The 144,179-nt window shown below is 33.8% G+C and overlaps 1 protein-coding gene across 3 annotated transcripts; it reads left to right on the top strand.

Moving 5' to 3' along the window:
• The first annotated feature begins 27,037 nt into the window (after positions 1-27,037).
• PCDH17 (protocadherin 17) lies at positions 27,038-127,892 on the top strand. Of its 3 annotated transcripts, none has more exons than XM_063618799.1 (5): positions 27,038-32,026; positions 64,084-64,142; positions 64,280-64,449; positions 107,943-108,026; positions 123,155-124,168. In XM_063618799.1, exons 1-5 carry the CDS (start codon positions 29,462-29,464, stop codon positions 123,835-123,837), a joined length of 3,561 nt encoding a protein of 1,186 aa, XP_063474869.1. In that variant the 5' UTR covers positions 27,038-29,461; the 3' UTR covers positions 123,838-124,168. The 3 variants fall into 3 exon arrangements, with proteins under 3 accessions (XP_063474869.1, XP_055100496.1, XP_055100497.1); XM_055244521.2 differs by having other exon boundaries at positions 64,277-64,449; XM_055244522.2 differs by lacking the exon at positions 107,943-108,026 and having other exon boundaries at positions 64,277-64,449; positions 123,155-127,892.
• The last annotated feature ends 16,287 nt before the right edge of the window (positions 127,893-144,179 follow it).

The following is a 144,179-nucleotide window of genomic DNA, read 5'->3' as shown; positions in this document are numbered from 1 at the left end:
ACTGTGGTCATATTACAGAGAATATCTCACAGATTAATCTTTTAATTTTTATGTAATTTATTTTAACTCTTCTAGACCACATAGAATTTATAGCATTTCTTGAATCTTGTATCCCTTTTCATTCTAAATCCACTGCTCATTATTTTCATAAATGTAGACATTTGTTTTCCTCAACACAAATTCTAATATTGCAGTTATTGTTAAGTGCCACTCAATTTTTTTAAAGATATTCCTAAATTAATGTCGTCTTCTTATTGAAGAGTTATTTTAAGAGTCTTTTCTCTGCAGGTGGTACATTGATTTCTCCCCATTTGGCAGGACAAGTTTGAACATAGTTGCTTTTGTATTCATTTTCCTCAGGAATGCCAAATCTTGATACACTTTGTGACCTTTCTTATAAAGCCTTGAAAAACAAAAACATAAAACATTATATGTGTTTGTTGCTAAACATATTAGTATATTTTATAAAGTTTTGCACATCCAAAAAGATTTTATTTTGCCTCCATATGCAATTGCTGCTGATGCAAAACTGAATCAGTCATTCTTATTTTGTTGTATTGTGGGTAACTTGGCTTTGCTTTTGGATACATTTAGAATTTTCACCCTCCTTTGTGTTCCAAGATTTGACCTAGTTATATTAGAGAGTAAGTCTTCAAATTTCTTCTGATTTCATTGATTGGATCCTTTCAATATGAAGACACATTTTTTTAATCACGAATTTTTTTCTTTTATTTTTGCTGCAATTAACAACAAGCTCATCAGTCTCTTCACCTGATTTTTCTTTCGTGTTTTTAAACTCTTCATAGTTTTTATTGTAAACATTTGAGTACTCCTTTCACTTTACCTTCAAAATCATAGAAGCTTAATTGACAGGTGTGTGTGTTATAGTCACAGAGCCACCAGCATTCAAAATGTAGCTGCCTACCAACAAGCTATATTGTCGTAGGCAAGTTACTCAAATTCACTCGGAGTCAGTTTCTTCATTTATAAATGAGATGATAGGAGAATCAAATTTATGGATTTATTGTGAGAATTGGGTTAGTTAAGAATAATATCAAGTGTATAGAACAGTTCTTAACCCTTTATAACCATGAAGAAAAACATTATTTATTTTATCAAGGAGATAGCTTTTAGCCCTGCTAATATCTTATTTGGTTTATTCATTGATTTTTTTCTATTCCAAAAATTGGGTAATTTTACTTGCTCTCTTTGCTGTTTATTTTCATATAGCTTAGTCTATTTTTCAATGTATATTTTTGACTACCCAGCTTCTGCATGGAATTTCATTAGCATGTGTTATTAGTATTGTTGTTATTTTTAATGTTCTTTTCCTGAATTGTTTGGTATCAGTGTGGTCCTTTATTCATGTCTTTGTTATTCCACATAGGTATGGTAATCATTGGTTTTTGGTTCATTTTTACATACAAAGACCACGTGTTTAACATAAAGAGTTGATACAGACTTCCTTTTCAGTTCTGTGAGTCTGTTCCACAGGAGGTCTCTTCCTTAGTAAGAAAGGCTATGACAGGCCCCATGTAAGAGGTTGCTTCACTGCAGAATGCCTAAACATAGCACAGTTTCCAAAGGAAGGAGGACTTACTCTGACTACAGTCCTTCAGTAAATTTCATTACTAAGCAAAAGTCATGGTCTTCCATTTTTTTGAATGTTCCCCGCAGAAGCTATGATTTCTTTTTGGGGAGGCCTTGACATCTACATTTGCAGCTACCTGTGTACTATATCTGCCATGAATAAAGGGTAGGTCTTAGTTTTAAATCCAGCTGCAACCCTAGTAGGGCAGTGGGATAAAAGGAGGAAAGCTCAGGCTGGCTGAGATGTTTTAATTAAAGTTCTGTAATAAATTACCTGACAATCTCTTCTTCTCATCTTTTGTTCTTTGGATTTATTGACCCTAAGCTTAGAGCTTGTCTGAAGTCACATGGGAAGGAATCTTTTTCTCTGGTGTTCACAGGCGCTGGTTGCTTTTCTGTTTCCTCTCCCTAAGTTCAAACCCAATTTATTTTTATATATTCAAAAATCTTTCTGAACAATTTCTGCATACTTTTGTTTGTCTGTCTTTTAGAATGTTATGGTTACATCTTTCTAGTTTCTTTTAATAAAGGAGCTTCTCATTATCTAAGATGATCAGTTCCAGGAAAAACAAAAGGTCACTCAAAGTAAATCATCTTAAAGCAAAGACTAAAATTTTATATAAGGAAAGGGCACAATAAAGTTTGTTTGGAAAATTAGCTTAAAATAAAAAATTAAATATTTTCAAGATCCTTGGTAAGTTTTTTCATCAGTGGTTAGCTGTTTTAATACTGACATGTATTATATTAGTTTTGCATAATTTGCAATTCCAGTAGCTGCAGTTCTCTAATATCACTTCCATTGCTTTCAAGAAATCCTGCATGTATCTTCAGAATTTCAAGTTTGATTTTTGTAAATGTACATTATATTTAATATTAGATTGTGGGTTGTTCACAATATAGGATTGTGAAGGAGAAAATAGCTGACAAAATTGTGATGTGATAGCTAATATTAAATGATATGTATTCCATCAGTTCAGTAGAATGAAAAAATTTTTAAAAACTGTGTTGTACTTTTTTATGTTTTAAATTATTTTGTGAACATTTTTTCTTTTGTAAATCACAAACTCTATTTTCTAGACCTCATAAAAATCAATGATCTCAAATAGTTAGCAGTTAAATGGCTAATAATGGTCAAATCTTCTGGAATGTTTTTTCTTACCATCCTTTTTATAAAGCTGTTTCAAATTAATTCATAATCACTTTTCAATGGGTAACAATTTAGAGATAAACTCTTAATGGTTCTCATTTTTAGAACATTATTTTATCATGAAATATCATAACATTCTATGATAAATATAACATTCAAAATATACCATATTTAGAATATCATAACATTCTAAATAATTTCTATATATTAATTACATATACATATATTCTTTATTGCACACTTAATTTATACCACCAACTAGTAGTAAGAGGCAACCAAAGATGTAATTTTTTGGAAAGAATCACCAACATTTCCTCACCATAACTCTTTTTAACAGAGTAAGGCTTGAGTGATTGTTGGTTTCTTTGTAAAAGCCTGCTATCCGTGATAAGACTTTCTAATTCCAGCCTATCAACAATAAACAGAAGGTCTAATACTTTACCAGTCTGTTCATTTTTATGTGATGATTTCTTGGACATTGTCAGGAGGCCTGTGGCATAACTGCACAATATCTCTTTTTGTTAAAATATTTTTTAGCCTTTTGCCCTTATTGAAGCACATGTCCTTATCTACAGATATTCTCTACATATATATTTGCAAGAGTCCAGTAAGGATCTTGGTTAAGTTACTTCGCTTTTATAGCCTACATTTACAAAATTGGAATTGTTCTATATATAATTCAGGCTTTTCCTTAGTATTAGTCTGTAGCCATGTGGTAACAAAAATTTTTCTTGCATATTGTGAAACACAGCAAAATTTATATCATATATATAATATTTGTGCAAATCAGTAACCAACCTCTGTTAGTTTTAAAAGAAACCCTCCATTTTAATAAAATATATGCAAAGGATTCAAACTAAATGCTTTGTTCACATAACAATTTGAGTGATTATTACCAAATATATTACTTCTAAGTAATTCTAATCTATGTAAACATATATGAATATGGAGTATAAATGTTAACTCACTTTATTATCTAGAAAATTCCAATTTGATTATGTTGAGACTTTCAGTAAAGAGGAAAAAACTGAAGTAATAGTCTTTATTCATTAACTAGGATGAAAGAATGATTGATTGATTGTTTAATATTTCAACTGTTCTTCCATGTGCATTGAATTAACGCCTCTGTTGATAGGGTAGCTGTCATGCATAATGCTTAGACAGCTTAAATAACGAATTATTTCATTAGAGGAACTGCAGTGTCATCATTGTTATCTGTTATTCATACAAATTATGCTAATTATTACCATGTCATATTTTAAGAAGCTTAGATGAAGTCCCTCATAATTAAGCAATAGTTTTAGGACAATAAAGTAATATACTAAGACATTCCATTTGCAAAATAAGGGTTATATTAGCCATGATTTTAGAAGATGACTTTTACTCTGTGACTCTACCATTTATTTTTCATGTATTTTGGATCTATTCATATTTATTTAATGTCATTCATTTATAATGACTTATAAATAATAAGAATGGTATACTTTTATCTTTTTTAATTTATAGGGTTAAATGTTTTGTGTAATTATTAAACATTTTCTCACTAGTCCATTTTAACCCAGCTGTAATAAGTGATATTCATACCTGGCATTTGGACTGCTGAAGTCAGTCAAGAGGCCATAATTACATAGCTCTTCTCTTGTATTTATTGTGTGCTAAGATAATTGGAAAGCTATATTTCTGAATTTCAGATGTTCAACTAGTATCCTGACAAAGAGAACATAATACTGTTAAGGTTACTCAAAAAAAAAAATGGCAGACCAATTTAATTCAGTTTTTATTGAGGGGAAGCTATTTCTGTTAGATATAATGGTGTATGCAGAGTTTTAAAAAACCATCTTTTTCCTCTAGGTCTTCAAAGTGTGGTAATGGATCAAGGTGAAACAATAATTAAATAAAAATGATAATGAAAAACAAAATAAAATATGTGCCATAAGAAATTATAAATAAATTGTTATGCAGTCCAAGAAAAGGGAAATCACATCTGATTATAAGCAATTAAGACAGGACTTTCACTTAGGTGGGACTTACAGGGATGTTAAAAGATGACGTTAAGAAATTTTAAAGCAAAAGGATTAATATAATTTTAATATGTGGAGATGAGGTGCTGAAGGCATTCTAATAAAAAGAAAATACTTGAAAACATAAGGCATATTTAAGAAATGCCAATTAGTTCAGGATCAGAAATGCATGTAAGTGCTGTGTGTTAATAAATACTGCTTTCTTTCACTACCTGATTCTTTTTCACCCTTCACTCTAGAAAAGCAAAATCCTATTCTCCTGTCACCATAAGAGAAGTAAAAGCTGAGAAAGATGGACCAGGTATATTATATATACCAGGTATATATAAAAAAAATATATATATATATATATATATATATTTAAAAGAAAAACTTTAGACAAGTTAAATTTAACAGAGTCTATTTTTGCAAAAAAAACTATTCATGAATCAGGCAGCACTCTGATCCAGGAGAGGTTTAGAGAGTTCCATCCAGGAACATGGACAGGCAGGATTTATGGCTAGAAAAAGAAATTGACACACAGAAACAGCTTGATTGGTTATAGCTTAGCATTTGCCTTATATGAACATGATCTGATAGGTTGCCCACCTGTGATTGGCTAAAGCTTGGCTGCTATGATTGGCTAAGACATAGATGTTTGTTACAAAAATATACTTTTAGGTTACAGTACTTTTTTTTTTTTTTAAATACCAAGGTTGCAGTTTTCTATGTGGAAATTCAAAATACAGAGGCAGTTTTAGGTCAAATGTAATGTAATTTAACAATTTGTAGCTTGGTTTTGTTTCACTAAAATGCACTATATTTGTTTTCTGAGACAGAGTCTCACTCTGTCACTCAACTGAAGTGCAGTGGTGCAATCTTGGCTCACTGCAATCTTGGCTCATTGCAATCTCCTCCTCTTGGGTTCAAGCAATTCTCATGAGTCAGCCTCCCAAGCAGCCAGGAGTATAGGCCTGTGCCAGTAAGGCAGACTGATTTTTGTATTTTTAGTAAAGACAGGGTTTCACCATATTGGCCAGGCTGGTCTTGAACTCCTGACCTCAAGTGATCTGTTAGCCTCAGCCTCCTAAAGTGCTGGGATTACAGGCATGAGCCACCACACTGGGCCTAAAATGTACTTTAGAAATTTTCAAATCATACACCAGAAGGGTCATGGAGTAAAGATTTGAAGGTGATGTTTTCCACTTTATTCCTGAGTGAAAACTTCCTTAGGTAAGAAGAAACTGAAAAAAGTTATGAGGACCAACTCCAGCTACCATGGTTCCACATATACCTTTTTTTAGGTAACTATTCTGGGACAACCATCTGCAGTTGTACTTTCCATTAGATGAGTCAACATGTTCTGAGCAATATGTTTCAATGTCTGTCATTGCAAAGAGAGTCAAGAAGTCATTATTCTTAAATTATAGTTTATTGTGCACATTTTCAGATAATTAATGTTCAGAACACTATATTTTAACTAATTATTTCTGAAAATAGCACATTTTTAATGTATAGCCTAATCCTGTACCTTCTTGGAGTCAGAAAACACAAAAGAATCATATTGCTGGCTTTACTGAGCAGTTTTAAAAACAGTCAGTTTGGAAAAAACAAAAGTGGGACTCAGAGCAAAAGAATATTTTATACAAAACATTTTTGTCCATTAGTATTCCAGTTCTTGATCTTACTGTTCTTAGATATCGTGACCTTTTTATGTCCTATTCACCACATGCATTGTATTTAATATAATATATTATGACTTAATTCAAATTCCTTAAACTACACAATTAGCTGCATATTTTAATGCTTTTTCTATGCCTTCCCTCCCCCCCTCCAAAAAAAATGATTCTCAGAAATTTACACATTAAAAACAAATGGAATGTCCTTGAGAAAGGTTCAGTAACTGGGCCTTAGTAAATATTATAAAAACAATAATTTCTTCATCTGTATGAGAAACCAGTTTCAAAAAGCTTGAAGAATATGAATTAAGTGTTCTCTGGGAGAAATGGAAAAGGTTAAAATTCATCATTTTAACTGATAGGCTTTATACGGGAAAATAAGTAATGCAAAGAATACCAAATGCAGTTTCAATTTTGTTGTTTTCTCAAATACATTTTTAAGGGAAAACATAGTTTAATTATTTCAGTTGTAAACATGCTTATGAAAATTATGGATTTTATGTTTAATTGTCCATAATAAGATATATCTCTGAGTTTTAAAACACTGAATAAAAAATTATCATCATTCTTCTTTTAAATGCAGTGCAACATGTAAATTGTAATTTTAACTATTTCATGTTTTACGTGGTTAGATTAGATCTGAGCCTGTCTTTCATGGGTACACAGAAATAGAATTAATTTCTATTGTAAACTTAAAACATCAATGTATTCACAAGACTATGAAATCAGGTTTTTTACAAAAACTATTATTTCTATCTTTTAGCTTTTCTTCATTTCCTGGGGAGCAAAATAAGATAAAGTGCAAGTCATCAGCTCCTCTACCCAAAAAGGAAAAATTAGTAGTGGTAGAGTTTGACACCAAGATGAATATTTTTTCTTAGGTTTAACCTTATTCTGATTAATGCTCTGCCAAAGATTGCAGCTATCAATGAGTGATATGGAATCAGTTCCTTTACTTACAAGAGAAATGAGAAAGGTTCTCTCCTCAAGCCTAAATATTATAGATTATCTACAGACAACAGGAATCAGAGGATTGTTATATTTCACAGGAATTTTGTTGAGTTTGCTATTCTTTCTCCTAGTTTCTTAATCTACAGGGCAAAAACCCTTGGAAAGAACCACTAACAGTGTTCCTACCACAGATGAAGAGCACAAAATTCCAGAACATAGTTATTAAAGGGGACAAGAGAATGTTATCTTAAGGGATATTAATGAAAAGCTTTGGTTTTATTTAAACAAAAGGGAATTTGTATGACTGATTCCAAAGGGAGCTTGTGGGACTTACAGGAGTAGGCTAGACAGCAGAATAGAGATTAGAACCCAAAAACAGAATTCCCTTCGCATGAGGGCTTGTATTTAACCAAATGGAGTTGTGGAATTCTTTTGTAAAGGGTAAAAGAAGGGCTGGAAGCTTGATTTTTCCAGAGGCATTTATGTTTATGTGAGTGAGAGAGAGCATGAAGGATAGACAATGACAGTAATACATCCTTGATACTGGCACCAGACGAAAAAGCCAAAGTGGAACCCAGTGGCTGAGGCTGGCCAGGAATTACTGAGGTGAGCTGGACAGGCTATGATTAAATACACAGATACTCAGGAAAGAATTCCTGGTCCATTCTTATGAAACTTCAATGTATAAACACATTTCTAATGTCATTGTCTCTTTCAACCCTATGTCTCTTGCCTTGTATTTTTCTACTCAGTTTTCCATATCTTAAGCAATATCTCAACATTTAAGAGAAATGTAATCTACTTATTAAAATACCAAATAGTGCATTTGAAGCTAATCTTCTTTCCAATCTTATTTTTTAATCTTAAAATTTTTTTCAAATATTACTTTAATTTTAAATTAAGTAGACCATGCTAACTACGTAATCTTGGAAAGTTTTTTAACCTCTAATTTTTTTCATCTGTAAAATGTGGACAATCAGACTTCAAAGTGTTGAGAGGATTAAATGGCATGATACGTGTAAATTGGTAAGTAGCGAAAAATAAATGACTATTATTAATGATTTATTGTAAATTTTCCTTTAGTCTTTTAATTTTGTACTTTTACATTTCTGCAGATTGCTAGATATAATGTCTGTTTACATGATAGCTTGGACATATCACAATGGCACAGTCCATTTACCTAGTTACTATCTTGGAAAATTTGGCACATAGCTTTCCTTTGTTGTGGTTCCAGCTTGTTTAATCCCAGGGCTAGAGATGAGAGGAGTGAGGTCAATAAAATCTCCTCAACACCCTCAAGCTATTTACCATAATGAGCAATTAATTTCCTCTCTGGGATGTTTTCATATGAAGTTCTCCATTGGACATGAAAATAGCATAAAATATAAACTTGGAATATTTGCTAATAAAAGTCTAAATGCACATCCTGTACATCTAGAAGCAACATAGATTATCCCCTTTTATAAATTTGTAATTAAAGTTTTTATTTAGCTAGAGATTGAAGCGGCCTCAGTTATTGATATAATTTAAATAGTTTTTACTGTTGTGAGAGATTTTTTTCCTTAAGATAGTTCAGTACAATTATATTGAACACATTTTAGCTAACTAGCTTTTACACATTGAGTAATAAAGGCAAAATTAGTCACAACATGTTCCATTCTTGGTATTGCATATCTTTTGTTCATATAAGTAGGCATTTTTCAAGTTCAGTTTTATTAACACCGTGTCTATTTTACTGAGGTGGTTAGTGCACATTGCTAATGAAGCCAAGGGCATGGGTGACATCAGTTTTCGGGCCAATTAGTTTTACTCTGCCAACAGACCATAACCCTAAACTAAGGCAAATTGTGCTAAAATTGAATGCCCTTTATTACGAGGCAGCCAGAAATGGAGCATATGTGATTCGTTTATCTGAACTGGAAATACAACTCAGTGTCCATGTCGGTACAGGTCAAATCACTGTGGACTTACATAAACACAGCCCATTATTATTATTTTTAATTACCTTTATCTCTCTAGATTCTTGCTTTTTTTCTCAGATGACTTTGAGACAAATTAGTTCATTGATATTTAAATCATTTTAATTTGAATATTTTTAATTTGAATACCCCGTGCATGTATACTCCAAATCAGAGAGATGAATAGTTTTTACTATGGGTATTCTATTGATACCTAGATTTAGAACTCTTACAAAGAGTTTAACTTTTGTTTTATTTTCCATGAACCCACAAATAAAAATATTATTTGAACTTTCAGGTCAGTTTCTGTTTTACCGTTAAGTTTGATTGATGACTTCTATTCATAGCAGTAGTATATGAGTTAGGTTTATGATTCCCAGAGGAGTGTTGAGCCTTTAGAACCGCACATACACCTCTTACCATTAGTTAGCCCCTAAAAGTGTGACTGAACATTTCAAAACAGCTTATAAATCATTACAATTAACAACTTTCAAACTGTCCATCCAAAGCGACTGGCTTGACATGCCATCTGTTATTTTTTCTTTAAAACCCTGTAGTCTGTTTATTTAAGGCAGTCATTTAACATTTAAAACTATGTTTCTTTTTAAGGTGTCTGATGGGCTAATGAAGACAAGCTTTTGTTTTAATTATCAACAATTTTTGTGATGCAATATAATTTTTGCAGCGCTCAGGGCCCTTTACAAATCAAAAGGAATCCAACTAAAACAGTAATTAATGTCAAATGACTAATCACAAAAGGCCCTATTTAATTAAGAAGTTCTAATCTTTGATTAAACCTCATCACACATTCTCCTGCAAACTGTTGTCTGTAAAAGGAATGTAATTGGGTACATAGTTTATTGTGTCTCTAAAATGACACCTGCACATTATATAAAATGACTGTGGTCTGCTTAAAGTTGAAAATTATTCTTAAGTCATGTTTTTATATGAGTTTTTTGTCTTTTTGCAACTATAATTGGAAGCCTTATTTTCATTAAATAGTTTACAAGCTAAAATATAGAAAAAAAATTTACTTATGAATTCAAAATCTGTTAATAAGTATATTTTGGACCAACTATTTTTCTTGAAGTTGAAATCCAAGAGTATCTTTATTTTTGTAAAATCAATAGAAATGTTAGAAAAATTCAAAACTTGGGTCTACTCGTGATTACATATTTGTGCTTATAATTACAAATTTTTCAAATCCACATTTTAAAAATTTGTATGTTATAATGCATATTGTTTTTAACGGCACAGTGAAATTATTGATTGATAATTCAGTTTTCTTCTATTTATTGCCTTCCATTTCACTTTTTAATTTTGTTAGATTTATTTATAAGATTCCTATGTTGGGACATAAATGATGTTTTATTATATTTAGGTCATTAAAAATAGTTATAATCCTAACTGGACTTAAAAACAGAAGTTTTTTGGCATATTACTGAATGGAATGTACAGTCATGTATTTTTTTCTTTTTTCATTATGATAGCAAGGAAATAAACAATATTCAGTTCAATAACATAATGCTCACTCAAGTTTTAATTGATCTTTTACACAGTAATGTTATCTTTCAAACCATGTTACTACTATTTATATCCATATCCAATCAACTTTATGCCAATCTTATGTACCATTCTGACATCACCTGTGCCATTTTAACCATTTCTATTGTGTCCAAAGAAAATAATAAAATAAGAATTTAAGAAAAGCTGGAGAGAAGAAGGTCAAAGGCATCCATTCAGTACCTACTGCTGCTCTATGTGTGGCATTAAATATATACCCCTTCATTTAACCTACCAATCAAATCGTTTATCATCTATACTTTATAGAAAACTTAGCACATTTATAACATGAAATCTCTATAACAGTTCAAGAAAATGTAAATATTACATTCATTGTAGTGATTAAACCACAAAAAGTGTAACTAAAACTTTTTAACAGCAAGTACTTTTGCTTATGACAGCTTAGTATCTCATAAATTATTTTTAATTCTATGATCCCGCTAATGACTAAAGAAATAAAAATGCTTTCTTGAGTCTTCCTTTTAAAATAGAATTAAGTACTTGATTAATTATCATAACACATCTTAAAGTGTAACATCAAGTCATTTGTATGTATGACTTATAAGAATAAAGCAGTTTGCTAAAATTTGTGGAACTGCCACTTCAGTAAAAAATGTAATTAACTTCATAAAGATAATTGAAACAATAAAGCAAGTTAAAAGACATGTCATAAAATGATTCCCAAATTAATCCTGTCAAGTATTCAACATATGATGACAAAATTGATAACCATCTACCTAAAATGAAAATACAAATATAAATTCTTATTGAATTTTGATGACTCTCTTCCTTGAACATTTAAAACTACTATAATCTTTTTATATGTAATAAATTATCTAATTCTGGAGACAATTTCTATGATAAGGTGTACAAAAGAACAATTCTACCAGCAGGAAAATTTTACTCAAGTGTATTGTGATAGGGAAGAGAGACTGAACTCAACTCCCCTAAAATAAAAGGCAGGAGAAGTTTAAATACTGGGATGAGGTAGTGCAAAAGTATATGATATACACATACACCTATTTATTTTTATATCTATGTTGGTAACCATGAGTAAATACCAGTACTTCTAATTCCACTGAAAAACTATGGAGTCACACGACTTCCACCCACTTCCAAATTTATATTCCGCTTCCTGGAATGCAAAACGCGTTTGCATCATCTTAATCCTCCTGTATGTAGCCAACTTCCCAACGCTGTTAGGCTGCTACACCCTCACATTGGGTCCTACACTGACTTGAACGTGCCTAATATCAGGCTGCCTACCTCATTTGAGTTTGTCTAATGGATTTTTGACAATGGAAGGAAGTAAAGAAGAGTAGAAGAGACAAGATGGAAAGAACACCTGTAAACCCTCTACTAGATTTAGCTTTTGTAAATATTTTGTCACACTTGCTTTCTCATTCTTTCTTTCTCTTCTCTACATGGCATGTATGTATAAACATACGCATTCATTAAGTGTATATGCATATACATATCATCTGTGTATACACATGCATTACTTTCTGAATCATCTGAAAATAAGGTTTACAAATCATAGCCATACACTCCCAAATATTTTAATGTGTATTTCCTCAAAATAAGGATATTGCCTTAAATAGCCCCCTGTAGGCTTACTGCCATCAAAATATAACATTGATACAGTCATCCCTTGGGACGGGTGGTGGAGAAATTTGTTCCAACAACCTCCAAGAATCTACACTGATACAAAATTTGAGTAATGCTCAAGTCCCTTATTTTAAATTACACAAAAAATAAAAAGAAATAAATTAGTTGGGCATGGTGGCATGTGTCTGTAGTCTCAACTACTCAGGAGGCTGAGACAGGAAGAATGCTTAAGCCCAGGACCCCAGGACCTCCAGGCTGCAGTGAGCTATGATCACACCACTGCACTCCAGCCTGTGCAGCAGAGTGAGACCCTGTCTTAATAAAGAAATACATAAATACATAAATAAATAAAATGACATAGTATGACCCACTGTATCTGCCAATTCTACATTCACAGATTCAACAAACTGTGGATCGAAATACAACATTTTCCGCCCGGTGCAGTGGCCTGTAATCTCAGCACTTTGGGAAGCCAAGATGGGTGGATCACTTGAGCCCAGGAGTTTGAGACCAGCCTGTACAACATGGTGAAACCGTGTCTCTACAAAATACAAAAATTAGCCTGCTGTGGTGGCAGATGCCTGTAGTCCCAGTTACTCAGGAGGCTGAGGTGGGAGAATCACTTAAGCCCTGGAGGTTGAGGCTGCAGTGAGCGGTGATTGCACCACTGCACGACAGCCTGGGCAACAGAGCAAAACTTTGTCTCAAATAGAGAAAAAAGGAAAAAAAGAAAATACGGTATTATCTATAAGTACAGTACGTACTTATTTTTGTCCAATCAACTAAGCGTACTCAAATTTTGTCATTTTATCCAATATTGTCATTTAGCGTATTTTTAAAATTTCAGTAAAGAATCCTGTTTAGGATTGTTAATTAATTTCTTTTTAGTTTCCTCTAATCTGAAATATTTCCACACCCTTTTTGTGTCTTGCATGACATTTACATTTTTGAAGAATGCAGTATCCCCAACTTTTTATTAGAACATACCAATTAGTTATGAAATGTGCATTTCTTTTGATATGGATGATTAAATTCTGGCAAAATAATTTCATGTGAAAAATAATCCTACAAATATAGAATAGAAAAAGATGTTATGTCAATTTCAACACTAAAAAAAGATCATCAGAATCAGTCTATATACCTATTAAGAGGGAGTTAGTTATATACTAATATCTACACGATGAAATTCTACATATCCATTCAAAAGTATAATGTTCTTCTATGGAAAAATATTCTTGGTATATCATTACTGGAAGAAAAAGAAATCCTAAAAAACGTGATTATTATGTCTCATTTAAATTTGCTAAGGTATTGCTGTTTTTATAAAATGACAACCAAATTTCAAAAATTTATGTCAACATTATTTCGTAGCAAAAACATACATTTAAAATATTACTCAAGTTATATTTAGGACTAATCTAAATAATTAAAACTCTCCTAAATTCTAAAAAAAATTTTAATTTTACTATTCCACAATTTTCTGACATTAGGTATTTGTAACAATTTTAGTGACATCTAAAAGTATTACAATCCTAAGTATTTTATTCAATATAGGACTTCTGATAGTAAAGCCTCTTTACAAATTTAGAAAAGGAGTATCCACTGCTTTTTTGAAATATGGAAGATTATCATTAACAAATAATTTTTGGTAATATGTCTAGTATATAATCAAACAAATTACAGGCTGAAACTGTATATATATATCAAATAACTATCAAAATAATGTGATTATCTTTTGAATCAACTTATAGACATTTAGCAGAAAGTCACATGTAGAAATGTCATCTGTATAATAAACTAGCATGTCAATTTCCCCCCGCAAAATCATGCAATAGCCAGCAGAATATTGATGCTAATTGGTATATGTTTTTCTTTCAGAAGTGAAAATTCTAACCTTTCACTTGACAGATGTTTGGGTAAAATGCCATGTAACATTTTGAAAGCTTATCTGTGCTCTTTACAGTTGTCTTTATGCCGCCACACATTCAGGAGCAAACAAATGAAAAAGTAAACAAGAGTAAAAATATGACTGCATTAGCTATTTACAGATAAACATATAAATCAAAAGGAAGTTAATCTCAAATATATAAAAATATAACTAATTAATCAAATAAAATATCAACCTAGAAAGCATATTTCAAAACATTTGGAATATTTGAGAACAAACAGCATATAGTATGGTCGAGAGATTCATAATTTTAAATAGATATGAAAACTATATCTCTTATGAACACAAATTTCTAATTCTCAAATGCTCATTATATTCCTTTCTGTCATAATTTAGCTACAAATGACTACTAATGCAATAATTATAGTGACAACTGTTTTTTAGAGTTAGTAAAAATTTTTTCAAATATAATCTGGTTCCCACAAATGTGGGTAGAAGGAATATCGGATATTTTATAAGCATTTTTGAGATTAGAAAATTTAGTCTCTGTGAAGTTAGCTAACTTGCCTACTAGACTAGATTAAAACCAAGGTATTCTGATAATATTTTCAATCTCATTAATGAAGAGTCGACCCCCTCCCGACGTCAACAGTTATTAGAAACATTTAGGTACAATTAAGACTGCCAGTAATTCCATGTGCTTTATTATGTGTTATTATTATGACTGCATTGCTAAATGAATTTATTAATGTTTCTATTGAAAATGTTTACCAAGTCCACACAAATCAATGAGCTTTGCTTGTTCCTGTGTCTTAGACATCTTTTTTTAATTGTTTATTTACTTTTTTTCCTTAACAGAGATGAGGTCTTGCTACGTGGCCTAGGCTGATCTAGATCTCTTGAGCTCAAGTGATCCTCCTGCTTCCGCCTCCCAAAGTGCTGAGATTACAGGCATGAGCCACTGCTCCTGGCCTTGTGTCATAGATACCTTAAGCCCATCACGATAAAAGATAAATACATTTGATTGAAAAGATACACAGAGTGGCCGGGCACGGTGGCTCACACCTGTAATCCCAGCACTTTGGGAGGCCGAGGCAAGCAGATCACGAGGTCAGGAGATTGAGACCATCTTGGCTGACACAGTGAAACCCCGTCTCTACTAAAACATACAAAAAATTAGCCGGGCGTGGTGGCGGGTGCCTGTAGTCCCAGCTACTTGGGAGGCTGAGACAGCAGAATGGCATGAACCCGGGAGGCAGAGCTTGCAGTGAGCTGAGATCGCGCCACTGCACTCCAGCCTGGGCGACAGAGCGAGACTCCATCTCAAAAAAAAAAAAAAAAGATACACAGAGAATTGTCAGTTATAATAAATTAATTCATACTTTCATAAATAATAGTTTATCAATGTAGCACTAATCTAATTGATCCAATAAAGAAACTCATCAGATGTTGGACCTTATATACACAATAGTATTAAAATATAACAATTTAGTATACCTAATCTATGGAGTTAAGTAACAGAAATAAAAGCAGGAAGTAGTAACAAGTATTTTTTTCCTTTGAAATGTTAAGTTACAGCATACCATGTCAATAGGTTCTTATTTCATTTACCTATAAATTAATTTCTCTTTTTCATTAACTGGTCTCTCAGCAATGCATTAAAATAAAAAAAGATTCTTAGTCATGCACCTACACCCAGGTTGCTGTTATTCTACATTGGGGATAAATTATTTACTACAACTGTTGCAATGGAAAGTAAGAGAAAGTAGTATAAGCAATCAGTTGGAACTCTCTGGTTTTGGAAAACAGATTTCTGTGAAAAAAAAGATTTGCCTGGTGAAAAGAACAAAAGCAAACATGGAAATTGATATCACTTATATGAGAGGTAGTGAAGTAATAAGAGACTAAATGTATTGGTGAGGGAAAATTGTACTACTTGTCTATTTATACATTTTCTTTAACATAATGTGTTCATAATACAAAATTTTTAAAATATAAGGTGTTAAGAAGTCACCCACCATTCTACCACACAGACATAAATACTTATAGTATGTCTTTATAAATGCTTGATGTTTATCTCACCACTTATTTTTCTACATACAAATGTGTATATACAAGTTTTAAGAACGTTTTAATAGTATATACTCTTCCTATTCTGTTTTAATATAAATTTTAACTGTTTCCATTTTATTAATTTTTATGTTAACATTTCAATCAAATGCTATCATATAAGTTGTAGAATTTATTTATCCAATTCTTTTGTGGTTAGTCAGAACACTACATTATGTGGAAAAAAATGTACTTTGCAGATTTAACTAAGATTGCCAACTGATTTAGGGAGATTGTCCTGAGTTGTCTGACTGGACCCAATCTAATAACATAAGCCCTTAAAAGCAGAGAATTTTCTTCTGCTGGAGGCCAAAGAAATAGCACAGAAGGGGAATTCAGACAGATTTAAAGCTTGAAAAGGAACAGGCTTTGCTGGTTTCAATATGGAAGGGCAATGGTGCCTTTGTGGGGTGGGGAGAGGGGAGGGATAGCATTAGGAGATATACCTAATGTTAAATGACGAGTTACTGGGTGCAGCACACCTACATGGCACATGTATACATATGTAACTAACCTGCACATTGTGCACATGTACCCTAAAACTTAAAGTATAATAATTTTTTTAAAAAAAGAAGAAAAAAAAGGATGCAAACTGCTAAGGAAGTCTCTTGTCTGAGAACCAGCAAGGAAATGTGGACCTCCACTCCTACAGTAACACTGAATTTATACAACCTTGGACCTTGGATGAAGCACCTTCCTTGTCTGCCTCCTTCACTATTATAATTCCATGCCCTAAAACCCTACAATTTACATCTCATTTGCTAAGTCAATAAATAAATAAATTATATTCCTTTTTTTGGAGATTGTTCTTTAATATCACTTGCTGAAGTTTTGTTTTTTTTCTTTTCCTTGAGGAATAATTCCACGTTTCTTATTGATTTGTGGGAGCTCAAAGTTCTATACAGGTATTAAATACATAGAGGATGAGAAATTCAGAAGGCAAATCTCTCTTATAGAAGAAGAAAAATACATGAAAGTGAGTTAATGAAAATTAAAAGAATTTGGGAGACCACCCGACGCAGTTCTGGGAAGCATAAATTGGGGTTACCCCTTAACAGTAATTTTTTCATCATCTTTGAATTTCACATGTCGGGGGAATATGTCTATGTTTGTTTTTACATTTTGCTGGTATTCAATGAGGTGGTCTAATTTATAAACCTAGGCCTTTTCAACCTTTTTTCTTCATATTTTTATGGTTACGGATTTTCCTCCGTTTTCCCATTTTATTTTGTTTTCTTCTTTTAAAATTTCTGTCATTTATTAATATATTCTGGTAATAGCCTATCCTTGTCATTATATTTATTTTTCTCTGATTTTATTTATCTCTTCATCCACCCCATTGCTCTGAGTTAGAGAAAAATATCTGAACTTTCTCTTGCGTTTCTCTAAGTTTTCTGCAATATTCTTTCTGCTATTGACTGCACTTACTGTAGTTTTTCACTTTACAGTCAGGATATTTTATTTTATTTATTTTGACATGGAATCTAACTCTTGTTGCCCAGGCTGGAGTGCAATGGCATGATCTCAGCTCACTGCAACCTCTGCCTCCCAGGTTCAAGTGATTCTCCTGCCTCAGCTTCCCAAGTAGCTGGGATTACAGGTGCCTGCCACCACGCCCACCTAATTTTTGTATTTTTAGTAGAGACGGGGTTTCGCCTTGTTGGCCAGGCTGGTCTCGAACTCCTGACCTCAGGTGATCCACCCACCTCGGCCTCCCAAAGTGCTGGGATTACAGGCATGAGCCACCGCGCCCGGCCTCAGTCATGATATTTTAAATATTGTCACTTTTTCTTCATGATTACCTATTCAAGTTTCATGGATTCACTCTTTCCAAAAATCTTTTTGAGACCTTGATGTACAATTTTTATGAAGACTTTCTTCTGTTTCTGCATTAATCCCACTTTGTAAGAGAATGTATACTTTGATTCCTTAATGTGGTCCTGAAACTCTAACTTACAGTACTATTTTTCATGAACTTACCTTGTTCATCTTCACAGAGAGAGAGATCCTTGAGGGAGTGAAGACAGATTCCCTGAGAGACTGCAGATTTTTATCAAATCCAGACAAAAGTGAGGGCTGAAACTTCTGATTCACTTCCTATAGCTACTGATAAAATAAAATTTGCATCCACTACTTTCCACAGCCTACTATTTGTGCTTCTTCTCTTCATGGACAGGATATTTACATTCTTCCAGGGTCTCCTTCCTCTTACTCCCAGGGAAGTGACTCTGGGGAGTTAAGACTTGAGAAAAGTCCTTCAATCTAGTCCCATCTCACCTGTATCTATAAATCACTCTTAGTTATTCAAATATGTCACTGTTGCTCTTTCTATTATCATGCATAATTTTCTTTGGATTCATTTATTTTCTAGTGATATTTTTAATGACAGTTTAGCAAGATTTGAGGCAAAGGAGTAATACGTGACAACTGCACATGTCACTAACTCAATTTAAAACTAGGACAAGGTTTTAAACTGTGTTTAATCTTAGGTAGTTTTAGGTGCTTAAATTTCTTCTTAGAAGAATCCCTGAATAGACCAATAACAGGTTCTGAAATTGAGGCAATAATTAATAGCCTACCAACCAAAAAAAGTCCAGGACCGGATGGATTCACAGCCAGATTCTACCAGAGGTACAAGGAGGAGCTAGTACCATTCCTTCCGAAACTATTCCAATCAATAGAAAAAGAGGGAATCCTCCCTAACTCATTTTATGAGGCCAGCATCATCCTGATACCAAAGCCTGGCAGAGACACAACCAAAAAAGAGAATTTTTAGACCAATATCCCTGATGAACATCGATGCGAAAATCCTCAATAAAATACTGGCAAACCGAATCCAGCAGCACATCAAAAAGCTTATCCACCATGATAAGTGGGTTTCATCCCTAGGATGCAAGGCTGGTTCAACATATGCAAATCAATAAACATAATCCATCACATAAACAGAGCCAACGACCAAAACCACGATTATCGCAATAGATGCAGAAAAGGTCTTTGACAAAATTCAACAACTCTTCATTCTAAAAACTCTCAATAAATTAGGTATTGATGGGATGTATCTCAAAATAATAAGAGCTATTTATGACAAACCCACAGCCAATATCATACTGAATGGGCAAAAACTGGAAGCATTGCCTTTGAAAACTGGCACAAGACAGGGATGCGCTCTCTCACCACTCCTATTCAACATAGTGTTGGAAGTTCTGGCCAGGGCAATTAGGCAGGAGAAAGAAATAAAGGGTATTCAATTAGGAAAAGAGGAAGTCAAATTGTCCCTGTTTGCAGATGACATGACTGTATATTTAGAAAACCCCATCGTCTCAGCCCATTTTTATGCCCTTCTCTTACTGCTCTTGCCTGTTCACATCAGTAGTGCCCTTTACCTCTAACTAGACAGATTTATACCATCCATCTTTCACCACTCAGAGTGAGAAAGATCTCTACATCTCAATGGATTTTTTGCTGCTAATCCTGAATAGTAAACTGAAAAGACTGCATCCTGGACAATCTTTTTATTCTCTCCTGGTTGTGAGATGCACTTGAACCACAATAGTTACAAGCTTCCAATTGTAAATGAAGTTTCTGGTCATAAGCACAGGAAGCTATTTTTATAAACAGATTTTTCAATGATTAAAATATGATCATATTGTGCAATGTATTACACAAACCCGTCTCACTTTTCTTAAAATTTTAATATTAGCAGATTAAAGCTAATTCCTGAAAATTTTTGAAACTGAGCTACTTCAATGTTTGTAAACAATGAGTATGCTAGTCAACTATATACACTTCCTACAAGTGTTCATGAAAATATTTGTATAAATTGAATTTATAGGTTACCATCAAATTTATTGAAAAGAGGTTTTGTAGCATTCAGCATATTCTTGAATGGATCCTTGTAACAAAGGAATTTAATTAGCAGTATACGTTATTGATATACTTTCAAAATATTGTTAATTTATATTTGTGTAAATGGCTGAGCAGTACAATAAATTTTAAATTAATCTGTTTTTATGCCTTTCTTTGAGTCTTATTCCCTGAGTGTATGATTCGGAGGGGAAAATGGATCACCCGGACTCATATAATTATTATAACCAATATGTTTCTGACTTTGATCTGTATTTTTCTGAGAAAAATTGGCCAATATGTAAATAAGCACTTGAGAATCTAAATTCCTTTTTTCTAATACTACATTTATAGTTGTCACATATCAGACATATATTGCAAAAAGCATTTTTGGTAAGAAATTAAGATATCTCACTTGTTTACTACCAAAGCTCTACTTAAGTCTTTCAATGTTTAATTAAAATATTATATAAATCATTCTATTTCTGTTTTAGTATTGTCCATTTGTAAATTATTATGGCCTTTTTCCTACATATTCTTCTTATCTTTTCTCTTATCACTAGGAACAAGTGACACTGACTCAGAAAGCTACAGATACTCTTCAAAAATCTGAGTATAGAGATAGATTTCAGTAGCTCCAAAAATCAATTCAGACATGGTAATTTTCAAGAAGTTTCATTCCATTAAATAAAAGGAACTTTTATTTAATATCTAACATCATTTCAAAAACATCACTCAAGTAAGAACAGAAATTATTTTATTGGATGTGTATTTGTTTATGAATATTTTGGGGGAAAAAATAAACAAAGGTGCTTTATCTAAAACAAGAGTGTGCTATTTTGAGGGTGACAGACAATAGCTGTTTAACAGCGCTTGGTTTTCAACTGAAATGCTCCGAATTTTAAAAGATAAGAGAAAATAATATGCTTAGCTCACTGAAAAGAGGAATTTACATAAGCAGAACATAATTATCCAAGTAAGACCTTGTCGCTGAAACTTGGGAGGGTTAATGATTATGATGATAATTAAAATGCAGGGATTTGTAGAGTACTTATTTGCTTTCTGAAGAGCTCAGCGTACTTCTATATTCTTCTTATTGATCTCTGTGCGAGAGCTATACAACAGGCTGTTTACCTCAGAATTATGGAAAGAAACATATGGCTTGTTATATCCATAAGTTATTATAAGCTTTTGGTTTTTGCCTCACCTGAAAGGCAGGACCTCCGGTGACACAGCTTTTTGAAACATCATTTTAGGTCATTGTTGCTAAACTGACTCTGAGGAAAGAGTGCCACCTACTGAATCAAATTTCCCGGGTTCCCTCCAAGGGCTGATCTCCAGCTTTGGAATTGTCCTAACATGCTTAACTATAAGAAACAATGGAATTGCTGCACCATGCATGAAATCATCGTCTTTGTTTCCAGCTTTAGCCACCTTACTTTAACAATCCAGCGGTCACATCTATAAATTAACTATTTAATTCATAAGCTTTTCATTTGTTTTTGAAAAGTAGTATACAAAGATTAAACAAACCTAATTTTCCTAAGAAGTAAATTTCCCTAATGCCTGACTGTCTCTCTCTATTGTCAAAGTGACCACAAGGGGGAGCTAGCGTGTAACTTCTTATGGGGCAGGAGCATTGAGGTTGTGTAATGAATTGATCTTATTTCTGGCTGACAGATTAGGAAAGAATGGAAATATGCCACTTGAAACTCATGAAGCTCAAGACAGTTTTTCTCTGAATTACATTTTGCACAAACTAATCTAACTCCTCTTCTTAATATGTACTAGCTAATACATCAGATAGAGTGTAACATGTTATTTGGTTGGACAATTCTTTTTTATCCATGGTCAAGTCTATTTATACATACACAATTTATTTTGACCACACTAAATGACATTCAATTTTAAAACTTAAATATAAAAGTCTTAAAATAATTTTAAATATGTCTCAGTACTTCAGAATGTATGCCCTGAAATATGTGTCACTTTTCAAGTCATTGGTTACTAATTTACATTTACTTCTGACTTACAAACTTAAAATTGTACATAAAGTACAAAAATACGAGTTGTAAATTTAGTTTATTTATTGCACGAATTACAAATTAATCTCTTGAAGATGTAACTTGACTATCTTTGTAGGGTTAATCCTACAAAGTGACTTTGAGTGTTCATTGGCAACACACTTCTTATACTAGCAAGGAGAACACGTATTAATAGATATGTATATGTCATCATATATTACATATTATAACATAGACATAATATTGAAGAAAACTAAAATACCTTTCCTGATCTAAGTTTTTTTCTAATAGCAACATTACACAATTGTAATAAAAACAAAAACAGTTCTATATTAAATTTAAAATGCTGTCTGTTTATAGAAATATTTTATACTTTTTCTTATTGTGTTTTTCTGTAGGCAAGACTGAGTTTTCAAAAAATTTAAAAATAAACAATAATTATAATTTTTAAAAATTGTAAACAAATTATTAATTTTTTTTCCAGAATTTAAAAAATTCTTGTTAAATTACATTGCTTTTATACAGTCCACGTTTATCACCAAGGAGAAAGATATGTTTTAGCAATTGTCCTGTTAGTAGTGTGGATTTCTCATTTGTTAAAAGGTAAAGCTTTTATTAAAAAGTCAGAAAACGGGCCAGGCACGGTGGCTCATGCCTATAATCCCAGCACTTTGGGAGGCCAAGGCAGGCGGATCACCTGAGGTCGGGAGTTCGAGAGCAGCCTGACTAAAATGGAGAAACCCCATCTCCACTAAAAATACAAAATTAGCCGGGCATGGTGGTACATGCCTGTAATCCCAGCCTACTCGGGAGGCTGAGACAGAAGAATTGCTTGAACCTGGGAGGCAGAGGTTGCAGTGAGCTGAGATCACACCACCACGCTCCAGCCTGAGTGACAGAGCAAGACTCCATCTCAAAAAAAAAAAAAAAAGTTATAAAATGGTTGATGGCGGTGTATTAGAGGTGAACCATACATATCTCTAAAAGAGAAGAGCAGCTAGGAGAACTATGAGGGAACTTATATCATTAATTTGATAATTTAAATGTGACATGGAAATCTTTGTTACATATTATATCTAAAACAGTTTAGCTATTAAATTTATTTTTGAAAATTTTCTATTAATGAATAAAAATATATGAAACCAGGCAGTGAAATGATGGCAAAAATAATACAGAAAGAGAGAATGATTGTGGAGAGAATGACTTTTTATTCATATAAACAATGACTGCATTGAAAACATCAGCATCAAAAATGTCTCTTAAGAACTGTATTTTATGGAACTCAAGAACACAGCAAGTAGGACAAGTGGCTGAAGAATGTTAAAACTGATGCTATTATGACTGCATGCATAAACTCTCAGAACTACAGCTACAACTAATAAATATGTATTTTAAAGAGTCTTCCTGAGGCAAAATTAAGTAAGTTATGTTACATAAAATTCCATAAATTGCATTTTAACATTATTCTTTAATAATAGTGCTATTAATTCAATTATTGGAATACTATAGCAGTACTAATCATTTGTATCAGTCTATAAAAATAGATTTTAATAGTTGTCTTTTTGAAGCTATTGCAACATAGCAATCAATTTACCTTTAAAACTCACTATACTAGCATATTTTATTAATTAGACACGTTATAATTATATGTCTTTCCAAATACTTTTCTCAATGAGTATCCACACATACATAGTTTGAATAATCCACAAATGTTTAGATGTTTAATGTGTGTGTATTAAAAGATATAATTTCTGTTTAAGGTTAAGACTATCATTTGTAATTATAAATAACAACTATCAATCAGTCTCTTCTTGAGATGTGAGACTGCAAGTATCTTTAGCTATTTATACACAACATATATTCTTCTAGATTCCTCAGTTTGGGGTTCTATGTCTATAGCCTTCTATGGTATTACAAAATATTTCTGAACGATTTAGCTATATTTATACTATCTGTCTTTTTAAAATTAAGTTTAATACTTTAAACACAGTGAAAAATACATTCCTCAATAACTATATTGTAAACAAAAAAACTGTTTGGGGAAAAAATACAAGTCTTAAGAGATGGTTAAAAATTGAGTGATTATTGTGGTTAAAGGAAAGCCAAACCATTGGAAATGAGATATCAGTTAATTTCACTCCCTTTGAACATAAACTAGGTATGGGGAATAAGCAAGAAAATTAAGTGCCTTGGGTATATGTCAGCATTCAGCAATAAAATTTAGTACTACGGGTTAAATAAAATATAAATATGTGATACGTTTCAGTCAGACACGCTGTGGTATTCACCTAAAGCATGGTAGTTCTTTTTATGTACACTAGGGGGCGATGTGACATAATTACTCTGGAGGGGTCATAAGCAAATTTATCTCTATGAGGATGTATTTTCATATCACTGGGTCTCTTAGAAGCTGTATTTCTAACAACTCTCAGTTGAATGCCAGCACATCTCATTAAGGCTAATTGATAAATCATAATACCCTTTCCTTGGAATTTTTCCCATTCTCTTGTTTTTGCTTCATGGCAAACAAACCTCAAGGATAGTTTATTACTTTCTTTGAATTAGTGTGTAATGCAAAAAAGACATAGATTTGCTGTATTTAAAAAGTAATAATTAACAAATGAATGTGCAGGCACTATTCTTTATTTAAGTTAGCTGCTGCTTTTAAAGCCTTAAAGCCTCTGATCTTCAGCTTCCAAAATACGTGCCTTGGGACAGAGGTATTAACCCCAAAGAGACATAAAACTGGCATTTCCCAAGGCAGCATGGTTAAGTAGTCACTCAGGAAAACAATCTAGATTTCTACAAAGCTCTGACTCTCCCGTTCAGCAATAGTATATGCGTGACAAACTACCTGTTTAGAAAATACAAAGACACTTTAGGATTTAAAAGTCTGGCTGTAAACAGCTTCTCTTTGAATTTTTAAACTGTTAGAGTCTCTTACGGGAGTGGCGAATTTTGGATACAGATCAGACTGGAAATTCAGACTGTAGGTTATCTCACTGAATACTCCAGGAAATAGCTCCTATACCTGAATCTTTAAGCAATTATCCCAATAAAAATCTTCAGAACTGTCTTGTAATTGGTTTGGATTTGATTTTCTTTGAAGGCTGAATGATTCATGTTACATACTTGCATGTTAGTCATTCACAATTTATAAATGGCAACTTAACTTCAGTATTTATGAATTGCGATCAATACTCTAGCAATCAAAACACTCACCTTTTCTATTTCAATACTTCAATTTTCTTTTTTATTCTTAACTGTTTCTCAGAACGGCTGGATCACTAGCAAACCAGTCTCCCGTTGCAGATGTTTGTGATAACATTTAGGGGAAAAAAAAGTCTCTGAGATTAGTAAATGAAGTTGGAGAATAAATAGATGAATCAGGAGTCGGTGTGTGTATGTGTGCTTGTGTATGTAGTGTGTGGTAGTGGTGTGTGTGTGTATTTATGTGTGTGTGTGTTACGGCTTACAAAACAGGAATCTTAGATCTCCTAATAATTGGCCTTCATGTTTTATACTTTTGTTTTCATGCATCTTTGGAAAATGCTATTACCAATGGCTATTTCATCTTAAGGAGAAAAAATCAAATTGCAATGTGACACTTTAATAACAAGAATGGAGGTGAACAAAACACCAAAACTATTGTGTGTGTGTGTGTGTGTGTGTGTGTGTGTGTATGTGTGTCGGGGGTAGGGAGGTGGATATCCACTTTACCTTGAACCTGGGCTGAGATGGTGAGGAAGGATGACCAAAAAGGGTAGAACCTTAAGTAGTATTTAGCCAGATTTGAGTTTACAAATCTTGTATTGACAGTGAGCCTTTCTCCTTATAGGAGAGGCTCTATTCCTCTTAAGAGACATAGCCTCTCTTTCAATGGGAGTCTGCTTTTCTTCTGAAACACTTTCATAATCAAGTGACCTTCCTTGCATGGGTGCCTGGGGACAGCTGATTTTTCTCCGAGGATGAAGAAAGTTACATATTGATTGCTGTTGCTTGCGGCATGTTCGTACCAGCGCGGGCAGAAACGGGCTCACGAGCGCCCTCGAATTCACACACACTCACCGAAATACACATCTCAGCCCGTGGAAACGCATTAACACACACCCACATACACTCCTCCGCACCTCATTCAGATGGGTCCACGCGGAGTCAGGGCTGCTCTTCCCTTGGCATAGGCGTGTGTGCGGCGAGGGCGTGTGTGCGTGCGTGTGTGAGAGTGTGTGTAGAGAAACCCATTAGGCAGACCGCAGCTACCTTATCCTGCAAGCATGCTGCGATTCCCGATCCCGTGTATGTAGGACCACAGAAAAATTAAATCACTGTTAAACTTTTTTTTTATAAATTCTCTTTTCCGAAGGAAGGCGCTGGAAGAGCTACTCCCGGTAGTTAAAGGCCCAGGAGACCCGGTGGCGAATCCCGGGGCGCGTCCGCCTCGGCGGAGCGCTGGGCTCCGCTAGCCGGACTGGTTCCCCATCTAACTGATCTAATCAATGACTCCGAAGAGCCGGGGCTCCTGTCCCCGCCCCCGCCATCCTCTTCTCCGCCTCTCATTGGACGCGGGCCGAGAAGGCAGGGCCTTGCTCCTCGCTCGGATTGGCTGGCAGGGAATCAGTATCAATGTTTAAGCGGCGGCGTGAGGTGAATAGAGTCAGTCAGCAAGAGACGCTGGGGAGAAAGCAGGGATCGCGAGCCCAGTGGATGCGGCAGCGGCGGAAGGCGGCTGGGGAGACGCTACTCCAACTGTTGAATTGAATTTTCACCTTTCCTTTCATCCGCCGCTTTGCTTGCGGAGATGGATTTATTTGCTTTTAAATCCGCACATCTTTCTCAGACTGTGGGGTGATCCCGACAGACACCAGACTGAAAGAGACCACCCGTGACAGAAAAGGAGGAATTAAAAGAAAAAAATAAAACTTCCACAACAGACTGCACAATTAACTATACACACCGATGTTGGACTTTTGAATAGAAAAAATTGAGAGGAAAATCTTGAACTATGATGCGAGGCTAAGCTGGGAACAATTACTGGAAACCTGATTTTGTTTTTCCTTTTCAAAGACTCTGAAGAATTTCGGGGTACCTCTCGCCTAACCAAGAGGAAAGGTTTAAAAAAACAAACAAAATAAATAAACCAATACACCTAGCAAAGCAGACGCCTTGTTTTCCAGAACCTCGGACTCCTCCGGCAGAAAGAGGTAGAGTAAAAGTGCTGCTAGATTCAGCTTCACCTTCCTCCCTCCATCCCTTTCTCTTGCATTTTCTTTTTCCCCCAAAACATGAATCTGGTTTTTCTTTCTATAGACTGAGTCAGAGAAAGCGTTAGGAAGAAGCCGCAACTAATGTCTGTGAAGGGAGGACCATGAGGCGAGAGTGAATACGATTCGTTCCGCTGCTTCTGACTCATCCGGCAGATCGGAACACCTGCATTTCTGGATGTGTCATTCCCGTATGTCGAGGCGCCTCCAGAACCCGAAATAATGTGCAGACAGACCTGTGTCTAACATCCCTTCGGAGGGAGCTCCCCGGGGTAGGCGCCCCTGGCTGGACCGCCGCGGCCGCAGCTCTGCACCCCCTGCCCTCCCTGAGTCGCCCAGAAAGACTGAAAGAGAGACTGCAGAATGCATCACGCCAAACCTTGATGTGTTGCTTTCATCCAGCCCACTCCTCCTACTATAAGAGAAAATTGAAGGAAAAAAAAAAAACACGTACTTTATTTGCTTCAAATATTCATCACTTTTATTCCTCGCCAAGGTTTTCTTTTCTAGATGAAGAGGACTGGGAGGCAGGGCTATTGGAAGGAGATGCTGAATAGAAAGAAAAGAGAGGCACTTGACAGCCCAGCCCTGTGAATGCAGAGACTGTTTCCCTTCTAGCGAGAGACAGGGAGAGTGTGTGCAAGGACTGGGAGGGAGGCTCCCCCTTCCTTTTTATTCGGCCTCCCCCCCTCCCCCTTTAAATCTGCACGTCCAACCATGAGTTGCCTGTTGATTTCCCTTCGCCTGGGAAGAAAAGCAAACTGGAATTAAACTGCTTGGAGAGAAGTCCTTGCTCGCGGGGAGAGGATGGGATGGTAGCGGAGGCTACTGGCTTGGCGTAGAGAAAACAGAGAGTGTGTTCTACGAACGGAGGCGAAGATTTATTTCTCTATTTCCCCACTCCCAATAGACTCACACAGCAAATGCTGATCAGGCTGTGGCTTTCTTGACTTCGGGGGAGAGCCTTTTCCGAGGAAGAGAGGGAGGAGCCTGGTGGGGAGAGGAAACTACAAATCGGGACACTAGTTCTTTACGCTGCATTTCCTCCCCTCCCTTTGGCTGCTCGGAAAGGAGAGAGAGGAAAAAAAAAATACGCTTGGCTGGGAGATGCAGTCCGCCGCCGCCGCTGCCTCAGCCAGCAATGCAAGATTAGATCTATAAATGCAGCAAAACACTGCCTGAAATCAGACCGGCCCGCGCAGCAAGCAGACATTTCACGGTGCGCTGGGGAAGCTTCAAAATATATCTGTGACTCTGTCTTCGTTGCTCTTCACCCCCATCAATTTCATCACGAGAGGCGAGCAGCAAGTAAGAATTTCACTTTCTGATCTGCTTAGAGACACACCTCCCTGCTCCCTCCCCCACTCGATGTGAAGAGTATTCCGGAGTCTCCGGGCGGGAGTAGATTTGCAGCACCCTAACGGGAGCGAGGAAAACCTACTGATTCTTTAGCTCATTATCATCTCTCCCAGACGAGATTTCCTTCTTATCGCCTGTCTCATCTTTCAAGTTTGAGCCTTCCGAAGTCCAGGCGGGAGAAAAGAAACCTCTGGCTCATCCCCAGCCGCAGGAAGCCGCCGCCTTGCTCCAAGCCCCTGCAGCTCTGCTGCGCCTCAGCTTCTCACCCAGTGCGGATGCTGTAGATCAACAGGTTCAGGGAACTTGAGCAGAATAAGGAGAGACCACCGGGTGCCGCAGCTCGGGTGCAGAGGGAAAAAAGGAACCATAGACTTGTGGCTCGCGTCTCGCGCTCACGCTGCGCCAGAGCCCCAGGCTGGCGCGCACTCCCTCGCTGGCCCCTCCAGTCCGGCTGCTCCTGCCCCCACCTTACAGGTCTGGGATGTACCTTTCCATCTGTTGCTGCTTTCTTCTATGGGCTCCTGCCCTCACTCTCAAGAACCTCAACTACTCCGTGCCGGAGGAGCAAGGGGCCGGCACGGTGATCGGGAACATCGGCAGGGATGCTCGACTGCAGCCTGGGCTTCCGCCGGCAGAGCGCGGCGGCGGAGGGCGCAGCAAGTCGGGTAGCTACCGGGTGCTGGAGAACTCTGCACCGCACCTGCTGGACGTGGACGCAGACAGCGGGCTCCTCTACACCAAGCAGCGCATCGACCGCGAGTCCCTGTGCCGCCACAATGCCAAGTGCCAGCTGTCCCTCGAGGTGTTCGCCAACGACAAGGAGATCTGCATGATCAAGGTAGAGATCCAGGACATCAACGACAATGCGCCCTCCTTCTCCTCGGACCAGATCGAAATGGACATCTCGGAGAACGCTGCTCCGGGCACCCGCTTCCCCCTCACCAGCGCACATGACCCCGACGCCGGCGAGAATGGACTCCGCACCTACCTCCTCACGCGCGACGATCACGGCCTCTTTGGACTGGACGTTAAGTCCCGCGGCGACGGCACCAAGTTCCCAGAACTGGTCATCCAGAAGGCTCTGGACCGCGAGCAACAGAATCACCATACGCTCGTGCTGACTGCCCTGGACGGTGGCGAGCCTCCACGTTCCGCCACCGTACAGATCAACGTGAAGGTGATTGACTCCAACGACAACAGCCCGGTCTTCGAGGCGCCATCCTACTTGGTGGAACTGCCTGAGAACGCTCCGCTGGGCACAGTGGTCATCGATCTGAACGCCACTGACGCCGATGAGGGTCCCAATGGTGAAGTGCTCTACTCTTTCAGCAGCTACGTGCCTGACCGCGTGCGGGAGCTCTTCTCCATCGACCCCAAGACCGGCCTAATCCGTGTGAAGGGCAACCTGGACTATGAGGAAAACGGGATGCTGGAGATTGACGTGCAGGCCCGAGACCTGGGGCCTAACCCTATCCCAGCACACTGCAAAGTCACGGTCAAGCTCATCGACCGCAACGACAATGCGCCGTCCATCGGTTTCGTCTCCGTGCGCCAGGGGGCGCTGAGCGAGGCCGCCCCTCCCGGCACCGTCATCGCCCTGGTGCGGGTCACTGACCGGGACTCGGGCAAGAACGGGCAGCTGCAGTGTCGGGTCCTTGGCGGAGGAGGGACGGGCGGCGGCGGGGGCCTGGGCGGGACCGGGGGTTCCGTCCCCTTCAAGCTTGAGGAGAACTACGACAACTTCTACACGGTGGTGACTGACCGCCCGCTGGACCGCGAGACACAAGACGAGTACAACGTGACCATCGTGGCGCGGGACGGGGGCTCTCCTCCCCTCAACTCTACCAAGTCGTTCGCGGTCAAGATTCTAGACGAGAACGACAACCCGCCTCGGTTCACCAAAGGGCTCTACGTGCTTCAGGTGCACGAGAACAACATCCCAGGAGAGTACCTGGGCTCTGTGCTCGCCCAGGATCCCGACCTAGGCCAGAACGGCACCGTATCCTACTCTATCCTGCCCTCGCACATCGGCGACGTGTCTATCTACACCTATGTGTCTGTGAATCCCACGAACGGGGCCATCTACGCCCTGCGCTCTTTTAACTTCGAGCAGACCAAGGCTTTTGAGTTCAAGGTGCTTGCTAAGGACTCGGGGGCGCCCGCGCACTTAGAAAGCAATGCCACGGTGAGAGTGACAGTGCTAGACGTGAATGACAACGCGCCAGTGATCGTGCTCCCCACGCTGCAGAACGACACCGCGGAGCTGCAGGTGCCGCGCAACGCTGGCCTGGGCTATCTGGTGAGCACCGTGCGCGCCCTAGACAGCGACTTCGGCGAGAGCGGGCGCCTCACCTACGAGATCGTGGACGGCAACGACGACCACCTGTTTGAGATCGACCCGTCCAGCGGCGAGATCCGCACGCTGCACCCCTTCTGGGAGGACGTGACGCCCGTGGTGGAGCTGGTGGTGAAGGTGACCGACCACGGCAAGCCCACCCTGTCCGCAGTGGCCAAGCTCATCATCCGCTCGGTGAGCGGATCCCTTCCCGAGGGGGTACCACGGGTGAACGGCGAGCAGCACCACTGGGACATGTCGCTGCCGCTCATCGTGACTCTGAGCACTATCTCCATCATCCTCCTAGCGGCCATGATCACCATCGCCGTCAAGTGCAAGCGCGAGAACAAGGAGATCCGCACTTACAACTGCCGCATCGCCGAGTACAGCCACCCGCAGCTGGGCGGGGGCAAAGGCAAGAAGAAGAAGATCAACAAAAATGATATCATGCTGGTGCAGAGCGAAGTGGAGGAGAGGAACGCCATGAACGTCATGAACGTGGTGAGCAGCCCCTCCCTGGCCACCTCCCCCATGTACTTCGACTACCAGACCCGCCTGCCCCTCAGCTCGCCCCGGTCAGAGGTGATGTATCTCAAACCGGCCTCCAACAACCTGACTGTCCCTCAGGGGCACGCGGGCTGCCACACCAGCTTCACCGGACAAGGGACTAATGCAAGCGAGACCCCTGCCACTCGGATGTCCATAATTCAGGTAGGAGACTTTTAGCATAACTGGGAGTTCACTTTATTGCTGGTTTTGGAGCTGTCCTGAAACCTTTGGAACAGGGCAAGCCGCTCTGCCAGCAGCAGTGAGAGGGGAAAAGAAAATTAAATGAAAACGGTTTACAATTTTGACACTGTGTATACATCACATTCTACACATAACCCCTCCCATGTAAATAGTCTAAACTCTACCAAACGTAAATATCTTACTCCTGTTTCATTTTAAAATTTATTTTTATAGGTTTGAAAATGTTAGCAGTGTTCAATCATAATAGCTTATTTTACTCACTTTTATTTGTTGGTTTACATTTCTTTTCATAAAAAGGAATTCCCAGAGCAGAAAAAAAAATGTTTTAGTTAATTGTCTTGAAAATATTTTAATTCCGTTTTTTTAAATGATGCCAAAAATGAAAGAAACTTATACCCAAGTATTAAGAAGTTAACTTCTTTAAGTACAGAGTAACAACCAGTCAGAATTTCAGAGTTCATTCAGTTTGAACTAACTTTTCACCCCTTAAAAAGTCAGTTTTATATTTTAAAGGTGATTTAAAGAACATGAATCTCACTTATTCTTCATCATTCCATTATACTAAAACTCCAGCATAATGCATTAATACAGCTTAAGCTTTTCAAATGTGAGTTGTACTCTGAAGCACTTTGAAAAGTCTGAATACATGCAGGCTCTGCATAATGACTAGTAACTATCTATGAAAAGTTTGTATTTGTTTTGTCCTGTGGTTATCATGATCTGTTTCTTGGAGTCACTGAGGAATGAAAGGAATACAGCAGAGGACCAGAGGCTCATTTTGAGCTACTGAAAAAAGGAGGCAAAGTTACACTGAAGGCACTTGATGTGCCAAAATGAATTCAGGATGCATTTAGTTTGCATAGTGTGTATTTTATGTATATCTAAGTGATATTTAATATATATTAGATAGTATGATTCAAAGTTATTGATAATATCACAAAACTAAATGACTGACCCAGCCTGGACATAGATTCTAACAGCAGCAGGTGACTATACCATGTCTAGTCATTGTCTTGTTTCTTCTACCTACTATTGAGTTGTGTCACAGAAAAACTTAATTCTTGCTTAGTATAATTGTATGTTGCAACAAATTACCCTGGATGAGCAGTATGTGGAATTCAAAATTGAGCTTAACTGAAAGTGACACCTTGAGAGGAAGATTAGTTTGGGGCAAGTGAACATAATTTGTTCATAATTTTATGCTTTGAAAAGCAAATAACTTTTGATGACACTTGACTCAATAATGTTTTTATTGTTAAAATGGAGCAGTCAAATTTCATAATCTTATTCTTTCTGACATAGTAAGTATATCAAATATTAATACTTAGCAAAATATATTTTCATATAATAGTATAATGTCCTTGTAAAACAATCTCACACTTGACACTACTAAATATTAAAATATCAATTGTAATATTAAATCTCACTTCTAATAGTGTTTACTGTACATCAGTAATCATAATTTTTTAAGGTCTATATAAAACTGAAAAAGAAATTCTCCACTTTAAAAAAATGTGGTTTCTATGAAAGTCTTTCTGTGACTGTGTAAAACTGGTATTTATGATAATCAATACGTATTTAGAAGGAAATATTAAAACACATATTTAAAGATTTGCTACAGTCATTTTATAAATACACATATGTTAAATACCTTTCTTATATTTTTACCATTGACAATTACAAAGATGTCACAGAGGGTTAATGCTTAGTCTTCCATTTAAAGTGCTGTGAGTTGAATTTTCATTTAGTTTCCAGTAAAAGTGAAGGTGGTGCAGAATTTTCAACAAGCCTGATTCCTTGGTTAGACTAGAGGGGAACAATCTTGGATTGAAATATGCAGAGGTTTTGAGAGATAGTGATACCTGTAGTATATTGCACCATGCTGTTCTTGAAGGTGGTCATTGCTTAAGGAGGAATAGGATAATGATTCCTCTCATTGACAGTAAAACTCAAGCCAAAGCAAATACACACGTGCGCACACACACACAGAATGCAAAGGGAAAACTTTTTTCACATTCCCTTTCTTCTAGATTCTTAATTCATGCCATAAAGACACAAACTATGTTTTTGTTTTAAGTCCTTGAAATGTTTTGCACAGTGGCTAATTTTCCCATATTGCTTCTGCCCTAGAAATATCCTCAACATGCATTGTTTAAACGTTTTTTTTAATTCAGTTTTTGTATTCCTCTAAAGGATGCTTTGTAAGTTCTTAATATGTTAATTCTCTTTCAAATATATCAGATTTATCTCAATATTGATTATGGGGAGCAGAGTAAATTAACTACAGGGACAGTCTTTTTTTTTTTTTTAACTAGTGTGTCGCAAACACACTGTGCTAAAGTGACATGCTTAAATTAAAGCATTTAGGTATCCCATAATCTTGTTTCAGGTGCTTTTATTAGTGTATATATGCAATACAGCACCCTAAGGAAACACACTATTAATCTCATGTGTATTTCTGAAGGTAGAATTTTAATCCACAGAGTGCACTTGGCCTAACTGCTGCTAGGTCTGGTCCATCTTTATTTTATAGCATCTGTGTTCTGTTTGGAAGTACAATGTATTCTATTGATGGAAGGAAAAGAATTTCATAATTGTGTTGAGATACACTGGTACAGTGTGGTGATATGAAATTTAGGAACTTTATGATTTATGAGGCTCACATTATAGCTAAAGTTAAGATTTAAGTATCAAGGCATTTTATGTGGGTCAAAGGGCCTAAAATGTTAAGGTTAATGCCTGTAGGTTCTCCTTGGGCATAGGAGTACTTTTACTGAGTATGGATGCTAAGCATTCATATAAGCTGATACAGAAACAGTGGTGTTTGTGAGAAGAGATTTGATTTCAGGTGTTTTTCAGGTTCCTCAGAAAAATTGAAGTATAAATTGTTTAAACAATAGATTAGCAACTAAATACCCACAATAGTGTGAATCATAATAAAACACAGTTATAATTAAATATTTAATTCTTTTTAAACGTATAAAACTGATTTTGAAGAATAGGAGCACAGGTTTTGTAGTACATAAGGCAAATAGATTCTCATACAAATTTATAAGAGCACTTTTTATAGGAGCAATTTTCATGTGAATTATTTTATGTATTAATATGAAATCCAAAGTCAAGTAAAGAGATTATTACTAGTTCTCAAGAATAACTGCTTATCGTGATTTATCAAGAATTAAGTGCTAAGTCTCAGGGTGACTTCTCAACAGGTGTTTTCAATGAAGGCCTTGTTGGAAAGAGAGGAGGAGGCTGGGGACTTCTCACTGATGGGAGACTTCCCAGTTTTGTTTGAACATCTGTGTTTTCACATTTTTTGTAGCACTACTACAAGTCATTTTAATATGCTCTCATAGAAGGAAATATATTGAGCCAGCAGAATAAGATCTACTAAAATAAATTTTGAAAAGGAATACATTCTTACTCCGTGTTTTACAAATCAATTTCAAACGATTCACATTTGGGTTGACTTTAGAGTCTTTATGCTAGGAAGATAAAATCCTTCTGATAGATGTACATGGCCTTTTCAATAACAGGGAATTAAGCATATGGTAAATACCTAAAGCCAATCCAAATATATAAAAATGATATTGAAGTGTAGAGGACTAAAGTATCATAGTGTAAACAATAAACTCAATATTGCAGAATAAAAAGGTGAAAAGAGACTCCATCTTTAATAGCAACATTATCCACTGTATGCCTTTATTCCCACTTTGCTCTAGTATAAGAAGATCTTCACTATAGGGACTTATTCAGAAAAGTTCCCAAAATCGTGATCTTCCAAATTTCATACTCTAGCCTATTGATGATTTCAGTAACAAATACAAAGTGCATGAGCAGTTTATTTTGGTATTTATAATTTGGGAGATATTTTGCTATGATTTTTATTCTAAGACAGCTGTTTAATTAGTATATGCATTAGTTTCCATAAACTATATATACATCTCTACTTATAGGCATTCTGGTATCTTGAGTAGGAAAGGAATGTCTCTTTCTTACTGTGTGCCTTCTGGATTGTTTAGTTCACTCATCCTTTTTCTTAAATATTTTGAAAAGGTAGAATGAGTAATTCCTACTTGAGAGTACACAATAATTACATATTTTTTTCTGTTTTATCAGGCATTAAAAGTAGTGTAAAGTAAATAAACTTAATTTAAAATATAATCAGATATTCAATGTTTAGAGTTTTTTTTGGAGAAGAGTTTATAACCCCTAAAAATCCAAAAATTGTTATCACCATTATTATATTGTTACTTTTATTTTTATATGCATCTATGAAAATTTTAGCTCCAATTTTAATGTGGCATTTCTCTATTTCCCAATAAATGAAAACACAGAAAGTATAAAGCTAGAAACCAGAGAATCTTGTTTTTAATATTAACTAATATAACTCTTTGTAAGGTATTAACTTCTTGATTCCATTAGCTTTTGGTTTTCGATAAAATTTTCAAAATGCAACCTAGGTAATATTTTGTCATTCTTGTATTGAGATTATAATCCTTCACTCTTTTGAAAATGTCAGGAGTAAGATAATTTTTAATTTTACTTGAGTTGCACGAGTTCTATAATTTCAATAAATATTATCATATGTAAGTATATGCCAAAAAATTTGGAATTTTAATCTTGGCATCTTCATGTTATTTAAGGCTGTGTGTGATCATGAAAACATCAGCATAGAAAAGTATGCCTTAAAATTGTTATCTCAACTACCTGAATATACTATTTCAGTCATGAAAAAATTTACATTACCACCTTTGACTATGTTGTTCAACATACAAAACACACAAAATCCCCAAATTTTCCAGAATGTTTTCTCCACAAAGTTGATGCTATAACATATATTATTCACTTTTTTCAAGTGCATAGATGCAGATTTTCATATAAGGTTAAAATAATCCCAAATATCATCTCTCTTCAAAAAACTAAGAAATACACATATTTTAAAATGAAAAAACCTTCAAAAATTTCAGGTAATAGTTAATCCTGTTTAAAAATATAGCATTATATTTTATCATGTTTCAGGACTATTCTTGGGTTTCAGGTTTCAAGTTTTTCACTGTTAGTGCTGCTTTCTGCTTATGTACTGTAACACAATAGAAATGTATCTACAAATATAAAGGGCATACATTAAGAAAAAATATATTTAAGATTAATAAAGGTTCACATGCATTTATTGCAGTGAAATTTGTCTATGCCTATATGTATAAAAATATACAAATAATTTTTTGGTAAATTTAAGTATGTGTATAAATGTATGTGTCTTTATATTTTCAATGTAGTGTATGTAAGTACTTGCTCAAGCACAGATACTAGTCCAATTTTATACATTTTAGTTCAAAAGTATTTCTTCCCTAAGGAACAGCTCACGCTTTTATTTTTCTTTGAAAATATGTTGAAACTTTATTTTACTGTTTTAAAGTTTCAAACAATTTGAAGTCCCATAAAATAGAGCTAGTGACCCTAGATCGGGGGGACTTAACAAGTGGCCTTCAGTGGACAATAGGTTGAAGCCTATGTAGACGAAGAGAAACAAAAATCTCACCCAAGTTCCTGATTCTTTTGAGAAGATGGCAGGAGAGCTGGAAGCATGTGAGAATGTATGCTGTGAGCCTGATGATGAAACAACGACAGGAGGAAGAAGCAGCCACTATAACTGGGCCCATGCCAGTTAGGAAGTAAAACTTAACTCCCTAATGCTGAGAAGTCTTGCAATACACTCAATAGTGGGTAAATTCTTACAAATGCACCCGCTAATTACAATATTAGTCATTGCACTAGAATGTATTCCCCTCAGTGGTACTTCTGTTTAATAAATCCCGTAGGGCATTATCTGAAGGTTGTATTTTAGTAAACCCATTAGGGAAGGATTTTTTGTGTATTAAATTCCTTCAATCAATGACTGTATATTAGTTAGAGAATAGCGTAAAGTTCCTTTTGCCTATCATTTTGAAGATAATGTGACTTCTGCAACCCACCTACAAAACACTTTTAAAGTTCATCAGACCTACATTAACCTATTGTGAACCTACTTTAGTAAAGGAGGCTTTGACAATAATTTTCTTCAATGACATACAGTATTTTACAGTTAGTCATAAGCTTTCACCACTAGCTTTGACAATGATATATTGCTATCTTTGGTCTTCTGAAATAAGTTATCTACAATAAAGAAGTCCTTAATGACATCAACATCCCTACTGTGACTAGGCAGAAGCATGCTTTTATTTCCTTGCTACTGTAGAAATACTAAGATCAATATATTTAAGGTAAAGCAAAAAAAAAAAAAAAAAAACCATAACAAAATACAGATGAAAAATTGTGGCTCTGTGGGTGGCATCCTTTGCTTGTATGTACCAAGTTCTTCCGGGGATAGCCTATAAAATTGGTTTCAGACAGTGTTTGAGAGAAAAAAAAAAAAAAAAAAAAAAAAAAAAAAAATATATATATATATATATATATATATATATATATATATATATATATATGACATACTTCTATTTGTCTGTTCTGGTCCTAGTGACATTCTGATTACTGGTATTTGTAGGCCTTGACGGATCTATTCCAAGCAGTTTTATTGTACTGAAATGGTTCTTACAGTTCATTGAGCATCTAGCATAACTCTGCTGAATATGATTGGCACGTTTGCATATATTTATTCAAAAAATAAGGCAGTTAAACAGCATAATTACGGGAAAACGAATCATAACAATAAAAGACCATTTAAGTTAACAAGCTTTGTGATCAAAAGATAAATACAGGTTGGATAAATGACACTTTAGATGTAAGTAATCTACATAAATAGACTTTGGTCTGATTAGAGGAGTGGAATATATTAAAATAACTTAATCGTATTAGAAATTCATTTTATTTCAGTTATCTTGAAATGTTTAACGATCTGTATTATCTTATTTTCTTTATGTTTCTATTTAATACAATAGAGATACACCATATTTAAGTTGTATGAAAAATGCCAAGGTAAAGATAAATATAATTTTGTAAACTTCCATTTGGTTCTGAAATACATGCTGTCTGAACAATATTTCATACTTTTTAAACTTTTAATGTTTTTGATTGATTTTTAATTAGTGGAACACATTAAAGGGACTATTTAAAGGACCATTTCTTGTTTACTCTCTCAGCTAAAAGCAGCCTTTGTAGGGTTTGAAAGCTAGATCATGAAAATCAATTTGAAATTTCAAAGCTATACATGCATAATTGTTTTGTAGATATATACTCTTATAAGAAAACATTGGTTACATGTTTGCAAATTATATTGATACATAATTTAGACAATGACTTGATATTCTGAAAGATTCTGATGCTATTTTCATAGCATCTATGCTTTACAATTACAGACTTACCTTACAACTTATCTAAACAAGTAATTTCTTTGCAACAACTATGGTATTTTAGATATATTTCATTTAGCTGTTTTTGATAATAACTTTAAAAATATAATTTAGGCACTGAGTCATGAATTGTTACATCTCATTATCTAGGATTTCCACCTAAATACTTAACAGTTATTGCTAAACAATGATTTGGGTTTTTGCGTGCCTAAAATTTTCATGGTCTCCAATTCAGAAAAAAACCCAAATTAAAATATATAAATGAAATAATTAGGTTATATTTGAAATTCCAATAATTTGCTTTGATCAAATGAAAATGCAACAGGTATTCATTGTAGGCAGAAATGGTTATGGGAGTCAAAATAGCTTTCTTATTGTCATAATACAATTTCAGACTATGCATGTCTTATATAAATTCTTAAATTTGAATTTTCTGTACAAACATTTGCATCAGTTTTGAACATCTAAAAGTAGTTTTCACCCTTAATCTACAACATTCTTTTAAAAATCATAGTCCCCAGTACAAATGCCTTTGCTAAAAGTAGTTCATTTTATTTTTCACACAACATATTTTAACAGCATATACTGAGATTATTTTAACTGAATACTTGATATATTTTTGCTATTTTTTCATGGCGACATAGAAATTGCATATGCATTACTGAATTTATAAAGCAATTCCCCTTTGATTATCATGAAAAGAATTACCTAACCACATGTGTAAAGTGGCTGTGTGAAATTTTTACTGATGTCCTTATTTTATCAGTAGATAAAATGAAATTAAGACATTAGAATGTTTGAGAAATAATATGCTTAAAATTTTAGCAAAATATAACAAGAAAAAAGTTATTTTAGTATTTTGGAAAAGGCAATTTGTTTAAAAGAAAATATTTTTCAGTTCAAACTTGAATAAGTGCTTAATGATGCATTTTATATAAATTATTTGTTATAAAAACTTATGAAACAATGTTAAAAATAATTACTTCAATTTCCATAGTTCTGTCAGCAAAACAAACACAAAACAGAATATCATTTAAATATTGGTGAATTCTATTATAATAGTGTCTTCTTGGGTCCCACCAGAATTTATGCCTTCTATTTTGCTCTTGCAGTTTTGCATCTATTTTAAAATAGTATATCCCAAGTCCTTTTGTTGAATTAAGAATGTGAATGAGGGCAGTTATAAGTCATACAAAAAAGATAAAACACTAGTCCATCTTTATTATCACTTTCATTGTGGTATATTAAGGATTCCATACAAACTTACCTTCCCATAGTTTCACGGCAAGACGCTTGATTGTTTTAATTATTATTTGAAGCTTTGTGTGACCTTGTTGTTATATTAGTGAATTTTTTTATTTTTGTGAGAGGCCAATGACTTGCCTCATATTGTAATCTTGGTTGATTAAATCAGGAATTCCTGACTTAAAGAAGTAAGTTTATAGATAGGCATTGACTGTTATTTGGCATGGTATGCATAGAATGCATTTATCATTTTAGAAAACAATACAAATATTTTGGTGCTGTGTCATAAACCAAAGTATAGAGTAAGATACAGGATTATTAAAAGCAGATATATCAGAAAAACAGTTACTATTTTAATATTGATGCATACCTTGAAAAAATATTAATAATCTTTCACTTTTTAGTGTTGGCAGATGCACGGGTAGTAATTATTAGCTACGTTTCCAGGTTCCGACCTTCTTAGGAAAGCTGCTATTTATCCCTAGATGGTAATAAGGATGGAAATAAGAGAACCATCCTATTAAACAAATCCTACTCACAGGACATTTTAAGGATCCTTGGCAGAAGTCTGTTCTATGGTGTGGCTCTGATATCAGATGTGCCAATACCAACAAATGAAGCACTATGCCTGAGTGGAGAGAAACTAGAAAAGACAAAGAATACATTTATAGAGACTTTTTTTTCCTTCTGATTTTGAGCAATAGACTTTCTACGATTTTTTATAATCAAGACAATTACATAGTAATTTGGGTTAGAATGCGTGCCCAGTTCCCCATCTCAAAACCCAATTTGTTACCACCTGTGGCTATTTCTATTAAAAAAAAAAGAAACATAATTACTATGAGTCTCAGCAGTCTTAGAGTAAATTTTGCAATTACAATACCTCCCTTGGGCAGATGTGTGAAAATGGCAGATTAATTCTTGCCAGGATCTTTCTGTTCCTCGTGCATTTTTAGGTTTGGTGTCGCCTGCTTATTAGAATGCCTGTTTTGCTCTGGTTAAAGGTTATGTCAGTTTTTCCATAGTAAATCTCTAGAAATAAAGATCCACAAACTAGCCATTAAATTTTGCCTTAGGTGAAAAGTTGACATGTAATGTCTCAGGAAAGGAGTAGATAATATTTTCCATCACGCTCCTTGGTTGCCTGGTTAAGTTTGAAGTAAAAGGGAATAAGATCATTTGGCAATGTTGAGAAAGCACAACTTAGCCTAGTAGGTAATAAGAAAAGTGTGGTAAAATAATATCTAACCCAGTAGCAGCCATGGAAGTGATCCCAAAGCTACATGTTGCCTAGGGATTTTAAAGTGCAATAAAAAATATATTAATACTGGGTGGATAACAGGAAATTTAACACCCAACTCATTTCCATTCATTTCTTTTTGTAGTTGTTGTGTGTACTCTTTTCTTAATAAAGATCTAATTGATCTACACACAAAATAATGAATGATATTAAGTCTGTAAAGTGTTAAACCTCTGGATTAGTGTTTTAACTCTCTATGAGTAAGATTAAGTTATTTTTTCTCAAAGCAGTCTAGATAGTAGAACACTTGAAACCAGAAGCCGCATCCATTGTGATTGTCACTGTAGTTGAAATAATACAGCAGTCTCTGACGTGTAGTATACACTTAAAAAAAATGAATTCTTTGTGAAGAAACTGAGACTTCTATAGTTAAGTCATTTTCGACAATCACCCATCAGATATATGCTGGAATTTGGATTCAAATCTAGATGTGACTAAGGCTAAAGTCTAAGATATTAATATAAATATGCTAAAATATTGATCTGCTGGTAAATAATTTATTTGAATGTGGCATATTTTGATATTTTTTAAATTTATAGTTACCACTTTTGTAATTATTATTATGAAAATTTGTATATAATTTTACTAATAATATTACAACTTCATAGAGAAAGACAGGTGATCAAGTTTCACAATTATGAGCATCAAGCTCTCACAGTATTTGTTTATATTATATATAATTGTATATGGTATATATAATACATACACACACACTTATATAAATGGTACATCAAGAGGAAATTGTGTTGATTGTAGCATATCTTTCTATCTTTTGTCCCACTCCTTGGTCTAGTTTATATGGTATTAAGAGTGATGCACTTCTGATATTATGTCTATTTTTTAAGGCTTTAAGGATTACCCAACCCCAGTAAGTTATTAAGAAACTAATATGATCATTTTGTCTATATATTAATTAATTTTTAAGCTGTCTTTATTTGTGGAAATACTCCATAAAGTATAAATATTTATTTTCTATATGATAATTTTAATGAAATGAGATTATATCTAAACCATAAACAGTTATTTTGGGATTACATTTTTTATTTTTGATATATAACTTTACTATTTAATCGCTTGAGCACAGATCATCTACCATGTGATAATCAGAAGATAAAATTATCAAGTGTACGTAATAAGCCAATTCACAACATTTTTCTCAAAATTTCAGAATCTGTCACATATATGTGGTAATGAAATTTTTATGCAAATATTGAGTAAATGCAAGCTAAGCCTTCATATAAACAGCATGTTGTCCATTTCACTATTGTTATTAAAAAGACATCCACAATGTTCAGAGGTGTTTAATCTATAATTATTAATTCAATGAATAAATAATAAAATAATTTTAAAAGCTATTAATTGAAATGGTTTACTGGTTTTTCATTTTTTTATTTGTGCAAATTTATGGGGCACGTGTGAAGTTGTATTATTCAGTACTTTTAAGCTATACTGAGAGTTAGTTACATTTGTCTGAATTTTACATTTTAAAATCCGTATCAAACCATAAGGAGGTTTTACAGAATAAAAGTTTTAGGCAGAACGAGTTTTCAAACATATTAAAAATTCAATAATAATAATAAAATAAAATAAAAATAAAAAATTCAATTATCCCCATTAGTCAGAGTAGCTGAAATAAAAAGTGAAGGAAAAATAGAAAGAAGCATAGAAATGTAATTTAAAAATGTTTAGAATTCATTTTCAACCTTTGTAGACAAGAGAATTTTTCCGAAAGATTAAGCTGACAGTATTAAATATCATATAAGATTATCCCACAAATAAGAAGTTCTCAATGCAGAATTTATATCCACATTTGTCTAGGCATTATATTAATAGTTCAAGTCCATCTGTTAATTCACCCTGAAATATTTGGCATTTTTGAAAATAAGGTACATCAGCAATCAGTGCTACTCAATCTTGATCGAGGGGGATGTCAAAATAAGTCTTGGTTACATGTTACTACAAGAAGCCCTGTGTGCCAGGAACAGGTTTTCTCTTAGACACCATCAACCAGAAACTGGGCCTGTAATATTCCATAATCTATTTGTATTTTACTCTTTCTGTGACTTTTTCTTAAACTATCATACGTGCTTTCTTTTAAAAAATACAGCTTGGACATATGCTGGCAGTGCAACTTCCAAATAATGCTGGTAAAAATCTGAACGTTTCATAAATACACCAGTTGGCAAGCACTTTTTAGTCCTTATATCAAACCTTATAATCTAAAAGCACATGTCATTTGTTAAAAAGACTTTGAAAAGTCATTTAAACATTTTAAAAGTATTGTCCAAAATACATGATTGTGAGTGAAAGAAAAGGAAATAAATTATTATTTATGTCTTATGCTGACCTGTTCTAATTCTATTATTTTTATCCTTGCCTCTGGTCTCTTTTCTGTGACATCCCAGCAGAAAATATGCTTTTCACAGGGTTACTTTAGTACCTTGTATATTTACATCTAGTGTACTTTTTAAAAATATTCAAATAAATATGTTGATAAGGCATGGTGGTATTTATCACCAGATTAATATTTAACCATATGTACATTTGGGCCTGGGCTCTGTATAGTTGACTTTACATAGTGAATATACACAGGGGTGGATTGGATTGAGTAGTAGTATGTTTCTCATTTTAAAAATGCATTTAATAGACAAGAAACTTTTATTAGCTAAAATAAAAAGCTTCCTCAATTTCCTTTAATTTAGGCTTGAGTATATATTTTAAGATGTAAAATGTTGATTTTCTTTTATATAAATGCAATAAAATAAACTTCTCCACATGATTTCCTCTTGTGGTTCTTCAGGCAAGAGTGTGCTCTAATAAGATACAGTCGAGATAAAATTCTCCATCTGCTACTCCTGAAGAATAGAATGTTAATCTTTTTAACCTCTTGGTAAATCTTCTTTCTATACTTATGACTATGCAAGTCAGTGTAAGCTAATGTATCAGTTCATCACATAAGGAAAGAAACTTTATAGTTAAACTTAGTCAACAAATTTCTTAAAATTATTTTTATTTGAAATTTTCCATTGATTCTCAGTGAACTTAAACTTGACATTTATGTTAAATATCCATTATTTAACTAGAGAAATCAAATCGCCAAGGAGACATCTGTTATTTAATGATATTACAGTTTGGATTTTTTTGTTTGAAAGTGTGGGATGGTGATAGAAAGGCTCTAGGGGTGAGGGAAGGAAAGGAGCTGTGGTTCAATATCCCCAGGTAATATAAATAATTGGAAAGTGGAGATACCTTTTCAGTTGGTTAATTGTAATAAGCCTATTATCTTTTTAGAGCATTAAGGTAGAATCAACATGTTGGAAAACAGATAAAAGGTGCATGAAAGCATTTAAAATTCAATCATTAGGTTTCATTGCACCCATCTGCTCCCAGGAAATATAATTGGAAATTCTATTCATTGACCTTTAGCTGCCGTTTTGGGCAACAGTTTCAAAGTCTGTATTTTCAAGTTGGACATTTGAAGTTAATTAGATAAGAGCCATACTCAGTGCATTTTTAAAACCCAATTATTTGTTGGAACAAAATTTGAAAAAAATAAAAGCTTAATGGGCAAGTATATATTTGACAAAGAGTCAAAATAGTTATTTAATCTTGGATCTGCTTAAAAGCAACTAATGTTCAACTTCATTAAGATTTCTGTTAACTAGAGGGACTGCTCAAGTTTTTATTGTTTTTTTATGTGCAAATTCCTACCTCGCATTAATTATTTTCTGGACTCATATTACCTTAGAGTTATACTTACAACATTCAATTCACTAAAATCACATACCATGATATAAGGGAAAAAAAAATCAATGAAACTATTTAGTATTTCAGGTGGTTATCCTGAGTTTTAAAATGTTGGGCACTCCCAATTCCTTTTAGCAGTATAAGTATAATACCACATAATCTTTCTAGAATATTTTTATGTCTCTACTCAGAAGGATGATGTATGATAAAACTGTGTGTCTAATATAGGAAGTACATTATGTAAATTGATCAAGACTTCTTGCCAGCATTCGTGTATTGCTCTGCTTACTGAAGTTCATGTACCTTGGAAAAGAGTCATGATTAGACAGGTGTTTCTTCATCCTATGAGATCAAATTTCTGAAATATTTATATAGTGATGAGCCAGATGTACACAGCTTAACCTTGTAATCCCATTTCACAGCTTTCCCAAATACTTGGAAACTTGTTAAGTATGAAGCTGATTATTTTGGCAGCATATCTCCATTAATAGGATTCAGATATTCCTTATTTACAAGCCAGTGCTGTTAATATAATCTAGTATATTAAATCAACAAGGAAATGGAAAAAGGAGAATCCGTCCAAGGGCAAATTGACAGGGAAGCTTTTCCTAAAGCTTTTTAATTTGTTTTTTATTGACTCCATAATATCAGAAAACACATAACAAATGTGAATAATGTACATGTTTTGGATACCATGCTACAGCTGTTTTGGTGTGAAGTAGTTAGTGCTCAGATCCCTTGTACTTCTATCATAACTTTGATATAAGCCACATAAGACCATGCATCTCTGTTCTTTACAAATATCCCTTTCAGCATCATCTCAATGGCAAAGCTTACTGTCATTTGACATAAAATTATTTTAAATGCACTCATCTTTTTTTAATGAACAGAAGCAATACAGAATAATGTAATAATGTGTCATGATTTTCATTATGCTTATTTATTAGTTCTGCAATAATAGAAGGAGAGCGTATTGCTACGCTTTCAGCTTGAGCTATTTATGCACTGTGCTACTGGATGCACCATTTTATATTTGTGATATTTTGTCCTCCCAAGAAAAGGGGTATCAAGATCCTTAAATCAAATTAGACTAGGGGAAGAGTTTCATACTTCGTCTTTTTTATAATAAGTATATAGCTTTTATAAATTACCTAACTCTACTTGAATAAACTTACACACCTTCAGAGAGAGGAATACCCTATTTTCCAAGCTGTATGTGACAACCTGATTTATGTGGTTTGAAAAGAAGAAAGAGGAAAGCAGGCTATCAGAAAAGAGAACAACTCTTCCTTTTTTATCTGTTGGAGAAAATTATGTACTTTGTGTTTTATATTTACACAAATGTGTCTAACACACCAATAAGAAGGTGACATAACTTTTTTAGTTATGTAACAAAACAAAACATAGAATTAAGTAACTTGTAAAAAAAAAAAAAAGAGTTTTTCAAGCCCAGATGAGATGTAAACATTTGAGATTTCTGGACCCTTGATTGTGTGTGTGTGTGTGTGTGTGTGTGTGTGTAATAACAGATATTCCAGAGATGGAGCTACTCCACTGAGACCATGTGCCTGTAGGCCTGTGTAGCTGAGATTCAGGCACGGCTGGTCTAGTGCCTTTTTGATTTCAACTAGTCTGTCATTGGACTGGAATCTGTAGTGACCCTCCAGGGATGAATTGCTTACGTTTGACTGCAGGGCCAGTTACTCCTCTTCTGTTTGATTTTTAGCAAGTCAATAGTTTCCCTACAAAAAGATACTTTACTCCTGGGAAAAACAACTATTACAAACTCCTGATATTCAGATATCCATGTTTTTATATTAAAATAATTTCAAGTTGTTTTTGAATATGTTATGTGTCTTTGAGTTTAATTTTCACTCTTCTCAAAATTATGACTATATTTTTCCCAATTTTAAGAAAAATTCTTATATATTGCAAATATTCTACTAAAATAAATATCTAAAACAGTGTCTAGTGTATAGTAAGAAGTCATTACATAATTGTGGACTGAAAATGGAGAAAGTTGCACTTATAGAGTTCAATTGCCTGTAATTCACTACTCAGAGGGAACTCTTGTTAATTTTTTGTTGAGTAAATCTGCAATTCTTCCTTTCCAATTCTAAAATTCAAAAGACTCAGGCCTGAACTGATTTAACATTACTTATAATCTTTACTTATTCTACCTAGTGTGAATATCAACATTTTTCACTGCAGAGATATTGATATGTTTAATATTGAGATGTTCCGCTAGTCCCCATTGGAATGGATAATACATGACATATACCTCAAAATATCATTCTAAAATATGAAAGAGGATGGGCTTACAAAATGAAAAAAAGGATTGTGAACCTATATCTCTTTCTACTTCTTCATGCCTGTGCACATGCACACAAACACACAACTATATGTTTTATAAAAAGTTGTATATACTAAACACAGCATAGTAAACTGCATTTTCCTTAAAATTATACACATTTCATGAAAAATTATATACTATTTCATTTTTTCATGTCAATAATGTAGTTTCACATTATCTTAATAATGAAATTCTAGGCTAATCAATGGATATATTAAAATTCATTTACTCTCTGATAGATAGGTGGTTTAATTGAGGTTTGTTTTTTTTTTTTTTGAGACCAGGTCTCACTTTGTCACCCTGGCAGGAGTGCAGTGGCACGATCTTGGCTCATTGCAATCCTTTCACATTGGCCTCCCAAGCAGCTGTGACTACAGGCATGTGCCACCAGGCTTAGCTAACTTTTTTTTTTTTTTTTTTTTTTTTTTTTTTTTTTTTTGAGACGGAGTCTCGCTCTGTCGCCCAGGCTGGAGTGCAGTGGCGCAATCTCGGCTCACTGCAAGCTCCACCTCCCGGGTTCACGCCATTCTCCTGCCTCAGCCTCTCCGAGTAGCTGGGACTACAGGCGCCCGCCACCGCGCCCGGCTAATTTTTTGTATTTTTAGTAGAGACGGGGTTTCACCGTGGTCTCGATCTCCTGACCTCGTGATCCGCCCGCCTCGGCCTCCCAAAGTGCTGGGATTACAAGCGTGAGCCACCGCGCCCGGCCGCTTAGCTAACTTTTGTATTTTTTTTAGAGCTGGAGTTCTGCCGGGTTGCCCAGGCTGGTCTCAAACTCCAGGGCTCAAGCGATCCACCCGCCTCAGCCTGTCAAAATTCTGGGATTACAAGTGTGAACCACAATGCCTGGGATTCTATTTGGAAAATTCCTGACTCAAAAAAATATATATTAGCTATGCAGTCCAGGGGAAGTTGCTTAATCTTTTTAAATTTTGTTTCTGATTTCTTATAAGGCATAATGTTTACTATCTATAGGGCCGTTGTAAGAATTAAAGATAAAATGTAATTATTTGTATAAAGATATGATAAATACTAAATACATATTAACACATATTATTATTGTTGTTAAAAGCAAATTACATAAAACATTGTGGTGCAATGTAAACTTTAGGGTACTGATTTGCAAACATATTCTCTATAAAAACAAGATTTCACCTGGCCTAAATATAAGCAGTTGCATAAGAATAGAGTTTTATTCAAGAACACTTACGACTATAAAAAGGTAATTTTACTGGAGTACTAATTAATTTTATTACAAATTTCATTTTGCACCCTCTAAACCAGGCTTGGTCACTTTCGGTTAATTTTTGTTAGATGATTTTAAAAGTGACAAACTTATGGTAGAGGATTTTCCAAAATCGGTTTCTAGATACTTTAAATTTCTTAAAATAACAAAGTAAACTCTAAAGTAGAAAGATGTTAAGTCTTCTGTATAAATTGTGATTTCTTTTTTATGGAGAGAGGCCTTGTAGGAAGGAAAGCTTGTACCAAGGAGAAAATGAAGAGAAGTTTCTACAAAAGAACTGTTGTAGGATAGTGAATATTAGAAATTTGGATACGTACAATTGCTTCTGATTCCATTTATACTTCTTTTCTTATAAGAAAATTGAAATACAGAGATTTCATTCACGTATTTACAGCCAGCTAGGAATACAGAACTAATGTCATCTGATTCAAAGTTTAGAGTTCTTGCTCTTATACCACTGGGATCTCATGATTGGCATGCATTTATCATATTGAGGTATCTATAGAGTTTGAGAAACTTATATAGTATAAATAACTGCTGCTATAAAGTACTGCAACTTGGTTCCTAGATTGCAGGTCACATTAGAGGAGAATTCTTTAAGGCTTCTACATATTAAACATTAAAAACTATGCTGTGACCTATGTATAGCACATTGCCACAGGGTCTTTCAAATAGGAACTTGGCAGTAGTTTCAAGAGGTTCTCTAGCTTTGTCCTGTGTAGTAAAAGTATTCACAAATTTTGGATACTATAGAGCAGCCCAGGATTCTCTTGGATTTAATCTTAGATTTAATGTTAAATTTATTTAATTTTATTAAATTTATTTACTTAAATCAATTCTCAGATTTAATCATAGAACTGGCTCTGATTATTATTTTATTCTAGTCCAAATAGTCCAGTAGATTTCATTCCTTTTATTTGTGTTTAATCTAATTCAGAACTGAATAGTTAGGAAGAAAGCCATTCCAGGGGGTATGACCTCGTATTAGAAACTGTAGGGAGTGTTAATTAGAATGAGAATAATAAATCTGTAAAATAGATGTGACAATGATAAATAGAATAGAATAGAAAGCACAATACACAGAAAAGCTAGATGAATCATACAGTACTTGAAAGAGTGCAAAATTTGAGTGAAAAGAAACTTGTACATATTACTTACTCATATTGAAACCTCCGCTAGCCTTTCATAAATTCCATAGGACTTAGTTTCCCCATTCACAAAAAAGAAATAATTATAATGGACCTATAGAGGTGAGGTTAAGAGGAAAGAGATTTGAAGGTGTTGTAATACAGTGGTGAGATCATCCTATAAAATAGGTGAGGAAGTATGCAATACCAAGAAGTAAGTTCTGGGTATAAGGGTGAATTCTTTGAAGTAAACAAGAGCTGAAGAGCAATGTTGCTGGAAAGAACTGGTATTTACTCTTATACTAAGTACACTCTGGAGGAATTTATAATATGCTTTAGGAAGCTTCACATGTCAAAGTGCGTTTTGTTTTCAGGTGTTCCCATGGCAGTACTGTTTCCGCAGTTTTAAGTAGTTTGGAATTGAATATAAACACAGTGCAAATCACCTAACACTGCAATCCACTTAAAACAAATAGGAACAGTTTTTCAGTCAGGTGCTTTCCACATGTACATCCTGTGAGGGAGGTCTGTGTCCTACAGAGAAAGAAAATGATTTGTGTTTTTTCTAAACTATGACCTAATTAAGCATAGTGCATACATAAAAATTCATCTTTAATATTTTATCTACAGGAATGTGCAGAGTAAAAATGTTAATTATATGGTTAAGAACCTAGACCTAGATTTTCTAAGTAAGGAGTCAAGAACTTTTTCTGTTAAGGGCCAGATAGTAAATATTTTAAAGTTTGTGGTTCATGAAAGTCTCTGTCACAAATACTTTACTCTGCCATTGAAGCAAGAAGGCAGCCATAGAAAACATGCAAATAAATGGGACATGGCTGAGTTCTAGTAAAACTTTATTTTCAAAAACAGATAATGGGCCATGAGACAACCATTTTTGTAAAGCATGACTATTATCGATATTTCTTAAGTTTTTTTTCATTTGTGTGTGTGTGCCTGTAAAAATTGCACCATGTAGATTATAAAAAGTTTCTAACAAAATCAAAATGATTGTCATTTTAAAACTAGATATAAAAGAATGCAGACCTATCGTCTCATGTAATGATTGTCATTAAGATTGCTTGTTTCACTAGAGGAGAAAATTCTTGAAATTAAAATCTTTTATTATTATTATTATACTCTAAGTTTTAGGGTACATGTGCACAGTGTGCAGGTTTGTTACATATATATACATGTGCCATATTGGTGTGCTGCACCCATTAATTCGTCATTTAGCATTAGGTATATCTCCAGCAAAGAAAAAATTGGAGATGCTTGAATTTGATATTATGTGACAGTCTGATAAAGAGTACAGAAATTTCACTTCATCTTGTGCCAATGTTTAATTAAAAGTATATTAACACTAGTAAAGACACTTTATTTTAATTTGAGATATAAATGTCTACCTAAAATAGACTATTTCCATTGAGTCATACATTTTAAATGTGGTATATATTCTTATATTTCAGAGAGAAAATGATAAATATCATAGAAATCTAATACTCATTAATTTGATTAATAATTATTTTTTCCTCAAATTTGGGAATATCTTTTCCTATGTGACGGTCATATCGGAGGTTGTCTTTCCTTACGTTTTTGGATGGAATTGGTAAATTATCTTTGAAGCCTACGTAGAAGGTTGGGGATTTCAAAATTTACCCAAACTATTTATTAATTATTATAAAATATGTTGGTTGATTAGCTAGTGGACTGACTTGTTGTTTATAGTTATAAAAAAGTAAAAATTCTTTATGCCTATCAAGAGTTAAAAGAAAAACAATAGGCGTTGTGTCAGTCCATTTCATCCTGAACTTCTTTTGTTTTATTTTGTTTTTTCTATTAGGAGCTAAAATGCACCTACAAAGGTGACAGCTTGAAAGAATAATGCAAAACAGAGAGAAAACTAAATTTGTTGATATTTTTAATTTCATTTGTCAAATGTAACATTATCTAAATAATAATTGATTTATCTTCTAATTGATGATTTAATATTTTGAGATGTAAGAATGGTGAATTTTGTTTACCAAAATTATTGTATTCATAAAGTTTCTTATTTTAGTGTATTGTGAAAAAATAAATTGATGGAAATATATAACAGACTTGTAGTCTGTTATATGTCTGGATCACCTTTTAAATTAATTATTTTGTTTGTTTGTGGGAATTTTACATAATGATGGGAAAAAAGTAACATATTAAATTTCTTTTGCATTTAAAAAAGTAGGTATTCATAGGTGCCTAGTTTGACAATTTATATGAGTATAATGATGGTAAGTATATGATTAAACCTACTGCATGAAGTAGAATATTTGATAATAAATGGCCATGATTGCCTTTTAATGTTATCAATCAAAGAAAAGTCTAGTTATCAGAGTTATATATAAAGCTCAGCACATTAAAACAATAACATGAAGGTATAGAAATGTAGAAGTACAGATTCTTTCAAAGAACCATCTTGGTATTAAGCGGAATAGTAGTTCTAGTTTTATTTATTATGTATTAGTAATTGTAAAAAAAAATTTTCAAGGAAAGTTACATTAATTTCTCGTCAACTTATTTCCAAAAATATTGGAATGGTTCATTATTTTTCTCCATTATCTCAGAGAGGCAGTACAGCAACCAACTGGTGCTGGCAGGCTCTGGCAAGTGTCATTGTTCTATAATAAATTGGGTATATGATGGACAAATCTATGAAAGTCACTTAGCTACAGTTTCTTTGTTTGAAAAAAAATGTAAACAATGCCTCCACTTTATCTCCCAGGGCAATTGAGAAGAATGAATAATAAACATCACTACAGTAATACTATTTTGTAGATCCTAATACAAGACACTGTACTCCAAATCTCCCAGTGCAGAATTTAATTAGTGACATTATAGACATGCATTTAGACTCAATGCATTATAGTTTCCAAGCATGTCCATAGTAGCTAAATAAATTAGGCCAAAAACCAGCTTGATCATAAAATTTTAATTTGTAAAAATGTATTTTTGCTTATTAGCAGGTTTCTTAAATTTAATATCTAATTTTAAGAAAATGTATCTACCGTAAGACTCAGAATTCTTAGCGATAGTAAGTAATATCACCAATTTATCTTCCTTTCTTTATTCTCTTCCTTTGTCTTTATATACCGAGAATATTAGAAGAAGCTATTTCAGAAATGTAATGAATTTTCACTGGCCACATATAACCTTTGAATTCTTCGTCCTGGAGGCCCTATTACAGAGAATCTAGTTTTAGATATTTCTTTCAGTGGGAAAAGTCTTCAGTATTCTTAATAGAGATGGAAAAAGAGCATGGGAGGAAGAAAGCAGAGGAATGTCTCCAGAGATAAGTCTGGCTGAGAGATAGCAAAAAACAGAAAAGAAAAGAACTTCAAATTTACTCCTACACTGCCACTGGAATAAAAAGGGAAGACTAAGTTTTGAATAGGGCTGAGATGAAGAGGCTGACAACACTGAAGAAAATGGGTGATTTGAGGATGTTGGAGTTAGCAGTCTTTAAGTGCGTTTTAATTTCTGTCTTCATGGCACATCCAGTATTTAGTGGCATCTCAGTTGGCCCTGGGATTCGCAATACAGCAAATATATAAAGGGAATGTATGGCAGTCTCTATTTTATGTGCTTTCATAGATAACAAATAGGGCTCGTCTTACCTTTTGATAATCTCAGTTTTCTTTGTTCTTGTCAAAGATAACTTTTTTCAAGATTCATAAATTACATAATTAAATGCTGGCACATCAGTTATTATTAAAGTTATCAATGTCATTTCAAAGAGTTAGCATTTGCAAGAGATCTTAATATATACCCAGATTACTTCAAGAAAAAAATCTAAGTCATCCTCATTGAGCAGCAGACTTAAAATTCTTACTTACAGGATGTGGCTGTTCCTGTCCTCTCATTTTTAATTTAAAGGAATGCTGGGTTTTGCTCAATATTGTAAGAATACCGAATGTTTTTATTATGCCTTTAGTAGCAAAACACAAATGTCAACCACACTATACTTGTATAAAATGTATTATTTTGAAAACCACTGATAAATACAGTTATTGCCATACTTCATGCACTTTAAAAATTCCACAGCCATAGGTGCTGTCAGATAACTTTATAAGTGGTGGCTTAAAATGCTGTTGCCTACTTCAGCAATGTAGAAAGAACCACACCATATATTCTGTGGAAGGCAAAGCTATCAGAAGCAATATCGGTATGAAAAGGCTTAAAGTGAATTATTCGCCTCTTAACACTCCCTTTTGTTGTCTACTGCAAATAGAATGCTTGTTATCAATGTGAAAAGCAGTGGCTTTGAATTAAGGCAAAAATTTGTTTTGTTTAGTTTTCAACGCAATGGTATCAAGGTAGACAAACTTCTGTCTCTAATTCAATGGTATTTTTCAAAATTTTATGTCTCTGTACCCCTGGATTGGGAAAACACTGAAAATATAAATTTTACTGAATTTATAATTATACGATTTAACACCATATCTAGAATCATTTATTTTTAGACAAAATGTTGTTCTGTTCACTACACATCCAACCCCAAATTAGATTTTAAGAGATGAGTTGCTCTCTTAATGACTTCAAAAAGTCAAAAGACATACTTACATTTATTCTAGATTAATACACCTAGAATTAAAAACGTCTTCATGTTTATATTTCAAACAGTGGAAGATCACTTTGTATTTGAAATACTTATCTTTATAATATATTTGAAATGTATAAAAATAATGTTGACACAAACATATAAATCTTATACAAATAATGCAAAAAATAAATTTAAGTATTATCTATTTAGATTATTGAGGCAAATGTTTCTAGACCTTGCTGAAAAAATGCTACATCTTTTCTTCCTTAGCCTCTAATCTGCTGCCAGTCCCATCCAGTGTATTTTTACTTTAAAATACTACAGCTTTTATTTTTAGACGTTTCGTTTGAATCTTTTTTATATCTTCTATTTCTCTCAGGATCAAAATTAACGTGAGGCAAGGGAGGTAGTTAAGGCACAAGATTTAAGGAGACACTCTCCATGTACTGCTTTTACGTTCCTGAACATATTTTTAATATTTCTGAACGATTTTTAAAGGTCCTATTAGTTAATCCTATCATCACTCATCCATGGTATTAAGGGAGATAGTAGTTCCAGTTTTATTTATTATGTAATAGTAATTGTAAAAAAAATTTTCAAGGAAAGTTACATTAATTTCTCATCAGCTTATTTCCAAAAATATTGGAATGGTTCATTATTTTTCTCCATTATCTCAGAGAGGCAGTACAGCAACCAACTGGTGCTGGTAGGCTCTGGCAAGTGTCATTGTTCTGTAATAAATTGGGTATATGATAGACAAATCTATGAAAGTCACTTAGCTACAGTTTCTTTGTTTGAAAAAAAAATGTAAACAATGCCTCCACTTTATCTCCTAGGGCAATTGAGAAGAATGAATAATAAACATCACTATAGTAATACTGTTTTGTAGATCCTAATACAAGACACTGTACTCCAAATCTCCCAGTGCAGAATTTAATTAGTGACATTATAAACATGCATTTAGACTCAATGCATTATAGTTTCCAAGCATGTCCATAGTAGCTAAATAAATTAGGCTAAAAACCAGCTTGATCATAAAATTTTAATTTGTAAAAATGTATTTTTGCTTATTAGCAGGTTTCTTAAATTTAATTATATCTAATTTTAAGAAAATGTATCTACCGTAAGACTCCATGAGTCTGTTTTTATTGATTTTTCTCCCAGGTCTAGGTTATATTTTCCTGGCTTATTGCATGCCCTGTAATTCCTGATTGAATCTTGGATATTGTGAATTTTACATTGTTGTTGCTGGATTTGGTACTGCCTATGTTCTGAGCTAAATGTACATCTGTGAAATGAATGCATCCATTGGGCTGAGTAGTAGACTCTGACTTAAAGGTCTCCAGTCTGGCAAAGAGATAGAGAAAGCCAAGAGGACTTCAAGAATGCTAAGAGGGGTTTCTTGTTTGTTCGTTTTGTTTTGTTTTGAGGCGGATTCTTGCTCTATCGCCCAGGCTGGAGTGCAATGGTGCAATCTCTGCTCACCTCAACCTCCGCCTCCTGGGTGCAAGCGATTCCCCTGCCTCAGCCTCCATCTCTGCTAAAATTACAAAACAATGCTAGCAGTTTATAATCCATTGCCTCCTATGTCCCCGCACCAATCATTCTGGAAATGTCAGAGTTCTATGGTGTGTCAGAGTTGTTCCTTTCATAGGAAATTTCCTGAATATCTCATGACTCTAACTATAATGGGTAGCATAATGTTGGCTAATTAGCACCAAGGTTATTTATGTTGTGTGTATATATATATACACACACACACACATATATAATTATCAGAGTATGTGTAAATTAATCCCAGATTGAATTCTAGCAGCGTTTACTTAAATGGTATGTTTGATGGTGAAAAACTGACCATAGAATACAGTTTCCTACTGCTCACATTATTCTTCTCTTCCTTTTGCAGGGATACATTTGAAGACTAGTATTTTGATTTTTTTCTTAGAAATTCACTAGAAATTAGACTCGAAATAATGAGGCCTTTATTTTTCTCATCCCACAGGTGTCTAATTTTATAGAAATCCAAGTGTTGCATTAAAATTTACCATATACTCATCCAGTTACCATTATTTCATATCATGACAGTGCTGCACAATTAAAAAATTAAAAACTTATAATAAGAATTGTATTATAAACTAAGAAATTTGCATATATTATCTCATATAAACTTAAAACCCCACATTTTGGATACTCTTATATTATCTTAATTTTGCTGCCGAAATTGTAAAATTATTTTGACAATATTTTGCATAAATTTTGGTACATTTCAGAGGCTAACCATTTTGTATTACATGTCTTTTGAGTTTTTACAAAGTATGGTATTAACTTACTTCCAAAGGTAGAAACAGTTTTATGAGCCATTTTGAAAATTAAAACAATTCATCATTTCTGAAGACAGAGCCCAGTCCTCCACGATCTAGCCATGTTTCTTTCTTGTGTTCAAAAGACAAGCTACTACTTTGCAACAAGTGCAGTTTGAAATTTTTATATAAAGTATTTATTTTATGGCTGGGTAAATCAGAGATGCACACAAGAAAAAAATTCTTTGGAAGAAATAAAATTTGAAGGCTGGGTTCGGTGGCTTATGCCTGTAATCTTAGCACTTTGGGAGGTCAAGTCAGGTGGATCCTTTGAGCTCATGAGTTTGAGTTTGAGACCAGGGCAACTTGGCAAAGCCCCATCTATACTAAAAAAAAAAAAAAAAAAAGAAAAAAAAAATAGCCGGCATGTTGGCTCACCCTTGTAGTTTCAGTTACTTGCGCAGCTGAGGCAGGAAGATCATTTGAACCTGGGAGGTTCAGGCTGCAGTGAGCCACGATCACCCCACTGCACTCCAGGCTGATGACAAAGTGAGACCCTGTCTCAAAAAATAAAATTAAATAAATTTGAGCTATGGATCTGTTGCTTGGATTTGATGGTGTGATTAAATAGATATTTATATCCAAATTCTTTTGTATTCTGTCCAAATAAATATTAAATATCTACATAGATTTTAGAAATTGGCTCAGTGTCATTTTAAAAGACAAGTTTAGAAACACTCTTTGTTGAGAATATTCAAAAAATAACTTGTATTATAATTATTTTCTGAGAAGGAAGAATCCTCAGCATATATGTGATGCAGATAATCATATTAGGTATATTTTGGTATTACTATTTGCTTTTAAAATTAGTTACAGTAATGTGAACCTTTTTTGAGGTGTATAGTTCTATGAATGTTCATACATGTGTAGTCTCATGAAACAAGCAAGATACTGAACAGTTCTATCACTTTAAAAGCTTCCTTACGCTATCTCTCTCTGTCATACTTTCCCTCACCTTTAACCCCTAGCAACCACGGATTTGTTCTGCGTCATAATAGCTTTGCTTGTTTTAATAAGTAGTCTTATAAGTTGAATGATAGAGTATGCAATTTTTAAAGATTGACTTTTTTCACTCAACATAAAGCTTTTGAGATTCATTCGGGTTGTTACAACAGTAGTCCATTTTTTCATTGCTAAATGGTATTTTATTACACATATGTATGATGGTCTGTCTGTTCACCTTTTGAAAGATATCTAGGCTGATTCCAGTTTGGGGCAAACATACAGAATTTTGTGTGAACATAGTTTTCATTTTTTTTAGGGTATATCCCTAGAAGTAGGATTGCTGGGTCATATGATAGATTTATGTTTGACATAAGAAATGGCCAGGTTGTTTTCCAGGGTAGCTGTACCATTTTGCATTTTCACCAAAATTTATGAGAATTCCAGTTGTTCCACATCCTCATCAGAATTAGTATTGTTAAGTTTTTAAATTTCATATAATCTAATAAATATATAGTGTCATTTTATTATAATTTTGATTTTCATTTTCCTAACTGCAGATTACAGTAAATCTCTCTTCATGTGCTTTTGTACCATCAATATATTCTATATGATTTAGTGTTAAGCCTTTCAAGTGTTTATTTGTTTGTTTTCTTAGTTTTGACGGTTCTTTATACAGTCTGAATGCAACATTACAGATGTTCTCTCAAGGGCTGTAGCTTGTTTTTAAATTCTCTTAACAGTGTCTTTGCAAAATCAACATTTCTAATTTCATAAAGTCCAACTTTTTCTTCTGTGAATCATGCTTTGATATTGTCTAACAACTGTGTAGTGCCCTGTCACAAAGATTTTCTGCTAAGTTTTCTACTAAATATTTTTAGTTTTACGATTTACATTTAGGTCTATGTTCCATGTTTGAGGGAGAGAAAGAGAGAGAGAAAAAGAGAATGTGTATGTGTGTGTGTCTAATGTTTAAGGTATAGATCAAGGTTCATTTCTACTGAATTATATATTGAATCATCTTTCCAACTTTGTTAAAAATCAACTGTTCATATTTGTGTGGGTCTGCTTCTGGACAGTCTTCTGTTCCATTGTTGTATGTATTCATTCGTTTGGCAATACTGCAGTCTTCATTAGTGTGGCTTCAATATTAAGTCTTTTTGTTGTTGTTGTTGTTGTTGTTTTCTGAGACAGAGTCTCACTCTGTTGCTCAATCTGGAGTGCAGATTGAGCTCACTGCAACCTCTGCCCCCTGGATTCAAGGGATTCTCGTGCCTCAGCCACCCAAGTAGCTGGAATTACAGGCATGTGCCTTGAAACCCAGCTAATTTTTGTATTTTTCTTTAGTAGACAAGGAATTTTTCACCATGTTGACCAGGCTGGTCTCGAACTCCTGGCCTCAAGTGATCCACCCACCTTAGCCTCCCAAAGTACTGGGATTACAGGCGTGAGCCACCTTGCTGGGCCCAACAGTAAGTCTAAAAGAGAGTAGTGTAATTTCTTCAGAAATTGATTTATCTTTTAAAAAAATTATTTTGGCTATTGTAGTTCATCTCCTATCACATATTAATTTAAGAATCATCTTGTTTAAATACACAGAAAATTTTGCTGAGAATTTGCATGGAATTATGTTACATGCATACATTATTTGGGGATCCAAATTGTCTTCCAATCCATAAACATATATCTCTCCATTTATTTAGGCCCTTTAAATTTATTTCTTTATAATGTTCAGCATACAGGTCCTATATATTTTAAAAATATTTGTTGAATAATTAATTGATAGGCGCTATTATAAGTGTATTGCTTTTATTCCTCTCAGATGAACTTAAGGACATGTAAGTGGCCATATCAGAATAATCTACTTCCTCAAATAGAGAGCTTTCCTAGTCTCAGCTAGCATGACTCAGTTTCACTACCTGCTTTCTTTCGACCTTTTTCAGACAAGTTTTTTAAAAATTACAATAATTTGTTTCAGAATTTGAATCAGATAGCAAGTTGTAGAAGATTGCATATCCTTAGGAATAGTTTATTACTGAATATTGCTGATAAAAATGTTGATTTTTAATATCATTTATAAATGTACCACAGTTTGCTGAGTACTAGTAAAGAAAAAAGACAAATAATCAAAGAATTCATATTCTGCAAACTTTATCCACTCTGTTTGCTTGCTTGCTCGCTTGTTTATTTTCCTGTTTATTTTCTCCACAAAGGAAAGAATATCTAATTTTTTATTATCTTTAACACACAAAAAAAGAAAGTGAAAAAGATAGGAGGGTACATTCAGTATGATGTTAGTTCACATCTATTTTGTTATGAGCAAATAATCACTTTTTTTTTACAAAGATAACTTTTGTCTCATTTATTATTGATTTTTTTGTAGATTTTTAAATAGATCATCATATAGTTTTTAAAATATCTACTTGAAAACATTTATGTGACTACCCACCAATTGTAGGTACATGTGATATTTTTAATGACAAACAACTCATCATGTTTATATGTTTATCATATAAAAGTCACTGTGTTCAAGTTGAGTTTGAAGAGAAAACACTAGTGATTAGTTTGCATGAAAGATAAGGTTTTCAAGCATTGTAAATAATCATGTTTAATTACTCTGCTGAGTCCTAAAATGTACAAATGTCTGACCTCAAATTCTACCCTCTTCCAAGACTTAAAATTTATCAATTATAAATGGAAAAGGTAAAACTCAATTTTTAGAGTATAGTGTTGTAAAATATCTGAATACTCTTATACTTCTAATTAAATGATGCTGTCATACATATGGCTTTTTCTCTATTTTTCATTTTTCTATGCAAATACTGTTATTTTATATTCAGATTGTTTTAAGTGAATTTTCAGACACCCTTGGAGTCTAGATAATGAAAATGTAGTGAATTAGTTATATGTTTGTTAAAGGCCAAATGGCTATTACATTATGGTAATTATACACACACACAATCTCTCATATTCCTATCTACTTTAATCAATGAGTTCAGACATTATTAGTAAACTTCTGATACTCTGCTCGTGATTGAATTGCAAACTTTTAAAATTGTACTTTGTGAAATTCTATAATTAGAAACCAACTTATTTTTTCTACATTTCTTTTCACTCCTCTCACCCTGCTTCCTCCTCCTTCCTGTATCTTTTCGTTTCTCTCTCCCACTTTCTTTCTCTGTGCTTTTCTCTTGCTCTTCCTCAGATTTGTTTGTTTATTTATGTTTGTTTTTGAGACAGGTTGCCCAGGCTGGAATGCAGTGATGCTGTCACAGTTCACTGTAGCCTCGACATCCTGGGCTCAAGTGATTCTCTAGCTCAGCCTTCTGAGCAGCTGGGACTACAGGTGGGCACCACCACACCTGGCTAATTTTATTATAATTTTTATCTAGATGGGGTCTCAATACGTTGACAGGGCTGGTCTTGAACTCCTGAGCTCAAGTGATCCTCCTGCCTCCACCTCCCAAAGTGCTGGGATTACTGGCGTGAGACACCCCACCTGGCCTTTCTTGGGCTTTCCTTTCTATTTTCTCTTGTTCTCTCCCAAACACCCTTATTTTCTCCCTTCCTCTTGTTTTTCTATCTTCATCAGACCAATATTTGGCAGCAGTACCATTGCCCAGAGTTCACCAAATGCTCATGCATAAATACATGTGTGTGTACATACAATTTCAATAGCACTTCATTCAATGGAAATATGATTTCATTTCTTAGCTTACATTTCTTATTTAATTAGAAATGCTTAGAACTTTAATAATATGCAAACATTTCTCGATACTGTTCCTATCAGGACAAGAGAAAAAAAGTTTCCCCAGACTATTTCCTTGTGTCTAAACGAATAAGGATCCACATCCTGTGAGGCTCCACTTAATTAAAACCATTAAAATCACAAGACTACTTATAATAGTGCTTACATTTTCTAACTAGAGTTTCTGATTTCACAGTACATTTTATTGTCTCTTTAATAACCTGGATTATGTTTTCTTGAAGTGTTCTAAAACACTTCTATTTAGTTTTCAACCGACAGCAATAGTGGATTAGATACATGCGTTTCATCAATTCAAAGGATGAACTAGTTTTTATTAAATTAAAATGTGAAGTGACTAAGTAATTATAGTTTAAAAATTTTTCAAAATATTTTTGGAAACATTTTTGCTGCTGGTGTTGACTACTGCTATTAACTTTACTAGAAAATCAAGTTATCCTTAAAAACTGATATTTTGTCATTATGGAAACAAAAAGCAATATGCTTCACTGAATCTAGAAATTACTACAATATGTAAATGGAAAGTATCTGCTACCAACTGCTAGTAAAAGACAGATAGGAGTGAGCAATGAATCCACCTCTTTTACTTTATCTTTGCATGTACTTTGACATGGAGGTGAGTGAAGTTTTCCAATGCTTCACTTCATCTTTGCGTGTACTTTGATAAAGGTCATTTGGACAAACCAAAACAGGTTATATATTAAGAAACTTGTGGGGGGGTTTTCTGTCCCCAAACTTGACAATGACGCTTACATAATACTTTAAACTATCATTCTTTAATGATATCAAACAAACTATCATTCTTTAATGATATCAATACTTTATATTACTTATCAATACCTTAAACTATCATTCTTAATATGCCTTTTTCTTTTTTCAGTAATCGCTCACAAAGTCAAATGCTTTATATTATTATATGGGAAGAAGAAAAAAAAGAATATCTTATTTTAAATTAGCCTTATTAATAAGGAAAGCACATATTGCACTACATTAAGTCTTACGTTGGGCCCTCTGTTTCATGAATTGCATGATCCCTGTGTCACTGATACTTGTATGCTGGATGATCTTGTAGGAACCCATAGCTGCTTCAGAGTATAATGCCGTGATATGAAGTGATGCAGAAAACAGGAGAAGCTTTGTCACTGAGTCAGCTGCAAGAAGAAGTAATGTGTATGAATGTACAGTATAGGGAAATCTATGAAAGATCCAGTCTCTTTCTCCCAAAAGACTCTGTTCCATGATACAAGGAGAATTCAGTTCTTTTTGGCGGACCTCCATGTCAGTTTGGAAGCAGTAAAAACAGCCGCAAAAACAAGCCTCGTTTCTCAGTGTCTTTATGCTCACGTTTTAAGTAACATTTTTTCTCTCTTATTTTTGTTTTGCTTTGTTTTTAATAACTAGGAAGTAAAATAGAAATCCATTCCCACTGGATTGTTTGAACATAGTTTCCATAGTTGGGTTGTAGCTGAGAATGAATTATAGCAATGAGTTCAACTATATGTGATATGCTTGTATCCATTACTGGCAAAATTGGAAGGAAAGGCCCTGCATCTCTTAATTGAGGAGTGGATGACTTTAAATGACATTACATCAAGAAAGGCATAGAATCCCAGAAGATGATGTAATTATGTTTAAAAATGAGTATTATTAAATAATTCACACTATTAATGTGGAGAAATTAGGTCATTTTCCCACTCCTCCCACAAATATTCAATCTTAACATCTAAGTAATGAAACAACACAGCCAGTGTTATCCATCCTGGTACTAAAAGAGAATGCCAGTTATGACAGGCTCATTGTTTACTTTAACAGGTAATTTGTGGACCGGAACCATTTAATTGTTCTGAGTACATAATTACATGTCAGCAATTTCCAATTTAATTAAAATGTACAAATCTGAAGATTAAGGGAATTTTTGAATTATTAATCATTTTTCCACTAGGAAATCTTGTTGCTCTGCAGGAGATTTGTCCAGTGTACAACTATACGTATTTTTTTCCTTCTCTTTCACAGACAGACAATTTTCCCGCAGAGCCCAATTACATGGGCAGCAGGCAGCAGTTTGTTCAAAGGTAAGGCCTATTAAATAACTTTTCTCAGCTTCCCCATTTGCATTCGTGTCAAAATTGCTTTGCAAGATACTACACTTCAGATTCAAACTAGTAGAGACAACACTTTCTCTTCTTTTTCTTTATATGTATTTCAGTAGCTCCACGTTTAAGGACCCAGAAAGAGCCAGCCTGAGAGACAGTGGGCACGGGGACAGTGATCAGGCTGACAGTGACCAAGACACTAACAAAGGCTCCTGCTGTGACATGTCTGTTAGGGAGGCACTCAAGATGAAAACTACTTCAACTAAAAGCCAACCACTTGAACAAGGTGAGTGAAGTCTTCCAATGCTTACAAAGTGTAAAGCTTAAGCAGTCATTAGAAACCTATTAGATCTAGAGTTGCAGTTTATCACAGTGGAATGGACTATTGATAATATATCAAAGAAACAGCAAATCTTGAGGTTGCCCCAGAAAAAAAGCAACCATTGAATAACACAGTCAAAAATGAAAAATGAAGGCCCTGGGTGTCATTCATTAATCCTAAAGTAAGAACTTGACCAAAGTCACTTGATTGTTCTTATTTCATAGACATTTCCTACCCTTTCCTATTTGGGGTTATACTAACAAGGAAAATACGGCATATATTAGCTAGATATGTATATTTATGAATTTACAGTATAAAAATTAGTAAATTCAACACTTTTTAGATAAAATGAAATCACTGAATTTTATAGCTCTTAGCAATGCTTGTTGATTTATTTTTTGTTTGGATTTTAGCTTCAAAATAGCTTTTCAAGAGTCATAGGTAAACCAGAGTTTTGGCTTTCTTTTGATTTACATCTAAGACTTCATGAATATCAAATGGGTAATAAAGCAATGTGTCTTAATAAATACATATATATTTTTGTAAAATTTTATCTCTAATTTATTCGTCTCATATGACTTTTTATTGATTTTAATGTTTTTATTGTTTCAAATACAATAAAATGTTTGCTAATGATTCATCTAAAGTAAATTAAATTACTCTTATGTATAAGACTAAAAACTGTGAATAGGTTTTTTATGTCCTATTGTAAAAAGTGAAAAGAACTGTAGTTGATATAGTAATAGTCTTCAGAATATTAGTGGTATTTAAATATATTTACACTTATTATTTCAGTTGTACTACATTTAAAATATGTGAACCTAACCTCTAAGTCATTTATTGATTAATGATTTATAGAAAGTAAATTTTTGCCTGTAGGGCAGCCTGTTCTATTATATATATCTCAACAGATACAGTGTTAAGTTTTCTAGTCATGTTAAAATGTTTAATGTAAATATTAATATACCCATATATATAAGTATATACATATGCTTATATATACTTATTTATACATATTTAAAACAAAATTAATATATATTCAGTTTAAATATATATTAATATTTTTGGACTAAATATAATTATGCTGAATTTATTTTAAGGTTGACCTCAGAAAAAGCTGTTTTCTAAGTAGTAATTGCTAGACTGATGACTTTTTTCACGATCTTTTACCATAGCAACTTTCTGTGTTAATAGTGCAATATTGTTTTAAAAATTATTTTTAACAAAAGCAATGTGAATCCTTATTTATTATTCCCATTTTCTGAAAATATGTATGTTTACTTGACGTGACTTAAATGGTCATGATGGGTTGTAGCTCTGTGATTTTATAAAATATATGAATCTTTGAGATACATTTTCAATAATGGGTTGTTGAAACTTGATATTTAATACACTGCATGAGATAGACCCATCTATGTGCTTGACACATAAAATGACTGATAGATAATTGATTGGCTACTACTTATGAAAATGCCTAAAGTAAGTAAAGAGTTTATTGTATCTTTATGAGAAACTCTGTTAATTTTTAAAAAAATAAGCAAGCCAACAAAAACAACAACAAAAAACTGCTATTCACATTAACTGTTTAATTCCATGCCAACCACTAACTTAGAAATGTATTTGATAGAAGTGAATTTTATGTATATTCTCTTATAGAGAAGGGAAGCAGTCTTATTTATTATGTATGAAAATGCAATTTATACTAAAAGGCTCTTTTTTCAATTTTGATATTGAAAATTGAAGTCTGGGGAAGGTGGCTATTATTCTTAAAAGAATGCCAAAGATGGCATAAATTTTAAATAATATTGCACAGGAAATAATTGCTAGTCTAAGAGTAAGAATGCCACACATCCCTATTAGTAAATACAGGAAAATTATTTTGAATCTAGAAGATACACTTAAATAATTTATGAATTATGTGTAAAAGACTGGCTTCCACTTTAAAGCATGATTTATATATATATATTTTTTATTATACTTTAAGTTCTCGGGTACATGTGCACAACGTGCAGGTTTGTTACGTATGTATGCATGTGCCATGTTGGTGTGCTGTACCTATTAACTCGTCATTTACATTAGGTATATCTCCTAATGCTATCCCTCCCCGCTCCCTTCCTGTGTCCAAGTGTTCTCATTGTTCAGTTCCCACCTATGAGTGAGAGCATGCGGTGTTTGGTTTTTTGTCCTTGGGATAGTTTGCTGAGAATCGTGGTTTCCAGCTTCATCCATGTCCCTATATTTTTTAAAGTTAGTTAAAATAATATTTCACTGATTGATTGATCCATTGATTTGATTTGTTCATTCATTTAATAAATATCTAGTAGGTGCTTTGAATATGTAAGGAAACGTTAGATTATTCAGAAACGTCAAAAATGAATTTGAATTAGAGCCTGCCTTTAAGTAATCATACGTAACTAATTACAGATAGGGTGATCTCTCTCTCTCTCTCTCCGTCTCCCCTTCCCCCTCTTCATGTTCCCCTCCTTTGCTTTCTCTCCTCTCATCTTTCTGTGTCCTCTATCCTCCTATATTTCTCTATCTACTTCTCATCTATATATCTCTTTATCTATCTTTTTTGTCTATGTCAACTATTTTATCTATCTGTCAGTCTGTCTTTCAAGTATCTATGTTTGTATCTGTTCATCTAGATTTCGAGGAGGAGACTACAATTTATTGAGTTCTTACCACTTACCATAAACAGTGTGAACAATTTCAACATTAGGTTGTTTAACCTGCAAACTCTAAAAAGTTTTTAGTTTTATCTTACATATAAAAAATAAGCTAACTCAAAGTTTATTAACTGGCACAGCAGGGTGGAGTTTAATCCTAGGTCTGGATATGGCTCTAACTTTTCTATTTTCCACACAACCTTGTCTCCAAATGAGAGACTTTGCTCAAATAACCATTTTGACTCATTGCTATGAGAATATATTGAATAAACATCAGAGTAAGTAAAAACTTCAGTTAATGTGTGCAAACCAAGGGGGAGAAGATCAAAATATCTCATATGCATTGATTGAACTACTGTATTTTGCTCAGTACCTGAAACATATTACCTTATTTAATTTTCATGGCATTTATAGGTAGGAAAGTACTGTTACTCTCACATTCAGTAGATATTAAGTAACTATTAAGTAACTTTTTTTAATATTCTGTAGTTATAAGTAGTGAAGGCAGTATAGAAATTTAAAAAATACATTCAAAGCCTGCCCTTTCAAACGATGTTTTATACTATTCACGTAATGAGTAGTTTACTCAGAAATAATGTTAAAATGTTAAATAAGCAAGCAGCTATTGTCTTGATCAATATATTTATTTATTCTATTTGAAAAACATCATGAGAGACAATTCCACAATTAAGTCGAGCACACATATAAATAGCAACTTTCTTTATAGATGAGAGATGATGACAGCCATATCCAAATAATTATTTCATGTAGATTTAAAATATTAAACCCTAATTTTAATAGTTTCAAAATTACCCTAAAAAACAAAAGTAAATTTTCTCTTACGAAAAAAAACTAGAGCTAAATGAAAGGAGATGTGTTTATCAGTCTTTTTCTCTTACTAAAAATGTGTAGCAGTGCCTTACACAGATTTCAATTAAAATTCAGTAACATTATATTTTATATTTTTATATTAGATTCTTTTCCAATTTAAATGATCTCATTTTAGAAAAATAATGTTTTATATTTAAATTGAAATATTTTTTAACTTAGAAATGAAAATCAATTTCAAAAATAATCTTCACATTTTCAATACTTTCTTTGTTAATAATGGTTTTCCTTTGGAAATGACTTAGGCCTTTTGAGATTTTATTTTATTAGCTCAAGTATTACTTTGTTTCTCATCTTTTGTGCAGTGAAATTTTTTCTATTTGTTCCGTTCCTGATATTTGTGTATTTTTGCTACCATTAGTTTAATTCCAAATACATCGCAAAGGTAATGTATTGCCCACTATTTTGGCAAAATAATTTGAAAGACTTCAGCAGCTAATTGAAGGTGTGATGTACTGTACTAAAGCTGAAGACAGCTTTAAGGATGTAATGTTAATAAACCCGTTAGTAGGAAGAGGTTATTTTTTCTTTTAGTGTGATGGGAAAAAATTCAAAGAATGTATCTAGTTTCTTTCCATTTTATTGCATGTTTGTGCCCTAGTTTTCTATTAGTTAATTAGATTTTCTCCATACCCCCCTTCATCATTTATAAAATATAGTAGGTAGGTAGATAGATTAAAAAATTCCAAATATTTTGGAAGTTGTATAGTACCATAATAGCATATTACTTAACAAAAAGGTAAATATGTATTTTTACCTAATAAATTATTGTTTATTTTAAAAATGGGAAAAGAAAACCATGGAATATTGAGAAAAATCTATCTGATCCTTTTTTTTTTAATTGATTTTATATTTTGGAAGAAGACAAACTGACTTATATCAAGACCTAATGAAAATAAATATAGTATTAGTTCTGTAAAGAAGAGCTACATATAGTTTTATAAATAATAAAACTTTTTTAAGAGTTTATGAAGCTATGTTTTCTTAAGCCTCAGAATATTATTCAGACTTTAGCTTCTTTAAGTAAGTACTGTATCTTTGAATTTCTATCCATTAGAAGCCCTGTAAGTTATTTTGATTGTTATCAATAACTTTTTCTTAATGAAAAGATTTAATAAGCATTTTCTAAAATTTAGTAGTCTCCATCGATTTCTAAATAATAAATGTACAGTCCTTATAAATGCTTACCGGCAATTTCTCTGAGCTCCTTAATGATGGCTAAGTGATAGTTCCCAATTTTCCAAGGATTATCAGCTTTCTGCTATCTTTATAATTGACTGAAACCAACTCCTTGAAATAGAATTGTACATGATAATTCTGTTGCAACCTGTGCCAGAAGTGGTGGGATCATCACCAATTCTAACATCACCCTTTTGGGTGGCCGGCTGTCAGTCCCTTCCCCGTGACTGGATTCAAGGACTTCTCTGCTTCCCAGGGATTGCCATTCTAATTCTTTCTCATTTTTTCATTTTATTTAATTGCCTTGTAATTTCTAGTTTTCTATTTAATTCTATGGCTTCCTTCTCCTGCCTCTACTGTTAGAAAATCTGTCTTCTTAAATTACTTTGAGTTTAAAAATTGCATAATGAAATTCTCGATTCAAATCCAATTTTTAAAATCCATGAAAAGTTGACAGTAATAAGAATATCAAATATCTTTGGTTTGCTTTAGTGAATTCCACTTCTAAAACTAAATTTCTTCCTTAAGGATGGCCTTTTTTTCCTTCCTAGAGAACATTCTAGAAAATCACAGAAAGTAAAGCTAATAAATATTTGTTTGTTTCTTTAAGTTAGTATTTGAATTTTGCTTGGGGGCACCTTAATCAAAATAGGCTTAGGCTAGTTTAAGTGAGGGCAGTATTTGTTATGTAATTTCACAGTCACCTAGAGGTGAGGGTGGGGGAGGCTCTGAGTTTCACTCCCTCAAGTCTCCCTTTCTAATTCCCCATATAATGACTGAAATTTCATCATATTTCTAATTATGTTTGGAAATGAAACTGATTAAGAAACTTTACACAATCTGTATTTTACCCTGAAGGAATTATTTAAGAAAGCTATAGCAAGGAAATAGAAGTTGAGGCTCGTACCCACCTGGGGACGAATGTGTGAAACCACACATTCAGATTGTGTGAAGTTAGTGAGTTAGAGGTTTAAGGTGCTGACCACAAACCAGTTACTTTACAATCTTCCCTATAACTGACACTAAATAGAAAAGTAGTAGAACTGTTTCTTTCTGTGTTCTAGTCTGCGGAATGGTTACTGTAGTTCTGACTCTTCCAATTAAGCAGTCGAGGCCTTTTCCCAGACCTTCCCATAACAGACAACAGCCAAACTTTTCCCAGACCAAAGAGAGGGTCGAGATGCTTATTCCTGTGGCCCAATAGCAAGATGCAGACGAACTGGGAAAGAAGAGAGTTTACTTCTGTAACCGAGTACAGGGAGAAGACTGGGAAAAGTATCACCAGACCAAGTCAAAATTACAAAGTTTTCGAGAGCTTATATACCTTCTAAGCTATATGTCTATATGTAAGTGTGCATTTGTCTAAAGACATAAGTGATTAACTTCTTCTAATCTATAACTAAGGTCTGAGTCCTGAAGACCTTCCTCTGGAGCCTCAGTAAATTTACTTAATCTAGATGGGTCCACGTGCCGGGGGTGATTACCCTCATTTTGTCTCCTGCTAAATCATGGAGGTTTGGGAAGTTCCTTTAGACCCCCCAATAAAACTTGTTTGTGGAGGTCTGGGAAGTTTCTCCAGACCCCCAGTAAAACTTGTTAAGAATTCCTTTGTTATCTTGCTATGCTTTAAGGCCCAGGAAAGGCCTACTCAAGACTCTTGATGGGCTTTTGTTACATTCCAGCCTTTGTTTAGGGTCACCGGCTCTTTCAGCTTTTAATATTTAACGTAACCACTCAATCAGTGCTGAAACAGTTGTCACAGAGGCCTGCTGTTCAGCTGTTAGTGAGACCTGGCCTGCCACAAAACCACTTCCACATAACCAAGAACATGAAGGTGATGACTGTGTCCCTCCTTGTAGTGGCCATATGCCAGTCTCTGAAAACAATTTTTAAAAGAAATGCTGCTGTAAGTTTATTAATAGTAAATTTGTCTTAGGAAGGAAATAGAAAATTACTATCATATATGGGCAACAGGAAGAAACTGTTGAATATTTAACACCAGAAAAAAAAATTACTTAGAAATGTTTAAGGACACTGTTGCTTTCACATAGGTGGAATCTAAGAAACTGCACTATTTGCCAGGACTTCCAATTATTTTCAAGCCCTGTAAGGTTTTACTAGAATGCATTCATCTAATAGCATCTCAGTGTCAATTTTCCCACCCTCCTGTGCTGTCTTTCAAGACTTTCAAAATTCATCTCAGTTTATGTTTTCTGGATAAAGTGTTTCCCAAATTGTATGCAGCTTCAGTTTATTTTTGCTTACCAAAGTTTGCAACTGCCCCACAGTTTACCTAACTTTAAAAGTTTCAATATATTTTTCACATGTGGAAACATCTGCTTCTAGAATCCAGCAGCTGGTATCATGAAAATAGAGAGATTTTATGATTCTCATATTTGTTGCTCATTGTAAAGCCTCCTAACAAGTGTTGCATGATTTACTATGGACTCATGTGATTTTCAGAATCTCTTGCTTTTGCTAAAATTAGGGAATGCTGGGACTATATTTCCAAAAGTCCTAAAAGCCCTCTCCTGCCTTATAATTATTGTATCTTTCAAGTAAATATCTCAACCTATCAACATAAAAAAGTCCTTTTTTTAGTTTTATTATAATCACAATATTTCGTTTTATTTTTTATTTCATTTTATTTCTTTCTAGAGACAGGATCTCGTTCTGTTGCCCATGCTGGAGTGCAATATTGCAATTACAGCTCATTGCAGCCTTGATCTCCATGGCTCAAGTGATCCTCCTACCTCAGCCTTCAAAGTCACTAGGACTACAGACACACACCACCATAGGCTAATTTTTCAAATTTATTTATAGGTATGGGGGTCTTGTTTCATTGGCCAGGCTCCTCTTGAACTCCTGGCTTCAAGTAATCCTTCCGCTTCAGCCTCCCAAAGTGCTGGGATTACCAGCTAGAGCCACTGTGCCCACCTTTTTTATTTTTTATTAAGAAAACTCATGTACTATTATTAAGTACACTTTTATGAAACTAGGAGGGTGTCCATACACTATTAAAATTCAGACTAGTTATCAGCATCAGTTAGTTAAGAACTTAAGGAAATAATTTTGTTAATTTAATAGGTCTAAAACATTCCCCAGAAATTTTCTCTTACTTCACTTTGAGAGCATGTTCCAATATTAGAAGTCCTCTGTTCTTTTAAAAGCCACATTACAAAACATTATGGTGAGAAGAAACCTTGAAATATAACGCCTCCATTTTATAAGTAAGAAAACAGACAGTTTCCATCGAGTCTTCAGGTTAGTGGCAAAGGCAATACTAGTTCCAGGTTTATGGTTTTCCACTGTAGGACTCTTTCCATCCTACCAAGCCATTCCCATAACACACAATAGAGACTTCAAAGTCTCCAAATAGGCACATCATATCTGTAGCAGCACCATTTATTTCCTTACCTGAAGGAAATCTGAAGATGTAAGTGGTCATTTTTGAGAGCTTGATTCTTGATCCTTTAACATATATTGAATGAAAGCTCTAAAATGTCTCAATCCAGACATACCCACTGATACTACTGTGCTGTCACCAAACACTAGGATGTATATATTTTGTCAGTCTGTGCACAGTATCTCTATTTCTCTTATCTGTTGCTCATTGATTCTTTCCTTAGTGTTGTAAGGAATCATGGAAACAGGAAAGCTTTTAACTCATTCATTTATTCATTCACTCTTTTAAAATAGCTATACCACGGAATACAAAGATGAGCTGAGGCACAGACTGGGTTTTCAGGGAGCTCACACTGTCAGAAGAGAATCTGACATATAAACTATGAGGTCAGTGCAGTGAGACATATGTCCACAAAATTCATATCGAATGAAAACCCAGCCCAGATTTAGGGAATCAAAGAGAATTTGTGGAGTAAGAAACATTTGAGCAGACCCTTCTGCACACTTGGCAGAGTAAAGTCAGAGGAGAGAGGATGACAGGAAACATTCAGAAGCACAGATGAAGTGAACCAGTGTATGGCAAGTTGCTGTGAGGTACAGATGAGTAGCGATGTGTGAGACTAGGAATGGCAGATATGAGACTAGGGAGGTGGCTGGAAGCCCAGTGATGCAAAGCCTGATAGAGAGCCATTAGGGGTGCTCAGGAGGTAACATTGCAGACTTGCATTTTAAAGAGATGATGTTTCTGGCAATGTGTCGGGAGACAGGAATAAATTAGGAAGCTTGGGAAGTAGTCCAAGGCAAGAGAAAATGAGGCCCAGGGTAGTGAAGAGGTAGGAGGAATGAACAAAGTAAACGATTAAAAACTTGTTTTGATATATGCCACTACCTTTATAATGATAACGGATTGCTTAGTATTTTATTTGAAATTAGTTTTTGGGATAAGAAATTCTAAAGGAAAAAAATGAGTTAATGTCTAACTAAATGGAATATTAATTGAATTCTTTAATGCCTTAATTAAGTTTTTAATGTTATGTATGTGTTAATTATCTCTTAATGTCCGATGCTTATATGTTTATTAGAATTGACTCAGTAATGTGGAACATTTGAAATTTTTTTCCAGAGATGCTAGGAAAAAAACAAAAAAACAACTTCAGTTAACCAGATCTTTGAGAACCTTCAGAAAACAATTAGGTAGTATAAAACTTGATATGTTATTGTATCATAGGATTGTGACTTAAGTAGCTGCCTAAACAATAGTGCAGTTTACTAAGGTGGTGAAGACAGGGTGAGGTCACTGCAGGAACAACATTTGGGCTTTATAAAGAAGAGTTTAGATTTAGACATGTTAGTTAGAAATGTCTGAGGCACCCGTATAGAATTATCAGAAGAGGCAGCTGGCAATTACAGTTTGGCAGTCAGAGAGGTCAGGAGGTGTAAACTTGCAAGTTATTGGCATAGAATCATACTTAAATCCAAGTAAATTAATGAGAAAGAATATCGGGAGAAAAGATAATAGGGTTCATAACAGAATCCCACAGAACACAACGCTAAGAAGCTAGGAAGAGGAAGAGGTCAGTAATAGTTCAGCCTGCCAAGAAAAATACTCGGTATGTTCTGTGGGAATCCAAAATCTAGAGACACCTAGATGAGATATTTCACTGAATCCTACAGTTTTTACATTTCATTTCCAGCCAAGTATAATTGATAGCCAAATTACATCAATATATTGGTTGAATACTGCTGTTTCTGTTTAAAATAAAATATACTGAGCTGGTTGTATTTTATGATTCACAAACTAGTCCTGAGGGCAGTCCCAAATATGTGGCCATGCGTGACTGGCATAAATGTATAACTTTTCAAGCTCACTATTTTGATAGAAGAAACATTTACTTGAAAAAACATGTTTTGAATTTTTAACCAACTTTTTGTCTTGTGCCACTATGCATATGGGACTGTCTTAGTTGTTATGTTGAATGTTTGTTCAACAAATATATATTGTATTTCTGGCCTGTGACAGACACTGTTTCAAGTGCTGAGGATTGAGTAGTAAGTGCAACAAACATTCCTGCTCACATAGAGCTTACATTCCAGTGAGGATTCCTAGCCAGTTCCCTAGACTCTCTTGGGACTTATGAAACCTATTTTCAAATAATTTACAGTCTAGTAATGAAAATCAAATATATATTGAAAATATAGTAAAATGTAGAAAATAATGTATTGTTGTTTAGGTATAAATGAAAACTCTGGGGCTTTTAAAGAGGAGGGATAGAATACTAATACTTATTCAGTGAAGATTTCATCTAAGTTAAAATTTGAGCTAGGACTTAAGAGATGAACAGAATTTTACTTTGAGAGATAAGGAGAAACTTAAACAGCATAAACAAGCATGAAATATAGAAAATATATATACAATGTTTCAAAGAATTGTTTGATGTATTCAGCGGAGAATGGACAGAGACAGAAGAGTTATCAGTAAGAACAGGAAAGCCACAGTCAGTAAGGAAGGAGAGGGGTAGGAAGCTACATAGTCACAGTGGCCAAAGCTTCGCAAGAAGACACAATGTCGGTTCTTTAGAGAAATCTAACACAATGAAGTTCAAGAAACACCTATACAATCTGATAACTGACAGGTCACTCCTGATTTCCATGAGAGGAGTTAAGATGTTAAAAGATAAGAGATTTCAAAAGGATATATCGCGGCACAGAAACTCAAATACTGCATGATCTCACTCATGTGGAATCCAAAAAAGCTGATCTCATAGAAGTAGAGAGTCAAATGCTGGTTACCAGAGGCTGAAGTGGTTGAGAGGTCGGGCTAGAGGATTAGAGAGATGTTAGTCAAAGGATATGTAATTACAGTTAGAAGAAATAAGTTCAAGAGATCTTTTGTACAGCATGGTGACTATGGTTAAAGGTGATATATTGTTTTCTTGAAGAATGCAGAGACTGTGGATGTTAAGTGTTCTACCTACACATATAATAACTATGTGAAGTAATACAGTTTTTAATTAGCCAGATTTAACTATTTCACTATATATATATATATATCTCAAAACATCATATTGTATATGATAAATAGGTTTTTTTAAAGAGGGATATGTCAAGGAATTATGGTCAGAGATTGGAGACAGAAAGTTTCCTCCTGTTTCAAGAAAATGTAGCAAGTAATGGAGAGGGAGCTGGGGTAGCTAAGGAAGATAGTGTTATGGATAAAAAATGCTTTGAATATTCAAGAAAACTGAGTATCAATATACTGAGGCAGTTGAGGCAGTTGATCCAGTTAGGAGGAAATAATGAAGGATTGGACTAGAAAAAGAATACTCATTGAAGCATAATGGGGAGGCTAGCTTTAAAGTAAAGATAACTCTTCTGTAAAGAAAGGAATGAAGAAATAAATTTGAAAACATAAACAGAGATTGGAAGAAAAGGATAAACAATTGCTGGTAGTTTATAATAGGTGGCTCTAATCTTTTCTATAAAGTGCAGGGTAAAATCCATTAATCTCTTATTTCACATAAGCACTTATATAAATGACACTCAGATATGTAAAAATTCAGCGAAGCTAAGAAAATTACCAAGATATTCTACCACAAGGTGCACATGTGTCAAAAACACATGTGGCCATTATTTCATATTTGTAATTGGTAAAAAACAAGAAATAGGGGCATGGAATATATCAAACCAAATATTTTAACATGTTAAAATTAAATTTTTCTTTGCTTTTCAGTCTCATAGTTCTCATGAATTTTTGAAAATTGATGTTATGATATTTAGGCATATAATTCTTGAAACTGTATGCTTTCCAGAATTAAGAATTTTTCTAATCTTAGAAAGGTGCTATAGTGCATATACATACATTACGTAGCATTTCCACTGGATTCTGTGGCAGTATCCATAATCAAACACATCAACATTGTTTAGTGAAAAATCTGAATACTCACACTAAAGGGGGTAAACTAATAATATAAGTAACCTATGTCAGTTCAAGTCAGTTTTATTCGCCAAAAAAGTAACAAAGTTACTTCGAGATACGGATTTTTTTTATTTTAAAATTATGAATAAGGAATATGCAGTCTTATATTTAATTTGCATGCTACAGCTTTTCCTTTTTAAAATTCTTGACAAGTTATATTGATGATGATTTAAGCAGTCGTATAATGAAAAAAATTATCTACTACCAAGATACATTATTTAATCCAATATTCTATGAAATCATAATAGAATTGTACAGTTATGAATTTTTGGACTGAATACAAAAAAAAAGGAGTGTAAGTGGTGATGGACTATTTAGTGTAGCCAAAGTAAATATGAAAAATATTTACTTTGGGGAGCTAAAAAGTAACCTAGGCACAAGGTAATGTATAATCACAGCATAGGATCATTTTGAATAGCACTTTTAGGATTTGCAGACCAATAACAAATACACCCTTACCTCTGACACTGGGTTTATTTTTGAAACAAAATATATATTTAATGGAAATTCAATTGTCTGCCCTAGATTTTATTTTCTTTGAGGATTTGATAATTCATATTGAAAGATGAAATTGTTTTGTTTTTGTTCTGAGTCATTTTCTTTCTAATTTCAATTACTGTGTTCATTACATAATATTCTTTATACAGATATCTGACCTTTTACCCTTACAAGCTAAGAGTATTTGTAGTATTTAATGGGAGATGGCAAGAAAACCTGAGAAAATTTTAATGCATACGGAATAACTTCATGATGTATGTAAGCATTACTCCACTCTTTTAGAAAACAATAGACAATAGATTACATCTTAAGTAAATATAAATCTGAGAATATTTTCTTTACTCATGGGGTTATGTTTTGATGTTTGTTCAGGGCCAGGTCTCATTATCATTAATTCATACATGGCTGAGGTAATTCAGTAAGTATTACTTCAGCATTCATGTATATGACACTGTTTGCCTTCGAAGTGTTTTGTCTTTGAGGATATCAACTCTCTTTTGATCTATCTGTAATTCCATTAGGTAAATGTTATATCTACATACACACACATACATATATGTGTATATATATATGTGTGTATATATATATATATACATATATATATACACATATATGTATGTGTGTATATATATATATATACATATATATATACACATATATGTATGTGTGTATGTATATATAATTAATTTTGCTAGAGAAGTAAATAAGGAATGACTTCACAAATTACATGAGCTTTTAATACAGTCTTGAAAGTGGACTCTCTATCAGATGAAAATATAAAACTTACAAAAATTGACAGTAATTTAAAAAGTGAATTGAGTGTTTAAAGGTGGGATAATAGCATTATCAAAGAAGTGGAGATGTAGCAAGCTATAGCGTAATTTAGAAATGACAAATAAATCAAAATATTTTTATTGGAGTGTAGGGTTATCATGGAGATAAATTGGACCAAAAGAATTTGTTGGGGTCAGATTATGAAGGACTTTGAATGCCATACTAATGAGTTTAAATCTTATTTTACAGACAGCAACAAAACTTTATTTTCAGTGTGGTTACTTAGTCAGGTTGTTGCTTTAGAATGATTATTTAATGATATATCTGAGGAGGGCTGAAAATGCAAATAACTTGATGGCCAAGCTGATCATTCATCAAGTTTCAAAAAGATAGTGGCATATTTAAAACTCTCTGAACTTTGTATATTACAATATCATGTCATTTAATTGCTGTGCCCAAGACTTTTATTGAAATTATTCTGAACAATAAGCATAACTCAGAAGAAATACTGTGCAATATCAATTTCTGTTTGTTGATGATAATCCAAGTTGATTTTTCCCGCTCATTTTTACAGCAGGGCTGACATTCCTATGTTAAATATAATTCCTAATGAAATTCTTAAAAGAGTATAAATATACAGCAAACCATATGAAGTTATTCAATCAGATAACATAGATCAGCTAGTAATAATTGGTAATTTAAAGAAAAAAATTATTAAACATCTACTATGTGTCAAGCATTGCAGCAAGTGCTTTTAAACACTTCTCTCCTCAAGTTGTTGATATTGCTGTTACCACCTTTAAGAGAAGAAAACCTGAGCATCAGAGAATGAGGTAACTTGCCCATTTTGATGCCTTTAGCAGTGCAGCAGTTGTCTGTCTTATGACATGTCTGTACTCTTTCCACTCTCATCCCTTTTACTTATTTACAATCTTAGATACTTTTGTGCAAAGGAGAGTTTGCAGACATTTATATCAATATTTCTAAGTTGGAAATAAGATATGTTACTTTTAAAAGGTGAGTTGAACCTGATTGTTTATAACTAAATTTAAAGATTTATGGAGAGTACTTCAGCACCACATATAGTCATCTGATTAACTGTGATTATTTATTAGTATTATTCTTTTGATTTACCTTGCTTAGCATTTACTCCTGAGACTCATATCTGGTGTTTTTTGGTTTTGTTTTATTTTGTTTTGGTGCTTATATAGATGACTTGCCTTTACCCAGAATAATCTCTAGTTTATTGCTACAGATTCTGCAGTTAACCCTCATCAGTCTTACTGAAAATGGATAGGAGACACAAAAAGCTCTGTGTTAACACATTAACACCATTTAAAAATAATTTCTATATACTCCTAAAACCACCCTTATATATGAGGCTTAGCTTATTAATATATAACCACTGGTGAAAACAAGATATAATGAGACAATTCTAAATATACGCTCTATCTCCCAATTCAGTGCCTTTCAGTGCCAAATGGTACTTCTGCTAATTTTGAGCAATAAATAAGATCACTTTTTACTTTTTAAATGTTGTATTTATTAAGTGCTAGTGTGAGTGTTATGTTTAGAACTATCTCAGACTCTTCCAAGATATCTATATTATACACACAAATTTAATTCCCCTTTAATGAGACTCTACAATGTGCAAAACACTGTAGTCCATCTGTATTCATAAGACATTTCACAGTTCTCTAGGTAGTTGATCAGAGTTTTTGCACAATTAAAACAGAGCAGCAACAACAACAAAAAACCCCACATACTTGGTGAAACTCCATTTTTTTTCCTCCATCCCAAACCTGCCAGCGTTTTATCTTCACTTCTATCCCAAGCCCTCCCCAGCCATCTTCCTTCTTATACTCCTACAATTTACCTAGTCACTCCAGTTAGAAACAAAGGAATTACTATTTCCTTTCTCTTCCTCATGCTAACATGTGTCATTAAGCTGTGTTGTTACCATCCCCCAGTTCTACTTGAAATTTCTTCAGTTCACTCACCCCCAGTGTATCTCCCTACCCAGGCTACCCTTCTTACTCAAAATACCCTCTTAGGTGGTCACATGTTTTCTTTGTTGTCCTGTTAGTTAATCAGCAACAATTAGCAAGAAAGTGATCTGCTTGCGATGTAAATCAGGTCATTTCACTCTTCCGATTACAATGCACAACACTGCCCAAACAATGTAAACTTTTAACCTTAGCCAACAAATCCTCTCTGTCACCCCTGCTAGCTCACTCTACAACCAGCCATTGAGGCATTTTCTTCTTTTCTTTCTTAGGAAAGAGGCATCTAGTGCTGAGACTGTTTTGTTGTTGTTGTTGTTGTTGTTGTTGTTGTTGTTGTTTTTGCACCAACTTATCTCCACCAGTGGTCTGCAGGCTTTGTGTGGGGAAGAAAATATTTCTGTTAATCTCCAATATATTCCCAATGATTAGTTTAAAAGAAAAAAAGATTGATCCAGTATTAAGACCACGGGTTAAGCAGAAGAATTTAGAGAACCTGAAGTCAGTAGTGGGTAAATGTTAAAGGATCTTGATCTGGTAAATGACATGATATCAAACTATTAATAATTTTAAGCTTTAGGGTAGTTCTGTTAAAGTCAGAAGCAGACACAACATTTAATGACTATTCAAAGAACAGAATTATGTACACTTATCTAACTTACCTCAGAGAACATACAAAAATTTTAACAGTTTCATAAGACAGGCATATTTATTTTCATTTCGAATAGAGGAAATAACCATCCTAAAGTTACTAGAGCTTTTGCGTGACTAAACCAAAATTTTAGCTTAGGATGTCTAATTCTAATTTCGTAGGTATTTTTATTATTTCACAGTGGCCATAGCACATGTGAGAAATAATGAAGTTCTAACCAGCCTAGGTGGTAGTTAAGAGGGAGTCACTGGGATAATTGTATTTGGAGAATAAAGGCCTTATTAACATCTTGACTGGGAGTTGGAAACTCTTGATAGAATGATCATGTTTTTCAGTATTAAGAACTTCCATCAGGTTTTAACAATACAGTTGGGCTGTTAAGTAGTATTGGCTGGCAAAAACAATATGCAGAGGAAACAAATGATTTAGTAGAAAGGGTGGAAAGAGAATCGGGACATTGCAAAGAATGAGCGCAATCCATTTTGAAACGTATGACTCCTTTACTTGAAATATGTGACTGCAGATGCTCAGAATATAATGTAATCTTGAGAGAAAGATAGAAAAACTTAGGTTAGCTTTTGATTGCCTATAAGTGATATTGTACTATAAAGTATATACAAAAATTACAGCAAGCTGACATCTTCAGGAAAATAGTGAATCAAATCGACACTGTGAAACGCGAGACAAATCAGCAAAATAACAGCTTATCCTGTGAGTAAATATAATAAGGACCTCAGGTGAGGCTGGTAAAGATTCCTCAGGACTCAGAAACCGCCTTTCCTATTACTGTACCCAGAAGACACATTTCTAATTAAATAATTCGATTTGAATACCCAGATAGTAGTGGGCAGCAGTTATTTGTGAAATGCTGATTCATTTCGCCATAGATATGCACTGATTTAAAAACCATCAATTTAGGTAAGTTCATCTAAACCAATTGAGATGTGCAGAAAATAATGATAGAAATGAAAGATTTGCTAAAAGCAATAAGAAGACATCACCAAGAAAACGAAGAGCAGCAAAGTACTCACATGTTAAGTAGTTTCTAAAGAGAGGGGTAATGTGCCTCTGGGGCACGAGGTGAGATCTCCTTGAATTTAAACTGACAGGAGAACCCTTATTTAAAACAATAAAAGTTAAAAGAACAACTCTCCAGAGGCCAGAGTTTTCCAGGTTTCTTTCTTTCATTTTTACTGAGGAAAACAACACGATGTTTCTGCTCACACTTTCCTTCTGTAATGTACTGAGATTTTTAAAAACTAGGCTACATAGAATCCTAGAGGTTAGAAATAAATCTCCTCCTAGATTTGTTCTTATGAGATTTTGGTTTTCTATATTTGATTACTAAATATACGTTCTGTTTTATAACCACACATTCACATATATATAAACACACATTATTTTATTTAAACACATATATTTATACTCAAAGTTTAATGGCATAAGCTTTTTAAAATTTTAAAAATTACACCTAGCCTACATCTACCAAAATATTATTAACTTCTCAAATGTACTGTAATTGTGCCTGGAAATTGTACCAGGCTGGGAACTTGTCCTTAAAATTCCAAAATGTATAAACAACAGTTAATAATGCATTTTCACATAGACTTGTTAGCACACAAGTATTCAAAACCCATTATTTATCAACCTAATTATTTCTGTGTTCATATGACAATATTTCATTAACCATCATTTTTAAAATGTTGAATGTTGAAAAGAATGAAAGAAACAGATTTTTAAAGCCATGGGGCAAGTTGTTGGTTTTACATTATGAGTATTATGCTTTTATGAATAGAGGATAAATATTTTACTTCATTGGTTTTAGAACTGTGGTGTTATGAATATAAATATGTACATGCATTTCACTACATTTGTTACTTATGTATCACCAGTTCATTTGAATATGCTTGATACATGTGTTAGTGCCATCAATGTTTGAGTGATATGCTATCATTTTCTTCTAACATAACCAAATTTTTCTGATATTGGTTCAATAATGTCAAACTACTCAAATTCACTTAATAATACAGCATAGTAATTAATTTTGCCGTGGGGGAATCTATCTGCATTGTGAATTACTTTAAAAAGAAGTCAGATTTTTTTATTTGCTTTGGTTCAACATCATACTGAAATTGAAGTTGAGTCAATAGTGTGTTGCCATATAAATTCTTATTAAAATATTCAAAGATAAATAGATGTGATAGTAATTAGTATGTTATCTATAATTTTCTTCTAATTTACTTGAGGGAGACTAAAACTAACTTGGCCCCTTAGTACTATAAGTAAATTCTTATAATTGTCTTTATGCTCTTAATATGTAATACCTATTAAAAATATTGGACAAGGTAAAATCTATATAGCAATAATAATACTGACATATAAAGCATTACTGATTCTTCAAAATGCTATACATTCTTTTCTATCTTCTCAAATATAGTTTGCATTGAGTCAACAGCTATTTGTGCCACTATATAAGGAACAAAGGTGTGAAATTATGTACAAACAAGCCTAAAGCCTAATTCCTGATCTCTTAAAGCTTACTTTCCCTCAGTGGATGTTTGTGTTTTTCAAAGCTTTTGGAAACATATGTAGTTTGATATTGTGCTAGTTATGAATACCAGTCTGAAAAATGTTTTAAATCTACCATATGAATATCAAATAATGGATGGGAGTTGAGTATAAAAGTTGGTTAGAATGAAAATTTATCTTACCTGTGGGTGTGTGGTTTGTGTGATGAAATTTTAATCAATTTTATGTAGAATAAAAAATTGTGGAGTCAGATTGTGGATGGGATCCTAGAACACAAAAAGGACATACGGCAATAACTAAGGAAATCACAGTAACGTATGAAATTTAGGCCAGGAACAGTGGCTTGTGCCTGTAATCCCAGCCCTTTGGGAGGCCAAGGCAGGAGCATCTCCTGAAGGCAGGAGTTCAAGACCAACCTGGGCAACAAAGTGAGATTCCCGTCTCTATGAAAAAATTTTCTAAATTAGCCAGGCATAGTGGCATGCACCTGTAGTCCAAACTACTCAGGAGGTTGATGCAGGAGGATCGCTTGAGCCCGGGAGTTTGAAGTTGCAGTGAGTCATGAGGTTGCCACTGCACTCTAGCCTGGGGGACACAGGGAGATCTCATCTCTGAAAAAAAAAAAAAAGTGTTGAATTGAGCTAGTAATAATGTTAGTAATAATTAATAAATATTCGTTCATCATTGTGACAAATGTACCATACAAATATGTCAATAATAGAGCCAACTAGTTGTGAGGTAGTTGGAACTTTCTGTAGTAACTCATTTTGTCTATAAATCTAAAACAATTCAAAAATTTTAAATTTATTTTAAAAATTACTAAAGTTAGCAGAAAAGGACTGAGACCAAATTGTGCAGAACCTTGGATGTTAACCTGAGAATTGGAACATTTCTAATGATCAGTAGGAAACCATCAAAAATATAAGGGAGAAGCATAACATAATTAATGCAGTAATTTAGGAAAGCTTTTTCAATGACTCCACAAACAAATTGTAGGAGAGTAAAGGTGATATCAAAGGGGCCAGTCTGGGTCTATTTCCCATATAAAGTGATATGAACCAGAATTTATGTGGTGGTCAGCCTGAGTGGAAATATGAAGGTTTGAGATAGTTTGCAAATAAGTAACAGCACTTGGCAATTAGATGGATATGACATCTGTAGGAGAAACAAAGTCTGTGTAATTTAGAGAAGAGATATAATATAAAAAACTAGATTTGGAGATGTGAAAATAATACAGAGTTTAGACTTTAAAACTACAGTTGCTAATGGTGTTAAACTAGATAGTGGAAAATAACATATATTTGAATTCTCAAGGCAAAGTGAAAGTTTATTTCCTCGAAATATGGCCTATGATTAAATAATTTGAAAACTTCTTGAACACTCAAGAAGGGATACTTACAATTTTTCAGCCTAGAATGCACTGTGGTCTGTTTCACAAATCTTTTTGTTATGACTATTGTGTTTTATTTGAAATTCCAGCATTTTCTCTTAAGAACATAGTGAGCCCCATCCTTTAAATGCGTAACTAAGTATTAGAAGTAAAATAGGAAGTTTCCCAACTGCCAGACCATCACTAAATGAGTGATCTCTAATATGTATTCAGAATAGTTAAATAATGGTTATAAGTCTAAAAATGGCACATCGTGCAATTCCAAATTCAGTTGATAAAATGCAATTTTAGGTAGTTTATTTTATTTTCATTTACATTTTTACTTTTCATTATTAAAAACAACTTTACGTTCTGTATTTCACAAGTGGAAAGTAAATTACTTCTGAAACATTTAAAGAAGGGTAAATGGTTAGAATTAAGGAATTTGAAAGTGACCAAGAAAACACCAGCAATTACTTGAGAAAGAGGGAGGAGAAAGGGAACTAAAACTGATTCCCAGATGTGTGAAACAAGCTCTTTTCTTTCAATGGAGGTTCTTAGAATGTTTTTGTAGGTGTTTTGATGTGTTCAGATTAGAAGTCGCTGGCTATTAAACACAATCTCAATCTCAATTAGATTTACATTTGCATTATATATATTTGACTGGCTCTTGAGGTTCATTCTTTAATAATGAAGCTAACTCATTTTTTAAAAAAATCTAAAATTGTATTATCAAAGGAGTAGCTATGAAGGAGTTCGCTTGAAAAAAAAAATAAAAAGAAGATTTGCATTCGTTATTGACCGGCACAGTGCCTTTCATTTGGATTCAGCAATTTAAAATATTATGATTAAAATATATAAAATAACTAAATATTAAACCCCCAATTTGACCATGAATACCTGAAAGGAGTAATGAAAGTTTTGTCCACACAAAAGGATGAATAGCACAAATTCTTCTATAATGATGTGTCCTCTGGTTCCCCTCTGTCGCTACTGTCCAAAGCTGAAGTTGTGGAGGGAGCTCCCCCAGTGGAGCTAAGTCCTCACACATGGCAGATCGTCCTCCACCTTCATCAGGTGCAGTCATTTTCAGGATAGTTGGAATCCTGTGAGACAATTTAGTCAAGATAAACTGTGTAGAGAGACTGTTAATTTGTATCACTTATAGGGCAATGAGCTACTAACATCTTTGGAAATATTTTATCCAGTGAAAAAGCTTAATTCAATCATTCTCCTACCCCCACCCCATTTTTTTTAAACCTTTAGAAATCATAGGCTTCTCTCCTTCAATAAATAGTTAAAACATTTAAAAAATATTTGGGGCATGGTGGTGCACACCTGTAGTCCCAGCTACTCAGGAGGCTGAGATTGGAGGACTGTTTGGGTTGAGCTCAGGAGTACTAGGCTGCAGTGATCACAAGATTGCACTCCAGCCCTCCAGCCTGGGTGACAGAGTGAGACCCTGTCTCAAAAATAAAATAAATAAGAGAAACTTTGGGAAAAATTGTGTTTGTGTGTGTTAAGTGTAATAAAATTTCCCTTTTGGTACTGACACATTGACTAAATGACAATTGACATAATTGACACACAGTAATGAATTTAAAAAATTTTATCAGAAAAAAAGCAAGATTAATGGCTATTTTCATTAAAGCCAAACTTTCTCCTTAATTCAAATTTTGTGTTTTGATTTGTATGTGTGTGCACATGTTTGTTTTCAAATGTTTACAAACATTAAAATGTCTGTTAGGATGTACGAGTATTTGCAGAAATGCTATATATTATATCAAGGTACTTGAATGTATCATCAAATGCACAGCAGAAGATTTGAAACATTCCAGGAATTAAAATCAGTTGCAGTATTGACTCAGTAATAATACCAGCTGCAGATCTATTTCTCTGGTTAAGACCTTCATTTACTTGGCTGTGTCTTAAATTCCTTACCCATAAATGAGAGGACCAACCTAGATTATCTCTAATTTGTCTTACCACCTCATAATGCAGTGTATATACAAACATATGGAGAAGTTTTGCTATTGTATCAACCTCTACTCTAATTCCACCATTGTAGCATTGGCATCCGTACTTGAATTCCACCAATCATTTTCTTAGTATAGAAGAGGCCATGATTAATTCTTCATGGATAATATCAATGACTAAAAATTTATTAGTGAAGAAATTCATTTGTGCTTTCGCAAAATTTTAGCATTCTTGCTGTTGCTGATGATAAAGATGATGATGATGTGTTAATTAAAAATATTTCTGAACAAGATTCATTCATTTAACAGCTTTCTCTGAGTACAAATGTACAAGGTACATTGTAGAAGGGGTAGATAACAACACTTAGGGGCAATATGTCTTTCTAGTCAACATATGAAAGTAATGAGGAAGAACAATCAGTAGCTCCCTGGGGAAGAATTTTGAGCAGAGAAAATGACCAGTGCATTTCCTACTTACCTGGCATATTGAATCAAAAGCACAATAGTTATTTTAGCCGGGCGCAGTGGCTCACGCTTGTAATCCCAGCACTTTGGGAGGCCGAGGCGGGCGGATCACGAGGTCAGGAGATCGAGACCACGGTGAAACCCCGTCTCTACTAAAAATACAACATGGCTGAGGGAGAAGTGGCAAGTTTGAGATTAGAGGAAGTGTCAGATAGTGAAAGGAGAATGTAGAAGAGGGATTGTATTGGACTTTATAGAAAATGGGAAGGACACAATTCTTGGTTAATTACCATACTGATGATGTTTGTAATCTGTTTTTAAAAAGGATAATCTAAATGAGATTCTCTTACAGTAAAGTACCAAACATTCGTGGAAATTATATATTATAATCAAATTTACATAGACCTTTAAAAATACATTGCATATTTTCTCAATAAGTATCTTTGAGTGTATTTTTCTGTATATGCATAATGCAATTGGATTTATTCCAAATATATAATTTGTGCATTTATCTTAACACTTAGCATTATATTATAAGCAAATCCTTGACTCCTAAATTTCTTCAAAATCATTAGTCGTATTCAACTCAGTATTCAGAACTGTGGTTGAAGAATTCTTTATTGATGCATACCTCTATTGTGGGAAAAAATACTACATATGCACATACATTTTATAATTACTTTTATAATAGGCTATTCTAATTATACTTGCAGATAATATACTGTTAAAGATATGTCTTAAAATAAGATCTCTAATTATTTTCTTAGGAAGTGACACTAGAAGCAAAATTATTGTTTTGAAGGATGTGAATATTTTTAAATGTTCTTGATGAAAGCAATAACTCCATAGGAAGTTAAAGTAAAATTAATAGGCTATAGATTCTTCAGAATCTTCACATAACCAGGCCAGTGTCCAAAAAGAAAATACTCTTAAGAAGGAAATATAATATTTTTATATTTCATATTAGGTTTTTAAAATCATGTATGAAAAATAATTATTTTAGCCGGGCGCAGTGGCTCACGCTTGTAATCCCAGCACTTTGGGAGGCCGAGGCGGGCGGATCACGAGGTCAGGAGATCGAGACCACGGTGAAACCCCGTCTCTACTAAAAATACAAAAAAATTAGCCGGGCGTGGTGGCCGGCGCCTGTAGTCCCAGCTACTAGGAGAGGCTGAGGCAGGAGAATGGCGTGAACCCGGGACGCGGAGCTTGCAGTGAGCGGAGATCGCGCCACTGCACTCCAGCCTGGGTGACAGAGCGAGACTCCGTCTCAAAAAAAAAAAAAAAAAAAAAGAGGCCGGGCGCGGTGGCTCACGCTTGTAATCCCAGCACTTTGGGAGGCCGAGGTGGGCGGATCACGAGGTCAGGAGATCGAGACCACGGTGAAACCCCGTCTCTATTAAACACACACACACAAAAAATTGGCCGGGCGTGGTGGCGGGCGCCTGTAGTCCCAGCTACTCGGAGAGGCTGAGGCAGGAGAATGGCGTGAACCTGGGAGGCGGAGCTTGCAGTGAGCCGAGATTGCGCCACTGCACTCCAGGCTGGGCGACAGAGCGAGACTCCGTCTCAAAAAAAAAAAAAAAAAAAAAAGAATTATTTTAATATTTAGACTAGCATCCTATCCATATTCATGCTGGGTTTTTACTGTATTGTTGGCATTATTTGGGCACAAGTGTTTTTACAAATTAGTGGAAACATATGCTTTTCATATCCTTTTATTGGAACACATCTCTAAAAGTGGCAACACAAAAAAGAAGCAGTATCAGATGAACTGATAGAATCTAGAATAACTTTTAAGAATCACTATAATATCATCTTACTGTAATAAAGAGTGTAGGAGATTATATTCAAAGGTTCTTTATCTAATTAGAATGTAAAGAGATCATTTAATGCTGTGTAAGGGAGTTCAAGTTTTAGATAGAACAGTTTGGAAAACCTAAAATTATTGCCATAATATTCACGAGTCACTATACCTTGTTTTATCAAATTATGCAACTGATACTAAATAAGAAAGGTGAAAACAAAGAAAATCATGAATTTCATTAGGTGAAATTGTATATTTAATGTATACTTATGATGAAAGAATACAACTTCTGAATAAAACTGAAAATTTTCATGGGTAGAAAAATTTGATACAATGCATAATCCATAAATATAAGTCCTTTGTAGTATCATTTATGTGCGATATAAATCATGAAATCTTTATCTTGTGCCGGGTATAGTTTTTATGATAATCTAAGCACAGCATGTTCACTAATTGCATTACTCTAACTAGCTATATTGTATGCCCTTCATTTGACAGTATAACTGTATAACCTTTGAAAATGGTATCCCTTGTGGTTTTTAAATGCAGTATAAACATTTTGGCAGAATCATTTTACAGACATTTAAATTACATGCATTTGAGTTAAAAATTACAGCTTCAGAATAGTGTCTGCAATATGTATATTTTTTCTTTTACTCTTGCTCATTGGAAGTATAATAAATTAATAATTCTTTGGTGACTACCAATTCATTAGTCAAAAGTGTTTACCAAAATTAAATATGAAGTAATTATGAAGAATTATTTAATTATTCCAGCTAAAATTCTGTTAAGTGAAAGAAATAGAAAAAAATGAAGCAAACTTTTTGTTCATTTAAAATGAACTTAATTTACTCAATACATGACCATTTTTATAGCACATAGTGAAAATATTTAGTAGGATGATCATATAATTTATTATTCAAAATGGCTAATTTTTGAGGGTGAAAGGGACACTTTTAAGTCTTTCACTGGGACAAATATTTCAGGACAAATCTGAACTTATGGCCAGCCTAATAATAGATAATTTTTTTAAATGATGGGATAAAAACTAATCATGGAGAAAACCAAAAAAACATAAGGACCATGGAGAGATGAAAAGTGGGGAGTAAACCAAGTACTATTTTATTTGCCTCTTTTGTGATTATTTTTTAATGTTAAAGCTTTTAACATTTACATTTTAATTTTTAAAAAGAATGTAAGCTATTTTTGGTACTCATAGATGTAGTATGTGTACACATCAATTAAAAGTTTAAAAGCTTTACAAATAGCTTCACACGTCTCCCCTGTGTATTTAGAATTAGAAATGGGTAATTTGACAGGGAATCCATGAGAAAGAAAATTATTTAAATTTTAATTCATGGAGAAAGTGGCCTATCTAGGACAACTTTAGTTGCTGTCAGTATGAATGCATAGTTTCCTTACATATTTTGCCTTTGCCTAATTAATAAACACATTATTGTTATGCTGACTAATAAAGGTACTTTATTTTTGAATTGAAGGCAAACCTATATTTGAATGCATATCAGACTGTCTTTCTATTTTGAAATTATACTAGAGCTTATTAAATTTTAATACAAGTAAACCAATTTAAGGTGACTTATGGTTTAATAAATGCCAGTGAGAACAGGAAGTTAAAATGCTTATAAAATCAGGAAGATAATTTCAACTCGATAATGTTTCATGGGGCAGGCTGATAACATTTTCTCTTACTATTTCTTCTCATCCTCTATTTTCTGGTATCCGGACACTGATATTTAGCATTTCATGCCTTGAATAACAGTTCTACGCTTATTATTAAATTGTCTGCAATTTTGTGGATAAATAAATGAGAGAGTCTCAATTTCTTATCCATGCCCACGAAGCATACTGGCAGTTTTTATTTCCATACATCAATTGAATGTTACGTTAACTAACTGCTCTCTTTGTTTATCAACAGTTAATTATATCTGTATTAATTTACTTTAAAGTTTTACTTTTTAAATATTGTAATTTGTTTGACGTTAACTAGGCTGACATTTAGAGCTTGTATTCAAAATGAAATAAAACTTTTAAAGCTTTTGTACTAAAATGAACTAAGGTGTGCCATAAACTAATTCAGCTACATTTCTAGTAATTTAAATGTTTTATTCAATATATAAGAGCATCTGGGAATGTTAAAATGCTATATGTATTTCATATCCTTTTATTGGAACACATCTCTAAAAGTGGCCATGTGAAAAGAAAATGGAAAGAACACAAATTAACTTGTATTTTAATATTCACTTATTTTAGATTGAGTATTATTTTTCTTTCATTATTCCTCTTTTCTTTTTTTAGTCACCCTTCGAAGCCTTCCCTTTCGAAGGGGAGAAGGAAAGCTTGGTTAGCTTTCCCAGCTCAGCTTATAAACATAAATCTCATTTCAAATACTACCATTTGAATTAAAAAACATTTTATATATTATGTATTTTCAGCAGTAAGGTGAAGCATATCATAAAACCTTTGAATTTTTATTAATTTGAACTTGTTTTAGAATCAAGTTATTGTATGCCCATTTTTCTCACAAATACGTAGATATAAGAACTATAAAGATTTTTTTTTTTCAGTTGAAGAAATAGAGACAGTGGAGTTTCTCAGCTTTTCCATAGACAAAAAGAAATCTATGACTCAGCCTGGATAGGAGGTTATAGTTTTTGTACTTATCTCCAGGGAGGTGCCTGTTGTCAAGATTTCCACTTTCATTTATTTCCACGGTTTTCAAATACCAAGAAAGTTAGTGCTCATTGAAATAGTAAAAGTGAACACCTGAATGCAGACCAACATATTTTTTTTCATTTCAGTATGATAACTAATTGTGAACTGAAATAGTATTCGAAGTAAAAAAACTTTTTAAGAAACTCGGTATATTTGTTCACTTACATTCATATATCTGTATCAAGGAGTTAGGATACAAAATATCTTCTCTAAAAGAATGCTTAGATCTTGAGATTCTGATTCATTTAAAAATTTTACACTGCTCTTTCATACTTTGTTTTTTAAGGTTTAACTTAGAGGAATTGCAGACAGGTTAGAGTGGATGTGAGTCCTATATATATTATTTGGAAATGATGCATAAAGTCAAATTTCATATATACAATTTCTTAAGTTCCTTAAATTTGATTTCACTTAAAATCATTTGGATCTTATTATTTCAAATATTATGGTTGGGGGGACACAATAATTTAAAAATGATTGCATGATTTTATAACTTTCAGCTACACAGATATTTTTTATACAAGATTAAATTATTACACAGCATTTCAATCCAAATAATTATTTTTCTAATTATATAGGTCTTTCATGTTATTTTTCTCACATTTTATAATCTCTTCTTTTCTTTAGAGAAAAACAATTTTACAAATATTCGATTTTCTTTTTAAATTTTTCAAACTATTACATTTTTAGATTTCATCTTTCTATATAAGTTATGTCTTCAGAGACCAGTTAAAGTCAAAGGAGGTTGCAGGAATAGTTCCAACTTACACATTGTAGGTACATAAATCCAGCATTCAATCAAGTGTTTTTGCTTCTTTTTTCTTTTTTGAGGTAAATGACTTCAAGAACAGCATACAAATCAAGTCTAGGCAGCACATCTTGAATATTTCATAGGCAAGTTTTATATTTCCATCTAGATCAAGTTAGATGCAAAATGAAATCAATCCCACCTTGGTTTGGCAAAGTTGAGTATTGACTCAGTTGTCAAGATGTGAAAGCTAGAAGTTGATAAATCTGTCCAAGTGTATGGGTTTATGCTGTGTTTTCTCAGCTAAAGATGTTTGTTGTTAAAAATGCCCAATGGACGTGAGTTCTGTTTGCAACAGTTTTGGAGCACAATATAATTGCTACATTATGATAGCTACTTTCTTATTTGTAAAATTATGTCAGCAATGTCTTGCATACTTACCATAAAGAGCAATTGTTGGAATCCAATGAGCAATGAAGATGATGATTTTGATGAGAATGAAGGACTTTCTTTCTTTTTGTCCCTTTGTAGCCCTGTGCATTCGTATATATACAGGGGTTCCTCCTACTAAAAAAATGCATGTCCAGAAAGTGTTAGGGAACGTTCTTTACTTCAGAAGTTAAAAGGAAATTTGAACCTTCAAAAGATATTCTAAGCAAATTCAATTATTGAATAAACACACTTAACACTAGTTTCGGTTTCTAAAATAAACTATAAAATGGTAAATATTATGTGTTTTCATTTTTTTTATACTTTCCTGAAGTGAAGTCCTTTTTCTTGAGGTCAGCATTTTATTATTAAAAAATTTTTAACCTTTTAAAAAATTTCTCTGAAAAACAAAAAAAAAGTTACAGTATATGATAGTATAATTGTTCCATTTTAATAGTCTATTTTTTCTCCAGTCCTCAGAGAGAACGTATGTAGGCCATTGCCAGCTGTATCATTCTAGAGTATATTAATCAAGGATCTGAATCAGGATGGCAACTCCTGTGTGTCCAAAGAGCTGGGTCAGGATGTTTCTGTAATTCCCTGATGAGGAATAGAAAGATATTGGCCTTTTGTGCCATATATAGACTTCAGTGTTTTGTATTTTATTAACCACTTGATTGTTGCCCGGGATACTTGCTAAGTAGGACACATTTTTATAAGTGCAAGTCTCAATTATCCAGTTGAATTGAATTTTTAGAAAAGTCTCCTACTGCCTGAAAAAAAATGAAATCAATAATGTTTTTCCTTTCTAAATAAATTAAAATCAAATGTATAGAGAAAATGGGAAGATGGAGTTACCATCTATTTATTGTAGTGTATCTGTTATAAAACAAAAGCTTCAAGTATATTGATAATTTACATTTTAAAATATTAAGTAACTGAAAAAGGAAGGAGATGATCATATTTAGTTTGTAAATTTTTGACTTTCATTTAGCAATTTTAGCATAAACCCTTGGTTTTGAGATGCTGCCAAATTGGAGTTTTCATATGAAGGCACACAAGGTAAATTTGAGGTTACAGATAAAATGAGAGAAATGAAGAAAGAAAGAAAAGGAAGGCAGGGAAGAAGAAAGGAAAGACAGAATGGTGGGGGGCACAGAGGAAAGGATGGAAAAGATTGGTTTCTAAAGGTCAATTTTATCTTCAGGGGAAAGAAATGTATTTATTCTAGCTATTTTAATGAAAATCACCCAATTTTTAACATATAGTCTGGCATTTATAATTTCCTCCTCAAAACTACATTTTTCTGAAGAAACATCAGTTTAGGGATGGAAAATTGGGGCCAAATTTAAATGTTATGGACCAGTGTGGTAGATTACAAAATTGCCACTACCACGTCTCTATATTCAGCTCTTTACTTACATCATTTCTGTCCTCAAAGATTAAAACCATTGTAATTTATATCTTATTTCCATGTTACTAAAAAACAAATCATGGCTCAACAAGCATTCTTGTAACTTAAAGTCTCTGCTCTACCCAGGATATATTGTTGTTTCATATAAAAATAGACAATTAAGCAGAAAATCTGGGTCTTGGTTTAGTTTTATCGGTTGCTGATACAGATCAAGTCCCTTTAACGCTTTGGATTCAGGACCCTCATTTGAAATCTGGAACTGTTAGCAGTGGTCTCTCTTTCAAGATGAAGTTCAAGTGATAAATGGGAATACAATGTGTGAACGCTGTAACTCTATACGTATGATAACATAACGGTTGTTCTTAGTAAAAAATAGGAATATAAGATTGATCTTTATATTTAACTTGTAATTACTACCTTGATTTTCCAAACTAGTTACTTTTGACTTTCAACAGACAATATTTGATGAAAATACTGGCTAAGATACTGAGTATCTTGACTAGAATACAAAGGAAAAACTGCAGATAACATAGAATTATTTAAATTTTTATTTTTAGACAGCCAAATTCTTATTTTATAAATGTTCAAAAAGTGGATTGTTAATTTTATGTAAATTAATTATGTTTCATCCCCAATATTTTAAGAAACCCATCTTAAATGTGTAGAGAAATATAATAAAATAGAATATTGATGGAAATGTTAATGTTACTTAAAATAGATCATTTCAATAAAGGAAAATACAGATATATACTTTTTGCAAAAAGAATGTGGAAAATAATCGGACTGTTTTTAAATGCCTTAGGATTAATTCTTCGCAGCCTGTCTTATATGGCATCCATTTAAATATACCATATTTTAAAATACATTTCAAAGAATTAGTAATAAAATTGAAATTTATTTTGTCATTTACATAGGATAAAGAAAGTTAGGGGTTCTGTTTTTTAAGCAAAATGCCAGGTTTTACATATTTTGAGTATTAACAATGGAAATTAGAACAGATCTATAAACTGAGATTCACAATGAGGAAAAAGCCTTTTCTTCTTTCTAAATGGCAGTGAAATTGCTAAAGTTTTTGTCTGTGTTAGTAGAAGAAAGGAGTGAAATATCAAGGTTGGCAGTGCTTTCATCTACTTAAATTCCTCCCACATCCGCAGCTGATTGACAGTCTCAACAAACCGATAATTGCCCATTTGGTTTGTTTTAAATAATTCTTAATTTTTTTTTGTATTTTTAAGTAGGCTTGAAGAAATCATTAGGAAATACTTGCATCAAGTGGGATCATTTGCTTTTATTAAGGTAGGGAGTCCATCCTTTATAGAGGCAATCTTCTATCCATTGGGGCACCTGCTTCAGTTTTCAAATGCCCCTCTCTTCATTAAGCTGCATGAACTTGTTTTCATTAAGTGAAAACCCCATGAATTCAGGCTGGTTTTTTATTCTTTCTGATCTCTCATGGCTAGACAGAGTAGTTCTTATTTATTCATAAAATAAATGGTTTTATGCAGATTAGCTATGTTGCAGAACAGTGATTTAGCAAATTTTTGCATGTGTTCTGTGCTAGAAATCTAAGATGGTTTTCTTTTTTCCTCAAGAGATACTGGATTTTTAAGTTATCCTTTTAGATTTGTGTTAATAGGTTTAACATCTAATGTATACAACTCACATAGAAAAAAAATTCATTGATCTTGCCAAACAAGCAAAATAGGCTAAATGATGTTAAGAAGCCAACTATTTATTATATCCAGCATGAATTGCTATGTTACCATTGTTATTTGATATTTAGGCTTGTAATAACATGTTACTACCAAAAGTTGAACTGTGAGCCTCCTGTTAACAATTCATACTGGCCGGATAAGAATGACTGTCATTATATACACTTTCTATAGAGTCAAAAGTTAAATAATCTAAAATTGTATTTAGAAGAAAAAAGACTATAGATTACAAATAATGAAATCAAACACTGACTATGTATCTTTAACATACTCATCCTAGAGCTCAAAACAAAAGTGATTTTTTTTTTTAGCGTACAAATGAAAGTTGGAAAAGGGGTCAGTAACAAAACACAGAACCAAGACTCCTAGTTGAGGGGTACTTCACATTAAATAAACTTAAATTATATTTATTATGTGAAATTAAATAGATCATAATTCTACTTTGGGTTTCTATCAGTCTTTCAAATATATTAAAATATTTTTTAGTAGTCCTGTTATTCTTCAGTTGTTTCCACAGATAACCACATCACAGCAGTGGGGCATCTGAAGTCAATGATAGTGAAAATTCATGGCCTTGAAAAAGCCAGTATACATTTGGTGTAACACTGTACAAAAACATTTCATCAAGTAACATTTTACCTTGACCTAATGTATTTTGTGGTGCCTAGAATTATAACATGTTCTGAATTGATTGAATTGATTCATTTATATATATAAATATGAAGATAATATATAGAGAAATATATATAAAGATATATACATATATATATACACACACACATATAGTTTGTCTTGTTTAGTTATTTTTAAAAAATAACTCAAGATTCTTTATTCATATGCTTAAGTACCATTCCTAGAATATATTTATGGAAACAAACTTTACCTGTTGGCCTTATAGGAAAATTGAGGCTAGAAACTTTATCACATAAATGTTCTGTTTGAGATTAAAATTAGGGCTTAAATATTGGTTTTCAAGGCCTGAGAAAAATCATGCTGCTTTCTCGATCCTTCCTGGAAAACAGAGGCCGATTTTACAGTATGGGCACTATTCCTGCTCATGTTACTGAAAGACACTAGATAGCATATTGTGCTTTTCACAATTTCAATTGCTAATTTTGAGGACTATATAGTGAAATAAGTTTACCTATTCTGCAGAAATCCTTGAATAATGTGATCCACTCAAAAATATTCCAACATATTGTCTCTCACTCTGAAGCTGATTCATTCAGGTCATTGAGATATAATGATCCGAAATGATGCCTAATAAAATGGCCTTCAACACTGTTAATGCTGGCCTTTCAGAGTGAAAGAACTCAAATGAGCAGTCACCTTCACATTAAGTAGCATATCTTTATGAGAAATTAAAAAATGGATAGTGATCTATAGCACCTTGTAGAAAATCAGAATAAAATATTAGCTATTTTATGTCAAAAATCGAAAGGAAAAGGGGGAAAAAAAACAGTAGCTAAAACCGGCTTGACATCTTTTTTCACCCACTCTGATTCAGTTATATGTAAACAGAGCTCCATTTTGACAACTGTTTAGCTCAAGGCACAGATTTGAAGTATTAGAGATAATGGCAGATTTATTAGATTAACTTTTGCCAGGATCTTTTAGTGTCCTAGATAATTACCAGCCATGGTACATCTCGATGGTTTCAGCTTGTAGTATTTTAATGTATATGCATTCCCTTGTAGGCATTGATGTTTTGTCAAAAGAGATATTAGAAAGTTCATACCTAGTTTTGTTTCATTGATTTGTGTTTTTAAAGTGTGTATGTGTGCATGTGTGTGAAATAATTCATATCTTTGTTTTTATATCCCCAAATTAAAAAAAGGTGAAAGTTTCTTTTAATTTCCTGAATTCCTAAAAAACTATTCTCCCAGCTATCTTTATAATTTTAATTATTGATCTGTCATTCTTTGATTACTCAAGTGAGCGGCACCAGAATTCTTTCATCAAATTTGCACATTACATTTCTCTCTCTTGTTTTGTATGATTAATTTGCACAGTCTCTTTGCATACTTGCATTTTCATTCTGGATCCTCATGCCTTTTTATCCTTCTTTTGTTTTCACCTATTGTCCTTTACTAGCTCCTTTATATGTAAGATTCTTTTTTTTACAAGGCATGTTTTTATTGCTTCTTTTATAACTCTTAATTCGGTTTAAAGTTTTTTGATTAGCTTAATATTTGATATGGATATTCTTAACATTTCCCTATTTCTGTTCTTTGTGGTACCTATTGTTTCTCTCAAAAATGATAAAGATTTTCTACCACATTTTTCCACGTATATCGAAGGAATCTTCAGTCAATAAATATGCAACTGTTCTAAAATTTTAAAATATTAAAAAATTATATTATTTTCCAGGAAAAAAAATGTGAAAATTATTCAACCCAATGAAATTTTTATTTGTTTTACTTTTTAAAATAAGATTTTCAGAACAAAACAAAGGATACTAAACTTGATCTTTCTTTGCCTTATGACTAGGGATATCTTATGTCATGGTTTACTCGGAAAAATCTCTGTTTATACATATTCTTCTGTCATAATTATCAATAGCAGCTTCTATCACTTTCAAAATTGCCGTGGTTTGGTCAACACATTATGTGGTCAACCTGTTATGAGTAACTACCACAAAGAAATATAAAAAGAAAAATATAGAGATACATGAAATGTGGGAAGAGACTAGAGTTGGCATCAGGTGAATAATTCTTGTTTTGCCCGTAACTATCCTGGACTTCAATTTTCTTACCTGAAAAATAAACATATTTTATTTTATGATACCTAACATTCCTCACCTCCCTAAAATATAAACTATCACACATAATTACATCTCTCTCTCTCTATTTATTTATTTATTTATTTTTTGAGACCAAGTCTTGCTCTATCGCCAGGCTGGATTGCAGTGGCATGATCTTGGCTCACTGCAACCTCTGCCTACTGGCTACAAGCGATTCTCCTGCCTCAACCTTCTGACTAGCTGGGACTACAGGCGCATGCCACCATGCCCAGCTAATTTTTGTATTTTTAGTAGAGACAGGGTTTCACCATGTTGGCCAGGATGGTCTCGATCTCTTGACCAACTACACAAAGATTATGTATGCTAATGAACAGTAGCTGCAAGGGAAGAAGCTTAGATGGATATATTTGTTTTGAGGGATTAAAGAAGCCTAATTGTGGGAGTAAAAATATTCTTTCTTTTGTTTGAAATTATGTTGATGTCATCCAAAGGCATTTGTCTTCGGAAAAATATAAAGTAAATATATCAATGTGACTGTCATTCTGTAGATGAGCAGTCAGTCATGCACATTAAAATCTGAACTAGACTAGACTAGAAAAATTCAGAACAAACACTTCTGAAATAGAGTTATTTTCACAGTGTTCAATTAAGAGGTAAATAAGATGTGTTTTAAGCCAGGCCTGGTGGTTTGTGCTTGTAATCCCAACTACTTGGGAGGCTGAGGCAGGAGCAACAATGAGCCCACGAATTCGAGACCAGCCTGGGCAGCACAGTAAAGCCCCATCTCAGTAATAATAGTAATATAATAATAACAGCAACAATAATGTCCTTCTTTCGAGTCACCATTTTTTGAGTATCAATAAGCAATGTGTAAATAATAACTAGATGTTTAGACTAAAAATAAACCTTCCTTATTATTTTCTTCCAGTATTAAGACTCGTAAAAAAGAATTTTTTAAAATGAAGTTTAGTTTACCAAAAAAACCAAAGACAGACAAAAGCTAGCATTATCTTTCACAGTTTATCAAACTACATTGTCATAGTGCTACTTTGTATCTCCCCCATTTGTTTGTTTGTTTGTCTGTTTGTTTTTTAACATACCTGTAGAAGTGAAGCAAAAAGTGATGGGAAAATAACTTGTATGGTAGATATGAGATACTGTTCTAAAATTTGTTCTGCTTCTAATTTGTGCGGGACCCTGGTCAAATCCCATTGATACTTCTCAGAATTTTCTACTAAAGAATTTCTAAAGGCAAAAAAGAGTAAATACATACTTGTGGGCCTTCCAACAACTGCTAGAAGTATTTGATTCTGATATTTTAAATTTAAGACACCCATGATTTTGCTTTATGTCTTATAATTTCAATATTTTTAATAGAGAAGTAATGCTTAAAATTATTTTTCATCTAGTAATTTTATTCTTCAGAAAAATGTGCCATGTTTGTTTTTGGTTTTATGTAACCTGAACATAGTGCCCTATTAGAGAAGTATGGTGATAGGTGACCAGTGGCTCTAAAATTCTGATTCTATTTATTACAGAAATGACATAAAAGTAAAGAATAATATATTTATAACATGTTTGCTTCAAATGTAAATGATTTCCACCCTCAAAAGTTTTGTGTATTTGTTTTATTACATATTTAAATTTTGAGTGAAAAGTTTTATTTTAAGTGTATTAAAGTTTTTAAGTGTATTAAAAACAACAGCAACAACAATAACTGTATGGGTTTTTTTTGTTGTTGTTGTTTTGTTTGTTTGTTTGTTTGTTTTGGATGGAGTCTTGCTCTGTCGCCCAGGCTGGAGTGCAGTGGCGTGATCTCGGCTGACTGCAACCTCTGTCTCCCAGGTTCAAGCAATTCTTCTGCCTCAGTCTCCCGAGTAGCTGGGATTACAGGGACATGCCACTAGGCCCAGCTAATTTTTGTATTTTTAGTAGAGACGGGGTTTTGCCATGTTGGTCAGGATGGTCTCGAGCTCCTGACTTCTGGTGATCCACCGCCTCGGCCTCCCAAAGTGCTGAGAATACAGGCGTGAGCCACCATGCCCAGCCTGTTTTTCTTTTTGATGCCAAAACGTAGCTTCAAAATAAATGGCTTTCATTTGCCAAAGGCTCCATGTCTAAACAGAGTTTGTGCCTGAATTATATTGTACTTTTCTTGATTTGCCCACTCAGCCCTACTTGGCATTATAACCTAATAGTAGCATTCACTGAGTGCTTTGCATACATGTATTCACTTAGCCCCCACAGAAGCCCTGTGAGGATATCCCCATTTTACAGAGGAGGGAGTGAAAGAATATAGAACATAAGAGATTTGATCTAGAACACCTATAGTAAAACTTTAAATCAGGCTGTGCAGGGTTGCCAAATTCAACCCCTTCCCTTCCCCAGTGTTCTAACTGCCAGACATCATTTATATTTGCAGTAATCCACGTATTCAAGTAGAAATTCTCAACTCCTCAAACAAAGCAGGCAGCTAGAGTCAAAGGATAGTAGAAATACTCTCCCTTTGCCTCCACTGTGCTCTCCAAGTACTGAAGAGCTCAGCAGTATCATACGCAGCTGCATGTGGCAAGACAGCCAGTCTCTGACTATAAATGACCCACATAGACCCATAGGAGAACACTGTCCTGCTCTTATTGTCTTTGTCACATTCTGAACTGCTGCTCACGATGAGTTCAAAAAGTGGTTAGAAAAAATAGCTATTAGAAGGAGGCACAGTTAAAGATGCTGGCAGGCTCCAACTGATTCTGACCCTTCTGCCTATCTCTCTGCAAAAGTATGTAAGTGTTTGTAACTGTGTTGTGTGTGTGGTGTTTGCATGTGCATATGTGTGTTCTGTCTTGTTTTCATTTTTATATCACCAGTTTACTTTTATTAAAATTTCACAGGTGATGGAGTTAACTGGCTTCTGTAAATGTTCCCCACTTTTTAATGACACATTGTTTTCTGCCAAGATAAGAATTTAGAAGTCCATAAAAGGCATCTTCTTTTTCTCTAAAATTTGAGGTTATGGGTTTTTTAAGCCATGTGACTTTGAATATAATTTAATCAGCTTGCTTTTAGGCCTAACATACACCAGATATGAACTGCTTGGCATTCAAAAAAAAATTTTTGAGAGAGGAAAAACTTGTAGATAATTTGGAGTGCATAAAGAACTTCAAGGGGTAGTAAATAAGTAAAGGGGATATTTCCCAATTAGGTTAACAAAGAAAGTCTAATAAATTTAGGGATGCAAGGAAGTGTATAGTGGAGGAAAGATAAGGAGGAGCGAGCAAAAGGAGATTGGAGTAAAACGAACTCTTCTTTCATGCTTCTTCATAAAATCATGTCTATGTCCCAGAAGGAGGAAACTAGTTCTTTTTCTTCTGCACTTTCTATTATGTTTTATTGTTCTGTTCAAAGACTTCAGATTAATTGCTATAACTTCAAATTAATTAGCCTGAGTTTGTATTCTCTTTTTTAGAACAATTGCACAGCATGTTGAATATAGCTAATAATTGGGTACTATGCATTTAAATATTACTAATTGAATAAACTTCTAATTTCTGAGCTAGTGTTCTTAGCATTGTATTTCGTACTGTAGTTCAGCCACCCTATGAGTTTACCATGTTTTTGTAGACTAAACTAGGAATCTACTTAATTATGACCTTTTTAATGTAGTAAAATTTTTCTTTGAATTCCAAAAGTCAGAATAAAGAATAACCTTTCAGAAAATAATTTATTTTCAGTTGTAGAATACACATAGGCTCAGCATTTTTGATTGTATAGTCTACCAGTGATGTTTGTTTTCTGTCATAATCAGAATGTTGACTTATCCTTTTATTTTTACTGCTGTTGCTACTATTGTTGAGCTAGAGAAAGTCACAGAAAAAAAATTAAGATAAGACTTATTCTTGACTTGGTTGGATATTTTTATACTCTTAGATACCTGTTCTCTGATTTCAAGACTAAAATGAATAAGAATTCAGCTATATAGGTTTGTAGTCTCTGAAATTTAATCACAACCCAGCTGTACCTGTCAGTGTGCCATTTTGTTTTGACATCAAAGTGAAATGGTTTAAATGATTTCTCTCTTCTTTGTAGCCATTGTCAAGGATAATGATGATTACATGGCTTATTATGTCTTCATGACTTTTTGGTAGGCATTACAGATAACAAAATCTGCTCTCTAAAACAGTCTAGTAGGCAGCAGAAATTTTGTAGAAAAGCAAAAGTCTATCGAGCATTTTTCCCTTTGATTATAACTCTGATAATATAAACCATTTTTTAAATCTAATTTTGCATTACATTTCTGAGTCATCGTAATGATTGATAGATAAATATTAGGAATAATTTTAATTTAATAGCTATTCCCTATTGTAAAGCCTGGCTTGCTGACTCAAATTTCTATCCAAAAAAAAAAAAAAAAAAAAAACTACTGAAACCTAAGATGTGGGCACAGTAATTGGAAGCCATTATTTGAAACAAAGTGACAAGGGGTAATTTGCTATGCTACAATAAAACATGTATTGATTTTTCATTTAAAGAAATTGAAATAACATGGAGGAAGCATTCTATTTTGAACAATATCACAAAACGATAAGAGATATTTTATTGCATTTGTGTGTAAGATACTCTTGTCAGTTTTCACACACCATTAGGTTTAATCACTTTGAGGTATATTATGTAACTTGGATAGATTGATTTGTAAGATCTGCACTTGCTAAGGACATGTGAATACTCTAAGTACATATACATTATATAATGTGTATATGTGTATATATATATGTATATTATGTATGTGTATATATATGTAATGTAGAATTTCTTTAGCATCCCACAACCAATCAGTATAAAGTTTGACTCAATTTCTTTTTAAAGCTACTTGACATTTACTCTTCTCCTCCTCCACAACATTTATTTCATGAAGTAGAATGCCTTAGAGAGAAAATATGACTTAATATTAATACAGATATAAAACCCAAAAGAAACTAAATTGTACTAAATTGAGAAATGCCTTTGCTAATAACCCATATTGCTAATATATTGTATATTTTAGTGAAATTTAGCATAATATTTCTTAAGGAAAATATATTTCTGCCTTTTTATCTAAATGAAAAATATAATCAATGCCTTTTAATAAATGTATAAATATGAAATATTTTTAATGTTTAAGTTTTCATTTTCTAGAAAAGTAGGAAAATTATTTATATATTGTCTGAAACAATGCAGAGTATCATCTGTTGGCATCATCCATTCATACTATCCATATTAAGTATCTGACTAAGAACCTGCATGTATCTGGAGCTATATTTACAAATATAACGTCATGTATTCTCCTTACAGAAGACGATCTCTTTTGATCATTAATCCAAATACCCATACTCATATGTGCACATTTTGTGCACATGTATTGTCACACATTTCATTTAATAACTCACTAGTATATATGGAAATTTTAAGTAAATTTACCCCTGGAGACGATACCAAACATCTGATATACTATACATAGAAATCAAACACAGTATGCAAACTGAAAAGAGAAGTTTCAGCAGTTTTAAAAAATAAATAAAAATAGGATGGGTGCCGTGGCTCACGTCTGTAATCCCAGCACTTTGGGAGGCCGAGGGGGGGTGGATCACCTGAGGTCTGGAGTTCGAGACCAGCCTGACCCACATGGAGAAACCTTGTCTCTACTAAAAATACAAAATTAAATGGGTGTGGTGGCGCATGCCTGTAATCCCAGCTACTTGGGAGGCTGAGGCAGGAGAATCACTTGAACCCGGGAAGCAGAGGTTGCAGTGAGCCGAGATTGAGCCACTGAACTCCAGCCTGGGCAACAGGAGCAAAACTCCATCTCAAAAAAAAAGAAAAAATACCCTCACCTTTCAATAGGTGTCAGAGAAAAAGCATCAGATTACTTCTACATGATGAAATCCAGGAAATGTAAATATTAAAACATGAAACTGAAAAAAAAGCAAAAATAGTGATTAATTTGTAGACACTTTAAGAAAATATTTGTTTCAAAGTATTTGGTATGATTTGGAACAATTACATGTGTGTTTCTTGGGTGCTGTCAATTGAATCTTACAGTCAGCAGCATCAATTTTACTGGCATATGTACTTACGTCTTTTGCCAAATTGTTTATTTGTGAACCGTAATATGGAAGACAAAAATTTAATTTTGTCATTTCAATCTTGTTTTATCTTTCCACAGTCTACTTTTTAATTTACTCCATTGTCATTATCAGCAGCAGTGTTTTTATTGCTAGGTAGGTATTTTATATTTTGAAGTTTCTTTTTCAACAGCCTGGATTAGTTTCCTAGGGCTGCTATAAAAAAGTACCACTAACTGGGTGGCTTAAAACAAGAGAAATTTATTTTCTCATTGTTCTGGAGACTAGAAGTACAAAATCAAGGTTTAGCAGAGCCATGCTTTCCGTGATGGTTTGTTCTTCATTTCATCCCATATCTGTCCTTTTCAGTCCAAGTTGGCAATGTTTCTGCTAGTATAAAATTCTCAAAAACTTTGTTCATCTTCTGTGTTGACAGGATCAGGAATAGACAAGATAGTTCTCTATAGATCCTTCCTCAATAACTCCATCTCTAATCCTAACCACTGTTCAATGGTGGATTGGATCCATAAGTCACTTGCTTAATCTTTTTAGCAAATGGTTGTTGAGCCACACCCTTGGCTCTGTTTCCAAAGCATGCTATCTGATTGGCAGTTGAGAATTTTCCAAATGAAGTGCTGCTTCCATTTTCCTTAAGAGTTCATTCCTCAATTATTCTCTTTTTCTGTAATTAATTTTCTCAGTTTCCTTTTTCTTAATTATGTAATTTTCTCAATTCCAAAAGTAATTACGGTTTTTGCCATTAAAAAAAAAGTGCCAAAAACCCAAGTACTGTTGCACCTAGCTAATATAAGCATCAAGAAATAACCACACCACACACATCACACTTAGCTTGGAGATCTGAGCTAAGAATCCAAGTTCATCACTTACAAGTTCTACCTTCTACTTAGTAGTAGATCACAATTTGGCAAAGTTTTCTGCCACTTTATAATAAGGATTGTCTTACTTTCAGTGCCCAAAAACATTTCCATTTGAGACTATTTGCATTTCTGACTATATACATGTATGTCATAAAAAAGATTTCTCTGTAGCTTTGTTTGTGATATATGACCGTGTGTGTGTGTGTGTGTGTGTGTGTGTGTGTGTATGGTCATAATAAAAGCTTTATCTGTAGCTTTTCTTTTGCTCCTGAGCCCCCAGCAGAATCAACATTAATGTCATTATTTCCTTCAATAGTATGTTTGAAACAATGTAGGCTTTTTCTATCAAGCACCTCAAAGCTCTTTTAGCTTCTACCCATGGCAGAATTCTAAAGCCAGTTCTACATTTTTAGATATTTTTTACAGCAGCACCTCACTTCACAGTACCAAAATTAGTCATGGTTTTCTAGGGCTGCTGTAACGAAGTACTACAAACTGTGTGGCTAAAAATAACAGAATTTTATTATCTCATAGTTCTGGTGGCTGGAAGTCCAACATCAAGGTATAAGAAGGACCATGCTCTGTCTTATGGTTCTAGGAGAGGACCCTTCCTTGACTCTGGTAATTGCCAGCAATCTTAGACACACACTTCAATCTCTGTGTCTATGGTCCCATTATGTTCTCTCTATGTGACTGTCTCTGTGTCTCTGTTTTCTCTTCTTACAAGGACACAAGTCTTTGGATTAAGGCCAACTCTAATCCAGTATGACCTCATCTTAAGTAATTACATCTGCAGAGACCCTATTTCCAAATAAGGTCATATTCTGATGTTCTGGGTTGACATACATTTTGGGGTGGGGTGCAGTGTCCAATCAAGTACACAGCCTATAGCTGTTTTTTCTTCAACTTGGATGACATCAATTTTTCTGATTAAAGGAGTTGTGTACTTTATGTGACTCTGCTTATATTATTTTAAAAATATATGACATATTTTGAATATATCTAAAATACATTAGATATTGACTATTGAGTTCGAATTATTATCAAGTAAATGTAAAGTGCCTTCTACATAGTAAAATGGTTAATGGATATTAAAAAGTCTTATTGTTTGTACGATTAAAAATCTAAGAGGGTCACGTTACATGCCGAAAAGACAAATGAGTTTGGTAACAAAGTAAGAATATATGAAGGTCGTAGACTTTGAAATTCTTTTATATGTATTTGGCAAGAACTAGTGCTTTTTCAGAATTTCAAGATGAACATAATAACAAGGTAATTTATAGATAATTCTTTTTCCCTAAACAAACATTCAGTATATTCTGTATTCTCTTTACTCTGTTAAATATTACAATAGTCATCATTTAAACATGTGTGTGAGGCAGACTTATTTTCAGGTATTTCCATGTGTTGTGAGGGTATACTTTAAAAATAGGACAGAAACACACACAAATTAAACACAAAGCCAGGGGAAAAAGAAAAGAATGAAAGAAACATCCCCAGGGCAACAGTGAGAAAAAACCATTTGAGCTTCCTGTTATTAATTGTTCAACCTGTTTTACTTTGGAATCCTACATAATTATTTTCCAGGGGAGGGGCAAACAACAGATATTGAATAAAGGTTGAATCTCAGAAAATGAGACTATTTTAAAAATAAAGTTATTCTTGCTCACCAAACGGCATTTTTTTTTGGCAAGACTTTTAGGCAGCAATTGATTTCTCATATTCACTGTGCATTTCAATAACATTAATGCAAAACAAAATATTCTTTTTTTGTTTGTTTTAGTCTAAGAAGTAGATCAAATATACATGTACATATCTAAGTTAGAGGCTCATAAAAAGCAAAACAAAAACAAAAGCAAGAATATACCACAGCATTTTCTTAATTTTGTATTACATACATGTTTCATGTTAGGTAAAAAAAAATAGAAGAAGTTACAGAAATATATATATATGTATAAAATATATATATATTTCTCATTGCTAAAGTCAGTACATTCTTAAATTAGGTGACTGAGTAAAGGGCTAAATTACAAATAGTGTCTTGTTTCAAGTTCTAGACAGCATATATTGTATAACTAACATTAAGATGCAGTACACATTTTTATTAAAACCTTGGTAACTAGGGATATTATATAATAGTTTGTGACTTTAATTTTTTGGGCCTTCTTGTTCACATCTTCTATCCACTATTGCAGAAAATTATTTTATTTAAGATTAATGAATGTATCATCATCATGAGTGTATTTCTTCCATGGACCTAGGAATACGTCTGGTTACTTTGCACTGTTTTCATCTCATCTAAACTTAAATACCCCCAGAAAAGTAATTTTCTTCCAATAAGACTAAGTCTTATGTAGCTGGGGAAATACCAATGACCATATCGTTTAGATATTGATCATTCTAAGGAATTTTAATATAAAAGTTAAAATCAATAGAGAAGGATTCATAATTCAGTTGGCCCTTTTTCCTACTTGGTTTTTTCTATTTGTTAACTAAAAATATTTTATTTTTCAAGCATTCCCGACTTTGCTTTCCTTTGCTATCCTCACCCTACACACCATCACAAGTAGACTTCAGTCTGTTGATCTGCTTCCTCCAGGTGAGCAATTTCTTCATCTGCTAGCTTTCTTCTCTGTGATCCAAATTTTACTTGTTAGATGATAGGACTCATAAAACTATACATTTGTAAGGCAGAACATGTGGACTTTATTTCTTTAAAGGAAAATAGCATAGTAAGTGAGTAATTTTCTTTATTGTCTCTGCATTAATGCTTTTAGTATTTCAGGAAAAGCTGTACAGTGTTAACGGTTGAAACAAAAATCTAGTTTTACACCAGGTTTTTAATATTTGTTATTCTTAAGTGAGTTTAAGTGGGCCAAATCTTAATTATTTCATATTTTGAAAATTCTACGACTTAACATTAATTTCACTTACGAGATAGTGTAGAATAAACTGATGGAATGGAAAGTGGGCTATACAGGAAAGAAAGACTTGATTATTTTCTTTTGGTGTAAGTTGTTGGTGTAGATGCAATCTGCTTCACTGTTGCTGCCTGAAGAACTGTGTTTCACCTGAGAAACTGAGTCCCCAAATTCCTCTTTCCTTTTGGACTCAATTACACGTCATATTAGCTAAGTGTTACTTTGTGAAAATACATTAAAGTCTTCTTTACACAATACTTTTAAAAACCTTTACATAGCAGCCCCATATAGTTTACTAAAGGCAAGGCAGAACCAAAATTATATAAATTATAATGGCTAATGAAGCTAAATATTTAAATCCCTGGAACTCCATAAATTATGCAATATATTCCAATCTCTAAGTATGCTCTAGATGTGATTCACATAATCTTGGAAAACATTAACATTTGAAACAACTGGAAAAATTAAGTAGAAAACAAGAAAAAGTATTCCTATCTCAGGTGAAATTTTAGCTCAACATATTATACTATTCTACATCTGGATATCATCCAAGTCTCTGAATCATTTGAATGCTTTTGAGAGATTTGATTGGTTTCAGCACAGTCTAATCACTACATAAGAAAAACAGTTGCTACTGGAGAAAATGATTATATCAGGTTGTTGCTGTGCTTGAAAAACATACATGTATATTATAGTAATCTAAGAATCGCAATTTTTCTTGCTTTATTCTTGCCAGAGAAAGAGACAAGGTTGCTTTATTTCTTGTATGGAAATGAATAGAAACTGGAGGAAAATAGAACAGCTTTAAACAGACAAGGTTATAGTTGAGAAAGTTATACCTGTCCTTGATTTGGGGATAATAAGTTGAGAAGTTTGAAACACAAGCGTGTGCATGTGCATGTGTGTGCGCACACACACACACACACACACATAAGGTCTATATAAAGTCTTCCTTGTTGCCCTTGACTAGCTGTGATTTCACATTGATTAAATTTTAATTAGTTGGGAAAAGAGTTATATTTTTTTCATTCAGCAAAAATTAAATTCAAGGGTATCATTTATACCAATAAATCATTTTGGATTTTAGAATGTAAATTCTTATACATTATTTCATGTGTTCCTAAACATATTTCTGTCTTGATCTCACATCCATTTCCTGCTCAAATGTATGTGAATGCTCACTGGTGCATACATGCACAGGCACATGTATACCTGTGCGGAAACATGGCCATTTACCAACAAGAAATACAGAGCTAGTGTTGTGATTGAGCACCAGGAAAACTGGAAACTGTTGTTAGGTAAATTAAGCTTTATTTCATGTCCACTAAGTGGTTCTCAGAGATTATTGTCTTTAGGCAAGGCCCCATCTATTCATTTCCATCTGGTATATGAATGTAATTTTTTAATCATGTGTATGAAGGATGCATGCATAACTATATGTACATTTGCTTTTTAGCTGTATTCCTTGGGTGATAATTATGTGACAAATCTGAAGTTATCATTTTAAATTTACATTTTCTCAAAGTATCAAGATAATCAGGATAGCAAAGCTTGCAGATATTTTCTATTGAATGTATACTATAAAACTCTTCAATTTAGAATACAATTGTTGAGGCTACTGAATGTAATTTTGCATATATATTTTGATTATTATAAAATTACTATAATATAATCATTATAAAATAATCAGAATAATATTTTTATTTTTGTTTAAATTATCTCCCAAATAGACAGTTCATATGGATATAATCTTGTGTTTTATAGGTAATAAATACATCAATAAGTTATGTATCTTAGGATGTATACTTTTTAATAAATAATCTAACAATACATTATTTATATTTGGGATTTTATGCAAAATTATGTGCAGATATATTTACTTTTAGTAATAAAACAACTATACTCAATAAGAAAAAAAGCCTAGATAGAAAGTTTCTTTTTACTAAGTACTGCTAACCTAATAGTTTTTCCATTTTATAATAATAGCAGGTAGGTTTCCTCTGTGATCATAAATACTTTTATCATTTAAAGAATGAGCTTTAAAATAAATATATTACTGGAAATTTGTCAAATCAAATAGTTGTAGTTCACTTATGGGTAGACCTTGGATTTTAATACTGGGTAACTTTAGCTCAAGTCAAAAACTCATCTGGACCTTAAAAATATACACATTCACGGTTAGAGTGAAACTTACTTAAATTCAAGCTTTTTTCTCCTTTGAGCAGAGACTTTGTGATCCCAATTATGTGTCCAATAGAAGTGTCCACATTCTCTGATTGACCTATGCATTATATTTCTAAAGGAATTTTAGGGTCCAGTTAGAAGATTACTGCTATTTTCCTAAGCATTATAAAGAAATTTGCTGTGAAAGCAAATGTAAAAATCTGACTTACTAGAATTTAAATTTATTTTTTTTAATAATAGAGTTGCCTAAAAAATTTATTTTGGCCAGATTATGGAGGTCTTAGAACACCAAACTGAATAATTCATCATACATCCATTTTTGATAATGAATATGAAAATTGTTAAATGGCTCCTTGAAAATACCTTTGGTAGCAACAAAAAAATCACTTATTTCTAAGACTGAATGAAAAGATTATTAATAAGAAAAACTCAAATATAGCATATTTGAATTAAGAAAGACTATCTTAATTAGTTCTTCTGTTATATTAATATGAATTCCTTTTTAGATTGGCTTCAGATTAAAAGTCTGAAAATAAAATAATTGCTTATATATTTGTATTTATTTTCTTGTTAATACTACCCTTTGGGAATGCACTTCACTCTTACTCTCTGTTCTTTGCTCTGGATATGGCTGATTATTAACAGAATCGCAGAAAATACTCTCCAAGATAAAATAGTATTTAAAATATCACTGTTAGACACTTTTTTATCTCCATACTGCATGATGCATGGTAACATTTTCCTTAAAAACACATTTTTATCTTTACTGTGATTCAGAAATAGCCCTCTCCAGTAGCTTTTTTGCCCCTCAATTTGATTACATAGCAGGAAAGTCTAAAGAACCACATCTCCTCTCTTTTAATATGTAAATTTCCTGACCCGTTTTACCAATTTCTCCAATGCTTCTGTGTGTCTTAATGATTACAAAACATTAAAGCTGTTACTAGAAAAATGGCTTGTCATTGCCAGTAAAACCTATTACAAGAAACATTTCTGTATATTTACTTTAGAACATGGATATTTAGTGCATTGATTTTACTTAAAGTTTTATTCTTGGGATGAACCAATTGTAGAAGATAAAACACATCAGCTTCCAATAAATTTATAGCACAGTTACAGGTGATAAGAACAGAATGGTTTTAGCGAGGTAATTCCAAGAACAGCCTTTATTTGAAATGGCAGTTATCATTCCTTTCCTACCCTTTATAGGTATTTTTGACTATTTAAAATAATAGTAGCCATAAGATTCACGGTTTCAGCAGCTTAGTGGTAGGGGTATTGTTTGAGTAAGATCAAGGCCGAATTGTTTAGGTCCAAATGCCTGTATTTTATTCTAAAGTTACCTTTGGAAACTGTCATTTTAATTGTCCTCTTAGAAAGATTCCACTTCATAGGAGACATTTGTATGCATTTATTAAGGTACATATTTATTATTATTTTTCTGTGTGTGTGCATGCATGCATATATATGCATACGCATGAACGCATTGAAGGAATTTAGCTTTAGTTTTTACATTTTTGTGATATAAGTACTTTTTGTAGAATCATTTATGGAGTAGTATAGTTTCATACATATTTCTCACTCATTTGAATCTTTAAAAAAATTTTTTGTATTACTTCTTTCGTCAAAAATATAGTATTTTTGATAATACTTGTCTGAGCAAGACACCAATCTGTTCATCTACACACGCCCATTTAATTTAACAAAGGAAGCTTTAGACCTATCCCAAGTAGAAATCTGTGAGTTTAATAAATAGCTTCTGGAAACTAGAATGTCATTAAAATATTAAAATATTAAAAACATTCTTTAAAAATCTATCTTCTGGGACTCCCATATCCTATTGGCAGAGGTTGATTGCTAAATAATAAGCCAGAGAATATGAACTGCATCTGAATTAACTGTTTTCTGAGAGTGCTAAAACTGACACCTGATTCTGTTTGCTTGTTGCTAGCAATTGAAAACAAGAGCTGCTAGAAACAAGATGAACAACAGGATTTAAACTGGTAAATAGATATACATCCCAATAGCAATCAGACAGCAGGCAGAGAAAAAACACTAATAAGACTCTCTTGCTTGCTTCTTACAACGAGTTTGGCTTAATAGGCATGTTTTCATTGACCTTCCTTACAGGATTACCACTTTTCTAGGAGGATGACTTGAATCTTAGATGTATTCATCCATGTCATCAAAAATGGTGTCATTATCAGAGATGCGGTTAGCTTACAGAGGCAATAAAAGCATAAGGAAAACATCCTCTCTAAAGATGAAGAATAGTAGAATACTTAAACAGTCTTGGGTCTGAAATTCACAGTATTATTTAAGTTGCTAGAATTTTAAATTTGTCCTTGTAAACCAAACAGCTTTTGCTAACTACTGCATGCCAGAGCATAGGTTTCTCACTGCATATAAATCAGGTTCTTTTGGAAATTGCATTAACTCTTTCAAGACTCTAAAATTACAAAAACTTATTAATTCATATGTTGATGATAGGTGTTGGCTAAAGTGTAAGATACAGAGACAGCTCACTTAAAAGAGAAAACTGTCTCATTCAACACGGCAATGCAGTAGAAGAAAAAAACAAAAGAGAAACGTAGCAGAGAAGAAAGAAACCTATAGGTCCTGAGGTGTAGTTTTCAGGATACTCACTGTTTTCCATAATTTAAAATTATAAAGAGGTGATTATTTAAATATAGGCTTTGATTTCAATAACAGTGTCGCTGGTTTAAAAAATTTCCTAAGGGGAAATTATTCTGACCTCCAAGTTCGAGTAGAATATATGTCAGGCAGGATTTATTTATCTCATAATTTAAAATGGTATCTTCAATAATAAATAGATAACTTTATATTTTCTATATAAACATTGTTTTTAACAGACATCTGATATTACTGTAAACAATGATTATCTCACAGCAATAGATAGCTATTATGTACAGCTTCATTGGGTCCTGGGCTCACTCTGAATACTGACATTACAGTCTCACAAATGAATGGTACTGAAATGAGTAATTTATAAAGTATGTAGTTGTTCCCATTATAGGTTACCCACAGTATTTGATAACTTTTAATTTAATGATCCTTTCCATCATTTAAAGCATTTTGTTCAAATTCAGTAGTGTACATTGAGTGTGTCATATATTCAAGGAATGGAATGCTGAAGAATATACTGTAGTATCTTGATTTCAAGGGACTTTAGGGTCTCCAGGTAAACAGATAAAAAATAATAAGGAATGCAGAGTAATGCCGTAATATGTAATTCAACAGGAAAATTGTTGCATTATCTTCAAAGAAAATATAAATGCTTACTTAGGAAAAAATTTGAATTTTTTAAAATTTATTGTTCTTTATATAGTGTATCAAAAACCTTTTCAATGGTGTATCAAATATGAAAAGCGTTCTGAGATTCAACGTCTATCTTACTCTTTGTTGTTGTCTTTGCTTTGTTGATATATTTTTTACCTCCCTTTGGAATACCTAACGAATCTCTTTTGTTCCAGACTCTCCATTTTCTGATCTTCTAAAATAATCCTTTAAAATTTCAAATATTTCATCATATGAAATGTTATGTTTGGTTAATGATAATAGAAAATTAGAGGAAGAGGGAAGAAAGATAATGTAGACGTAGGAAAAAGAAATATTTTTCTAATGAAGAATTTAAAAATGCAATATTTATGCTGGTAACATAAAATACCAGTTTAAATGCACATTAAGACTTTCTTTAGAAGAAGCAGGATGATATGAAAGCTGAAAGCTGAGTCTGGGGGCTGGAATGCCTATTCCAGTGAATCATTCAGGTCTTGTCGTGTCTGTTGGAGATACTCTGGCTTGAGCCAAAAACTCTAGATATCCCTTTTTAGAAATAATGCTGATTTGGATTCTATTTACCCTATAGCTCATCCCAATTCTATAGTTTCATAAATGGTGTCTGATGTCTTTCCAATCAACCATCGAAACAATTCAAGAATCTTTGAGACATATGATATGCTGCTCAAATACTTATACTAGTGCTTCATTGCCTGCTGCATTAAATTTGGTCTTTTACTTAGAACTTTTCCATTCTTTTTCAGATCCTAGCAAATTTTCTCTACATTGTTATGTCTAGTGTTGCCATTGCAGCTTAAGTCCTTTGACTTATAAAGCTGTTGTGAAGTGCACATTCCCATGTGAGGTGTGTTTCTTTTCTTAATCCTTTACCTGGAGCGCCCTCTCTCTGCTCTCCACTCTCTGTTGAAACCCTGATCAGCCTTTGAATCACAGATCAAGCACCACCTCTCGCATAAAGCCTTTCACAATATTACAACCTACGCTTTTCTCTGTATTTCTGCTGCTTGACGTTCATATGACATAGTTCAAAATGTAACTGATCATGAATTATTTCCCATATGCTGGTTTCACTCTACTTTTTAGTTTCCAAAGTTTAAACTCATCGGTAAAGAGATATAGTCTTACAAACTTCAGAATTTTAAAAGTAGATAGACCTAGGTTTATTTACCACAGACCTGTATCCAACAAAACACTCATTCTACAACATTCTATCCAAGATACCCCTCCTTGAAAACTTTCAATTCCTAGGCAAGGTGCGGGGAGGTGTGTGTGCGTGTGTGTTTTTTTTTTTTCTTTTTTTACGTTATAAATTATTGTGTGTAACTTCTTTAAAATAATTGCTGAACTACACACAATGTGAGCGCCCACAAAATGTGAGCTGTCTTTATGCTGGTGGGACGTTTGAATTGTATTGTTTTTCCTTGAAAGTCTCTGTCAGCATACTTTTCTCAAAGTGAATATAAACCTTGTTCTAGTGGTATAGTATTGAGCTTCAGCCAGTTCTCTTCAGGGTACCTGTTAGGAGAAAGATGGTTCCATTTAGCTGTGCCTTTACTTCCAAGCATCTGCTGCTGCCCCAGGTGATGGCTGTGCCTACAGAAGGGAATCCAGGGAAGGGGCAGATTAAATTTTCAATGTTAATCTCAGTGGCATGCCATGGGACACAAATGATATTTGTGCCATAAATTCCCAATGCATGGTTTAGATTCTCATTGTTTTGTAGTCCTAGCACTTCTGTATCAAATACTGTTTTGCATTTATTCCTTATCATAAATTTCATTTCAATTTGTCTTAAGTTCTGTTCACCTTAGAGCACTATCTATGTGTGGTCAATATATACGCCAGAAAATTCCACTCCGGTAAACATTTTACTATGTCCAAAGGGTCACAAACACTTAAAAACATCCCCGAAGGTGTGCAGGTGCATTGAACAGTAAGTGCAAATGCTCCAAACAGCTCCAAATACCCAGCTGTGATTGGATTCACTTGCTTATGATATAGGACAGTGATTTCTGGTGTCTGAATGCAGCCGTGGCAATACATTCAAAAGCATTGTGTGATGCAGGTGCACGCTAGAGGATTGGTACTTCAAAGCTGCCGTGGTTTGACTATTTGATAGTATTATAACAACTTCCTCTCTAAAATGTGCTCTCTGCTATCAAAAGCAGATAGAATGGCACTTCACAATGTAAAATCTGGAAGCCAGATTAGCAGTGTATACTCCTCAAAATGTATACATTTTTTCTCATAGTATTTTTATTACTTGGGCTATATTTTAAATTTATAATTCTTTATGGGGCTGGTTTTTAAAAAAAATAGTTTTATTTCCTAGGGTCCTATGTCTAATTTTTCCTCATTATATCACTGCCAACATGTTAACAGGCAGCCTCATGAAATAAGCATATTATAACAAGATATATTTTCCTCATTATATTAAAAAATAAAAGCAGCAAAAGACATTCCAGATCTGTGTATCTGTATATTAGTTACTTGATTAAGAAACATGTATCCCTGTGCACAAGTGAGACACATGGGAAATACAATGCTGTAGAAGAAGAATAGCTTAGCTAAGCAAGGGATGTATTCTCCGATTAACATTTTTTCTTACACAACCCTGTTCTTCTCTGCATAAAGGATAAAACAAGCTTATTAAAAATGGTGTTAAAATAAAACTTGGAAGTAGGAAAAAAATTCCAGGAAATTTGTAATATTAGAATACCCATTTAAAAATCTGACACAGGAAAAAATAATTTTGAGACAACTTACGTATCTAGAACTAATATTGGAAATAATATTGAAAGCAAAATTTTTACTCCTTTTAGTCAGATAGTGAGAACAGAATATTCATTTTTAACAATATACAATAGGACATAGAAGTCATAAGTGGAAATAACAATGTGTATGAATATAGATTGTTAAGGTACCATTTATATGGAATGACTCACTCTATCATTATAACAAGTGTAAAGGTTTTATAGGATCGGAAAAGAATGTAAGTGAGTAATAAACATAGCCACAAAAGAAAGAACTGTTTATGTTAGAATAGTGTCAGTTCACAGGATGCTGTAAATTATGTCAACTCACTGAAAGAAAAATCCGTTTTATTAGAGGTATGTTGGACCATATTCTCATGAGATTTCTATTTTAGCATTGATGTTTTCTCTATGTTAGAATATATTGGGATAAATTGCAATTTGTTGTAGTCATAGGAAAATGTGTGCACATGCATGTGTGTGTAATTGTGTGTATGTGCTGAAGAAAGAAAAAGGCCATAAAATCAAGCTGTTGTTATACCATTAAAGCCTCTTAACAGAAAACTATTACTGAGCATGAACTGCCAACCAAAGGTCTTGGGTTGGCTTGGTTTGCAGACAGATAAAGAATTTGTGATGGGTACTTAGCTTAGATTCTATAGAATTAATCTACAGAACACTTGTGCAGACCATAAATAGACAAGTGCTTGCTCTCTGATTTTGCAGACAGCTAATTAGATATTATGAAAGCTTACATTGGTGAAAGAAGGTAAATTAGAAACAAAAAAAGAATAATGGGAGCAAATAAAAACTAAACTTCCATTTATAGAGTTGTCTACTTGGAAACAACTCTAATATTAAGATGTTGATAGAAACGATACCAACTACCACAGTAGTAGAAGAGCACGATTTCTATTTACATCTGTTTACAAAACAAAAATAAGACCATTTGGTTGACAATCATAAAGCACAGATAACTTTCTGAAATGTCTTTTTCCCCTGGCCACAACAATTTAGACTGTCTTTATTGATGTCATGATTTATAGATTTTGGTTTTTAAGTGTCTATGACACAGACATTTATCTCATCATTATAGAAAAGAAAATCAGAGGCAAATACTGGATGCACATAGGAAACTCCTGTGCTGAAAACTATATGCACGTTTTCAGGTGTACAAATATGTGAGTTCACAAAGCATCAAGTAAGTCTGAAACTCAGGGGAGGAAATCCTTTTATGCTGTCTAAAATTTCCCTAAGTCGTCACAAATTACTTTTGTAGTGCTTTGAAGACAGGGAAAATAAGTTTAAAATTCTGACTTGTGACAAATTTCTGCCTGAGAGCAAGACAGAATAGAATAAAGAAGTAGATTCTCTCCAAAGTAAGACTTTTTTGGCTGGTTCCTAGGCATATATCCTGTGCTTGGACACTACAGAATCAGAACCCACAAGTGTTTTTCCCTGAACTTTCCACAATAACTATGTTCAACTGAGGCACTTAGTCTTTGTTAATCTTTGTTGATTTTAATAACATTTTGGTTTCAACTTTCCATCTTATACATGATAATTCTGGGCATCATTGAAATGGCTATGCACTCCTGTGATATACTGACATTATACAATTAAAACACATTGTAAAATTAAATTATGTAACATTTGTGGGAGACTATTAAAACCCAACAATTTAAAAGCAGATAATTTGATGTTTTTATCTAAGTATTTTTTCCTCACATAGATATAATTTAGAATAATTCCACAATGGCTTAATTCCTCTGAAGGTATATTTTGTCACAAAATGATTGCTTGCCTGATATCCTTAAGATTAAGCTATTAAACTGCTTAGTGTAGGTTAAAAAAGAGAAAGAGAGAGAGCTTTCAGATATTATCAGCCAATATTAATATGCAGATTTTGGGTATCTTTATGTCCAAATCCATTTTAATTACATGAAATTATAAAACCAGAGACAGTTAAAGTGTTGATCTAGTCATAGGTTTTGCACCCAGGCTTGTGGCAAAGGGGAAGATTAAAATGTTGCTTATTGGTGCTTTTAGCCTGAAAGATTTGTATATATGTGTACATTAATATATATAAGCTTTGTTAATACATAAACAAATACATAAAATATCATTTTATTTACAATAATAAAATATTGTCTTGTTTATGTACCCCTGATATTATGAATATGGAACTTCCTGTGATTCACCTGTATTTCTCTTATGGTAATTGCTAGTAGTTAATGTCCAGAAATGCATAGATTATGAATTTAAGATTTTCCATTTTATTAATGAATTTTTAGTCTACGTCTTGGAAAAAGCTAAGTTTTATCACAAACATAAAAATAAAGGTCTGTATACAATATGAATATGTGTGCATGTGTGTGTGTGTGGTTTATGGTGCAGGTAAACTGCAAGTACTACAGTCTTTTGAGTTACTTCATCTGTTTTGCAAAAATGTCATATAAATTAAGAGGCACAATTGAACTGATTAAGGTTACTGCATTTAGATACTTCCCTCTGAGGCTTGCATAACAGTCAGATGCAGCAACAGGGGTATAGAGAGTGATTCTTAATACTAAACAAGTGTTTAAGGTTATTTGATTGTCATATGATATTTCAGGGAATCATGCTTTTAAAAGATTAGACACTATAAACTAATAGTTTATAACTGTAAACACTGTAGTTTACAGTGTCTAATATAGGCAGAACTGCCCACAGTCCCATCTTGTATACTTTAGAATTGTTTTCTTTCTGCAATATAAACATGCTTATCTGTGAGTATCTCTCATCTGCATACTATTTAGATTTTGCTATGTTTCTTGGCAAGGGATGCATTCTGTGAAGGGGTGATCATGTTATACTGAGGAAAGTAGGAAAATAAAAGTAAATAATCTCTTGGTAATCCCAGATTGAACCTGAAGAAAAAAGTGAATATTGGTTCAACTATTTTTTATTTGATTTCTTCTGTTCAGGGTTTCTGGACTTGTTTTCTGGTGTACATATTGAATATATGCAAATGGTGGCTATCTAAATAATTTCCTTTTCTTTTCATTTCCATAGCTTATAATTCAATATATCTATTCCAGAATCCATTCCCCTTAAAGTACAGAGAGCAGTTTGATCACCTACCTTAGAACTGTAGGGCTTAAGTAAATACTCCTCAATGTTATTTTTTATCATACACACAACTTATTGAGGACACTTAAAAATGTACAATAGAAGATACATATGTCAGAAATACTGTGAATACAACTTTTTTTGTCTTAAACAAACCCTTTCTTTGTGGCAGCTTTCCCTCCTTCTCCCTCCACACTCAATTCTCCCTTCATTTACCCCCAGCCCTTGCCTCCCTCTCATCCTCGTTTCCCTCCTTCCCTTCACTTTGTTTTGCTTCTTTCCCTTTCTACTTTCTTCCTTTTTTCCATTTGTCTATCTTTTTTGTCCAACCAGTCATTCATTGTATATTATCTGTGTCTCTTCTTTCTGTATTTGCCTATTCATCCATTTATGTTTTTTCAAAAATGATTTCCCTCTCTCACAAATTCTAACTTGAACCTTGACAGTTAGAGTTCACTTTGTGCTCATAGTTTCTGCTGTTTGTACAAAAGTGTCCATTCAATTTTCTTCACTGCCTGTGAACTGCTGCCATCAAAATTATAGTCTAATAACAAGGTGAACAGCTGGTAATGTATCATAATCAATACTCAAAATTTGCTCCCCACGATGTGACATAAAGGAGTTAAGTAAAATGCTGCAGATTTTCAGCTGTGACAAGCAAACAATCATTTTATGTTGGTGGTTTCAAATTCAAGGTCTATTTATACTTTCATATGTCTGCATTGTTCTTTCTTTTTCTGTCTCTTAAATTCATATTGAATTCATTCAGTGTTAGCTATCCAAATAGCTGCAATGAAAGGCCAGTCAATATGAAACATGAAACTACATTAGCATATTTCAAAGACAATGTATGAGTTATAAATGAATTTTTTAAAAAAAATTCATGATGCTAGAAGATACAAAAGTATTACTGAGTGAAATAGATTGTAAAGTTTTCTACTTTTCCTTCTGTCCGAAAGATAAAATTTGTTGAAAGTTACCTATTTGTTGAAATGATATTATATCATTTTTCTAACATTTACTGACAGATATAAAGGTAATATTTATGATTCCCATTTAGAGTAGGTAAAGGAAACAAATGACTGATACCTGATATTGAACCTTTCTTTTTGCTTTTCTATGTATTTATTTACTTATTTATTTTGAGACAGGGTTTAACTCTGTCACTCAGGCTGCAGTGAAATGGCATGATTACAGCTTACTGCAGCCTTGACCTCCTGGGCTCAAGCCATCTTCCTGCCTCAGCCTCCCGAGTAGCTGGGACAGGAAGCGTGCACCACCTCACCTGGCTAATTTGAATTTTTTATTTTCATAGAGGGGCGTCTTGCTATGTTGCCCAGGCTAGTCTCAAACTCCTGGGCTCAAGCAATCCTCCTGCCTCAGACTCCCAAAGTGCTGGGATTATAGGCATAAGCCACTATGCCTGGCCAATATTGAACTTCTGATATCCCCCTTTAAAAAAATTCAGTTCTAATTTAAATACATAAATAGAGGCTTCTTAAAAAAAATGCCTAGTTTCTGCTGTTCTTCATGTCTGTCTAACAGTCTTTCAATTTGTAGATAGTATTTGCATCTGTGGATGTACTGTGAGACTGCTTTTTAGCATTCTTTCCTGCATAATAAATTTAACAGTGAATATTTAATTTACGCATAAGAAAACATTTCTTTTAAAAAATGACAAAATTAAAATAGAAGAAAGATACCTAATTTTTTTGATGTTTCACAAGTGTGAATAAATAACATAGTATCTTTGTTGTGTCAAGACACCATTTTGATTTCTTCCTAAAAAATTTCAATCTCTTAAGAAATTGTTTTATCTTAAAACCTTTTGAGATAAAACAGATTGTGGGCTTTTTAATGTGAATAATTATTTACATGCTTTAAGTATAAATTTAGGTTTCGGCCGGGCGCGGTGGCTCACGCTTGTAATCCCAGCACTTTGGGAGGCCGAGGCGGGCGGATCACGAGGTCAGGAGATCGAGACCACAGTGAAACCCCGTCTCTACTAAAAATACAAAAAACTAGCCGGGCGTGGTGGCGGGCGCCTGTAGTCCCAGCTACTCGGAGAGGCTGAGGCAGGAGAATGGCGTGAACCCGGGAGGCGGAGATTGCAGTGAGCCGAGATCGCGCCACTGCACTCCAGCCTGGGCAACAGAGCGAGACTCCGTCTCAAAAAAAAAAAAAAAAAAAAAAAAAAATTTAGGTTTCATATATAACTTTGAGAAGTGATATACAAATTTATCAACGCTATTACATTTGCTGCTATTTTAAATATATCTCTCATGTGGACATCCTTTTCTTGCACAGGACACTCTAAATGTGTAGGGATCATCTAGCATCAATTAAATGGCAAATCCCAAGGGCGCCTAAAAGTGTAGGGACTTCTATTCCCATTACATAAAGGTAAATTGTAAATATCCTCTCCTAAAAGTAAAAGTCTCTGATTTAGAAACAGTCATTAACCACAATGGGCACAATCATTTATAGAAGAAAGGGACAACTGGGAAGATGTAGCTCAAAGTTATGGTTTAAAATATTGGGGGTCAATGGATGTATGCAGCTGTTCTATAATTAAGGATTTTTTTTCATATTCCACGTTCAGCATCTGTGAAATAGAGATCATTAAAAGAATGCTTTATTTAGAGTCTCTATTGGCAAAGGAAAAAAGTAAAAATTCCCACAGAAAGCATTATTATTTAAAATGGGAAATCATGATTTGTCATTCATTCTGAACTGTATCTGTTGAGTAAATGCATTTTCACCTACTTACACCCAAAACAAAAAGCTGAACAGAAAACTGATTACATGATCCATATGCCTATCTAATAAAATAGGGATGTGCACTTTTTGACAAGCTTATTCATAATACGTTCTGATAAAAAATTGCATGTGCCGCTCTCAGTAGGAAAAATAAGCATTTAAAGGAAACCTTTTGTTTCATGACTGTCTTCCAAATAACAATTACAAGCAAAATAGTGATAAAACATTTTTTAAAGAGCAGCTTAGAACTTGTTATGGAAGTTTGCAATCCAGTTTTTGCCCTGTTATTTGATTTGAAAAAAATAATCCTGATAATCTTTTTTGAAATTCACTGTTTCTAGGATGAGTTATACAGAACAAAGACTAACTGATATTCCCAGGAGTTTAGTTTATGGTGATGCTCTATTCTACTGAGAATGATTCTCCAATGGCCACCTCTTACTTCTTCCTGGGCTATGGGAATTCGTTAATATCTAGAGAATAGACTTAAATTAAACCATTGTCTCAACCAGCAGGTTTATGCAACCATCCTGAAATGTTTTAATTATTGTTTTCTTTTCCTTTTTAATTAAGAGGACAGAGGTCAAGCAAGCCCATTGAGAGCTGATCACAGCCTCTGTAGAAATTTAAAGAAAACCCTAATGATTGGATTTGCTGTTTTCTCTTTTGTTTTGCAGAACCAGAAGAGTGTGTTAATTGCACAGATGAATGCCGAGTGCTTGGTCATTCTGACAGGTGCTGGATGCCACAGTTCCCTGCAGCCAATCAGGCTGAAAATGCAGACTACCGCACAAATCTCTTTGTACCTACAGTTGAAGCTAATGTTGAGACTGAGACTTACGAAACTGTGAATCCCACTGGGAAAAAGACTTTTTGTACATTTGGAAAAGACAAGCGAGAGCACACTATTCTCATTGCCAACGTTAAACCTTATTTAAAAGCCAAACGTGCCCTGAGCCCTCTCCTCCAAGAGGTCCCCTCAGCATCAAGCAGCCCAACCAAGGCATGCATCGAGCCTTGCACCTCAACAAAAGGCTCCCTGGATGCCTGTGAAGCAAAACCAGGAGCCCTGGCTGAAGCAAGCAGTCAATACTTGCCCACTGACAGTCAATATCTGTCGCCTAGTAAGCAACCAAGAGACCCTCCCTTCATGGCTTCCGATCAGATGGCAAGGGTCTTTGCGGATGTGCATTCCAGAGCCAGCCGGGATTCCAGTGAGATGGGTGCTGTTCTTGAGCAGCTTGACCACCCCAACAGGGATCTGGGCAGAGAGTCCGTGGATGCAGAGGAAGTTGTGAGAGAAATTGATAAGCTTTTGCAAGACTGCCGGGGAAACGACCCTGTGGCTGTCAGAAAGTGAAAAAAGAAAAAAAAAAAGGCATTGGCATTTTCTTGTCTCTTCTGTTGATTTAAAAATGATCCTTCCTGGTGATAACCCATTTTACAGGGATGAAGAAAGACCAATACTGCTTTAAGGCTTTTAGTGAACATCTGAAGTGCCCACAAGTATGTTCTTTCCACTGCTGATTTCTTTTTCAGAGATAACAATGGTTTCGTTTTGACCAAACTTATATTAGGACAGAATTAATGATGCTTAAAGAGAAAAGAAAAAAAAGAAGAAAAAGAAGAAAAAGGAGAGACGAAAAAGGAGGATGAGGAGAAGAATTACCTTTTGACAATCTGTTAGGAAGGTATGCAGTGTGAGAACTGAAGTATTTCTGATCACTCTCAGACTGTCCTCCGTGATTTATGCTGACTTAACTGTTTACCTATAAACCCCATACAAAGCAGGGTCATAATTTGTGATCTGTGGTGGATTTCTAGCAGTCATCACAGGCTTCTACTTAAAGTCCTGAAAAGACCTTGCAGTAGTCCAAGCTACACCAAACATTAACACATATTTGTGGTAAACATTTCTGTATAAAGTTACCTGACACACATATAAACACAAGGAACATTCCATATCATTAGTCAAAAACAAAAACAAAAACAAAAAAAACCTTTGGTCATTTGTAAGACACCTCATGCCGTATAAAAGTTAAATGTAAAAAGATATAGTCCATTTTGTCCTGCACACACATAGACTAATTCACGTCATTAAAGAAGAAAATTTAAAGATTTAAAATGCCTATTTAGCATTTTAGTGTCCAACAAAGATTTAAACAATGATGAGTATGTTTAAAATTTGACATAGAAAAGTTCTAAAAAATAGTTACCATTGAGTGGTAAGATTCAGAGAAAATTAATTTGATTAATATGTTTTATTCATTTGTGGACACTAAAATAGCTCAGGAAAGTGAAAATGTCTTAGACATACACAAGTCACATGACCATTTAAATGTGCAAATGTAAGAAGATTCAATGTGTTTACATCAAATGACATATTTTTATTGATTTATTGCAGATTCAGTGCATATGAGCCAAATTGTTGAGTGTATAAGAGCTATATTGTGTATTTTATTAAATTAATATATAGTTGTGTTGCAAAAATATTTGGGCTTATATTGTAAATGGCAAGTGTTGCCTCAGTAGCTGTCGAACTCTATGAGTTTTGTTTTTTCCTGCTTCCTTTTCCCCATGGAGTGTGGGAAGCAGTGCCTCAGAGCAAAGTCTCTTGTTTAATGTATAGTCTACCAAGTACTACAGTACATAATCTGTTCAAAATGTGTTTGAGTGAGCTGATGGAGCTAACTGAAAGGTCAAAAAATACATCCATCAGTCATAGTTATGTGCAAGTCCTTGTAGAAGCTTTTATTAAAGTCATGCTAAATCACAAGAATTAACATTTGTACCAATATCTGAAACTTCTTCATGTTTTTTCAATAACATACAGCTTCTGCCTATGTAGATATTATGCCATCAGTTGGTTCTCAAAAGTATTTTAAGTGCTTCAGATGTGTGTTCCCATTATATTTCAAAAACATGAAAAATGCTTTAATGCATGTATGTACCAGCAGTGGTTACTTGCATTGTGTAGTGTTTTTCAAGAGGTCTGGGTCTTAACAAAATGTTTTCCTTTATCTCAGTGCTCTTCTGCCTCTTTTTGTTGGTGTCCTTTGAGAACAATACACCTTCTATTCCTTCATTTGGTTACACCTTTTCTTGTGACATTTAGCGAGTTTCAAACTTACTTCCATATGAGGCTAAGAAACCTCAAATTTCAGGAATTGGGAAAAATAAAATTAGCACTTGCAGAAGTAGCAGCAGATGGGAAAATTCCTTGATTGACATTTTCTTTCAGCATTTAAAATTTTTGGCATTTTACAGCTTCATGACAAACAGTTTTGTGCCCATACCTTAGAAAATGTGGTGCTGAGTTAAATAAAGGCTGTTTGAGCACTGGAGCAGAAAAATGCATTATTTGCAAACTGGTGGAGAATTTTGTGCCTTCTCTTCTGGCCACCAAGCCAGTGTAAAAACAGCATAAATGTCATAAAAATTCTTATATTAAAACAAAAACAAAAGCAAAAACAAACATTGAATTAAATTAAGTTTTGTAATTTTAAACTTTAAAAACTTCTACTGAAAATATTTCTGTCAAATGCCATCAGTATTTTAGACTGTACTTCGTTTGCAAAACGGCTTTGAGAGGGAAGAGTGGACAACTCCCATCAGCCTTATTCTCTTGAGAACTATATTTTGGTTCCTAGTAACAGCCTTTCCAAAGCTCTACTCTTGGTTTTTTATTACTCATAAATGTTTAAATTAGAAAAGAAGGGACCTTGTACATGTGAAACCTAATTGACTCTCTATATTTTGGACAATTTATGTATCTGAAATGTTTTGTCTCTGTTATATGATGTTATTTTTGCCAGGAGACTACAGGTTGATTTAGCTTGATAGCTGAAATTTGATGGAAAACTGATTTCCATTTAGTCTTACCAAGTGTTGCCTCTCTCTTACTAGACAAATAACCACTTAGTAAAATCTAAAGCAGTATGTAAATGAAATCAGCAAAGAGAGTAGGGTTTATTTTATAAACATTCTTAATGCTAAGTAACCAGTTGTTCAATTTATTATATGTGTCTGAGGACATTAAAACACCATAAGATTGTAATAATTGGTTGTGCCAATGTGTGAGGGATTTACCTTTAGGCTCTCTGTCACCAGTGATTTACTAGTGTTAGCTGTTTAACACATTATCTGTATTTAGTAGTGATTATTTATTTACAAGTTGGTGGTAATTCAGCAGTCAGGACTCTAAGCTTTTATAGTTGAATTGAGGAAATCTCGCTTTTATTCATTTAGCTGGTAACTGCCTTTATTGCAGACCTCTGGTGCTTGGCTTTCAAGGAAGCCTATGAGATGCCAAAATCACACTTTTAGGGAGCAACTTGCTCTAATAGGTGATGCGTGAGCAAACAGTGAGATTTGAAGGGGTTTTAGCATAATTTAGAATGTGAAAAAAATATCAATTCACATCTTTCAAGTACTAACCCCTCAAAAAAATCCCACACATACAAAATATGTGATGTGATACCACTTTGTCTTTTAGGTCTTTAAGTAACTGAAGTTAAGCACAGAAAAAAAAAAAAAAATCACTTCATGGAAATTTCAGTAAAAAACCCAAACTTCTAAGAATTGCTTACAGATGAACTAAAAAAAAAAAAAAAAAAAAAAAAAAAAAAAAAAAAAAAAAAATAAGCAACAGCATAACCTTTTCATCAGAGTTAAAAGTAGTGAGAATCTGTTAGTTATACCTATACCAAAGTAAACATTAAAGAGACATATCATGCAATTTCAAAGAATTTCTTCATGCTATTTCTTAACCTGACATTTCTAACTTTATTGCAGGCAATATACGAAGATTGGCTCACTACTCCATAGGTTAATTGAATTCCTGGTTGAGAAACTAACTTGTTTTGTTTTCCAAAATTAGCTGAAATCTTGTAAAACATGACTTCCCTTTAAAGGATCTAGACATTGCTCAATTTAAAATATGGCACCATAAAAAAGTCATGTAGTAATAGAGCATATGCTTTTTTAGAACCAGGTTAAAAGCTGTTTGTTATCTAATAGAGTAGAAGTTACTGAGGTCAACAAATAGACAGATCTGGCATAATATATGCCCAGTCATAGTAGTCTAATTATATTCTTTTGACAACAGACAGCATTTATCAGAGCATTAATTCAAATGAGAGTTTTGGCTATCAAGATGTGTTGATTCAAAATATTATTGAATGAGACCTGATTAAAGTCTGACTTTCCTGGCCCCAGTGTTTTGCAGGTTGGCTATTTCCATTATCAGCCCATCACTCCATAAGGTTCTTAGCTGCACCAAGTGATTGGTGAACAAGGACAACAACAAAAGCAGCATACATTGTATGGATTTATCTCAACGCTATTGTTTAATGGCTGTGTTTAATGTGATCTATCTGGAAAATGAGGACTCCGAATAAAAAGCTATTACTAATAGTGGTGTTGCCTTCCCTTGAATTCATTAACACAGAAGGGATGTGTTACACACTGCATATCACAGGGACCCTGATCATAATTATTTTGGAAAAGCAAACTGTGGCATCACAACTCATTTTGCTAGTTATCTGCTTGTCATTAAAATAAGACTTAAAAAAATTACTTGGTAGTATCACTAGTTTCTCAATAGAAGTGGATTAACAATCTTTCACATAGCTTAGATAAATTGGCTAGTTAAATAATTACCAAAGGGTCATAGCCTAATAATATTTGTGGTTTTTAATATTTACAATTAGTATAAAGATAATTTGGCATAAGATCTCAGAGGATTTCAGAAAAGTACATTTATAAGCTCAGTCATAATCTTACATGACTAATGAAAGCAAATAGAATAGTCCTCCCTCATCCGCAGGGGAAACGTTTGAGACCCCTAGTAAATGCCTGAAACTCCAGATAGTACAGAATCCAATATATACAATATGTATAAATGGTATTTTAAAGTAAACACGTATTTATCTTGGCATTTAAAAATAATAAACCTCCTTTTCTCCTCATTTAACAAGCATCTATTGCATTCTACTATGTGTTTGCCTTGGGCTATGATGCCTCAGGAGTAAACACGAAAAAGGAATGGTGTCAGAGTTCCTATCTTGTTGGACAAGTAATTAGGTACATTCTAATACACGTTACTCTTTATAAATTAGATTTGGTTGTTTGCATTTTTCTCAGTTAATCCACACATCCCATATATCTGTCATTTCACTAACTGAGTGACATCTTCTAAATTTCAAACCAGCGTAATATTCTTTTACTTTGGATTTTTTTTAATTTTACTTTTCTTCTAGCAGCATAAAATATATCATGAAGAGTGCATTGCTCTTCCATATCTAAGAAGATCTTTATGGGTTAGATTTATTGTTATAGATTAAATAACTTGCATATGTATTCTTTTGTTCATTTATTTGCTTGCTTTTTCTTTTTTATTGAAGACCACTTATGCACTAGGTGCTACACAAGGATCCTAGGGTACAAAGAAGTGCTAAGCCAATTACATTTTGCCCTTAGAATATGTACAGTTTTTGCTTGGTGATATTTACTAACATAGAAATTGACCTTATGCTACCTTGACACTACTACTTAATACAAGTAATTTCATTACATAAAGAAAATAACTTTAGTTTTAAGAATAGCAAAATCCACATGCTTACCATGCCATTCCTTCACTGCTCTCAAGTAGACCAAGCTGTTAACTGAGTTACCTGAACAATCTGACCAGGGTTGAGGGAGTACTGAGTCTTTCAAATGAAATTCCCTATCTGGCTATGCTGCAATTAGGAGGAAACTGTGGAAGGGACATATATCACAGGCTTACTCCATATCGATGAAATGTTAAAGTCCTCCAGATAATATTTACTTAAGTAGGTACACTCACTAGTTACAATTATTTGGCAATAGCGTCATTCTTTGTAGAATATGAAGATAATTAATTTGTGAAGACCAGTATAGAATCAATAAGGCACATACAAATAGATCAGCCAGCTAATGGACCATTTTAAAGCAATTTATTACCTGCTTTTGGAGGTGGATGCATATGGCTCACCAATGGCACGTATCATTTTCTGTTCATTTTAGACACTAGTGATATTTTAAGAAATGTATTCTACATTAGGGATCAAATTCTCAGTATTCCTAAAGGAGGGTGCAGTTTCTTTTAACGTTCTTCATTTTAAATATTTCAGAAAGAGTTATCAAAAAATAACTTAGGTTTTGGTCAAACTATGGCAATAAGTATTTTACATGCAAGGAATAAGTAAGGGAGGGAAGATATTGGTGAGCTTTTACAAACTGTATATTACACAGATCAACTTATCGTTCATTAGCTCTAAATAGATGCTCTACTTTTTCTCTTACAAAATGAAACATCTCACTTTGAGAGGAATGATTTGTTATTTGTTCCACGCTCCGTTTCTTATATACATTAAATTATTTAAAATAATCAAATGAGCTACATTTTAATTATGATTCATACTTTAAAATATAGCTTTCTGAAGTTATGTAATTCAAATTACTTCATAACATTTTCCAAAGATTGTAAGGAAAAAGAACCAAATTTTGAACCTTTTTTATTAACTTCAAATAGATTATCATTAGATTTTGTTTAAAAAATTGGCATTCAGGGCTGCTTATATGAAGACTATGCTTACTTTCCTAAGGATAATTCAGAACCTAAATTAATAATAATAAACTCTGCTTATAGAGCATATTTCAACTCACAGAACACTTTCACAAATTTATAAGATATTACAGAATTAAGGATTCTGAAGCTCAAAGAGGTCAATGGACTTATTCAAGGGTAACTAGTTAGGAAGCCTTATACCCAGACTTGAACTAAAAGTTCAGTTCCTCCCCTTATCATAGACTTTGTGAATTCTGTAATCCTGTCATATGTAATATCTTACCCCTCTAGTATCTTCAATGTATCATTTGAAACAATTTTTAAAATTATGCCACTAATATGATTGTCTTTTAAAATTCACCGTTACATCATATACTTTAGATCATCTCTATGTTAATGGTTCTTAATGGTTCAGAATTGTTTCTCCAAGATTGCCTTCAGTTTTTCATTGCCATTTTTAAAGATATTTCACAACATTGGCTGTATGAGCTCTAAAAAATATTATGGCACATTAGAGATTTTAAGTGAGCTTGGCGTATTTTCACCTGGAAGCAATTATGTAGACTGTATTGAGTTCCTTTGTATCACAAAGTTTTTGCATACATAAATTAACAGGATTATCAATTGGCTTCTTAGAAATGATTATGTAAGTTCTAGTAATATTAAAAAGATATTTAAATATTACATCCGTACATATGGGTTAAAATACACATATAAAGGCAAGAGAGCCTAATAAATTCAGAAGCCAGTTCATAAAACAAAGGAGAAGGAGAAGTTAAGTAACAGCAGTATGGCTAATAAATAAATAATACATTTTAAAATGTCTGCCTTGCTTCATTTATATTAAATAAATGCAATTTTATTGCCTTCTTCAAAGATCAGATGAAAAGGTAATATTGCAATTGCTAGTAGTCACTTTCAGGGTGGTTAATCAAGTGAGGCTGGCCTGACTCTGAATTTAACTTACTAAAAAAATTGTTTAATATGTCTCCTTATAACTTACAGAGCTCCATCTTATGCTCAAAAGATGCAGTAATACATTTCTAATGTTCTTTAAACACTACTTATTTTATTTTTAGAAATTCAAATTAAATAAATGGGATGGGATATTCACTCATTTCATTGATCTGCTAAATACCAGTATACTACCTCTTTAACAATATTAAGTCATATTTTGGTAGTATTTTCCCTTACCACTGCTGTTTAAATGCTGTCTTAAATTTAATAATCTGCTTTGAGATAAGATTTTTGAACTTTTATTTTATCCTAACCCTTTAAGAATCAAATTTATGTCCATATCTTTTTGTCCACAGTATTACTAAACATTCTATAACGGCTGTCTACTATCTCCTATGTGATTATTATCTTATTTTCATCTTCATTTCATAATTTTCTCTCAATGACAACTAAATATTATGTTGTCTTTCTCATCTATTTATTTCTCCATTAAAATAACCCCCATACGTCTACATGTTGTAAATCAATGATGGAAGTAGGAATGACCTACTCAATAATTACACTGGGTGGAAAATGTCCAAACTACTTATGTAAACCTGAAGGAAAACTAACAGTAGTGTTTAGGTATAACCTACATGGACTGTTAAAATGGACAAAATGCATTATAAATTATAACAGGAAATACACAAAATGATAAACAGGTTAGAATAACAAATCTCAGATAAAATCTTTATGCAAGAGTGCCTAGCTATTTCATTTAAAGGTTGAAAAAGTGATAGAAAGTGAATTATCTTACTCTATTATCACCATTTCCTAGGTATTAAGAAATCCTCATTTTATGATCCACCATGTGAAGTGTCTGACTTTGATTTGAGGGTGAGAGAAGATAACCTCTGAGATTATGTGCTTATGATTTCTTAACCTGCATTTCTTCCTAAAAGATTTCTAAAATTCAAATGTTATATGTACTCCATTTCTTTCATTTTGCACAACTACGAAAATCTAGAGGAGGAAAGGAAATAAATGAACAGGTCAAATATGACTTCTCTGTTACCTTTCCTTCCAGAGATTGTACATCCCAATTCAATTCAACAGAAATTTATGGAGCGTATATTGTATATTTTGACACCATGGGGCATACAAATATTAACTAGATATAGTCTTTGTCTCTCTAGAATTTATAATAGACTGGGAAATGAAGATATTTACAAAATACAGATTGTAGTTGGTACTATGAGAAAAGTACAAGTCACAGTGAGAAAAATTTTTTTCAAAAAAGAAAAAGCAAGTACTTTCAATGGAGGAAATGAGAGGTCAAAAAGGGAATCAGTAACAGTTTCTTGGACACAGCAGCATTTGAATTGAGCATTTAAGGTAGGACAGGATTTTGGCAGCAGAGACTTACAGGAAATGCATTCTGGAAGAAGAGAGAGGCGGCCTGCATAAAGACATTTAAATAAAGTCAGGATATTTTCTGATTAGAAAGTTAAATAGGGTTAGAAAGGTAAGTTCGAATAAGGTAGGGATTGTTCCAAATGTGTCGCTTAGGAGATGTCACTGTGATGTCTATCCCAAGGAAGATCCTTAGTCAAGAGTCTTAAGGACACCTGAATTAGGCTCACTAGCTTGGAGAGTTCTGCAGAAGACTTGCCAAGCTGAATGTGAATTCAGGAAAATAACAGTAGGACAGCTTGCTGCTGCCTGGTGATCCATTCTTTATAAGATGCTGCCTAATAGCACCTTGTTCTTGGGCCAGGTCCAGCTACCTAGAGGCAATGCCAACTTTGCTGAATCTTGCAATTCTCAGCTTCAAGCCATTATCAGAGTATTTATGTGTATGTTTCCAACTTCCCAGAAATAATTCTTAGTTTGAAATCTGAAATCATCTTTGAAGCTTTGGCAGGCAGAGACAGAAGAGAGAGGTGAAGATCAAGGGCAGGAATGATAGGAAAGATGTCCATGCCTTGAAAAGTGGCTTTTAAATATCCCAGATCCTCCAAGCAGCTCCTGAAATCTGTTGTGTGAATTCTGTTAGGTAGAATAATTTTGTTCATAAGAATTGTTTATGTATGTCCACTGTCCCAGGAACTCCCAAAGTTGATAGAGCTGTCCTGTCTTATTCCTTCTATAATATTCTATGTTTACTGGAGCTTGTACTAACTGGTATTTTGGCACCAAAATAGAGAATAAGTAGTTCCCAACTACGGACAATTTTCCCCCTACAGATATTTGGCAGTGTCTAGAGACAATTTTGATTGTTAAGACATGGGGGTAGAGAAGTCGTTGATGCTTGCATCCAGTGGGTAGAGCCAGGGGTGCTGCTAAGCACCCTACAATGCACAGGTCAGCCACCCACAACAAAGGTTTATCTAGTCAAAATGTCAGTAATGCCCAGCTTGGGAATTCGTGCCATAGAGAGAAAGGACATAGATAAGAAAAGAGGAGTGAACAACACTGGGCTTTGGATATCGAATATTAAATAGATTAACATGTTTTTGTTTTGTTTTGTTTGTTTTCTAGAGTTTAAAGAGAATTTCTGGAGATTCTTTCATTAGCATTCAGTACTTCTTCCCAACTTCCTGGGGATATATTCTTCTCTGTAGATTGGCAGGGCCAGTGTCTTCCTGCAGCTGAGAGGGTTAGCTCAGGCCCTAGTCAGTACGAAAGCACACATGTTGGTAGAATTGCCATGGAATGTAAGGGAAGGGCGTTGCTTGAGATAACTGTTTCTCTACTCCTTTTTTCTTTTCTTTTTTTTTTCTTTTTTATATGGGATCTCACTTTGTTGCCTAAGCTGGAGTGCAGTGGCATGATCTCTGCTCACTGCAACCTCTGCCTCCGGGTTCAAGCAATTCTCGTGCCGCAACCTGCCAAGTAGCTGAGATTGCAGGCGTGCACGACCATGCCCGGCCAATTTTTGTACTTTCAGTAGAGACGGGGTTTCACCATGTTGGCCACGCTGGTCTCAAACTCCTGACCTCAATCAATTTGCTCACCTCGACCTCCCAAACTGTTGGGATTACAGGTGTGAGCCATGGCACCTGGCCTTCTCTACTCCTCTTGAAAGAATTTAAAATGGATTCCTTAAGGAAGGCAGGTAAAACAAAATTCCCAGCTATGAAAGGAAAGAAAATAATCTGCCTTTGGGACTCTCTCAAAGGTCTAGCCTTCTGTTGCATTTTAGACAGATTGGCATGACCAACTTATTCTCCATCTGAAGTCACCTTAGTGCGTGTGTGAAATCTGTCTCTACCATGACTTTGCGAGTCTGTAGAGGCCAAATACTAAAAAGATAATGATGGTAAAGTGGTAGCAGATCAAGAAATGGCAATCTTCAAGCAGAAGTTAGCTAACCATATGTATCCCTGAATGCTGTAGAATGAGTAGAGATCTTTATTGATCTCTTAGGTATCTTCCAAGCATAAACACTGATTTTAATTCTTTCAAAGTAACACATGGAATGCCAAAAAAAAAAAAAAAGTCAGATTGACTTTCTAAATGAGGTGAGGGGAAGGTGAGTGCAAACGTTTCTTAAAAGTTTTTTTTGTCTTGACACATATTCTGTTTTACCCATCTGTAAGGCAGGGTAGGCGGTTCCAATGCACATTTTATGAATTTGAACTTGAAATGACTCTAGTTTTAAAATAATAATGGTAATGTGTTAAAAGGGTGACAAGAACTCCAGTGGCAAAGTTGAAAGTCTGCACACTGACAGGCTAATTAATATAAATAGTAATTACCATAGCCAATCCACATTAGAGACTGGATTTTATTTGGCTAAGTATGCACTAAGTGTGTTAAAAATAAAGTTATTATACACTGCAGTGAATACTAGTATTACCGACAGACCAGGAACTCTGAAAATCAGATACTTCTAACAAAGGGAGGCAGAAGAAAAGACTACAGCCTCAGCCTTGGGAATGATCCTTCCAGTGGAGACTCAGTAACCTCCCCAGCACATATACAAATGTGTGTATACCTTCCTATTTTAAAAAGCAATGTAATTGTAATCTACCACCACTGTTCAAGCTAATTTACTTCCTAATGGCTTATTTGCATAGTGAAATTTGCATTTTATTTTACAGCAAATGTTATTATTACTCCACCTGCCCTCTCTTAGATGGAACACCAAAACTAACAGCGAAAATAGAAACAATTTAAGAAGAGAACAAATATTGGAAACATCTTAGTTAGGCATCCTCGCTTGACAATACTGAATTTGGCAGCCAGGATAGGGCATGCCAAACCTTAATGCTTTCTACCGTTCGCGTATGAGTGTACCAGCTTTCCATTTCAATCATCTCTCTGTTTCTCTGTCTCTCCGCCTCTCTCTCTCTCTCTGAGTGTGTGTGTGTGTGTGTGTGTGTGCACGTGCACGTCCAAGTACTTGTGTCTACTGTTGCAGTTCAGTAAAGGTAATTTCCACAAGTGACGCTAAGCCATACTAAGTTCATTGCGAGGGTGTATTCATACTGAGAAATGTTAAAGACAAGTAAGAAGTTACATGCAGACGTAGAATGACTTACCAACCTTTAACATCACTCCTGCCTGCCTGATTTTATTGGCCTCAGGCAGACAGGAGTCCAAACCGCAGATCACAGCGTAATATTAAAAGCTTTGCTGGCCGGACCCGGTGGCTCACGCCTGTAATCCCAGCACTTTGGGAGGCCCAGGAGGGCAGATCACGAGGTCAGGAGTTCGAGACCGGCCTGGCCAATATGGTGAAACCCCGTCTCTACTAAAAATACAAAAATTAGCCGGGCGTGGTGGCGGGTGCTTGTAGTCCCAGCCATTCGGGAGGCTGAGGCAGAAGAATCGCTTGAACCTAGGAGGCGGAGGTTGCAGTGAGCCGAGATCACGCCATTGCACTCCAGCCTGGGTGACAGAGTGAGACTCCATCTCAAAAACAAAAAACAAAACAACAACAACAACAATAAAAATTGCTTTCTAACTTCCTTATGTTATCAAGAACACAGAATCTGGGGATATATTTTCCCTTATTGTTGAAGCACATGTATCATTATATATAAATAAACCTATATATAAATACCCATATATACATGTATATATATATGGTTTTTTTCCTGCTTCAAAGTTCAAATTCTAGGGTGACAGCTGTCATTTTGAAGGTGACTCACTATAGTCATTTAGAGGGTCCTGTAAGAGATAGATAGGACTTTGTTTCCTGGGGAGAACTGACAGGTAATGATTCTCGACAGCTTTTTAATCATTTCAACAAACTTATACACGTGTCAACTACCTTATTTGGAAAAGTTAACACAGCAATCAGAGAAGGACAGAGTGCTGGAATTAAAAGAAAAGATATTCCATAAAATTTTTACATACAGAAAAGAAAGTGTAGGTAAAAACATATTTGAAAGTTTATTTTTTTAATCCATCGGCAAAAACTCTGAATTTCCAATAATAAATTTCATATTTATGTTATTATTGATGATAATTCTTAGATGCTTCTTAAATAAAAGTACCAGGGATAAAACTATAAAAATGTAATGAATTAAATAAAAAATTGAAGGCACATAATTAAGCAAAGTCATTTTTCTGTTTGAAAACTTTAATCATTGTACAATTAAAGGCTCCCAAATGAATGGAATAGGAAGTATTTTCAGTTACAAAGTCACAAAAAGGAAGTAGAGGGTGGTGAAGTCAAGGACTCTGTAGCTTAACTACCTTAATTGGAATCATAACTCTCACCTGCCACACTCAACTATGTGCCCTTGTATCAGTTATAGGCAAAATACAACCTTTGGGCCAAATCCATCCCCTCGTCTCTTTGTGTAAATTGACTGGAAGCCAGCTATGCCCACTTATTTACTTATTGTCTTTGGCAGTTTTCCAGCTAAGAGTTCGCTCATTAGGACAAAACTGTATGTCCCCAAAAGCTAAAAATATAACTATTTGGCCCTTTACAGAGGAAATTTGTTGGCTCTTAAATTATGTAACTGCTATGTACTTTAATTTCTTAATATGCAAAATGTGAACGATAGCAGTAACTCCTAAGGTAATTCTAAGGAATAAATGAAGTAATACATGAAAAGCTTGGAACTATTTGGACACATAATAATCTTTCAAGAAATGTTATCTATTATTCCAAATGGAATATTCTTAGTAATATCAATCTATCCACACCTAATCACAGTACATCACTTCAAAATCTTGTTGAAGGTCTTTGTCAGACAAATTGTTCTAAAACAAAACACAACAAAACAATAACTATAGTAAAACATTTCAAGTATTGACTGAGTTTGTTGTAGTTTCCCAGCCACTATGAGCCACTATATTCCTTGCACATTAATAGCCAATAAGTCACTTAAGCATTTACCATCATTATTTCACCAGAACCCTGAAGGCCTTTACCTTGTTTGCCACTAGCTTGTAGGAGTATGTAGTCCATGGTCAAATGCTTCTCAGTAAAGTTAAACAAGTGGCAGCTGGCACCATACAGCTCTGTTATAATGAAAACATGAGGTGGCTGCCATTACACAGTCCTGCACTAATGAGAACAGTAGGAGGCTAGCATTACAATGGTCTAATGAAAATAGGAAATGGCTGGCATTAAATTGGTATAATAAAAACAGGAGGTGGCTAGCATTACCCTGGTAGAATAAATAAATTAAGAGATGTCAGGCCTACCCAATCTCATCTCCATTATATATGACACGGTACTCACAATTTGGACCAATTCCACTCAAAGTCAACCCTGTGTTGGATGAAAGCATGATTTTTTTTTCACACTATGCTTCAAAAGTTTCTTCTGTTTCAATTTGTGTTTTCCTTCAGCAAATGCAAGCATGTTATAAAATAACGATATAATTTACACTGAATTCTTTCCCTCCCCCTTTACTCCAAAAAAAGCAACATTATTTCCGACTCACAAGAAGATTGGCTGGAATAAAAGCCAACAATTCAAAAGGAGTTTCTAATTTTGTCCTTGCCTTTTCCTCACCATTCTCTTTTAAGTATCCAATGGTGACTAAATACTCAGAGTTGCATAAAACATCCTGAAAAGGAACACAGAAAGAAAAAAAAATGCTGCAGAGAAAAAAATAAGCATAAAATCAATCATTTAACTCATTTAACTAATGGACTTTTTTTCTCTGAACAAAAGGTCAGGTTTTTCTCATACATGGGTTGATTTTTAAAAAATGTATTTGTGTAGCTAGAAGACTCTTGTGTATAGCTCTCAGACAATAGATTTGCAAGAATCCTGTGCTCTGTTGTAACTCACAGAGCCAGCTGTATCTGAATCACCCCGTTTTTTTCGTTGTTGTTTTTTTGGGGGGTTGGAGGGCTAAAAACTGAGCAAGTTGGCACAGTTCAAGCAAGGTCAGTACGTTAAGACAGCACATCAATCCTCTGTCATTCAGTGGCTCCAATTTCCATTTTAAAATTACATATCAGCTGCTTTGCTTTTTAATTTAAAAATGCATACATATGTACATATTTGCCAGTGACTTCCAAACAAGAACAATGCCAAAAGTATTAAATACTTCTATGGAAAGGGTCATGTTTCTGTAGGCTCAGATACTGCTGAAAGCTTTAGGATCCTGATGCCGAAAGCAGAAGCAAGCATTCTGATAAGATACTCTGGTGAGAAAACAGCTGTGTGATTCAAATAAGATCAAAATATTAATAATCAAATAAAACTTTTTAGTCCAGTTGTATACACTGATAACATTTTAATTTTCTCTGCTCCATAATTTTTACTGGCTTTCTCAAATACTTCTGAATATATCCAATTTTATGAATACATTTCTAATATACTAAAGAAGCAAGAAGGTGACAAGAAAAAATAATTTTCTTATATTGTCCCCTCTTGCCTTCTACACTTAGGTAAGGTTTATTCTTTTTTGCTGAATATGCCTTTATTAGAAATCATCAAAAGTGATATAAAAATTTAGAAAGATAATGGAAAAAGGCAATTAACATTTCTTATTGTTTTCAAAGAGATGGAAGTTATAATATTTAAAAAAGTGATTTTGTCCCATGTTTAAAGCCAGAATAAAATCAATGATGCCCTGAACACTAATACATATGTTGCTTAAAATCTGTTGCTGGGCTTGCATGGGACTCACAGACATGGCTTAATCGAGACACAAAGTGATGCATGCCATGCATTCAAAATTAGCATCTGGCTTGGGGCCACTAAATTTGGCATCCCAAGAACTGATTCTGTGCTCTGCCAAGTTTCTGCAGGGACTAGACTCACTGAATTCTGAATCACAGCCTCTAATTTCCTCTTCAACAGAATCTCTTTGAATTGTGAGACCAGAGAAACCTGCAAGTGAACATAAAAATTGAATGTGAAATATAGAACTCTTCAAAGAACATTCTAGATAAAAGTTGGATACAGAACGTGAAATATTTCCAGTTAATCAATTGTAATACGGACTGCTTACTAGCCAGCTTGCCCCATTCAATTTGTTTATTCCTTACATAAAGAGGGGACACGATAAGCTGCCTGTGCTGCCAAACTCCAAAGAAATACTTGAAAGCTTATAAATTTTGCACACCATAAATTTACTTGACAGGTTTCATCACATTGTAAGCAATATTTTTTATTAACCACATTTGTGGAAGAAATGGTATTTTGCCCTATTTTCAAACTAACCAATTCTGTCATGGTTGGCATCTTTATTACATTATTAAATACATCAGTCAATACCACCTGATGCGATTGAGTCCTGTTATGTTACAAAGTTGTTAAAACTACAGATTTTTTTGCCTAAGTCAAATCAACAGGTAGAAAAGAAAATTGTTTTTAATGGAATTTTTAAAAAAGTATCGCCATTGAAACTATTTCTGATTTAAAATAATAAATTGACCTTTCTTCAGGCTATGCTCAAAATCAGTTATAATTGTGTTTCACTGAAAGTGCTGCATCAAGCATTTGATTATATATGATTTCAGCTTTTGCAATCCATGAAACCAAGCACCTGGATATTACAAAGGGATCACAAGTGAATGAGGTGGTAAAATGTAAGAAGGACTTGAAAAGGCTTGCTTAGAATTCAAAAGAGGGGAAGAGAAGAAAGGGTTAGAAAACAGATCATTTAACAGGGGAAACAGAAATCGTTCTTTATTTTAAATTTTTTAAAAAACTCTGCAGAAAAAGGTTAGTAAGTTTTCTTGAAGGTCAATAAAATTGTATTAAACAAAAAAGATGCTAAGAGAGGGAAAATTCAGGAAAAAAATTCCAACCATTTAGTTTCCTTCTGCTGAAACTCATTAAAACAGCTTTAAATGCCAATATAAAATAAGAACACAGAATTAAGTTAAATTTTCATAGGCAGTGTAAGCATTATTTAGAACATTTAGTATCTTGTCGGAAAAAGCAACTTAATTTCTGATTTACCCTCAGATCAGAAAACCTAACAACCATTCAACTGTGTTTTTCAAAGAAAAACAAAATATTTAATCTTATCTACTAAGAACAAAATTTCCATGATAAAGTTATTGTGTTTTTAGCATATGTGAACTCAGATTTCCACAAGAACTCTTGGTAATATTTCACACTGGAGCAATTTATATGTGACTCACCTAATTAAAAATGAAAACTTAAAGACTTTATGTGTCAATTTTTTATGATAAACATACAGATCTATTTCCTACTGGTTCTAGTTCTCTGGAAAACCCTGACTAATATTATTACTAATACTACTACAAGGGTATACCATAATATTTTCAGTGCTTGGAGCTAGTTTGTTTAATGGTAGTTTTGGTTTTAGGGCTGTCAAGGACAATGTTGGGAAATGCAACCTCAATTAATTTTTTTACCCAAAGCACATATAAGTTGATTGTCCCAAACATCTTTTCAAAAGAATTGACACAGAAAGTAACCACCCAGCTGTTTTAAAGAATAAGTAGAAGTTTGTGTAGTGAAAGGAGGGATGAAGAAATCCCTGCAAATAATTCTAGGAAATTGAAGCAGTACATGCAAAACATGGATGCCTGAAAGATCATGACTTATTTAGAAAATTATATTAATAGGAAGCTTTCTACTAGAATGATCAATTGCTGTCAAGCACGTTGAATGATTTCCTGGCAAGTATGTTACAGAGGAGGATTTCTCAACATCTCTTTGAAACACTCAGCTTCCTTAAAAATATATCTAAAAGTCTTATTAATATCATATTATTTGTATTAGTTAATTATGTACGATAAATACAAAACAATATGACTTAATACATTGATAGCTCATAACCGAACAAAGCAAAAATAATTACAAATTGTATATAAACAGGAATACAAAACCAACAAAACGCAAATTAGCCTGGAATCCAGCACTTTCGGGGGCCAAGGCAGGAGTATCGCTTAAGTCCAGGAGTTTGAGACCAGCCTGGGCAACATAGTGGCACCTTGTCTCTACAAAATAAAAATAAGAAAATTAGCTGAGGATTGTGGCACATACCTGTAGTCCTAGCTACTCAGGAGGCTGAGGCGGGAGGATCACTTGAGCCCAGCTCACTTGAGATTTCAGTGAGCTAAGATCTTGCTACTGCACTTGTCTGGGTGACAGAATGAGACTCTGCCTCTAAAAATAAATTTTAAAAAAAGAATACTTAAATTAACCACAATTAACTTAAGATAATGAATAATTGTGTTTTTCTGAAACTGAATTGCCACTTGAAATGTTAATATGAATATAGCACAGTTCTCTGTTTAGGGACTGACTGCAGGTGGTTTTGAGTTTGGCACTGTGCATCTTACAATGACGTAAATCTCCTACCACTCATCTGTTTTTGACCCACTGTAAAACACTCATTAGTACACATACCCTGGTGTCTTTTGAATGAATGCATCATTTACATATTAATTATGTCTCTATTCTTTTCTCTTTAGCCTCCAAACATGGTGTTAGGCTCAAACTTAATAACTAATTTTTAAAAAATCATTTTAACAATGAAAACCTATACTTTAAAAGTTCCGGGAGAAAGTGTTCTAGTACCCAAGGATATATCTGCATATCCCAGAGAACATATGGACCCCAGTTGAAAGAAATTATTATAGAAAAAATTTGTATTATGTTAATTTGTTATCTTGAGGTATTTGAACCCAATTTTTTTCTGTTCTCCTTGTCGTGGAAATAATCTACGGTTATACCACACTGAATGCATCTTATCATGGAAATAATTATCTTGTTCCTCATCTTGTTCCTCAGAAATTTTTCTACAGAATATAAGACTGAAATTGTGAGATGCAATAGAATGTGCCATAGAAATATAATGAGATCATGATACAGCTTTAGTGATTGTATTTTATTTCATGAATAAAAGTAGAATTCATGCCATTATCCACAGTTTGGTTGGAGAAAGCAAATCAGTGTCATCCAGGGAACTTCCATACCATGAGAATAAGTTTAGGTAGAGTGATAATCTTCTATAACTTTCCAAATGAAGTAAGGACAGAGAGATACAGCACTCCTTAACCAATCTTTGATTTGCCACAGCTTGGCAAGGTTCCTAACAAGGAAACAAGAAGTGGTACTGAAGTATCTCATTCTTACCTTGATAAGCCCTTAAAATGAAATTTACTGTTACTTTCAATTACTATATATCCCACAAGTGTTGATTATTTTTGGCTAACGGCAGCCTCATAGTCAAATAATGATGAATGAATATAATGATCTGTTCTAACAGAAATCTAGTGTTAAAGCAAAATAAGATATTTAGACTAATCTCTATGACTCCCGCTTGAAGTTTTAATAAACTGCCAAAACAATGTGCTAAAACTAGAGTGAAACAGTTATTCCAAAAAGAATTTTTTCCAGGAAAATAAGTGATTTCCTTCCCACGAAAGTGATAATTTGGCATGTTTTCCAAATGTGTTATTTATATTAATTATCTCAGTTCTAGAAGGTCCTACTTTATATTACTAAACAACTTAGTAGGTAGCAATGAATTCAAATGTCCCGAAGTATGGCAAGCATTCCCCAATTACACTTTAATTGAAAGTACCTTTTCTGAAGTTATGTCATATGGGTCATATGTATCTCATAATATATACATGTGTGTATATATTGGCTGTTTAAGATTTACATGGTGGCCAAAAGCAAAACAACAAAACAAAGAAAAAAACTCACTGAAAAACATTGGCAGGGAAGACGAAACATATGGATGTGGGTGGCAGTGTTTGAACAACAGATCTTGTCGTCCCTAAGGGAAGATTTCAGGAAAAGAAAAAAAATATATATATAAAAGTATATGTGTGTATATATATATATACATACTTATATATATATAAGTATGTATATATATAATATATATAAGTATATATATACATATACATAAAAGTATATATATGTACATATATACACACACCAAACTAGTTCATTGTGTTACATTGAGTGAAAGTTTCTATCAAATATTTGTATGCTATCAAAATTACAACTTTGCCATGGTTAGCTTGGTGCCCTTGGATCTTATTACCTTATTTGTGAGATAGGATTTAAGATACTGCCTTACTCTCACATTGTCCTACACATTTTGAGATGTTGTTCCACTTGTATAAAATTAGTTTTAAAATATTGAATTAGCATTATTTATGTACATTGAATAACATGGATATCTATATTTATTTATTGCAGCAGCCCATCACGTGGCTTGGAATCAATCAAGCAGAATGTTTTAGATACCTTATATAACAAGTCCTAAATGCTCATTCCTTTTTTTTTTAACTCTCATTGAAAACTTGCTCTCCTTCAAACATAAGAGATATAATTAGAGATCATTTAGTAAGAACACCGATTTTGAAATCAGAAGGATGTAAGTGCAAATCTATCTCAAACTTTTGCAAACTGAGACATTTATTGAAATTATCTGGGTCATGAGTTTTATATGTAAGATTATGCCTACTTCATTAGGTTATTGTGAAGGTAAAAGTGAAAGTATGATCTGATATACAAATAAAATAATGTCTGGATCATATTAATTTCTTTTTAAATGGTGGTGCTGATTATCAACAAATCCCTTTATTATTCAAGTTACGTCAACACAGAAAACATTTATTGAGTTTTAAGGATATATGCTAGATACTGTATAAAATAAAAATATAATTAATCTTAGGTGTATAATAAGTGAATATAGGTGTACTTAGGAAGGTGGGAAGAGATGCATATTTTGTTGCAGTTATTTTAA

This window comes from Symphalangus syndactylus, chromosome 15 (genome assembly GCF_028878055.3).
Source record: "Symphalangus syndactylus isolate Jambi chromosome 15, NHGRI_mSymSyn1-v2.1_pri, whole genome shotgun sequence".
NCBI lineage: Eukaryota > Metazoa > Chordata > Mammalia > Primates > Hylobatidae > Symphalangus > Symphalangus syndactylus.
Note: the sequence above shows the minus strand (reverse complement) of the source record. Positions and strands in the feature narration are given on the sequence as shown.

Coding starts and splice junctions, on each gene's coding strand:
- PCDH17 (XM_055244521.2), top strand. CDS start 29,462: ATGTACCTTTCCATCTGTTGCTGCTTTCTTCTATGGGCTCCTGCCCTC. Junction 64,143..64,276: donor AGGCAGCAGTTTGTTCAAAG/GTAAGGCCTATT, acceptor TATGTATTTCAG/TAGCTCCACGTTTAAGGACC. Junction 64,450..107,942: donor AAGCCAACCACTTGAACAAG/GTGAGTGAAGTC, acceptor TTATTTTTCAAG/CATTCCCGACTTTGCTTTCC.